The sequence below is a fragment of the Callithrix jacchus genome, chromosome 7 (genome assembly GCF_049354715.1).
Source record: "Callithrix jacchus isolate 240 chromosome 7, calJac240_pri, whole genome shotgun sequence".
Classification (NCBI taxonomy): Eukaryota; Metazoa; Chordata; class Mammalia; order Primates; family Cebidae; genus Callithrix; species Callithrix jacchus.
In genome coordinates, this window is record NC_133508.1 from 58,459,987 (window position 1) to 58,580,745 (window position 120,759).

Below are 120,759 nucleotides of genomic sequence, written 5' to 3' on the forward strand. Positions count from 1 at the left end.
GAATATATCAGAAACACAGAGGGGAAACACAAACAGGAAGTTAGAATCTTACCAAGCAGCCATAATTACGCTGATAAAAGGAGCTATTCAAAAGGGATGCTGCCAAGGTCACCGGGTCTCAAATCAAAATCTGCCTCCCCATCCATTATCTGAGTTCGAATTTTCATGAAAGGGGGGAAAAAGCCTTGCCCAAACCCAAGGCCAAGAAAAGTGTTAACAAGAGAGATGCCTAAGCTAGCATCTCAGCCACAGACATGTACATATGTACTCAACAGAGGGAACTTTATTTTTGAGGAAAAACTCCCATCTTAAGTTCAATTTTTAAAAATCCTTCAATATTCTTAAGAATATTGCTTCAGTTAGGTGTTGTTAAGAACGATAATCCTGAGTTGGATGAACAGCCCATCCCATCCATATATTATTTTCCTTTTTAAAACAATGATCTGAAAGATCCTCGCAGGGCATTTTAGAAGAATGCTTTCAAAAAGGGAACTGAGGTCCAAGAAACAGTGACATGGAGGACAGGAAGAACAAATGTTATATAAACCTTGTGTTTTCCGAATGTACTTCAGTCTGATTTACTCTTCTGATAGGTAGTTAGATTTTTTTTTTTCAAACGTGCCAGGTACATTTCCCACTTTTGAGTAACAGCAAAACTGGAGGAAGATGCTTTCACATGTAATAAATGTTCTCCATCCTTTCTGAAATGCACCAAAGCAAAATGCCTCTGAAGTCAAAAACTGAGACACAATTCCTTGCTCATTGCAGGAGACAGCAGGTGCCCCCTCCTTTACCCAACACCAAGAGACAGACGGCCAGGCAGGTGTAAGGCGGGTGGCGCTGCAGCAGACATGCAGAGGAGTCTAAATCTGAAGACACTTTTCCACACCTAGGACAAGTTCTTCACTTTCATGCTTTATTGAAAGTAGAATATGAATCAAAGACAGGCATTGGTAAGCAGGTTATGTCTCTAAAATTACTTTTTGTTCAGAGCAGAATGTTGTCCCATCTACTGTGATACAATCCTTTATGGACCAACGCATCTGGTATGAAACTCAAGCAAGGAAATATAACAGAACTTTATTCCCTCCCACGACTATAAATCTGGTATGTAAACATGATTTACTGTTACTGCTACTAAACTTGTTCTGTCTTTACTTACCCCCTCCCACCCACCTCCCCCTTAAATATAAAATTGGAAACATTTCCTTCAAGTCTGATGTCCGTCAGTGCAATCTGCTTTATTTGACATAAGGCATTTGGGACACTCACTTTTGAATGGATCTGCCTTTTGGAAGGGGCATGTAATGGTTTAATTCTTAAATCCACCTTTGTTCAATGCCCTAACATGTCAAATTCCTCTTCCCCTCTGGTCATTTCTTAGCAGTCAGCAAGTATTCAAAGATTAATGTCCAAGAAGACCAGTACCTGGGAAAAGAAACAAACGTGGAAGGATAGTTGTGAACTACAGATTAAAAGTTCATGGATTCCATTTACCAAGAACACATCATCAACAGGGAACATCCAACTTAATAAATGAACACAGCAGCAGCTTTGTGTTGGAGGATAAGAAAAAATATCACCAGACTCCAGGCTCTCTGCTCAATCACACTTCTGTTGAAAGACATGTACTTCCTAAGTGCATCTTCACACAAGCTAACCAGATTTTATTGATGCTTTCATTTAATGACTGTTTTTCTTTTTTGAAACATTTTTACTCTTGTCACCCAGGCTGGAGTGTAGTGGTACAATCTTGGCTCACTGCAACTTCTACCTTCTAGGTTCAAGTGATTCTCCTGCTTCAGCCTCCTGAGTAGCTGGGATTACAGGCACACACCACCATGCCTGGCTAATTTTTGTATTTTTAGTAAAGACGGGGTTTCACCACGTTGGCCAGGCTGGTATCAAACTCCTGACCTCATGTGATCCACCCGTCTCAGCTTCCCAAAGTGCTAGGATTACAGGCATGAGGCCCCCAGCCCGGCCAATGACCATTTTTGATAAAGACATTTTTTTGCTTTGTTCTGACCCCATCAGGAGTCCCTCTGTAGTGGTAACATGCAGACAACAAAGCTGCACGCAGAGGAAGACGTGAGGCTGGCCAATAGATTTGTCACTTATTTGCTTTAGCAAGGAACACCTGGTATGCGATTCAAACTCATTCCTTAGCAAAATCACAGCCTGTCATGGACTTTTGGAGTGACCCACAAAGAATCAACACAGCAACAGTAAAATCCATAAATGTCAAAGGTCTCTATTTGATGACTTCTTGAATATTACTGGTGTGTGCAACTACATGGCTCAGATGTAGTATAAGCACCACCATGTCCCCTCGAGGTAATAATCCAACAAATGCTTTAATGCTAAGTGATTAAATCTTTTCACTGGACCTGATAAAATCTGGCAAATTCTTGTACCACTAATTGTTAATAGTTACATACAAACAGTTTAGTTCTAGGACGGGACTCATAGGAAGAACTGAGAAAAGGTTAAAAATAAATCTCAAAATGCGACTAGCTAATTTCCCAACCTCCTATAAAATGAGAAAGGGAAGGCCAAATCGACATCTGGCAAGAAACAGTTCTAACACACAGGCCCCATCTGAGGCCCCATCTGAGGCCTGAGTGTTGAAAAAGATAATGAAGAAGCTTGAATAAGAAATGCATTTAACTGAAATTAATTTCAGTCATGAGACTCAGATTGGATTAAAATTTAAAATCAAATTATAGTCCTCGCTTTAATAGAAAATTACAGGATGACTCTGACATTCATGAACAAAACATGACAAATATAACTTACCTTTAAACCCTTCTTCTGGCATACAAACTGAAAAAAGAAAAAAAAAGAATTCCAAATTGAAAAGATTGTCATTACAGACAGTATAAGATCACTTCAATGCTTAAGGATAAGAGTTTAAAGTAACTTTTGATTACCTTAGTCACCAGATAATAATCATCTTTGAAGTTATGGATGTTATTAATCTGAGGACAGTCTTTTCTGTTTTTATCAAAGCAATATGTATGCATCATTTAAAAAGTCAAATACTGATAGGACTCAGTTTGCAACTAGAGCACACATGGTGCACAACTCTAGGAGTGGCCTGGGGGAAAGCCGTTTAACTGACTCCTGCAAAGCAGCCTCTCCCCTTCCTCTCCCCAAGTTCTGGAAGGAGTAGCTTTTGACTCATGTAGCAGCTTCTTCTGTATTTAGCTTATTTCTAAATAACATGCTTATATTGCTATTTCATAATTTTGTTTTTATTTTTTGAGAGGGAATCTAGTTCTGTTGCCCAGGCTGGAATGCAATGGTGCAATCTTGGCTCACTGCAACCTCCACCTCCTGGGTTCAAGCGATTCTCCTGCCTCAGCCTCCAGAGTAGCTGAGACTACAGGCATGCACCACCACACCAGGCTAATTTTTGTATTTTTAGTAGAGACGGGGTTTCACCATGTTGGCCAGCTGGTCTCCCAACTCCTGACCTCAAGTCATCCACCCATCTCAGCCTCCCAAAGTGCTGGGATTACAGGTGTGAACCACCATGCCCAGGCTATTTCACAATTTTTCCTAAAATCTACTAACTTCCTCAGTGAATGATGCAAACAGCTCTTCTACTGCTTACACAGCCCCCACCCCCACCCCATCCTCCTGATGAAGTGGCATCTGTTGTTGTTAAGCCAGTCTCCAGTACTGGCATTATTATTTACTCCATTAATACTGGTCACAGTTGAATGCCTGGTGCACCATGGTTATATTTCCTAAGTGGTATGACTTGGTCTTTCTGAGCTTGGTAACTACTGTACTACTGATGTGTTTCATTTTCTCTATATTTATCACCAGTCCACTTATAAACTCTCAAAGACCTGTAACCTCTTGAAGGCAGTCTCCAGTACTTCCACTTTTCCTGTGGCATCCCTTCCTGAAGCTTGCATCCACTGCTCCAATATGGATCAGGTATCTTCGCTGCCTGCTGAAGAACAGCAGTTCTGAGACTTCACTTCACCATCTTCCAGGGCATCTTATCCTATGCTGATCCCCTATTTCCTGGGTCCACTGTTCATTTCTTTCTTGATTTAATGTTTAAGAAGAACAAGAAGAACACATCCTCACACAGTATCTTGGCAGATGGTACATGATGAATCAATCTTTTGAGGCCTTATGTATGTTCAAAGAGCCATCAGGTGTGAGGGTAGAATAAAGTCAGTTTAGTTACGGAATTCTAGATTGGAACTCACTTGTGGGCACTGCTCCATTATCTCATCTTCCTGACTTCAACCTGTGAATTCAATTGGCTTTCCCTCCATACATCCAGATGCCTTCATGACCCTCATTATCCTTAGTTTTTCACTTACTGTAACAAACCCATGGTGCAATCATTTTTTATTTCCATGAACTCTTCTATTCTCCAAATGTTCCTTTTATATAGTTCCTCTTGCTATTGTTTGTTTGCTTCCTATGCTATTTCCTTGATCTCTCTCCGGGCTCTTATTCCTCAACTATCTGGCTGCTCATTTCTACCTAAGTATGAGGTAGTAAAAAGATGTCTGGGCGGGGCACAATGGCTCAGGACTACAATCCCAGCATATTGGGAGGTCGAGACTCATGGATCCCAAGGCCAGGAGTTCCAGAGCAGCCTGGCCAACAAAGTAAAACCCCATCTCTACTAAAAATACAAAAAACTAGCTGGGCATGGTGATAAGTGCCTGCAGTCCCAACTACTTGGGAGGCTGAGGCAAAAGAATCGCTTGAACCTCAGAGGCAGAGATTGTAGTGAGGTGAGATCATGCCACTGCACTCCAGCTTGGACGACAAAGCAAGACTCCATCTTAAAAAAAAGATGTCTGTGAAGTCTGAGGATTTGGGTATAAACAAAAGAAAAAAAAATGATGTCTGAAAGCTCTGTTCAGTGGGCACTGATGGGATTAACTGAAGGGTACCTGGGAAATGAACCAGCTTTTAAAAAATACCAACAAGGCTGGGCGCAGTGGCTCACACCAGTAATCCCAGCACTTTGGGAGGCCAAGATGGGCAGATCACCTGAGGTCAGGAATTCAAGACCAGCCTGGCCAATATAGCGAAACCCAGTCTCTACTAAAAGTACAAAAATTAGCCAGGCCACAGCTCAAAAAAAAAAAAAAAAAAGCCAGGCATGTCGATATACACCTATAGTCCCAGCTACTCAGGAGATGAGCCAGGAGAATCACGTGAACCCTGGAGGTGGGGGCTGCAGTGATCATGCCACTGCACCCTAGCCTAGGTGACAGACTCCATCTAAAAAACAAAAGCAAACATATTACTTGTACATATATATCGGGCACTGGTGATACTTTGACACACGCATTCAGTGTGTGATGACCACATCAGGGTATTTAGTATATCCATCACCTTGAATATTTATTATTTCCTTTTTTCCAGACAGGGTCTCAACCTGTCACCCAGGCTTGAGTGCAGTGGCATGATCACAGCTCACTGCAGCCTCGAACTCCTGGGCTTAAGCAATCCACCCACCTCAGCCTCCCAAGTATCTGAGACCACAGGTGCAAGCCACCATGCCTGGCTACGTTTTAAAAATTCGTAGTAGAGTCAGGGTCTCACTATGTTGCCCAGGATGGTCTTGAACTGGGCTCAAGTGATCCACTGCGCTCGGCCTATCATTTATTTGTGTTGGGAACATTTCATGATCTTTTCTTCTAGCTCTTTTGAAATATATAACATATCACCCTACTGTGCTATTGAACACCAGAACTTATTCCTTCTATCACATTGTATGTTTGTACCCATTAACCCACCACCCTTCATATGCCCTTTCCCACCCTCTCATAACTATCATTCTACAGGCCCAAGGTTAGCTTTTGTAGCTCCTACATGAGTGAGAAAATACATTATCTGTATTTTGGAGCCTGGCTTATTTCACTTTACATAATATCCCCTAGTTCCATCCATGTTGCTGCAAATGACAGGATTTCATTTTGTTAATGGCCGAATAGTATCCCATTGTATGTGTACATATAAATATAATGTATTTTATCAGTTTATCTACTGATGGACACTTAGGCTGACTCCATACCTCAGCTGTTGTGAACAGTACTGCAATAAACATGGGAGTGTTGATATCCTTTTGATACACTGATTTCTTTTCCTTTGGATAAATACCACTAGAGGGATTGCTGGATCATATGGTAATTGTATTTTTAGTCTCGAGAAACTTCCATAATGGCTGTACTAATTTACATTCCTACCAACAGTGTATAAGAGTTTCCTTTTCCCTTTTCTCTGCATCCTAGTTACATGTTATTGTCTTTTTGATAATAGCCATGCTGACTGGGAGAAGATGGTATCTCACTGTGACTTTGATTCGCATTTCCCTGATGATTAGTGATGCTGAACATCTTTCATACATCTATTGTCCACTTGTATGTCTTCTTTTGAGAAATATCTATTCAGATCCTTTGCCTGCTTTTTAATGAGATTGTAATTTCTCCCATTCTACAGGTTGTCCCTGCAACTCTGATTATTTCCTTTTCTGTGCAGAAGCTTTTTAGTTTAATATAGTCCATTTATTTATTTTTGATTTTGTTCCCTGTGCTTTTGAGGTCTTTGCCAAAATCTCTGTCTAGACCAATGTTTGAAAGCATTTCCCCCCATATTTATTTCTAGCAATTTCATAGTTTCAGGGCTTACATTTAAGTCTTTAATCCATTTTGAGTTGATTTTTTTTTTCTGAGATGGAGTCTAGCTCTGTCGTCCAGGCTGGAGTGCAGTGGCGCAATCTCAGCTCACTGCAACCTCCGCCTCCCAGGTTCAAGCAATTCTACTGCCTCAGCCTCCTGAGTAGCTAGTAACAGATGTTCACCACCATGCCCGGCCAATTTTTGTATTTTTAGCAAAGACGGGGTTTCAGCATGTTGGCCAGGATGCTCTCAATTTCCTGACCTTGTGATCTGACTGCCTTGGCCTCCACAGTGCTGGAATTACAGGCGGGAGCCACCTTGCCCTGCCTTGAGTTGATTTTTATATATAGTGAGAGACAGAGGTCTAGTCTCATTTTTCTGCATATGGATGTCCAGTTTCCCCAGCATCATTTATTGAAGAAGGTACCTTTTCCCCAATGTATGTTCTTGGTGCCTTTGTCATAAATCACTTGGTTGTAAATACATGAAATTATTTTGGGGTTCTTTATTCTGTTCCATTGTCCTATGTTTTATACCAATACCATGCTGTTTAGGTTACCATAGCTTTCCTGTATATTTTGAAGCCAGGTATCATGATGTCTCCAGCTTTGTTCTTTTTGCTGATAATTGATTTGGCTATTCATGGTCTTTTCTGGTTTGATATGAATTTTTTTTTTGAGACGAAGTTTCGCTCTTGCTGCCCAGTCTGGAGTGCAATGGTGCAACCTCAGCTCACCACAACCTCTGTCTCCTGGGTTCAAGCAATTCTCTTGCTTCAGCCTCTCAAGTAGCTAGGATTACAGGCATGTGCCACCATGCCTGCCTAATTTTGTATTTTTAGTAGAGACGGGGTTTCTCCATGTTGGTCAGGCTGGTCTTGAACTCCCAACTTCAGGCAATCTGCCCACCTCAGCCTCCCAAAGTGCTTGGATTACAGGTGTGAGCCACTGTGCCCAGCCTCCATATAAATTTTGGGAACTTTTTTTTTTAAGATGGAATCTCACTGTCGTTAGGCTGCAGTACAGTGGTGCAATCTTGGCTCACGGCAACCTCTGCTTCTGGGTTCAAGCAATTTTTCTGCCCCCCGAGTAGCTGGGATTACAGGTGCATGCCACCATGCCTGGCTAATTTTTGTATTTTTAGTAAAGATGGGGTTTCACCATGTTGTGACCCACCCACCTTGGCCTCCCAAAGTGCTGAGATTACAGGTGAGTCACTGAGCCCAGCCCTTCAATTTCTTACATTAGTGTTTTGTAGTTTTCCTTGTAGAGGTCTTTCTTGATTAAATTTATTCCTAGGTATCTAATCTTATTATTATTTTGGTAGCTATTATCATCAGAATTGCTTTTTGGATTTCTTTTTCCTTTTTTGAAATGTACTCTCTCTGTCATCAGGCTGGAGAGTGCAGTGTGATCTCGGCTCACTGCAACCTCCACCTGCCAGATTCAAGCAATTCTGCCTTGGCCTCCCTAGTAACTGAAATTACAGGTGTGTGCTGCCATGCGTGGTTAATTTTTGTAATTTTAATTAGAGACAAGGTTTTGCCATGTTGGTCAGGCTGGTCAAGTGACTCCTGCCCTCAAGTGACCCACGTGCCTCAGCCCCCACAAAGTGTTGGGATTATAGGAGTGTGCTTTCTTGGTTTCTTTTTCAGCTAGTTCCTTATTGGTATAGAGTAATGCTAATTTTTATATGTTGATTTTTGTTAGGTGAACATGATAACCACTACACTACAGAAGCTCACTTTGTATAGTGATTTTTGTATCCTACAATTTTACTGAATGTTTATCAGTTGTTGTAAGAGTGTTCTGGTAGAGTCTTTAGGTTTTTCTACATATATAAGATCATGTAGGCCCAGCATGGTGGCTTACACCTGTAATCCTAGCATTTTGGGAGACCCAAGTGGGCGGATCACTTGAGGCCAGGAGTTGGAGACCAGCCTGGCCAATATGGCAAAACCCAGTCTCTAGTAAAAATACAAAAAGTAGCTGGGCATCGTGGCATTTGCCTATAGTCCTAGCTACTTGGGAGGCTGAGGCACAAGAATTGCTTGAATCCAGTAAGTGGTGGCTGCAGTGAGCTGAGATCGTGACACTGCACTCCAGCCTGGGCAACAGAGAGACTGTTTCAAAAACAAAACAAAACAAAAGGAAACAAAAAGTCATCTGCAAAGAGAGACTATTTGACTTCCTCTTTTCCAATTTTGCATGCTTTTTATTTATTTCTCTTTCCTAATTGCTCTGGCTGGGACTTCCAGTACTATGTTGAATAATAGTGGTGTAAATGGCCATCCTTGTCTATTCCAGTTCTTAGAGGAAAGCTTTAAGTTTTCCCCCACTAGGTGTGATGTCAGCTGTGGGATTCTCACATATGGCCTTTATCATATTGAGGTATGTTCCTTCTGTGGTTAATTTGTTGAGAGTTTTTACCATGAAGGGATGTTAATTTTTATCAAATACTTTTTCTTTGTCTATTAAGATAATATTATTTTTGTCCTTCATTCTGCTGATGTGATATATTGATTTGTATATGTTGAACCATCCTTGCATCCCTATGATGCAAGAAATCCCACTTGATCATACAGAACCAGACTTTTTACATCCATCGGTTATTATCTTGACTTGGCTAGTTTCCCAGGAAAGAAATCCCCTCCCTTCCAGAGGGTAACGGGCTGCCCAAATTTGAGCAAAGGGTTAGGAGGTGATCTCTATTTAGTTTAGGCTTCGTTCCCACCTTTCTAGTTTAATTTTTGCAAGTGTGGAAACATAATTCTGGGTGCCCATCTGAGGTCCAGGTGGGGATGGGTAAGTGACAAGGATGTGAAGGATAGGGAGCTGTTCAACTGCTTCTTACACAGTTTTGCAAAGAAGTATCGTGTTATCTTGTTTTTAGGCTCACACCTCATTCTCACCTTCAGAGGTACCTGGGCCTCTAATTTGTGTGCCTGTCTGGTGAACTGCAATTCGACTTGGCTTTGCTTCTTGTTGACCTCCTCCATCAGCAGGCTGACATTTATTTCAGCTTCCTCAGGTTAGCGTCTCAAGTTTTTGTAGCTATCGTTCCCTCCTTTCTATGATCTTTTAAGACAAACAATGTGTTCTACCTTAACAACATGTGGAAGCTTTTTTCAAGGTTAAAAGTAAAAGTACTGTACGCTAACACTCCAATATGTAAAATCCCACCTCCTTCTAGCATCTAACCAGCAGATTCCTAAAACAAATTCATCTTTACCTTGCATGACATCATCCATTGCAGCATAATCTGCAATTGGTTCATCAGCCTAGAAAACAAATGAAGACAATTCAAAACCACAAGGGAGTCTGAAATTGGAAGTATGGCCCATGATTCAAATACTGATATTGCTATAAGACAGAAACACACTGTTCCAGCAGAGAACTCAGTTCGAGCCACAGCCAGTGATGTCCAGGTTTAACAGTGGATGCCCCATTGGCTATGGGTCTAGAATCAACACCTCAGAAATGGTATACTATGTATGACAAGAGAAAGGCAGGGGGGACTGTTTTCCCACTCTTAAAGACCCATTTAGACATGGAAATGTTTAGACACCCTGGGGTTACTAAAGACTGATTTAACCAACATGAGTTAAGACAGTGGTAGTGGCAGTGAGGGGCAGAAATAAAGTTAGACTGGTCCTCTCAGAATACCAATTATGTTAAAATTTTAATTTCGTCCCACTTCACCAGCAAGAACAAGATACCTATTTCCTTTTTAGGAGGAAGCTTATGTCTGAGCTTATGATGATGCAAGGATAACACGGCCAATGACCAGTACAGACTCTAGCTGCCCATGTGAAGTACAAACCCTTCAACAATACAGGCTGCTTCTAGGATTTTAGACAGGATCATTAGGATCTAGAAACTCAACATGTTTTCAAAACCATGTCACAGAACCTATAGTTCCAGGAAATGCAGAAGGTTAAACAGAGGGAGGGGGTAGGTGGTGGGAAGAGGGGTGTGTGTGCATGGATGGGGTAGATATGAGTCTGCCTCATTATTCCAGGGCCTAACTTTATCACACCAGAACTGGGGCTCCAGGGTTTGAAAAGCACACATTTTCACAGTTCAAAATAAAAAATCTGAGCAATTATTCTACCGCATGATGTGGTGGTATTTGGCATAGTAAGGATTCTTTTGGTCAAGAAGAAACAAAAGAGACAATGGGAAGTGACTAGGGCTGTAGGGAGGGTACAAATTGGGCAAATGAGGCTGGTTCAATGCCTTTTTTTTCTTTTTTTGAGACGGAGTCTCACTCTGTCACCCAGGCTGGAGTGCAGTGGTACTATCTCAGCTCACTGCAACCCCCACCTCCCATGTTCAAGCAATTCTCCTGCCTTAGCCTCCTGAGTAGCTGAGACTACAGACGCATGCTACCATGCCTGGCTAATTTTTGTTGTATTTTTAGAGATGGGGTTTTACCATGTTGGCCAGGCTGGTCTGAAACTCTGGACCTCAGGAGAACCACTCACCTTGGCCTCCGAAAGTGCTGGGATTACAGGCATGAGCCACTGTACCCAGCCTCAATGACTTTTCTTTGACAATGTCTTAGAAGCCCCGACTTTCTAAATCATCTTCCACATCTACTAAATCCAAAACCAATTTCCATACCCTGGACAAGAATCCCACTAAGTTGTGTATTCTGACTGCTGCGATGGCGACTTGTGTTTTACCCTTGTTTCCTACCTTGGCTGGCTAGTACTTTTGAACCAAAAGGAAAAGAGGAGATGCTTTAATACTATGAAGTATGGTTAAGTATTTCTGCTGAACTGGAAGTTAGGGAAAAGGTTAGGGAGGAGGCTGAATCTACTTTTAATAAAAACTATGAAAATCTCAGCAGAGATAGATTTTAAAGTATAAAATAAGTTACTATTCCCACTGGCTACAAGTCTATCTTCTACCTTTTTCTTTATTATTATTTTATTTTTATTTTGGTGGGGCAGCATTTCAAATTAAGTTGCAGACATCAGTATCATTCATGTGGTATTAAGAACAGATCCATCTAGTCAAAAAAAAAGGAAAAAAAAAAGGGGAGGGGTGGAGGGCACTGGGGAAGGGACACCACAGAAACTTTGTAACCTGAGACCAGATCACTCAGCTTTTTCCCTTGAAATGACAGTCAATCCTCAGTGCTTAGAGGGCCACAACCCAACATGACTCCCTTCCTCCCAGTCTGTGGGGAATGGAAACTAGATTGGTATCTGGAGAAGAACTGGGGCACTTACGACAGAAAATCAAACAGGAAAAATCAGGTGTGGGGCTTAGCACTTGGTGAGTGTGATTTACACGACTGCCCTGCCCTACCAGGGAATAGGAAATCCCATGAAGGCATAGAAACTGAACTAGGTGATCCAGGAAAGGCCAAGAAAAGCCTTCACTTTCACCTTCTCAGGATACGAACAGTTGCTGATGTTGTGGCATTAACAGCACCTACTGTAACACACAAGAACAAGATATGATGATGTTCTGACCTCCTCTAAGTCTCTTGGGGCTTAGCCAGAGCCGGGCTGAGCAAAAACTCACAGTAGTCATTTACCACTACCCTCTGCTGAAGACCCAAGGCATCCTTTAATCACCATTTCATACAGTTTGCACATACTTATGTTAACATTTAAAACCTTGAGGCTAAGGAGTTGTTTGCTTACCTTTAATAAAATGACAGATTCAGGAATGACGCCAAGGGTGCCTAGGGTGGCACAGTCATCACTTAAAATCTTTCCATCAATCGACAGATTCTGGTCAAAAGGAGCAACTGAAAATGCATGCATGATCTGTGCCAATATAAAAGAGACAAAGTCTGTATAATGCAAAATACTGAGACTTATACCCTATTTGAATAAATCACGCACAGATTCTTAAAACACAAACAAAAAGCCTTCAGAGTACAAAACCACTATTGCTTACAGTCAGCCTACTTATTATACTCCTACTGAGGCTATCATCCCCCGATCTATCTGGGAACATCCTTAGGAGGTCTGGTAGCGTATTGGGAAACAATTACACACATAGATGCATTTGTTCCTTACCATATCAGCTTCCCAAGGGTGGAGGTGTGGGGAAATAAAATGAGTAAAAAGTGAGGCTGGGCTGATGGCTACTCTGAGGCTTGGGCAAGGTCATCACTGTCACCTCACCATTCCCAGGCCCCATACCCTTTCATAAACAAGTCAAGTCAAAATCCTTTCTTTTCTCTTTTGCTGGGACAGGGTCTTATCTGCCACCCAGGCTGGAGTGCAGTGGTGCAATCATGGCTCACTGCAGCCTTGATCCTCCCACCTAAGCCTCCTGACTAGCTGGGACTACAGATGTGTGCCAACATGTCTGGCTGATTTTTCATTTTTTTGTAGACATAAAGTCTTGCTACGTTGCCCAGGCTGGTCTCAAACTCTCAGAATCAAGCAATCCTCCTGTCTCAGCCTTCTGAAGTACAGAGATTGCCACTGGACCTGACCCAAAACTCTTTCTTAAAACCATCTTTAAATTCTCTCTTTTGTTCCTATTCCTTTAGCAAATGGCCTGGGGTATATAATTCAGCCCTTAGAACTGTCACATATTCTTAGATTGAGTCTTGTCTCTAGGAGACAAAATATGAATTTCTGAAGGGTAGGGACCATATGCCCCACCCCAGTTCTGGCTAGGTATTAAAAATTAAATACATTCCAGGATGAGTATGGTGGCTTAAGCCTGTAATCCCAGCACTTTGGGAGGCCAAGGCGGCCAGACCAGCCTGGCCAACGTGATGAAACCCATCTCTACTAAAAATACAAAAATTAGCTGGGTAAAGTGGCACACACCTGTAGTCCCATGTACTTGGGAGGCTAATGCAGGAGAATCACTTGAACCTGGGAAGCAGAGGTTGCAGTGAGCCAAGATTGCACCACTGCATTTCAGCCAGGGCAACAAAGCAAGACATTGTCTCAAAAAATAAATAAATAAATAAACACATTCTGAAATACTAGTATACATAATATTTAAATGTTTTTATAAATTCAGAAAGGTTTGTTTTTTAAATTTTATCATTTCTGGGTGCTGTTTACCTCTGAAGAGTAAGCAGAAGTTGGGCTAGAGGTAAACACAGGTAATCTTCAAAAACACTGTTTCAATTCTTAACTTGGTAGAGAGTATTCACTTTAGTATGCTTTTTAACTTACCCATAAAATGTATTCTATTACATGTATCTTATATTAAGCCAACATCCATAGTGTCATGAGAAAACCATTCTGCCCTTCCTGCACTCTATTCTTTGGATGTGGAAAGACAAAAGGAGGCTCACAAATCAACCCTGAACTGTGTGTGTAACAGGGCCCAAGAGCTTGAAAGGCCAGGGTGATGGAGACCAGAAAAGTGATTTAATGAAGGCATCAAAGACAAATAAGAACAAGGGTAACAGCACTGGCCTCCTCCCTAACTGCTGGGACAGAATCTTACCTGATTTCTTAAAAGAATAACAGCACCAGGATGACCTAATCAGAGATCTGTGGCTAGCAATGAAAAGTGCACTGGCATCATCAATGGTCTTCATGAAGCGATAAGCAGGAAGTACCGACAGGACCCTTCTATGAAAGCCTGCTCAGCATGCAAACATGAAGCCGGGGCATATCCAGCCCTACACCAGCAAATGTTCTGCAACCATGAAGATCAAGCAGAACTACAGTGGATGTGTATAATACCACAGCTGCTGGACTGTAGAAGTGCTTCTTTATGCCCTTAAATGCTAAGTGCTTTTGTACTACCCTATGAAACTGGACAAATATCTCTAGATAAGTTGCCACAACTGAAGGGCTGACGTTAACACATTATATTCTGAGAAGGGACAAGGACAGTGAGATGATGCCAACAACTAATGAAGCATTTATGAAAAAGGTACCATGTGCTTTTAACTACTGTTTTAGATGCTGATAATATAAAAGTGAGTAATCCCACCCTGGAGGGGTTCCCAGGACTGAGGTCAAATCAAAGTTGTGAGGATGGAAGCAGAAGGTATATGCAGGATCTAGGGAGTACTGGGGGACAGTCTGTTCCAAGAAAGGGGCCAAGATAGGTTTCACAGAAGAGGCACTATGAAAGATGATAGGAGAAGATGGAACAGGCCAACCATAGGGAGGCCTATGGTAAAATAATCCATAAACTCTAAGTGCTAGGAGAATGCCTGAGTATAAAGAACATGAGTCTGCGTAACAAGCAGGCATGGCATTCCTGGTCTATGGAGTGTAACAGGAACCATGAAAACCCTGTTGCTATCAGGGAGGGGCTCTCCTCTGCTTGTGATGGTGGGTGGGGCTGAAATAAGTAAATACAGAAGCAATCGCCTCAGCTGCCAGCCATTTCACTTCTGTGCCAAAATGTTCTACTTTCTCAGGCAGGCACTACCACCCACCCACTAAAGATCTATCTTTGGGAAAATGAAATAATACAGTTAAACACTGCACATCTTTTGAGAAAGGAGATGAACAAATTGTACTTCATTAACTTCATGGGATCAAAGGTGGATGAATTAGTAATTAGACACAGCAAGCTTTGAAAGGTTTCAAGCAACTATCTATGGTAGATAGGTCTAGAAACAAACACTTAAAGATTACAAAGGCTGTTATCCTATTAACTTAGAAATGCAGTATCCCTAGAGGAAAGGCTCCATCAAACACTAAAACATGAATTACACGCCTTAAGAAAATCACCCACCACCTCACTGAGGATCATGTACATACATGCCCACCACAAACTCCAATGCTATCCAGGCCACCAGGCAAATAGACTCATATCTAGTTGAAGCTTTACAAGCAACCATCACTATGTAGCAAGGGGAAGTGATATTTCACTGCCCCTTCTTTCACTCTGGTCTGCAGTGGTTCCTGAAGCAAGAGTGGGAGATGAGAGAGCCATTTAGGAAGAGCACATCTGGGGGCTGTGTGAACATCTGCTGTCTTCTAGCAGCTCATTCATGCACGTAACATGCTCTCATATAGAAGGGTTATTTCTGCTGACTTTTGGTTTATTCTTTAAAATGGAAGTCCATAATAAAAGCAGCACAGACTTTAAAAAATGTGTCTTTATACACAGGGGTTCTTTTTGTAATTTAAAGGTTTTTAATGTTCGAGGTTTCCCAATGACAGGCAGAAAGCTGGTGATAGAAACTGGGTTTCTTAGATGTAAAAGGTACAGTAACAGAGTAAAGATATTATGCCAACATGCTTATTTTCAGAGCCATGGGTTCAACCAAGGGAAATACTGTTGTCAGGACAATCTGGAACACATAACACCCTCAAAGGAAGCCTGTACTTTTGCCTCAATTACAATGATAAATATCAGCAACAAGAAAAATGTGTAACTAGTAAACTATGCCACATAAAAGTAGCCAAGAAGGAAATCTGGTCAACTTTTTGGATATCTATCAGTGACTGAAACAGATTAGGGGCCAGATTTTTTCATGGACATCTTGAATTTATCAGTTCCTTCTGCCTAAGATTTGAGATTTACCACTGGAATGCTCATTTATAGTACTTCAGTATTGATACCAAGAAATAACTATATAATGAAATCATTTCACAATGCCTGCATTACAGCCACCTAACTGATCTGTAAAGCTAATGCATGCTTTGGGGGCGGGAGTGGGGATGGACAGGGCATCATCTAAAATGAATCTTTGTAACAATTTTGAAAACATCACTGCACAAAGAAAGGTAAAGATAACTTTAAAACTCTATCAAATAGACTTGTCTGCCACCAAAAACACTGTGACAGCCTAGTGAATAAGCAATCACTAATCGCTAATAATAAACTGCCTTTTATCTCCCATTAAATTTCACAGCAGTTCCTGGTAATAGGCTCCAATACCTATTAAGTGGTCAAAGAAAAGCATACAGCACAATAAAGTGAGAGAATAGCTATCCTGGCACAACCTCAACGTGTGACAAATTAAATGGTTCCTAATGTTTCTCATTATTGGAAAGCCAAGCAGAACCAGCCCACATTTCCAGAATCAAATTTCACTTTCATCTTCATAAAACGATTTTTGGCTATTTTGAAAACTTTAAGTCTTTTGGAAAAACACACATACACACATATATAAATATAGGTGGAAAGCAGGAATTCATGAAGGCCCTCAAGTCCAGAGCAAACTTGAACAAATGTTTTCCTCACCTGAATTTTCAATTCTTTTAATGTCTGGTTAGCAGAAACGAGAAGTGCCTTCTCACCACGAACTTTTCTATGTCGCATACTTCGGCGAATAACTTGCTTTTGATAGGCTATGTAATTTTGATGGGATATCTTTTGCCGCTTTGTTCCACCATTGCTCTATAATGAAGATTGAAAATGAAGAAAGCACTGAAATTAACCAGTGTGATCCTTGCTCATTAAGTTTTTTAGGCAAACAAAAGCTGTTTACTTATTAGTCCCTTAAACATTTGAAATTCAATGTGAACAATAAGTAGACACTAGTGAGACTTTCTTAGCAGGCTCACATATAATTGATAAAAGAATGAGTAATAAACACCTCTAATTGCATGTAAGCAGTTTAAATGTTTGTTACAAGAGAGATTTAAGCTTTGACAAGGGGGCGCAGACCTATAATCCCAAGAGTTCAAGACCAGCCTAGGCAACATATTAAGACCCATCCTGACCAAGAATTAGCCAGGCGTGGTGGCATAAGCCTGTAGTCGCAGCTACTTGGAGGCTGAGGCAGGAAGATCACTTGAGCCCAATAGTTCCAGACTACAGTGAGCTACAATCACACCACTGTATTCCACTCTAGTGACAGAGTGAGACTCTATCTCTTTTATAAAAAAGAAAAAGGAGAGAGATGACATTTAAAATCAAAATGGTTAAATCTGACCTTAAATCAGAAAAACGTAATAAACTAAAAAACTTCAGGATTACAAAATTTAGTTCATAAACAACCTGAACTGTAAATATATTCTTCTCCTTTTGAGAATGACATGGAAACTAAGTATAAACTGCTACAAATTAAAAAATATAGAACCTTAATTTAAAAAATTAAACTTAACTAAAAACAAGACTGTATCACTTGTCCTAATGGCAAAATATACAGTTTCACTCATAAAATATTCTTGCAAAAATGTTAAACCTGGGGGTAATCAAACATTTACACACACCTTTCAATTTACAGAAATTGAAATATAGGGGATATATAAATAAAATAAGTAACATAAGGAAGCAATCAGCCAAATACAGAACATGGGACAATCTAAAAGAAATTAAATTGGTCCAAGTTCAACGTCAAGAAGGGAAAGAGCTGGGTGCGGTGGCTCACGCCTGTAATCCCAGCACTTTGGGGGGTCAAGGTGGGCAGATCACCTGAGGTCAGGAGTTTGAGACCAGACTGACCAACATGGAGAAACTTCATCTCTATTAAAAATACAAAATTAGCTGGGTATGGTGGCAAATGCCTATAACCTCAGCTACTTGGGAGGCAGAGGCAGGAGAATTGCTTGAACCCAGGAGGCAGAGGTTGCAGTGAGTTGAGATTGTGCCATTACACTTGAGCCTGGGCAACAGGAGCAAAACTCTGTCTTAAAAAAAAAAAAAAAAAAGAGAGAAAGAAAGGGGGTGGAGAGGCAGAGTAACTGTTGCAAATCCTAAGTCTAAAGTGATACAAACAACACATATCCTGATTATATACTGGTCTGAGGGGGAAAAAACGTTCAAGACATATCTGAGGATGGGTATTATAAGACAGGAGGGAGTTTTCATTAGTTTTCTTATTTATGAGCACATTATTAGTATTACATAGGACACTGTCTTTATTTTTAGAGGGGAAATGTCATGATGGCCATGACTACCTAACAGTGCTGTAAAAAGGATGCACACAGGTGTGCATGATACATGCGGTACTAGTCAAAAAAACAAAAAAAAAACACAGATGACGACCAAATGTCCTTTTACAGTACTCCTATAAATCCCTCATCAAGAGGTTAATAGTTGAGAGTCTGCTTTTTTTTTTAACCAAATGTGGTGGTGGTGGCCAGGGGGGTTTGGTGGGAGGTGTGGGGGAGATTCTTCTGCTAACCAGGCTAGGGAATAAAAGCAGCAGTAATTTTAAGGGAATCTTTTCCTCTGGTTTAATTAAAATCTGGATGAGGTAACCTCAAGGCCCTGGCTCTGGTTTCCACAGTTGTCACTGAGTGTCAGCTGTGCATAAGCAGAGTGGTTTAGCAGTCATTACAGACACAGATGCCACATATTCATTACTCACGGGCTCCACAGTTTACAAAGCAGAAGGTAATCAGGACCCAAACACAAAAGAGCATTTGTTCAGGGTGCTGACCACTGGTGAGACACTGCCCAAGGCTAGTTAAGCTCTAGCCCTGAATCTACAGAGGCAACTGCGTGATTCTAAGATTCACAAGAAAAAGTTAAGTGCACGTGTGCGTTAAAAAAATAAAACGAAAGTTGATGAAACATTTTTCTCAATCTCAACTGCCGAAAGAAAAGGTCAAATTGAACCAAAATTCTACCATCAGGAATATAAGGTAAAATATCTACATCAACATATAATTTTATTTTAGAAGTACAAAACACAATCAAAAAATAAAGCCCTGAGCATCAAACAAGATAGATTTTTTTAATAACTCTGATTTTAAATGGGTCTAAAGGCTTTTCCTGGAATTATTTCTTTCTTAATCTGGAGAATTTAAATCCAACTTAACTGACAAAAAAACCAGCCCACTGGTTTTAGAAGGCTTTCAATTATCTAAGTGATACCCAATACTGAGTATATTATTGACCTAAATTTTTAGATGAAGTCAAAGGAACTGGGTTGATCTAGCTTAGAGAAAAGAGGAAAGGGGATCTGTTTATCTCCACTATGGACCAGCAGAAATGCATCGTTTTTTATTACAGGGATTTAAAGTAGCAATTACAGAAGCTACCTATGTACTGAGATATCTATGTGATGAGGAGGATGACATTTTGAAAATGCTGAACGTTTTTCAGGGACTATTCTTTTCCAAAGAGGAAGGTTACACTTGAGATTTTTCTGTGAGCCAAAAATTTTTAGTGAGAACAAAATGTGAAACATTCTAGAGTATTACAACATCCAAACAAGGAGAAGGAAGACAGAAGAAAACTATAAAGTATAAAAAATAATTACAGTATAAAAAGCAACGTTCCCCAACATTCTCTATCGTATTTATAAATGTGAAATCTGTTGTCATCCACAACTGAGCAGAGTGATTCCACATCCACTTTGAAAAAATTGCTGTGGTCATGACCACAATGAATAAAAGTAGACATTCAAAATAAGTTCGCTTTCTAAAATCTAAGTCACTTGAAAATGTAGATGGTTTTTCTAAACAACTCTTAGGGTAAAAACCAAAACTTGAAATAACAGAAACTAAAGACAGTAAGAACATCATGTCAAGTTAACAAACTAATTTACAAAGTTAACCAGAGAACAGAGAATTAGTGACAACAGGCAATAAATGATTTGATTCCCAACTGATTATTAATCCACAGTACTAATGATAATAACTAACACATATGGTCCTGCCAGCCAAACAGACAAAAGAGAATGGAGTCCTGAATCAGGATGGATGTGTACACCCATACACCCACATGCATGTGCTTGCACGCGCACGCACACACTCACACACATACACACTCACTTTTTTTTTTTTTTAAGATGGAGTCTCACTCTGTTGCCCAGGCTGGAGTGCAGTGGCATAATCTTGGCCCACTTCAACCTCTGCCTCCTGGGTTCAAGCAATTCTCCTGCCTGAGCCTCCTGAGTACCTAGGATTACCAGCCTGCACCACCATGCTTGGCTAATTTTTTGTATTTTTTTTTTTTTTAATTTTTTATTGGATTTTAGGTTTTGGGGTACATGAGCAAAGCATGCAAGACAGTTGCGTAGGAACACACATGGCAGTGTGCTTTTCTTTCCTTCTCCCCTTCACCCACATTTGGCATTTCTCCCCAGGCTATCCCTCCCCACCTCCCCCTCCCACTGGCCCTCCCCAATTTTTTGTATTTTTAGCAGAGACAGGTTTCACTATATTGGCCAGGTTGGTGTTGAACACCTGACCTCAAGTGATCTGCCCACATTCGCCTCCCAAACTGCTGTTATTACAGGAGTGAGCCACTGTGCCTGGCCACACACACACTTTTAATATTATTGACTAAAAAGCAAACAATCTCGTTTGTACAAATGTTGCTTGAAAGATGGCTTCTATAGACCACAGAGATGGGGACACGAAAACAGAGTTGACAACAGGGTAAAGAAGAGCAGCAAAGTCACGTGTGCAAATTCTTGTCAAGACATATTAGTACTAAGTTGACTAACACATCTTGACAAGAGTTTGCAGATGTGATTTTGCTGCCCTTCGTTTTCCTGTTCCTTACGCCAAGGAACACAAGACATATAATATGCACACCAAGTTTAACAAGGGTATCACTTATTATAGAAAAATACCGCCTTTAATTGAAAACCTGCATTCTCATAAAGTGTACAGATTTGGTTAGCACTGAAGCAAAGGTCCCTCTGGTGTTGACTGACTGAAATACAGATTGGGAAGAACAAGAGTGGCTGAGCATTGTCACTAACTGCATGATTTTGCTTCTTCACAGGTGTTTTGAGGTTATTTTATGAGCTCCAATAAGCCATGAAAAACAAACGCTGATATCCCTTTACACCAGTTGGGACACCAAGACTCAAATCAAGAGTCTGAAGACTCTTAATCCATGTTAAAAATGAAGTCACAGTATCAGTGAGCAGATAGGCCAACAAGCCCAGATATCGCTGCTCTGTCACAGATGCAGCAGATGGCTATTATAACACTTTTATTCTTTCAGGGAGAACACTATCCATAATTTCACTACAGTATTTTAGTAGTAAAGACAGAAAACAAACATCTCATCTGTTAAAAATAAAACTTTAACTAGAGTAGAAAATCCATGAGTTTAAAGTACAAAATATCCTCCAACGTGGGGGTCTGACGTTTTGAGAAGCTGAAACTTATCTCCACCTACATTAACTGTATTCCCATATGCTTTCCTGTTCTCAAAAGACAATTTTTGAGATGGTGGCTAACATCTGTAATCCCAGTACTTTGGGAGGCTGAGACAGACGGATCACAAGGTCAGGAGTTTGAGACCAGCCTGGCCAACATGGTGAAACCCTGTCTCTATTAAAGATATAACTAACAACTTAGTCGGGAGTGGTGACATGCACCTGTGATGTCAGCTACTTGGAGGCTGAGGCAGGAGAATCACTTGAACCCAGGAGGCAGAGGTTGCAGTGAGCCAAGATCACACCACTGCATTCCAGCCTGGGCAACAGGGCGAGACTGTTTAAAATAAAAAAAATAAATAAAAAGACGATCTTTTAACTTTTCACCATGAATACGCAGAATATATTCAAGCCAACCAAATAAGAAAATCCTAACAGAAAACAGTCCAAACATTTTTTTTTTTAATTTATTTTATCTGAGACAGGGTCTCTCACTCTGTTGCCCAGGTTGGAGTACAGTGGCACAATCATAGCTCACTGCAGCCTGGAACTCCTGGGCCGAAGCGATCCTCCTGCCTCAGCCTCTGGAGTAGCTGGGACTACAGGCACATGCCACCATGCTCAGCTAGTTTTTTATTTCCTGTAGAGATGGGATCTTGCTATATTGCCCAGACTGGCCTCAAACTCCTGGCCTCAAGTGATCTTCCGGCCCTGGCCTCCAGAAGGGCTGCAATTTCAAGTGTGAGCCACCACATCCAGGCCAGAAAACAGTTCATCTTAGAAGAATCTAAAGTGTGCTACAATGAAAAATGAAAGACTAATGCATCAGCTGATCTGATCACTTGATTAACATCTTAATTAGAGACTTAACATATTCCATTATTAAGGTTATTGTTTGTAATGAGAATACCTGAGTTAAATAAGTTCTTCATCAAGATTCTGATTGAGTAACAAACCAAGATATGTGTCTTGTTTGTTGGTTTTGAGACACAGTCTTGCTTTGTTGCCCAGGCTGGAGTGCAATGGCACAACCTCTGCCCCCCGGGTTCAAGCAATTCTCCTGCCTCAGCCTCCCAAGCAGCTAAGATTATAGGCATGTGCCACCACACCTGGCTAATTTTTGTGTGTTTTTAGTAGAGACGGGGTTTTACCATGTTGGCCAGCCTGGTCTCGAACTCCTGACCTCAGGCAATCCACCCACCTCAGCCTCCCAAACTGCTGGGATTACAGGCATGAGCCACCACACCCAGCCTTGATACGTATCTTGTTTTAGTCTTCTTTCTCAGCTAAAAATTTAATCATTACATTGTATTTTAGCCTTTTTAAACTTAATAGCAAGAACTACATTCATTCTGGAATCATGTGGTCCATGGCTTTTCATGAGAAATCAGGACAGCTGTAGCATGCCACCAAAACTAAGGAAAGAGAAAGGAAAGACAAGGATGGAAGCTAAGCATGAATATCCCATATAGGGTACAAAGAAATGCCCAGGGGCTTCAGTAGCTGCTCCATGAGAACAGCACAAAGTAAAACAATGAAAAGCAGCTTCAACTCGTACTTGATTGAAGTCTGGATCTTTTTCTCCATCTGGTTTAGCTTCTTCCTTGTCCTCCTCTGTTTCAGAACTACTCACGTTCAGCTCTGGAGCCGAATCCTTCATCACCTGAATGTGCCAGGACAACAAAGAGAAGGAGGTCAGACCAGAGGAAGGCATGCTATGGAGGATGTGGGGGCTGGGACAGGCAACCCTTATCAAGGGGAGGAACACTTTCAACATGGTAAGATTATAGACTGGAGAGTGAATGAAGAATAAGCCTTCTTGGTTTTCTTTGCTCTTTTAACATCTTAGTTTTTTACCCTATTTCTTATTCTTATAGTATTTAAAGTGCTCACCATACATTTAAGAGGTCTCTGCAGAGCAGTTACTATTATTAATCTTGTACAATGATGTTACTTCGCAGAAGTTCGAAGGTGCCTTACACCTTCCCGAGCATACTGATTGCCAAGCCTTTTCAAGTTCTCAAACTATTCAGGTGGCAGGAGTCATATGCTCTTTAAGAACTGAGAAAATGAAAGACAGAAGTGCTCCCTTGTAGAATACTATGAAATACTGCTATTAAACTGAACAATGAAACTATAGCTAAACTGGATAGAGTTTTATACTAGAGAACAAAAGATTTAAGAAAATCCTACAGGGAGAAACAGACATTTATACTCATTAACTTCATTTTCTTAGCAAATTAGGAAATGAAGGCCTTAGTTCATTTAACTTGTAAAGCAGAACCCTTGGCCTCCAGAGCATAATTTGTAAGTTACTCTTCTAAACAATGTGCTTGAAAACCAACATCAAATTAAATGTATTCCATTTTGTCTTTAATCCCAAAACCATGGAATTAAATTATTAAACTATCTAGAGATCTGGGTCAGGATCTACCCAAGAGTCATCCCTAATATAATAAAAATGCTTGGAAATCCAATCCAAGCAAGTATTAACACCTCTACTTCCCAAACACATCCAGTCGATTTCACCTATCCTTGCAGGTCGGTGCAAGAGGCTTTAACTGGCCTCTCTTATTCCCGTTATGCCCTCACAGCAATTCCAACACTATCGCCACGGTGACTTCTTTTAAACTATACAACAGATCATATCATGGCCTTGCTTGAAACTCTCTGGGGGCTCATAGCTACACTGGGAATAAAACCAAATCCTTGGTATGATGTATAAAACCTAATAGAGTCTGGGTCGCTCATTCCATATCATGATACCTTCTTGGTATAAACTTTATTCCAGACCAGCAATAGCCACACTAGGGTAACCATTAGCCACATATAGCTATTTAACGTCAAATCAACTAAAACTGAATTCTTCAGTCACACTAGCTACGTCAAATCCTCCACAGCCACACATGGCCAGTGACTACTGCAGTGTGCAGCACAGATACAGAACCTAGAATCTGTTGATTGCCACGGAAAGCTCTATTGGACAACACTGTTCCAGGTGCAATGGTTTTCAGTCTGCTGCATAAGCACAATAGGCTTATCCTTTTGACCTTTGCATTCTTTGCCTGGAATACACTTCCCAGGCTGCATCCCTGACAGTTAGGGCTTAGGTAAAAACAACTACTTCTCCAAGACTCCTCTCCTAACTCCCTATCTAACACTAACTTCCACTTTACCCTGCTAAACTTCCTTCAAAACAATCATTTCTGTGTGAAATCATATGAATTTATAGTTTATTCCTGATCTTCCTCACTAGGTACCTATAATTTTGAGAGCAGGTATTATACCTACCTTCTTTATCATTGTTACCCCCAGCACTGGGACCATTCCTGGCACACAGCTGACATTCAATAAATATCTATGTATCAATTAATCACAGACTAAATTCTCATATGATCATGTAACTTCATTTTCAATTGTTGTCCAATTTCAATTCTGATGCCAAACCATTCTGAGGGAAGAAAAATGCAGTCCTAGGCAGACCCTTAGTGCAAATACAAGAGCAAATCAAGTCAGAGCATGGTTGATCATTACTAGTCATCACCACAAGAGGGACCAGTACCTTTTTATTATCCACAACTTTATGGACGTAGATGGTGGCTTGAGTGTACTCACGCAGGTCCCTCTGCTGCTGGCACAGTAAACCTTCTCTGCATTCTGGACAGAGTTCTTTGGAAAAAACAAAAAGGGAAAACAGAAGTGGCTGAGGAACCATTGTTAAAGAATCAAAGATCTAAGAACATATATCTTCTCATCTTGTGGCCAATAAAAAAAAACATGTATCAAAGTTACTAGTGTACATTCATTAAACTCTTAATAACATTTTCTTCTTTTGAGACAAGGTCTTGGTGTGTCACCCAGGCTGGGGTGCAGTGGTGTAATCATAGCTCACTGTAGCCTCAAACGTCTGGGCTCAAGCTGTCCTACTGACTCAGCCTCCCAGCAAGTAGCTCAGACTACAGATGTGTGCTACATTTTTATTATTTTGTAGAGATGGGCTCTTGCTCAGGCTGGTCTCAAACTCCTGGCCTTAAGCAATCCTTCCACCTCAGTCTCTCAAAGTATTAGGATTATAGGTATGAGCTAGTGTGGTGGCCCAAATTATTAATAATATTTTCAATTAATTGTTATACTCTATTAGATTCAAATGATAAGGAAATCAATTTACTGTTCATAAATAAACATACAAATAATGAGATGATCATAATAGAGTTTCCACCTAGGGAGTTTGGACCACCACATGATCTTTAACTTTAAAGCAGACAACACTGACATACCCTTTTTCCTTAAAATGGCAGCTCTTAACTATAGAAACCAAAAGCAATATGAAAACTTACTAGGCTCAGAAATATACTGTGTTTCTGAAGGATTTACATCTCCCATTTCAATTCTTGTGATTTTAATTACATGATCCACAACAAAGAGCTTTTGTATCATTTGCCACTCACTGGGCCATATGAGAGCTATACTGTGCAAAAAAACACAACATGCCTTAAGACACATGGAAATTAAGAGAATTAACATAATCTATTACTCTGCTAAACCATAACCATCAACACTAATATTTAATCAAAGGAATTAGAGGGAAAAGATATATATCATGAAGAAAGAATAGTTTTTCATACAAAGGAATGTTACCACTGCAGCAAAACTAAATGAACTGGAATTACATGAATCAACATGGTTAGATCTCAAAAACATATTTGAGTAAAATAAGTTAGCTGCAGAAGCATAAATACAGTATGATGCCATTTATATAAAAAGTTTTAAATATGCAAGACATTGTATGTTTTTTTTTTTTTAAAGGAATACTTTCCGAGACAGATAAATTTTAAATTCAGGACAGTGGTTATTGCGAGAGGAAGAGAGGAAGAAAGAGAAAGAAGCAGCCACAGAAGGATAAGCAGCGAGGGGGTCTTTGATCATATCTGAACCATTTAACTTTTAAACTGGTAACATACATTTGTTTATTGGTATAGATATTTTCCTGAAAGTCTGACATCTGCAACAATAACAATGACAGGAAGAAAGGGAGGGAGGGAAGAGAAGAAAGACAGAGAGTGAGAGAGCAACAGGAAAGGAGGGAAGCAGAGAGGGAGAGAAAGAGGCAGGGAGAAAACGTGGAAGAACAGATCAACTCTGAACTCCCTTAAATGATGTTAAAGTACTAAAATATGAATAATAAAACTCTAGCTGAACCCCAAGGGCATTTTTATTTATGTCTTTCAATTTCCTTTTCCTGATTTTCTGACAATGTTGGAGGCATTCTACATTCTCTTACATAATTGTTTTTGGCAACATCAAGGGAGAAATTCATAGACGAACAAACACCTCTAAAAGTACTTAAGCATGGAATAAAATTTTGGTTCTAAGACCCTAGGATTCCAGATGACCAGTGCAGTGGCTTTGCTCTGCCACCCTGCTATCCTCCTCCTTTAATTGCCTGACGCCTGGGCTGCAGGAAAAAACCTACAACCAAGACCATGTTGATTCTATGATTCTGGAAAAGAGGTCACAGTGCTGGTTACCATCGGGGGGGTGGTGGGGGAAGAAAGGGTGGCTGTGTTGTCTCCAAGAAGGACAAGGAATGAGCAAAAAGACAAATGGCCTCAGGCAGTCACTTGTCTTTCCTGGAGAAGTAGTCTTTTTCTTTTAAAAGGGAAAAAAAAAGCCACAATTCAGCAAAGGACTAAATTCTTAAAATAGACTATGTCAGATGAGAAATTTCCTAAACATACTTTATTAATCATCAAAAAGTTTAGAAAGAAAAAAAAAAAAATCACATGAAGAGAAGGAACTCACAGTTTAGAATCTTCTTTGGTCATGGAAGCAAATGTAAACATGAGGCCCCCATGGGGACACAAAAGAGCGCTGTTCCCAACAGATGACACAGGGCTGCATCTTGCAGGCTTTCTACTCAAACGAAACAAGGAGGAGAAATATACCTAATTATTGCATGATGAAAGAGAAGATTTTAAATAATTATTTCAAAATCAGAGATATATATTTAAGAAAATATTAGTAATTACATGTGTTTCTTAGGATTATTCATTTAACTTAATAGAAAAGAAAGCTTTCAGTGTGTGCTGGTGAAAGTAACTATAAAGGGTACCACAAACAGAATCCACGAAATCTTAAAGAAGAGCAGAGCCAACCAAACAGTAACAACAATAAAGGATATAAAACATGTTTTGTTTCTACCTAACGAATTTCCGCCACTCTTCTACAAAGAACTGAGACACGATATAGAGGACATCCGTATCCTAAAACACAAAAATCACAAAACAGTATCCATCAATTCACCGCCTTCTTAACACAAATTCTTTATAATATACCTTGGTTATCCTTATTCAAGTTTTATAAATAAAATGAAAGCACAATCTTCTACCAAAAAATAGCAGGCTGGAGTAAATCCCCTGGTTAGATAGCCAAACAAATGAGAATATGAGAAGTTCTGAGTTGTTCTGAAATAGCTCACTGGGAACTTGGCAAGGGCCTTAAAAAGAAAGGATGCATTCTTTCCTTTGTGGGAATCATTATACCTCTGGCCAGTTACTGAGACACGGTCTGTTTTTATCCTGGAACAAATTTGGGAGAGAAGTCTTTTGCTCGTTTGCAATCATCTTATGTAAGGCTTCATTTTCTTCCCCTTCTCTTTCTAAAATCTGAAAGAGAATGAAGCAATCATCTGTCTCCTGATGACAGCACATGACTTGCCTCCTCCCTACACCCCCAGCAGAAGTTGAATTCCCCTGGGAAGTCAACCCAGGGAGCTGTCAAGCCATTTTCCCAGATGTCAGTAGCGTTCAGTACCTTGCACTGTGAACAGCACTCTTTGTAACTTGGAAACTCGGGAGCCTTTGGAAAGTACTGCTGCAGTTTGCTCCAAGCCTCTTTAGAAACAAGCCTTCTTTCATTTTCGGATATGCATAACTCACCTGAATTTAAAATAGACATATATTTAAGAAAAAAGGTGGAAAAAAGTCATTATCTATTTCCTATTTCTTAATGAAAATCCATAGGTGTTCATATCTTGCTTTGCTAAAAGTGTTGTATTTCTCGCTGTTTTCAAAAATTTGTGAATTTCCAATTTCATTTTAATTCTAAAGGAGGTAGCTATTAACCTCAATTTTATGTCCTGAATCTAGGTCTGTGGTCAAAAAAATCACGAGATAAAAAGAAATGTACAAAGCTAAAACCGTGCATTTTCTATCTTTCTCCCTGTAAGGGAGGAAATAGCCAAAAATGGGATTTCAGGAGTCCTCAGACCTCTGTGTCAAGGCAAGAGCTGCTTAACGAAATTATACCTATCCCACACTCAAAGGTTATCATTTCCTACAGACTTTATTGTCTCCCATTTGACTAATCTTGAAATCATAGTGCATTAAAATATTTTAAAGCTGCGCCCAGCCATCACAGGACCATCGTTATCAATTCAAATCTAAGATAAAGCAATTTAATGTTCAATCTGAAAACCATCTCCAGTCAAGCACCAACTTGTTTGCTATTTGCAAGTTGTTTTGAAGATCCCCTTCAATCTTCAAAAATCCCAGAAGACAATAAAAATCATACTAGTCACTGCCATTCTTCCAGGGCCTTTCTCCTCTGGTGCCACTTGTGGTTATATTTACTATTGTTACAGCTGTTTCTAAGTGATAAATAGTGAATTTCACTTATCTACCCATATCAGTCATTATCCAGAAAATTTCTGGGTAATTTAAATTTCTCAAGTTATATGTTTGTTTCTGTGCCCATTAGCAAAGTACCTACAGATTTATTAACAGTAATAAGCCAGGGGGCTTTCTAAATATGTACTACACTTTACATAATAAATGAATTTAGGAAAATGAATATAAACAGGGAGAGTACAACTAGTAAGTAATAAAGGTGGGATACAAAACCAGGTCTGTAGGCCAGGCACAGTGGCTTGCTCCTATAATCCCAGCACTTTGGGAGGCCAAGGTGGATCACTTGTTAGGACTTTGAGACCAGCCTGGCCAACATGATGAAACCCTGTCTCTACTAAAAATACTAAAATTAGTCAGGTATGGTAGTGCTTGCCTGTAGTCCCAGCTACTAGGGATGCTGCAGCAGGAGGATCGCTTCAGCCTGGGATGCAGAGGTTGCAGTGAGCCAAGATAATCGTCACTGCACTCCAGCCCGGGGGCCACAGAGACAGACTTCATCTCAAAAAACAAAAACAAAAACAAAACAGGTCTGAGGCTGGATGCGGTGGCTCATGCCTGTAACCCCAGCACTTTGGGAGGCTGAGGCGAGCAGATCACGAGGTCAGGAGTTCAAGACAAGCCTGGCTAACATGGTGAAACTCATTTTACCAAAGACACAAAAATTAGCTCAGCATGGAGGAAGGTGCCTGTAATCCCAGCTACTCAGGAGGCTGAGGCAGAAGAATTGCTTGAACCTGTAAGTAGAGGTTGCAGTGAGCCAAGATCCTGCCATTGTACTCTAGCCTGGGTGACAAGAGCATGACTCTATCTCAGGAAAAAACAACAACAACAACAAACCCAGGTCTATAGCTCATTCAAACCCCATAAGATATTAAAAAAAATTTTTTTTTCAGTTTATTAGAAAATAGAGTCTCATTCTGTTGCCCAGGCTGGAATGCAGTGGCATGATGCCAGCCTCAACCTCCTGGGCTCAAGCAATCCTCCTGCCTTAGCCTCCTGAGTAGCTGGGATAATAGGCTCGTATCAGCCACCATGCCCGGCTAATATTTTATTTTTATTTTGTAGAGAGGGAGTCTCTGGAACTTCTGGTTTTATGTAATCCTCCTACCTTAGCCTCCAAAAATGCCGGAATTATAAGCATGACCCACTGTTCCATGGTCCCAATAATTTGTAAAACTTCAAAATGCAACTGAACTTCTACCCCTCACGTCTTCTGGAGCTTTGAATAATCCCCAAAGGATTATTTTGCTTTAATAAATTTGTTACCAGAGAAATGAGGTCACAATGTAAACATGTATTTTCTTTCTGGGTAGACTGTTAATTTAAATTTCCCATGAGTCTATGAAAACTTATTCTAACATGGCCATCCTCAGACACAACTAGGGAATTTATTTTTTAAAAATGAAAGAAAAAGGTTAATTGGATTATCAAACCTTAATTTATTAAGGCCTTATGGTGAAATACAATGTAACCATAAAAAAGATTAAGGTAGATTTCCATGACCTGATTTTGAAAGAAGTCTATGGCAATTATAATATTTAAATGATTGCCTTTTTATGCTTAAAAAAAAAAAGATTGTTTGTGTGTGGTGTAACCCCATGTGGCTTTGAGGGAACAGTAATGCAAATGCACACGCATACTTTACTAGGCAATGAACAGAGGAGACCCAGACATTGTGGCTGCACGGTTCATTTTCATGTGGAGGAACTTTCAGGTAGTGACTGGCTTTTATGTGGGATAAGTGTTTCTCATATGATTAGGAAAGAACAACCCAAATTCATTTCTGAAATCAGAATTAATATTAAATAGTCATTTTACTACAGTCTAGTTAGTAATAAATATACACTCCATTTTACTTCTTAGCTGAGTTTCTAAATTTAATTTCCCATAATTCTAAAAATTGTTGCCATAGTAGTTAATATATCATTACTATTTGCTAATGTTAATGTAATTAATGATAATGAAACAAATACACTTGAATATTGTCTATGACCTCAAAATAGTTAATTAAATTTGGGTTGTTCTTTTCACTGTGACATACAAATTGTTAGATATTAAACTGTATCCTGCAATGAATAATGTTATTTCTTAAATTTTAAGAGGAAGCCAATCAACTAAATCTATTCTATGAGCAATACCTCCCAAAACAGGATCAAACCAGTCAAGAGAGATTCAATTCACTAATTCCAAAGATTCTTCTGGTATAAAGAGAAAGCTAGTTAACAATGAATTCAGAATCTGATAAATGACCCTCAACCCCAGACCCTAAATCTAGTTCAAACTGTATACAAGAACTTGGGCCTCAGGGCATCTCAAGAAGTACTTTCAAAATAACAAAACAAAACACAGCCCGTCGTCTAAGCAAACTAGGTATAATAAAGAAGATATACAAGGTATCACTTAAAGGAATATAAAGTATTTATAAGTGTAAAATACAAAGTATTTCGTTACAAAGTAACAAAAGCATCACTTAAAAGAATACAAAGTAAAATGGATAGGAAGCTTGATACATACACTATCTATATTATAAAGCTTGGTATCTGCAACAAATACTGAACTCTATGATAGTAAATCTTCCAATGGAATATAACCCCAAAATTAATTCACACAAAATCTGCTATATAGCAAATACATACAAGACTTTAGAAACATCATTAAATCACATCCCATTAAACATCATTAAATAACAATAAAGAATTTTTTAGGGCCGGGCGCAGTGGCTCACGCCTGTAATCCCAGCACTTTGGGAGGCCGAGGCGGGTGGATCACAAGGTCAAGAGATCAAGACCATTCCGTCAACATGGTGAAACCCTGTCTCTACTAAAAATACAAAAAATTAGCTGGGCACGGTGGCGCGTGCCTGTAATCCCAGCTACTCAGGAGACTGCGGCAGGAGAATTGCCTGAACCCAGGAGGCGGAGGTTGCAGTGAGCCAAGATCGTGCCATTGCACTCCGGCCTAGGTAACAAGAGCGAAACTCCGTCTCAAAAAAAAACAACAAAAAAAAAGAATTTAAAAAAAATTTTTCATTTTTAGAGACAGGATATCATTCACTCTGTCACCCAGGCTAGAGTGCAGTGGTGTGATCATAGCTCACTGTAATCAGTCTCCTGGGCTCAACCAATGCTCCTGTCACAGCTTCTTGAGCATCTGGGAATACAGGCACATTCCATTTTGCCTAACTAATTTTTATTTTATTTTTTAAATAGAGATGGGGTCTCACTATGTTGCCCAGGCTGCTCTCAAATGCCTCAACCTCTTAAAGTGCTGAGATTACAGATGTGATCCACCACATCAAAGGAGTCATTAACAACAAAAAAAGACATATAGCCATAATGATAAAGAAAAGAGAGGGAACAACAGGGATAAAAATTATAAGGGTTTCAAAGAAAGTGAATGCAACACAATTTTTAAAAACTAACTCTAAGTTGGCAAAAGTCAAGAAGTAGCCAGATTGACACTGCAGAACTGTCCCCACAGACCCAAAAATTGGGGGCTCATGAAGTAAAGGTAGGGATTTATTAAAAATGAGAGAAGGGTTAGAAAGTCTATTTAAGAGGTATGTAGTCAGATGTTCAGCCCCCTTCTCTGCCCTTGAGATCACTGTCCCCTCTAGCCACAAAAGACTACATGCTTATTCTTGAACAACAAAACCTAAGGCCCCTGCACAGGGGACAGAAAACACAGAGACAAATGAGGTGACAAGCTGAGACAGGGATAATTAAACCTTTCCACTACTGAATGCAGGAACTCTTAAGTCCTCTTCTCTCCACATCTACAGAAGAGTGATAGCAGGTGTGAATTTTCCAGGCAGGCGAATGAAAGATGCTTATGGAAAAATCTTAGTGGCCCAACAGCAGACACTGCCACTGGAATTTCCCAGTGAAACAGCCTGGCCAGGGCAGCAAACTAGTGAAGCTGTCACCAAGACCCCTCCAAGACACACTTGGCTTCCACAGAGTGCCTAGCATAATAAATGAAGCCGTACAACACCGGAGACAAAGATCCTACAAGTCTACCGGAAACTGAAGTGGAGAAAAATTACCTACATCAATGGCTTCGGACTTTTGAATGGTACGCCCAGAGCAGTACTACAGGTCTCTCAAATGTTCACAGAAAAAATATTTCCAACAGACAATTAAAAACCTAGGCAAAACTATCCATTCAGTGTGGTGATCCAAGACAGGTGACTCTTACCTTTCTATGCCTCAGTTTACTTACTAATCAGTATAATGGATGTGATAATATACTGATAAAACAGGGTTGTCACAAGATTAAGTGAGTTGGCCAGGCACCATGGCTCATGCCTGTAATCTCAGCACTTTGGGAGGCTGAGGCAAGCAGATCATCTGAGGTCAAGCGTTCGAGACCAGTTTGGACAACATCTCTACCAAACTGTCTCTACTAAAAACACAACCATCTCTACTAAAAACACAAAAATTAACTAGGAGTGGTGGCACATGACTGTAGTCCCAGCTACGTGGGAGGCTAAAGGCAGGAGAATCACTTGAACCCAGGAGGTGGAGGTTGGAGTGAGCTGAGATACTGTACCACTGCACTCCAGCGGGGCGACAGAGTGGGACTCTCATCTCAAAAAAAAAAAAAAGGTTAAGTGAGTTAATATTTATAAATGTGGAGAACTAAAGGCAAATGGTAAACATTCTGTAATTGTCCACTATAATCCTCCTCCTACCAACATCATCAGCACACCACCAGAAAGAGGTTTTAACAGAAACTTAGTAAGTAAAGTGAATTTCTAAGTAAGGCAAGGAGGGTTTCCTATACCAAAAAAATTTCATCCTGGACACATGGTACCCTGACAGATAATGTAACACAAAAACAAAGGTAGAAAACTATCCTTTAAAATACTAGAGAGCAAAATATGGCATCAAAGCACTAGAGTTACAGATTAAGACAACGGCCTACAAAAATAACAGCGCTCTTATACAATTTATTTCCTTCTTTCCTTCTTTCTCTTTCTCTGCCTTTGTCTTTCTCCCTCTCTTTCCCTCCCTCCCTCTTTCCCTTCCTCCATTTCCTTCCTTCCCTCCCTCCCTTTCCTTCCTTCCTTCGCTTCTCTCTCTCTTCCTTTTCTCTCTCTCTCACTCTTTCTCCCTTTTTTTTAAATTTTATTTTGAGACAAGGTCTTGCTCTGTCACACAGGCTGAAGCACAGTGGCATGCAAATATGGCTCACTGCAGCCTCAATCTCCTGAGCTCAGGTAATCTTGTCAATGCAGTCTCTCATGTAGCTGGGACCACAGGTGCACAGCATCACCACCCCAGGCCCCAGGCTAATTTCTTGATATTTTTGTAGAGATGGGGTCTTGCCTTGATGGCCAGTCTCAAATTCCTGGACTCAAGTGACCCTCCCACTTTGGCTTCCCAAAGTGCTGGGATTAAAGGTGTGACCACCGCACCGGCCTGTTATGTACAATTTCTGATAGGGTGGAGAGTATAGCATGTGTCCTGAAATGACATTCAGCTTTGCCATGCTTTGTAGTCAAAACTGTCAGTACTGAAACAATGTGGTAAGAGGTGGGCAAGAAGAGTAAAGGTTAGTGAGCTGAGGAGCATGAGGACAATCTAAGTTCCAGCACTGTTTCAACCAGTGGGTAGCACCAAGCATGAAACAGTATTTTTGCCACAGATGCTTCAACTGTCAATGTGGAGGCACTGATCCTATGTGTACATCTATGCTGTGAAGGTTACAAAAGTTGATATGTGAGCATCACTAAAAATGACACCACCTTATAGCTATTCACCCAAACGTCCTTCCCCTGTTCATTTCCTCATGCTATTCAGCACTCACGAAGTCAGCTCACCTTCTCCTGCTGTGCACCTGTAGTGTAAAAGATCAACCGGTAGACAGATAGGGTGATATGATGGAAAGAACAGAGAAACTGGGGATTCCCAGAGACTGAGACCCAAAGGTACACCCCACTATGGCCCCTTCTTAGTTGTGTGGCCTATAAATAAATGGGAATGCCACTTACTAGCAAGCTACAGTGCAGTGAGATAATCCAGAATGCAAGTACCACTCTAGTGACAATCATCACTAGTGTCATCAAGGGCACTTAATATAAAAGTGCTACTGTGGGCTAGGGGTGGTGGTTCACACCTGTAATCCCAGCACTTTGGGAGGTCAAGGCAGGCAGATCACAAGGTCAGGAGTTCAGGACCAGCCTAATCAACATGATGAAACCCAGTCTCTACTAAAAAATACAAAAAAAATTAGCTGGCTGTGGTGGTGCATGCCTGTAATCCCAGCTACTCAGGAGACTGAGGCAAGAGAATCACTTGAACCCAGGAGGCAGAGGTTGCAATGAGATGAGATCATGCCACTGCACTTCAGCCTGGGCAACAAGAGTGAAACTCTAGCTCCAAAAAAAAAAAAGGCGGGGGGGGGGTGCTTGTGTACATCAGGGATAAGAATGAGACATCATCCACTGGCTCATACTGAACTGATGAAAGAAGAACTAAAATTAGAAATTTATTAGGATCAACAGGAATCCTAAATATTAGCAGTAAATTAGCACATAACAAGAAATGCATGGACATGGGTTAACAAAATGAACCACTGACAAGCCAACTTTTCTGTGTCATACTTATTGTCTTATTTATTTTATTTTAAAGAGATGCATATTGCACTCTTGTCCAGGCCAAAGTGCAGTGGGGTGATCATAGCCCACTCTAGCCTCAAATTTGTGGCTCAAGTGATCCTCTCACATGAACCTCCTGAGAAATTTGGACTGCAGGCACATACCACCAAGCCCACTTAATATTTTTTAGAGACAGGGTCTTGCTATGTTGCCCAGACTGGTCCCAAAATCATGGGCTCAATCAACACTTCTACCTAAGCCTCCCTAGTAGCTGGGATTATAGGTGCAAGCTACGGCACTCAGTGCTCAGATTTTTTGAAGGTGGGAAAGGGAACTTATTAAATAGAAAGCTTTGAGAAACAGACATCTGTTTGACTTTCAGAATCCTATTGGAATAGAAAACTGTGTCTAATATATGAACCCCTTGCACGATCATCTTGTAAAAGCTACTTATTAAAAGCATTCACCAAGAACAAGCAAAAAAAACACATGAATACATGGGATTAAATAAGGATTTAGAATTTAGCATTTGTTAAGACTATCTAGCACATAGTACTCAGCAGATGGTCAATATACAAACAAGAAACGAAACCAGGCAGAGCCCCAGTGGCTCATGCCTATAATCCCACCACTTTGGGAGACAAAGATGGGAGGCAATTTAAAAATTAGCTAGGTGTGATAGCACATGCCTATGGTTCCAGCTACTCAGGAGCCCAAGGCAGAAGGATCAGCTGAGCCCAGGAGGTTGAGGCTGCACTAGGGACAGTGACAGAGCGAGACCTTGTTGCACAAATAAAAAAATAATAATAAAATAAATAAAAAACCACAGATAGCTCTAAGAACACGAAGAAGAAACATACAAGCACTATTTTCAAAGCATTTAACTTGGACAATGATAGTCATGGGAAACAACTGAAATTCAATATGCCAAATTCAAAAGTATTTCAATGGGACAAGTGACCAGAAGTTTCTTCTCCAAAGATTTCCTCTAAATATGGGGAAATTCTATTTTAAAAAAACTTATTTTCCAGGTAAGATGTGAGAGACGCTGGCATGAAAGCCAGGCAGTAGAAGCTAAAAGTGAAAAAGGATAATAAAACAGAACTCATTTATGCTTCTAGCTTACCATGTGGACACAGAATGTCTTCATTAAAATTTAATTCCTCCTCTTCTTCTTTTCTTTCTTCCTTTGATTCATCTAATCAAAAGAAATACAAATGATATCTGCTGCAGTTATTGTACTTAAACTTCAAAGCAGCAGATATACTACGCTGCACAATTTGGAACAAAGAAAACTTTAAAAATCTGAAAATTAGACCCAAGTCATTCCTACACTGTTCTGCTAAAAAGTGTTACATTTCTTTCCCTTAAAAGGAAACAGGAACATCTCAATGACAGTTAACTTTTAAAGATTAAGGTTATGCAAGAAAATGTGCCTTTTTAAATTCAAAAAATGGAATTCTATTAATTCTAGTTAAGGTATTGAGAATACTGTGTCATACACCAAGTTAATCATCTACATGTCATGGCATGGCATGGCATTTTCACCTACCCACACTTTTAGGGAGTGAACACAAAGCTTTAAAGGCAAATTAAATAAGGACTTAACCTTTAACATGAAACAGAGTCGTCCCCGCTGATCGGGGGACATATGTTCCAAGACCCCAATGGATACCTGAAACCTCACATACGACCAAACTCAATAAACATCCATTGGCACATTTCTGTTCATCTCTTCCACCCACAAATTTAATGCCTTTCCCATCTTAACTAAACAGTTATCACACTGTGGCCATAACCGGCAGCTTGAAGTGTGACAACAAAACTACCATGAATTTTTTTCCTTCTTAACAATTTCACAGACAGATTTGTTCCTGTAGATCTTAGCAACCTCGGCATACAATTTTTTTTTTCCTTATTTAAGAACTTACAACCACCTTTCCACTTAAAGAAAGCACCTTGTGGCTTCTTTCTGACATACCTGAATTGCCGACATTACCACTCTTCCACTTTGAGATCATTATTAAGTAAAGTAAGGGTGACTTGAACACAGGCACTCCTACAGTCAATCTGATCACCAAGAGGACTGCCAGGTGACCAGTGGGTAGCATGTATAGCATGGAAAAGCTGGACACAGGGAAAATTCATGTCGCAGGCAGGATGAAGCAGGACAGTATGAGATACAATATCATCATGCTACTCAGAACAGTGTGCAATTTAAAACCTATGAATTGTTTTCTGGAAGTTTCCATGTAATATTTTCAGAATGCAGTTCACTGCAGGTTAACTGAAACCACGAAAAGCAAGACCTTGCATGAGGGGACCGCTACATTTTGCTTTTCCTGTTAACATTTCTGTTCCAATATCTGCTTTTCCTACTTTTCTACACTGTGTCACTATCAATATATACTGGGAACAGGATCAAATGAAGAAACCTTAAGTATCAGGAGATTAAAATCATTAAGGGTTTTCCAGGTCAAATATTTCACACATTTTTTTACTACAATTAATGCATACAAAGAATATTTGCTAGTCATTTAAAAACTGAAGCAGAGGCCAAGGACAGTGGCTCACGCTTATAATCCCAGCACTTTGAGAAGACAAGGCAGGCATATTGCCTGAGCCCAGGAGTTTGAGGACAGCCTGAGCAACATGGCGAAATCCAATCTCTACAAAAAGTACAAAAATTATCTGGTCATGGTGGCACATGCCTGGAATCTCAGCTACTCAGGAGGCTGAGGTGAGAGGACTGCTTGAGCCTATTAGGTAGAGGCTGCATGGAGTTGCAATTGTGCCACTGCAGTCCAGGTGGGGTGACAGAGAGAGATGATCCTGTCTCAAAACAAAAACAGAAACCAAAAACAAATAAACCACCACCACCAACAACAAAAATGCCCATGAAAGTCAAATTTTGAAATGGGCAAAGAACGTGACTGGATAATTCTGCCTTCTCTTTTTCTTTGTCACACATACAAATCACTTCTCAAACCTAAGAAGATGGTCAACCTCAATAATATTTCGAAAAAGGTTAAGCCATTGCACTCCAACCTGGGCAACAAGAGCAAAACTTCATTGCAAAAAAAACCAGATGTGACTGATGTATTCTTTATGTTGACAAAAGCATGCAAAAAAATGAACCCCCTAATATGTATAAGTTGAAAAAAAATTACCAGTATAGGTCAGTACGTGGCAATTATAAATATTTATAATTCTCTGATCCAGCAATTTCTAGAAATTTATTTCACAAAATTAATCTGAAAATTCTGTAATAATGTTAAGTACAGTACACAAAAGGACCCTCGTTACATCTGTGTGTATATACTAATTGTAAACATATTAAAATAGAATCAGACAAACATAATGAATCCACAAAATAAAATGCAGTAAATAAAACATTTTTTTTAAAAAAAAAAGGCTGTATGTTTTGACAGGGAGACATGTAGAACTGTGCCCATATGAGCTCCATTATAAAAAGCCACTATTTACAGTGACTATATCTGGTGGGAAGGCTTTGAAGTCCTACTCTGTCACATTTGTGCTGCCTGAAGCTTTTGAAATTTTTTAATGGGGAAAGGAGAACAGAGGCATATTACTATGAAAGAAACATGAAAAATATTTTTAAGCTAGGCCAACATGAAGGCACTTTCTATTATGGCATCCACTTTTACTAAAAATGAAGGGACACTGATAGATAAAGAGGCTTTAAAAGCAGTAAATAAATACCACTAAAGTCATACGATACCAATAAAATTATAGTATAGTTTTTCAAATGTTTTTTTGATGTTAAATTCATGAATTATATATCACAATAAAATGTTTCCATCAAAAGGAAAAACTCAGCTGGGCATGGTGGCTCACACCTGAAATCCCAACACTTTGGGAGGCCAAGGCAAGTGGATCATGAGGTTGGGAGTTCAAGACCAGCCTGGTCAACATAGTGAAACCCCGTCTCTACTAAAATACAAAAATTAGCTAGGCGCAGTGGCACATGCCTGCAATCCCAGCTACTTGGAAGGCTAAGGCAGGAAAATCACTTGAACTGGGGTGGTAGGGGCGTGGGGGCAGAGCTTGCAGTGAGCCAATTTCGGGCCACTGCACTCCAGCCTGGGCAACAGAGTAAGACTCCATCTCAAGAAACAAACAAACAAAAAAAAGTAAAAACTTTTCAAGTTTGAAAATGTTAACAATCATAGCTCAAGGAGTTTAAAACTAATACTGGGTTGGTTTCCTCAAGAAGTAAGGTAGTGATATGGGAAGATCAATACCAAATAAAATATAAAATGATAGAAATGAGCCAGGCGCAGTGGCTCACACCTATAATCCCAGCACTTTGGGAGGCCAAGGTGGGAGGATCACTTGAGCACAGGAGTTGTAGACCAGCCTGAGCAACATAGTGAGGCCTCATCTCTAGAATTTAAAAAAAATAGTAGGGTGGCTCACGCCTGTAATTTCAACACTTTGGGAGGCCAAGGCAGGCGGATCACTTGAGGTCAGGAGTTCAAGACCAACCTGGTCAACACAGTGAAACTCCATCTCTACTAAAAAGATAAAAAAATTAGTCAGGTACGGTGGCGGGTATCTGTACCTATAATCCCCAGCTACTTGGGAGGCTGAGGCAGGAGAATTGCTTGAACCTGGGAGGTGAAGGTTGCAGTGAGCCTAGATCACACCACTCCACTCCAGCTTGGGCAACAGACTGAGATTCCATCTCAAAAAAAAAAAAAGGCTGGGCATAGTGGCTCTCACCTATAATCCCAGCACTTTGGGAGGTCAAGGCGGGTGGATTACTGGAGGTCAGGAGTTCAAGACCGGCCTGGCCAACATGGTGAAACCCCATCTCTACCAAAAATACAAAATTAGCTGGGCATGGTGGTGTGTGCCTCTAATTCCAGTTACTCAGGAGGCTGAGGCAGGAGAATTGCTTGAACCTGGGAGGTGGAGATTGCAGCAAGCAGAGATTGCACCACTGCACTCTACCCTGGTCAAAAAGAGCTAAACTCCATCTACTCCATCTCAAATAAATAAATGGAATGAAATTAAAAATTAAATGATATAAATGATATGAAATTCTTAAATGCAGAAAATACAGAATATTTCAATAAAGGTCAGTAACATTAAAGTAATAAATTTCCTTGACATCTTACAAAGCACTGATTATAAAATTAAATTTAGTGTTTAATTTACAATAACTTAATTTCTGATTTGAAACCATAGGAACATCAGAATAATTTACAAGCAAAAATCTATTCAAAAGCTGCCTTCTCTACTTGATGAAAGAAGTACAAGCTCATTTACTTGACAAAGGTAGTGTGGCAGATAATCCAAAACCAGAATGTACTGAGCATTCAATACACTATGCCAATGTGCAATAGACTTAACCTTTCTTTAAACTCTCAGCCTAGAGCAGAATTAATATTCATTTTGCATGTGATTAACTAGACAGAGCTTGAGCCCAAAGCATGACAGGTTATAAAGGAAAATTTTACATGTGAGTTGCTGAGTCCTTGCTGAATTTCAATAGCTTAAAAATCTTTTATTTGCTCTGCGCTATTTTTGAAAGCTTGTAGCTTAATAAAAGTTGTCTTTAAAATTACATGGATGGGTACTAAACCAATTTTACTAAATTTTTTTTTTTGGAGACAGAATCTCACTCTGTGCAATCTCGGCTCATGAAAACCTACAACTCCTGGGTTCAAGCAATTCTCTTGCCTCAGTCTCCCGAGTAGCTGGGACCACATGTGTGCAGGTAGATCACCTGAGGTAACCACCCCTGGCTAATTATTTTTGTATTTGTAGTAGGTTTCACCATGTTGCTCAGACTGGTCCTGAACTCCTGACCTCAAGTGATTGACCTGCCTCGGTCTCCTGAAGTGCTGGGATTACAGGCATGAGCCACTGCACCCGGCCTAAAATTGTTTTTTAGAGAAACAGGGTCTCTTCAATGCAAGATGCTGGAAAAAAGAAAAAAAAAAAAGAGAGAAACAGGGTCTCACTCGGTTACCCAGGCTGGAGTGCAGTAGGGCTAGCGTTAACTCACTGTGGCCTTAAACTACTGGGCTCAAGTGATCTGCCCACCTGAGCCTCCCACATAACTGGGACTACAGGAATGAGCAACTTACACTTTCATCATAATTTCACAATGATCTACACATAGGTTTAAAGCGTTACCTTTATTTAAGGTGCTGCCGTTCATCTTTCCGTTGCTTTGTTCTGCATCACCGTCTTGCTCATCTAGCTGTTCAAGAGCTAGCTGGCGCCAACTCCGCAAAGAAGACTTCCCCACCCAAAATCCATCGTTGCTGTGGAAGAGAGAATGTTAAACCATAGAAGTAACATTTCCTTTTTTTTTTTCTTTTTCTTTATATTTATTGAGACACTGGATCCTGAGCAAATGAAGAAACCTACAGCTGTATTTTGGAAGGGAGAAGTGATACGTTATGTGCTTCACTTAGCCTATCCCTCCGGGGAAAAAGAAACTTAGGGAAGTGCTTCTGACCATTCTGGGAAGTGAATTTGAGCCTACAAGTAACATTTCCAAACGGGGTCCTCCCTTCTTTCCCTGTAAAAACAACTGGCCAGGTGCAGTGGCTCAGGCCTATAATCCCAGCATTTTGGGAGGCTGAGGTGGGCGGATCACTTGAGGCTGGGAGTTCAAGACCAGCATGACCAACATGGAGAAACCCCGCCTCTACTCTAAAAATACAAAAATTAGCCGGGCATGGTGGCGCATGCCTGTAACCCCAGCTACTCAGGAGGCTGGGGCAGCAAAACTGCTTGAATCAGGGAGGTGGAGGTTTTGGTGAGCTGCGATTATGCCAGTGCACTCTAGCCTGGGCAACAAGAACAAAATTCCGTCTCAAAAGAACAACATCAACAAAAGTAAATTACAAACATTCAAAATCAGCTACTGTGCATGTAACTGTTTTTAACCTACTTCCTACTTTTCATCATTTTCATTGTTCACTATTGAACTGCAGGGATCTAATATTTTGTTTCCATTCTAAATATTATCCTGCTTTTCCTACATTCATGCCAATCAGACCAATCAAATGACAGGAGGGAATACAGTGGCAAAGGCTACGTGACCCAGCTTTCTTTATCATTGTCACAGGGCAGTCATTGCAAAATTTACTTTTGATCTGGTCCTGCCATCCACTTTATCACCCTTCTAAAAATCCCAATGGCCTATTTTTAACAAATAGTGAGCTGCTTGGTTATGACCTCTTAAAAATCTCTTAGTTTATCATAATGTTCACTGTGCAACATACCCTTTTACTGCTACTTTTAGCAGATTATTAACAGTTTTATAATCTTCATTTAGTTGGTTCTTCAGACGTAATACACGACAACGTTCTACTACACATTCCTTACAGAGGGCTTTCACTACAGGCAAGAAAGAATGAAAGGAAATATATTTCATTCAAACAGATTTCCTGTTAGGAAAATGTTTTCAGCACTTCACAAACACAAACATTCTAAACCAAAGTCACAAATTTTGGCAATATAGTAAATTGATGTATACCCTAAATTATTATTATTATTATTATTGAGACGGAGTTTCGCTCTCGTTACCCAGGCTGGAGTGCAATGGCGCAATCTCGGCTCACCGCAACCTCCGCCTCCTGGGTTCAGGCAATTCTCCTGCCTCAGTCTCCTGAGTAGCTGGGATTACAGGCACACGCCACCATGCCCAGCTAATTTTTTTTTGTATTTTTAGTAGAGATGGGGTTTCACCATGTTGACCAGGATGGTCTCGATCTCTTCACCTCGTGATCCACCCGCCTCGGCCTCCCAAAGTGCTGGGATTACAGGCGTGAGCCACCAGGCCTGGCCTACCCTAAATTGTTACTAAGACAATTAGATAGCAATATTGTTATTTGAATAAAGAAAGAACAATGACAGACAAAAAGTTGTATTATGCTAAAAGTACCTAAGTACAGTATCTGACAAGGTTTACATGCAAGTTTTATGAGACGATAATCAAATAACTAACTAAGGTTCTAGTGGGGGAGTAAACATAAATATAATTATAAATCATGATCTTCAGGTGAAAGTGATCTTCAAAGCACACTAATGGGAAAAGAAAAATGAAGGGCCTGGTTTAAAACATAGAATTTTTAGGAGTCATCTAAAATGTGAAAGCTCTTCCCATTGCATGGTTTATCAATTGTGAATTAAGAAGAGAAGTAGGTATAGTGGCTGCCAGCCTGGCCAACATAGTGAAACCCTCTCTCAACTAAAAATACAAAATCTAGCCAGGCATGGTGGTGCATGCCTCCACTCTCAGCTACCCGGGAGATTAATTAAGAATCACACTGCTACCTCATAAATCACAACCCAGGAGGCAGACACTTCAGTGAGCTGAGATCACGACACTGCACTCTAGCCTAGGTGACAGAGCAAGACTCAGTCTCAAATTAAAAAAAAAAAATCATGTAACATGGAGGTACAAACGTGAAATTAACCAGACAAGGGCTCAAGTACCTTAAACAGTATTATCTAGAGTAACAAACTACCACCAGACTATTTTCTCCAAAGGGTCCTATTTTGTCTGCTTTCAGAGGGTTTAACAAAATAAAACAAAAAACAAACCAAAAAAACACCCAACTACATTCACTCCCCCTTCCTTAGAACCTCAACCCTCTAAGAATATAGCATCAGTTGCTTAACTTCTACTTTATTTAGCAAATCCTTTTTGCAAAGTGTAAGGAACATCTGATCTAAATAGTTGGGATCAAATCATCATACCACACTCAAAAAACCATAAGATGAAGATTTAATGAGCTGCTGTTTTTTTTAAACAAAGAGGACATCTTGAATTACCAGTTAGTCTTGGACCTCCTCCATATCTAGTATAGAAAATGTCAGCTGCATATTCAGATATCCTCTTCATAATCGATATTTTATCTGGGTGAAGTTTGTCATGGGAACACAGGCAAGCGTGATTATCAATGGGTTTGGTAGGTGTTGATTCATCCAACCACTTTTGCAGCCATTCCAGAGAGACAAACTCATAGGGCTCTGAGAAAGCAAGCATCGAAAAGAGCCTATGTATTTTTACAGTTTTTTGACTAAGTGATACATTCATTTCTCTCAAAAGACAATGCAAACTCTGTCCAGAGTTAGCAGAATCAGAAGAATCGTTGTGTGGGGGAAGATGTTTGATTAGTATGACACAAAGCTCCAGTTAGGTGCCACTCCTCTGAGTTCAATGCTGAGTCTGCACAGTGCCCTATGAGATCGGCTGGTATTATTAACCACATTCTACAAGAGGCATCCACAGAGAGTCTTGCTTGATAGCACAGAAGAGCTTTGATCAGGACACCCATGTTTGCTGACTACACATCATGCTCCATCACTACCTCACAAATCATACAACCTCATGCCCTACTATATTTATTTCATAAATTATTTTTTGTGAGTACTTCTCACACATATGTGATATACATGTGAAAATTAAAATAAGAAGCCAAACTGAGCTTGAAGTTAGAAATTAACCTTACTAGCTATGACCACATTTCAGAAGTCCCTTTTAACCACTGAACTTTCAAGATAATACTGACAGCAATTTTAAAAAGGTATTTAATCCCCCCCACATCCATGTAATGATCTATTCATTATATTATTATTTATTTCAAGAAAGTAACCTATTTTAAATAAGTTCCAAGATAAAATACACTAGAACTGAGTTATCATCAATTTTGAAGTTGCAAAAACTAAAAGAAAAACCAAACACCTCAAAATGAGTTTTAATTTGGGCAAAGAAGTCCCAGAGTTCCCTAAAAGCCAAAATCAAAGATAAAGGGCCAGCTTTGATTACTTACAAAGATCTCCAGTGAGTCCCAGCATAAAACATAGAAGAAAACATACAGAGGTTGAATTTATATTTTTGTATTATATACTCCTTCTGAGATCTGAGGGATAGATACTGCAATGCAAAGCCCATTGTGACCAGGTTTTATACTCCCCAGAGAGTTACATGTCTAGAAAACTAACTCCCATTTTAATTTTACAGTAAATCATTACAGTTTGTACAAAAACAAAATTTGGCACTGTACATCAACTAAGAACCTTCTGACTGGTCAACTTGAATGTGGCTGCAGAGGAAGAGCACAGGACTGTGAGTCGAGGCCACAGTCTAATCCAAGTTCTGCCACCAAGAAAATGAAGCTGAGCAAGTCACTCAAACTGTCTTTGCTTCAAGGCTGTTATTTGTAAAATGAAGGTAATAATACCTGCCTTCTACCTACCTCACAGGGATGTTGTTGAGTATAAAAGATAAGCTATGTGAAGCATTTTGAGCTTTTTGGAAGAAAAGAGATATGGAAAAGTTAATTATACATTTATACAATCTTAATATATAAGAGAGGAGATGTTGGCCAGGAACTGTGGCTCATGCCTGTAATCTCAGCACTTTGGGAGGCAGAGGTGGGTAGATCACCTGAAGTCAGGAGTTGAGACCAGCCTGACCAACATGGAGAAACCCCGTATCTACTAAAAATACAAATTTAGCTGGGTGTGGTGGCATATGCCTGTAATCCCAGCAGAGGCTGTGGTGAGCAGAGATAGCGCCATTGCACTCAAGCTTAGGCAACAAGAGTGAAACTCTGTCAAAAAAAAAAAAAGAGAGAGAGAGACCTTAAGATGCAGTAGATGTAACACAGCTGTAGCACTTTACAGTAATATCATGGTATGGCTAATTACATTCAAAATATCTCTCGACTTTATTTGCCATTTATCAAACTTAATCTGCCAGGGATAGAGTACACTGGGTATCTGGGGAATGCAAAGATAAATGATCCCTTTCTGAGAGCAAAATAAAAGTCTCAGCATTCTCTAATCTTTTCCCAAGGACAGTCACATAGATTAAAATGGTGAGTAATATGAAGGCTATCAAAGGAGAAAAAAACGGGATTGTGATAAAGAGCAACATTCAAGAAAAATTCACTCGGCATTCTAGTTTCCCCAGCAGCTGGGGAGGAGTGGACTGAGGACAGTACCTGTTATTGCTAACTGAAAGAATAAACCCTAAGAATCCTGGCCGTCACAATGAAAAGAATCTAGGAAAGCTAAAAATGCACAATGCCCTCCTTGCCAGGGATGTCTGCAGGAATGCAAAGCCTAGGGTGACTGTGACCCTGACTGTCCAGCAACAATGTGACTCAAAGGCAGTTAGTTCAAGACAACATTTTCCAATCTCACAGAAAACTTCCAAGGGAAGCATGCTGTTTTGGTTTTTGAATTGCCCAATATAAATTTAATGTAAGATATGATGATTAGAAAAACGATATGTATGGTTTTATAGTAAGAGGAGGAAGAAAGAACGCAGAGAATAGGCCTAGAATTCTAACCTAATACCCTGCTTATTACTAACTCAGCAAGTTTTCCAGATTTCATTTTAGTGCTCTGCACTGCGGGCTCCATGAAGGAAGAGTGAATATGGTCACAGAAGCTTTTCTTTCCATTTTCAGTCTCTATCATCACAAAGAGTTGCACTGATCTCTGCCAAGAGCTTGCCTGAGAATACAAGTGGAGCACAAGTCTCATAGTTAAGGCAGATTTTGCTTGTGGCAAAGTTTTTATGATACAGATGTTTCCACACTAGAAAAAGACTCTGAGTACGCCCCTCTAATATAACCCTCATATTTGTGACTCAGTAAACTACAAACATTGCCTTCCAAAGGCCATGGATATAATCAACTCCAAATGAGGAGCTGATTGTACACAGCGAAATGTATATTTTGGTTCAAAGTTCTTCCTAATTTAAAAAAAAAAAACGGTAGATTTTGAACATGACACACTTTCTTTGAAAAGTTATAAAGTCTAGAACAATTGCAGCATCAAAAACATTTGAAACATTTTATCTAGAGAGAATTTAAGTATATATTTCATGGAAATAAAAAGGGCCAAAAGCACATTTCTAGTAAGGCTTAGATTTTAGGAAGATCTTTCCTTAGATATGTTCACACACAAAAATAAGATTTAGAAATGCCTAACAAAAGATTTCTCTTGCCAGCACAAAACCATGCTCATTAACTTTGAGCTTCTACATGATTTTAGAATGTGGATTTTCTACAATATAAGTTTACTGCAAATGGAAAATAATTATATAGCTCATAATTGGTAAAAGTATAAATAACACAGAGAAATATTCTAAGAACACACACATATTCTAAGAACATAAGGTTCTTATATGCTGAATGAAAACATCCAAAGGAAGCACAGTGCTAACTTGACATATAACATCTTTGAACTCTGTAGTTCTAAAGAGTGGTTCAAGTAAGTATTTCACTTTAGACCCAGTTAAGTCCCTTTCTCTTGTCCAGTGGACACAGGAAACCGTGAATAAGGTTCAAAAAATAGATTTCTAGGTCCTGACACCTTTGAACAAAGACCTATAAATTTATAGATTTAAATCATGGGTTCATTTCCAAATCATTTCCAGTTAAATTAAGGTCAGGTTAATTGATAATGCCAACCCTTGGACAGAATTAAAGTAACAGATTACAAAGAAGGGTCAGAATCAAATTAAAATTCAGTTAAAATCTATTCTTATAGACTCAGCAATTTAGGTTTACATTTTAAGTTATACTAGTAATGGAAAATTAAGATATTAAAAAGACAAACCACAAGTACAATTATGCTTAAGTATTTATTTTCTAAAGTAAGGACTAAATTGTCTCTCTTCCTTAAGTAGGAGTTAGGTTTGGGAATTCGTGTCTTTGAAATGACAAAGATAACTTAATACAAATGGCACGTCAGCCTTTAAAAAGGCTTAATTTGATTTCATTTTGATACCAGGTAAACCTGAATAAACATACACAGAAAAGGGATAAAACTGGATTATGTAGGATAATACTAAGAAATCAAGGGTCAGCAGAAAGCTTTTCTACTCTCAGCATAATATTTGATATTAAATTTCAACTTAATCTAATAGTATTAAAAAAAACTGTACTCATATAACAGAATGCCTGTTAATACTGTTAGGTCACAAAGTATCCAAAGAAACAGAATAGGCAAGTTGCTTTTTCCATAGTAATCCAATCGGATTTTTCTTAAACAAGTCAGTATCTCACAAAATATAAATATCTACAATACTCATGGATGCAGAGTGCTGATCTAAATGTTATAATTTATTAACAGCTTCTCGTTTTTAAAAGCACAAGGTAATGAAATAATATGGTATGCTACACATCAAGTTACTGCTGGTTTACAGAGTACTTTTAGAGTGTTTAAGCTGGCTTTAGTGGGTTATCAGAAAGTGTAAGTTTAAGCAAGTTTCTTCATATACATTTGTGAATATAAAAAAAAACAAGGCACTTAATGGCAACAGTGCTGTCCCAGAATATCTTACAGACCAGCTCCAGCAGGTAACCTTTGGTACAGCTCCTTAACCTCTTCGTGTTTTGCTTTTCCTTTATCCACACTTTGCTTACGCATCTCAGCCATTTCAATACACCACTCCTCAAATTTGGAATTATCCCGATCTACCAGCTCTTGAAGAAAGGCTATTCAAACACAAAGACAAAAAACAACTTTATCCTTGTATTCAAATATAGTGAATCATGCTAATCTCTAAATTATATCAAATACTGATTAAAACATTGGCAGAAATTCCAACTATGGTTTCCCTGTCTGCTAGAAACCTCCAATCTGAAGGCAGAAATAAAACTGAAGACAGCCACTGGAATACTAAGTTGATTCCCCTCACCTAGCTCTCCATGACATCATCAGCCTCCCAGAAAAATCGAATGGCTCAAAATCACCACTTTAGAATAGATGACACCACTAAGCTCAGAAAACTGGTGAGTAAAATGACTAAGACTGTCTTCGGGGCAGCAGCAATGCTACCTTTTCATTAGGAAGTCTAGAAAATTTATAAATAATTGGATAAAATTCACAAATACTCCATAAACTAAACAAAATAAAACCAAATTATACTTTAAATACATGTCTTGATTACTTTCCCATTTTTTCGTTTTTTGTTTTTTGGTTTTTTTTGCTTTTTTTTGAGACGGAGTTTCGCTCTTGTTACCCAGGCTGGAGTGCAATGGCGCGATCTCGGCTCATCGCAACCTCCGCCTTCTGGGTTCAGGCAATTCTCCTGCCTCAGCCTCCTGAGTAGCTGGGATTATAGGCACACGCCACCATGCCCAGCTAATTTTTTGTATTTTTAGTAGAGACAAGGTTTCACCATGTTGACCAGGATGGTCTCGATCTCTTGACCTCGTGATCCACCTGCCTCAGCCTCTCAAACTGCTGGGATTACAGGCATGAGCCACCATGCCTGGCCTACTTTCCCATTTTTTTCATAATTGCATTGCTTTATTTCAGATGCTCATTTCTTAAAAGTAAATGTGATTAATATTTACTTTCACCAATATTTATCATATGGAATCAATTTATCATAATAAATAAAAGCAATCTATTCCTTATCATTAATTTTTGAGTATGGCACTCTAAAACACCTGCCTGATATAATCCAGGAAAACTGCCTTACCTGGAACTTGAACAGTAGTGTTGGGCTTTTCTTGAGTCTGCAGTCTATAAACCAACATATACGCATTTCGAGAGCAATGAGTTCCTTTGCCGCACTTGGGTTTACGTGTCTGAGACTTAGAAGGTTCTGCTGAGATAGAGAAATCAAAAGGTACCTTAACTTAAACGCATAGAGTTTGTTTATTCTTTAGTGGGGCTATAGAAAACAATTTCCAAAATATACACCCAAGACATATTAACACGAATCTAAAACATTCAAAGGCCATACAAATTTGACAGACTCTTTAGCTTTTAATATTTAAAAAAGTTTACTATCCCTATTGCCTGCCACATTCCATTTTCAAAAGATGAAAAGAAAATACATTTTTCTAGGGAACAAACCTGGAATAACAAAAAAATCACTCTTGCTGTAAGTTGATTTTAATATTATGCTTAATTATAAAAATTAACTGAAGCAGGGCACAGTGGCTCATGCTTGTAATCACAGCACTCTAGGTCAGGATGGGCGGATCACTTGAGGCCAGGGGTTCAAGACCAGCCTGGCCAACATGGAGAAACCCTGTCTCTACTAATAATACAAAAATTAGCTGGGTATGGTGGTGCACACCTGTAGTCCACCTACTTGGGAGGCTGACGCAAGACACTTGATTGAACCAGGGAGGCAGAGGTTGCAGTGAGCCGAGATTGTGCCACTGCACTCCAGCCTGGGTAACAAAGTGAGACTCTGTCTCAGAAAAGAAAAAAGTTAAAATAAATTTTGATACAAAAATAGGCCAGGCACGGTGGCTCACATCTGGACAGCATGCTGAAACCCCGTCTCTACTAAAAATACAAAAAGTAGCAAAAAGTAGCCGGAAATGGTGGCACATGTCTGTAATCCCAGTTACTCGGGAAGCTGAGGCAGGAAACGCTTTAACCCTGGAGGCAGAGGTTGCAGTGTGCCAGTGCAAATCTGCCTGGGAAAAGACTGAAATTCTGTCTCAAAATAAATAAATAAATACATAAAAATCGAGACTGATGCAATCACTGAAGGGAACATGGGACTTCAACTCTCCTGGAAATATTTTATTCTTTTTTTTTTTTTTTTTTTTGAGGCAGAGTCTCCTTCTGTCACCAAGATGAAGCGCAATGGCACGATCTTGGCTCACTGCAACCTCTGCCTCCTGGGTTCAAGTGATTCTCCTGCCTCAGCCTCCTGAGTAGCTGGGATTACACATCCTGGCTAATTTTTGTAGTTTTAGTAGACATGAGCTTCTACCATGTTGTCCAGGCTGGTCTCGAACTCCTGACCTCAGGTGATCTACATGCCTCAGCCCCCCAAAATGCTGGCATTACAAGCATGAGCCACCACATCCGGCCCATTTCATTCCACTTTCTAAAATCATGCTATTTAAGGCCGGGTGCGGTGACACACATCTATAATCCCAGCACTTTGGTAGGCCAAGGCAGGAGGATGACCTAAAGTCAGGAGCTCAAGACCGGCCTGGCCAACATGGTGAATCCTTGTCTCTACTAAAAATACACAACTTAGATGAATGTGGTGACATGCACTTCAAATCCAGCTACTGGGGAGGCTGAGGCAGGAGAATCACTTGAACCCAGGAGGCAGAGGTTACAGTGAGCAGAGATCATGCCATTATACACCAGCCTGGCAGATAAGAGTAAAACTCCATCTCAAAAACAGAAAAGAAAATATGCTATTTTATTTCTTAGGGCAATTAAATTTAATTTATTTTTATGATTTTGACTAAATTGAAGAACTTCTGTTTACTAAAATGATTACTGAGCTAATTTTTATTTTTCAAACTGTACATATCTATTTTATATATACTTTTATTTTATTAAAAAACAACATTAAAACTAATACTTGTGGGCTGGGCACGGTGGCTCACGCCTATAATCCCAGCACTTTGGGAGGCCGAGGCGGATGGATCACGAGGTCAAGAGATCGAGACCATCCTGGTCAACAAGGTGAAACCCCGCTTCTACTAAAAAAATACAAAAATTAGCTGGGCATGGTGGCACGCGCTTGTAGTCCCAGCTACTTGGGAGGCTGAGGCAGGAGAACTGCTTGAACCCAGGAGGCGGAGGTTGCAGTGATCGCGCCATTGTATTCCAGCCTGGGTAACAACAGCGAAACTCCATCTCAAAATAAAAATAAAAATATTTTCAGCTGGCCACGGTGGCTCACGCCTGTAATCCCAATTTTTTGGGACACAGAGCCGGGCAGATCACGAGGTCAAGAGATCAAGACCATCCTGGCCAACATGATGAAACCCCATTTCTACTAAAAATACAAACATTAACTGGGTATATTGGTGTGTGCCTGTAATCCCAACTACTCAGGAGGCTGAGGCACGAGAATCACTTGAACCTAGGAAGCGGAAGTTGCAGTGAGCTGAGATCACACCATTGTATTCCAGCCTGGGTGACAGAGTGAGATTCAATCTCAAAAAAAAAAAAAAAGAATGAAATGCTAACAAGCGGAAATATTAGCCACCAATCTCTTTGAAGTAAACAGCAAGTGGAAAACATGAAATATTTCAGATGGCAACTTTAGCATATGAAAATGATTTTCCAATTGGGTTTCACTATTCCAGGTAACTTTCCAAGAGGTTATGGAGGCAGATCATTTGAGGTCAGGAATTCAAAACCAGCCTGATCAACATGATGAAATCCCATCTCTATTAAAAATACAAAAAATTAGCCAGGCATAGTGGCGTGCACCTGTAATCCTAGCTACTCAAAAGGCTGATGTAGGAGAATCACTGGAAGCCAGGAGGCAGAGGTTGCAGTGGGCAGAGATCATGCCACTGCACTAAAGCTTGACAGACAGAGTGAGACTCCATCTCAAAAAGGAAAAAAGAGGGGCCAGACACAGTGGCTCACGCTTGTAATCCTAATACTTTGGGAGGCCAAGGTGGGCGGATCACCTGATGTCAGGAGTTTGAGACCAGCCTGACCAACATGGAAAAACCCTGTCTCTACTAAAAATACAAAAAACTAGCCAGACATGGTGGTGCAGGCCTATAATCCATTACTTGGGAGGCTGAGGCAGGAGAATCACTTGAACCTGGGAGGTGGTGGTTGCAGTGAGCCAAGATCACGCCACTGCACTCCAGCTTTGGCAACAAGAATGAAACTCCGTCTCAAAAAATAAAGAAAAGAAAAAAAGAGGTTATGGGCACTTCCAAGGAAATCCAGTTTTCAGATCCTCAGTTCACCATGTTCTTTCCTAAAATGGATGTGCCTCAACACTGAAGTCCCATGATGGTTTCTACCTCTCTTTCACAATCATTTGATTGCCATGTCACAAAAGAAAGATATAACCTCTGAGTGACAGACAAGGGTCATACCTATCACATTGATATATTTACAAAAAAAAAATACATTTACAGTAAAAATTTTACTGTTTAATAAAATTTATAACACACCTTTATGAGTTTTATCAATTAAGGAGTAATATTCATAATTTTAAAAACACCACTCTATCCAGAAGTACTTTTTAACTATTTAGAGCTTTATAGTCACAAAAAACTTAGTATATTCCATAAGAATAAAATTCTGTAGGGTAAACATAATGAAAATACTGGTGTAGAAGGAAATGGAATTGTTAAAAACGCCTACTATAAAACAAGACCTTTTCGGGTATCCTTGAAAAGGATGGTGGTAGATATCCAATCTCTATGCTATTTAGTATCATCTGGACATTCTCATAACAGTGATGTTACAAATTAAGTTTTAATATTTATAATCTGTCATAAATTACAGCATTTGGAGATACTTAAAATTTGTGATGGAAATGTTAGATTTTAAAATGTGCAAAGAAAAAATGGTTGTTCAAAGGCATAGTGACACATGTCTGTAATCCCAGCTACTTGGGAGGCTGAGGCATGAGAATCACTTAAACTCAGGAAGCAGAGGTTGCAGTGAGCCGAGATCTTGGCATTACACTCTAACCTGGGCAAGAAGGCAACAGGAGCAAAACTCCACCTCAAAAAGAAAGAAAAACCATTAGCTGAGCATTGTGGCACATGCCTATCATCCCAGCTTCTCAGGAGGCTGAATCATGAGAACTGCTTGAACCCAGGAGGCAGAGGTTACAGTGAGCTGAGATCGTGTTACTGCACCCCACCCTGGGTGACAGAGTTAAGACTCTGTTTCAAAAAACAAAGACAAAATTTTGCCAGATGTGGTGGCAAACATCTGTAGGCCCAGCTACTAGTAAGGCTGAGGTGGGAGGATCATGTGAGCCTAGGAGGTTGAGGCTGCAGTGAGCCGTGATTGCACCACTGCATCTGGGCAACAGAGTAAGACCCTGACTCAAAAAAAACAAGCATTGCTAATACAAGATGATTTTACATGTGTTTAAGAAATGCAAATATCTTAGCTTGGAAAGTTAAAAAAATAAAATAAAATAAACGCAAATATCCTTGACGGTCCACAACATAACAATCTTGAGCCAGAATAATGCATCACAAATATTTCTAGTAAAATAAATTTATATTTTAAAAGGGCACTCACAACTTAAAGGTTTTACCTAGATCTTCCTCAATCCCTAGTTGCAATTTCTTCCCCTCCATCTTTTCTATGTCTTCATCATTAAATTTATACCATTCACCAGACTGTGGATCTTTCACGTGGGCGATGTAGTGGCCAGAATAAGCACTGACTCCTCTGTGTATGAGGACTGCACTGAGTTCATACACATAGGACCCACCTGGAGAGAAAGGGAGAAAGTAAAAGAAACACTGGATAACAGTATTTCTTATATCCTGAGCCTCAACTGTAAAGACTATGAATCTTTATACTGGTATAACTAAAAACACATCACCTACAATTTTTAAAAATTAGTTTTACAAAATAATGTATAATTACATTACCTTAACACTCTCTTAAACAGCACACTGTATTAACTCTCCAAGCCCTCTGCAAAATACACAGATGAAAAACAACAGCCTCCTGGGGACTCAGGGAGTTTAAGCTACTCTACTAAATACTGTGCTCTTCAGCACAGGCTAGAGAGGCCACACACTTACCAAGAAAGCTGTTCATACTCTCTGATGTGTTACAGAATTAAAACTTAATTGACAGTGAATGAACATTTACATTTAAAAATGAATTAAAATGTCTTAAAGTTTGAAAAACATCTTTCAGAGATCCTAAACTTAAAGGAATTATGGGGAAATGTGTTAGAAAAGATAACTTCCACTATATATGTTCTATTATTTACTAGAAAACAAAAAGAATCATTGATAAACCCACATAACCACAACTAATACTAAAACCTACATTTTTTTTTCTAACAAATATTATCTTTTCACATCATTATTCTTCTAAAATTTATAATGACTATATATAATTACCATAATGTACCTAACCACACTCATATTAATGAACATTTAAACTGGTAGCATTTCAGGGTCTTTATAGGCAATAATTAACTTTGCAGTACAAATCTTTGCACAGACCTTTGACTGCCCCTCCCCCCCACCTCCCACCCTGAGTCAGGGTCTTGCTCTGTCACTTGACTGGAGTACAGTAGCACAATCACAGCTCACTGCAGCTTCAACCTCCTAGGCTTAAGTGATCCTTCCACCTCAGCCTCTTGGAGTAGCTGGGACAAGAAGCATACATTTTAATTTTTTCAAATTAATTAATTTATTTTCAGATGGAGTTTTGCTCTTGTTCCCCAGGCTGGGCTCCACATTCCGCATTCAAGCAATTCTCCTGCCTCAGCCTCCCAAGTAGCTGGGATTTCAGGCACCCAACACCACACCCAGCTAATTTTTGTATTTTTAGTAGAGACAGGGTTTCACTGTGTTGGCCAGGCTGATCTTGAACTACTGACCTCCCTCCCAAAGTGCTGGGATTATAGGCTTGAGCCACTGCACCTGACCATTTTTTTTTTTAAGATGGAGTTTTGCTCTTGTTGCCAAGGCTGGAGTGCAGTGGTGAGATCTCGGCTCATTGCAACCTCCGCCACTTGGGTTCAAGCAATTCTCCTGCGTCAGCCTCCCAAGTAGCTGGGATTACAGGCACCTGACACCATGCCCAGCTATTTTTTGTATTTTTAGTAGAGATGGGGCAGACTTCAGGCAATCCACCTGCCTTGGCCTCCCAAAGTGTTGGGATTACAGGCGTGAGCCACCACGCCCAACATCCCCCCCACTTTTTTTTAATAGACAGGGTCTCGCTGTGTTGCCCAAGCTAGAATTTGACTATTTCATTGGTATAATTTCCTTAAAAATGCAAAGAGTAAGTAACAGCAGGGTATAGCCAATCACTCATTAGACAAACAATAAACATGCTGGACACAGTTTCAGGCATGAAGGATACAGCAATTGACTAAATGAACAAAGTCCCTGCATTGTTGCAGCATAGTGGGGGAAACAGTAATGCAGATTAATACCTGGACCAAAACCCACTGAATTCACCCCAGCTGAAAATACTGGGTAAGATAAAAATATTTTAAAATCTCATCACTTCTCGGCCTTTTGGCTAAGATCAAGTGTAAAAATATTTTTAAATCTTTCTAAATGAACTAATTATCTGGCAAGAAAATAAGAATTCTCAGAAGCCCAATACCATATGATGGCAACAGCCAGGTAGTAAGCACAATAGAGTTTCCCTCTGGGAGCATTAGGGGAACACTATGATCAACTTGAACTCTGTTTTACCATATCTCAAGGGGCGTATGGGATCAGAGACAACAGTTAAGGTTCATAAAAGATGACGTATCTAACTGGGGACTCCCACCAGAAAACTAAGGTTCTTTTTAAATTGACAAATAATATTTGTATATATTTATGGGTACAATGTAATGTTTGATATGTTTACATCATGGAATTATTAAATCAAACTAATTAATATAACCTGGATTTTTGTGTTGTTTTTTTTTTTTGAGATGGAGTCTCGCTCTGTGGCCCTGGCTGGAGTGCAGTGGCGTGATCAAGGCTCACTGCAACCTCTGCCTCCAGGATTCAAGCAATTCCCTGCCTTAGCCTTCTGAGTAGCTGAGATTACAGGCACCCACCACCATACCTGTCTAATTTTTGTATTTTTAGTAGAGACGGGGTTTCACCATCTTGGCCAGACTGGTCTTTAACTCCTGACCTCGTGATCCACCCGCCTCGGCCTCACAGTTGTGAGCCACTTCGCCTGGCCAACATAACTATTTTTTGTGGTGAGAACATTTAAAACCTGTTTTTTAGCTATTTCAAAATGTACAATGCATTATGAACTATAGTCACCATGTTGTGCATAACTCTCCAAAACACATTCGTCCTGTTTAACTGAAGCTTTGTACTCTTTAAACATCACCTCCCGATTCCTCATTGCCTCTGCCACCTACCACCTCATTCCCTAGATTCTGGTAACCACCATTTTCTTCTCTATTTTATTATCTTATTTTTTTTAATTGCTTTTCTTCTCTATCTGTATGTATTTGACTTTTTTAGATTCTATGTATAGTATAGATTAGATCATGCAGTACTTGTCTTTCTTAGCCTGGCTTGTTTCACTTAGCACAATGTCCTCCAGATTCATCCATGTGATCACATATGACAGAAGATCCTTCCTGCTTCCCATTTAACGCTGAACAGTATTCCATTGTGTATATATACCACATTTCCTTTGAAATAGAATTCTTTGGTTTAGAAGAATATCAATGGTAAGAGAAAATTATCTGCCTTATACGTATACTTTGGGACCTATGGATAAAAATGAAAAACAAAAAGCAAGTCTCCATTACAACTTCATAAGAAGCTAGCCCTCAAAAAGATTTCTTTACCATGAATTCACACTACCTACGAAGTCAGAAAAACCTCAAGCCAAGAGTTTTGTTTGATGTGGTCCTGGGATGAGTGACAGTCCTAAGGAATGAATTCCATCAAAACACATACACACACGTCATGTAACACAAGTCACTCTAACTGCAAGGCAGCAAACAGCAACAAAAGCAAACCGATGGAGATTTTCACCTCAGTCAGTGGAAACAGCAAATACATAAATAAAATTTTAAGTACATTTAAAGAAATAAATGATGGGACTAGAGATTGTAGAAAATGAAAATCAAATGATGAACAAAATCAAACTCCTAGAAATGGAAATTACAGTCACCGACAGTCAAAACTCTATAAAAAGGTTAAACCTCAGATCAGGTTCATCTGAACAGAGAATACATAAAGTACAAGGTGGAGCTAAAGAAATTATGCAGAATGCAGGACAAAGCAATGAAGAGTTGGGCAACATGCAGCGTAGAGTAAGAAAATCTAACACATAGCTAACTGGCATTCCAGAAGGAAAGGGAAAAGAGAAACAACATTCAAAGGTAATAGTTGGAAAATTTTCAGATGCCCTAGGTGAGAAGAATAAATCAATTAAAAATCAAACCAGGCCGGGCGTGGTGGCTCAAGCCTGTAATCCCAGCACTTTGGGAGGCCGAGGCGGGTGGATCACAAGGTCAACAGATCGAGACCATCCTGGTCAACATGGTGAAAACCCGTCTCTACTAAAAATACAAAAATTAGCCAAGCACAGTGGCACATGCCTGTAAGCCCAGCTACTTGAGAGGCTGAGGTATGAGAATAGCTTGAACCCGGGAGGCAGAGATGGTGGTGAGCCAAGATCGCGCCACTGCACTCCAGCCTGGGTGACAGACTATGTTTCAAAAAAAGGGAAAAAAAAAAAAAAAGGCCAGGCATGGTGGCTCACGCCTGTAATCCTAGCACTTTGGGAGGCTGAGGTGGGTGGATCACCTGAGGTCGGGAGTTCAAGACCAGCCTGGCCATCATGGTGAAACCCCATCTTTAAAAAAAGAAACAAAAAGAAAAGAAAAAGAAACCTGAGTCCTGAACAGAGCAGTAAAATTAAAAGGGCAGGGTAAGAAATGTCACAGTCTCAGATTGGCCATACCAAGTTCTTCCAGTTTGTGTAAGCCAGGGAACCTCAATCCTTGAACTTTGTGATCATACCTAATTAGTAGAGGCCCCAAATCTCTGAAAGAAATAAACCTAAGGGCTTTGTGGAGGAAATGGCATATATCCCAGCCTTAGGGGAATCCCCATAAATAATTCTCTCTCTGTGCAGTAACCAGCATGCGGTCAAAAACAACCAGGAACAGACGAAACAAACCAACACTGAAATAACCAGCTCAGACAGACAGACCAGCCTGAACACTATTCCAACAGTGTCAGTCATGAATTATAAAAACTGGGTGTTTTTAATGTTTAAATTGGTTTAAAAAATTTTTTTTAATATTCTGGATGCCTTTAACACATTTACAAGCAAATATTGATGACAACATTTTAAATACATCCATAACTGAGAAAGGTGATACATATCTATCTATTTGTGGCTCTACTGACCCTAATTGGTCAAAAGCACATCATTTTGCAAGACATGAGAAAGGAGGAGGGTAAGAGAAAAGGAAAGAAGGCTGAAGGGGAACCAAAGCCCAGAATTTTCCAGAAATGTGTGAGCCTCCAGAGAATGGAAGTCTGCAGTACACTGGGTTCTAGCAACCTCAGCAGGACCTAGTTCTCAGAAACACAAGCACGTCCAACAGATGAAACCTCAGCTGAAAACACAGAAGGTAGCAGTATCCAAAGACATTCCAAGGTCTGGGAGGAACAAAGTATGATATGGTTAACAATCATGGACTTAGCAAGATCTGGAGGCATCACCAGTGGGGTTCTTCTCCTGCTACCCTCAATAATCCAGGTGAAAAAGCAGGGGAAGCAGAGGAAGATTTAATTATGGGTTACGCTGTGGCTGGCAATATCCCAGTAGAAAAATGAGTAAACGATGTACAGGGATGCATGCTTATATAGTAAAATGCCAAAGAAGAAAAACAATAAAAGAAGCGTTCAACATGAAAGTCAGCTAAGTGGTTACACTTAAGGGGAGGAAGGAGGTTTTAACTGTGCAGCTGGGAGGGGCACAAAGAGGCTTCTGGGGAAAATGTTCTTCTTTCTTCATCTGGGGAGTGTACATAATTCATAACTCACCAAGCCATGCATTTTTGCATCTTAAACTTTTAGGAATAAGATATATTTCAAAATTTAAAAATAAAATAGACTGAGATACATGAAACTTCAACTATGGAAGGACAAGGCAAGGTAAGGCACTGAGTAAGGGCTGATCAAGGGTGGAAGGCAAGATCACTGAAGGAGAGAAGTTGTTATTAGGTCAGCTGGAAGGAGCATCCAAAGGAATCGTATTAGTATTCCCTGTATCATTAATGAAAACAATAATCCACAGGTATTAGCAGTAGCTATACATGTATTACCAATAGACAGCATTAAAAATGCTGACATCACATTACCATTCTTAGAGATAACCTGGACTCATACTCATCAATTCATTAAACTAATCAACTTTAAGGCCAGATGTGGTGGCTCAAGCCTGTAATCCCAGCATTTTGGGAGGCTGAGGTGGGCAGATTACCTGAGGTTGGGAGATCAAGACAAGCCTAGCCAAAATGGTGAAACCTTGTCTATACTAAAAATACAAAAATTAGCTGGGTATGGTGATGAGTGCCTGTAAACACAGCTACTCGGGAGGCTGATGCAGGGAGAATTACTTGAACCTGGGAGGCGGAGGTTGCAGTGGGTAGAGATCGCACCCACTGCACTCCAGCCTAGGTAACAGACCATGACTCTGTCTCTAAATAAATAAATAAATAAATGTATAAATAAAAACACACTTCAGAATTAAGATAGTTTTAGACCAGGTGCCGTGGCTCACATCTGTAATCCTAGCACTTTGGGAGGTCGAGGCAGGCGGATCACATGAAGTCAGGAGTTCAAGACCAGCCTGATCAACATGGTGAAACCCCATCTCTACTGAAAATACAAAAAATTAGCCAGGCGTGGTGGTGGGCACCTGTAATCCCAGCTACTCGGGAGGCTGAGGCAGGAGAATTGCTTGAGCCCAGGAGGTAGAAGTTGCAGTGAGCCGAGATTATGCCACTGCATTCCAGCCTGGGCAACAGAGTGAAATTCTATCACAAAAAAACAAAAACAAAAACAAAAAAGCATAGTTTTTAAATCCCCAAGAAACATGGCAAGACTTGAGTTAGAGAGTCAGGGGCAAATATTCGAAAATGAGGACCTTTCATTCTGAAGAACTCTGCATATCTGCAGGCTCACCGTTTAAAGAAACAAGTGGATTCTCCTTTTAACCATAGATCATCGGGGTCCAAAGTGGCTCCCGCCGGAGCTCATGGCGCTCGCCAAGGCGAGGTCATCAGTTCAAGGCTAACCTGAGCAACCTCATAAGCTCAAACTGATTGGCAAAAAAAAAAAAAAAAAAAAAACCATAGATCATCTTTTTTTTTTTTTTTTTGGTAGCTTTGTGTGGTTATGTGAGTATGGGAAAATATAAATACTAATTATCTGGATGACAGAATTACATGTGGCTTTTATTTTTTTTCTTTATGCTTTCTGAATTTCCCAAATCATCTAGAACCCTAAGCAATTAACAAAAGTTGTTTTTATTCTTCTACCTATATAAGGGAACAAGCATTACGACAGCATGTAAAAGACAAGCCTATAACTATAAACCACTAGATTGCTTTTACCAGTCCTAGCAAACAATTCTAAAATAAGAAGATAATATTTATTTATTTACTTAAAAATTGAGGAGACGGAGGCCGGGCCCAGTGGCTCACGCCTGTAATCCCAGCACTTTGGGAGGCCGAGGCAGGTGGATCATGAGGTCAAGAGATCGAGACCATCCTGGTCAACATGGTGAAACCCCATCTCTACTAAAAATACAAAAAATTAGCTGGGCATGGTGGCGTGTGCCTGTAATCCCAGCTACTCAGGAGGCTGAGGCAAGAGAATTGCCTGAATCCAGGAGGCGGAGGTTGCGGTGAGCCGAGATCTCGCCATTGCACTCCCGCCTGGATAACAAGAGTGAAACTCCGTCTCAAAAAAAAAAAAAAAAAAAAAAAAAAAAATTAAGGACACGGGACCCAGCTCGGTGGCTCACGCCTGTAATCACTTTGGGGGGCCAAGGTGGGTGGATCACGAGGTCAGGAGTTCAAAACCAGACTGGCCAACATGGTGAAATCTCATCTCTCTTTAAAAAAAAAATTCAGACAGGTACAGTGGCTCATGCCTGTAATCCCAGCACTTTTGGGAGGCTGAGGTGGGACGATCACTAGAGCCCAGGAGTTCAAGCCCTGACTCTAAAACAATTTATTTAAATTAGCTGGGTGTGGTGGCATATGCCTGTAGCTCTAGCTATTCAGGAGGAGAGGTGGGAGGATTGCTTGAGCACAGGAAGGTGAGTCTATAGTGAGCAGTGATCACATCACTGCAATTCAGCCTGGGCAATAGAGCCAGATCCCATCTTGAAAAAAAATAATAAAAAATAAAAAATTACAATTAAGAGTTTACTATATTTTGTAAACCAACATAGAATTAAATATTTCTACAGGTTTTGATTTAACACATCCTTTTGATAAATATTTTCTTTATAGTATAAACTGGGCTAATATATATATAAACTTAAGAACTATTAATACTAACAATTCAAGCCTATCTAGTAGAGTCAAAGTGCTCATTCATTTCACATCTCCTAAGTTTCTAAACTGGAGAGCCACTAACCCATTAGATTTTCCTCAATTTCCATTACCTAAACAAAGGAAGCAGGAAGCTAACCACTACACATAAAATGAACTAGAGCTAAGTTTATTTATTCAACAAAATATAACAATATAACAATGAAGTCCAAAAGTGAAGTTGGTACAGTTTCCTTCTTCCAAAGAGGTACAAATTTTAAAGCACAGTACTGAGAGTATCATACATTTGAAAGCTCACATATTCATTTAGCACATTCCTCCCCAACTTTCCCGTGTCTCTTAAAGGTTTTTATAGCTTGCTTCCATTGTAAGTTGCCTCTAGAAATGTTGTCTTTTTGTAGAAAGAGAGAGTTTTTATGAAATAATTTCTTTATTAAAAATTTCAGGCTGGGCTCAGTGACTCATGCCTGTAATCCCAGCACTTTGGGAGGCTGAAGCAGCTAGACTACTTGAGGCCAGGAATTTGAGACAAGAGTGGCCAACAAAGCAAAATCTTAAAGTGCAAAAATTAGCTAGGCCTGGTGGTGTGCACCTGTAATCCCAGGTACAAGGGAGGCTGAGGCAGAAGAATCACTTGAACCCAGAAGGCGGAGGTCGCAGTGAGCTGAGATCATGCCATTGCACTCCAGTCTGGACAACAGAGCAAGACTCCGTCTCAAAAATTAATAAATACATTAGTAATACAACCTTAAAGGGAAGTAAAAAAGTCCTTTCTCTAATAAGACTCATCCTGTTTGGTAGGATGAAGACTACCAAAAGAAATAAGCAGTGCTTATTTCTTGTTAAAACAATGATAGCATCCTAGGACATATTAGTGGTAACAGATATGAAAAATAAAAGCATAGGGCCAGGCGCAGTGGCTCACTCCTGTAATCCCAGCACTTTGGGAGGCTGAGGCGGGTGGATCACGAGGTCAAGAGATCAAGACCATCCTGGTCAACATGGTGAAACCCCGTCTCTACTAAAAATACAAAAAATCAGCTGGGCATGGTGGCGCGTGCCTGTAATCCCAGCTACTCAGGAGGCAGAGGTGGGAGAATTGCCTGAACACAGGAGGCGGAGATTGTGGTGAGCCGAGATCGCGCCACTGCACTCCAGCCTAGGTAAGAAGAGCGAAACTCCGTCTCAAAAAAAGAAAAAGAAAATCATAAATACAGGAATTATGCCACCTAAAGTTTTTGGGACAACGTTTTTAAAAAGTGAATGGAGACAGCTTGTTAGTTTTGGAGACTGTTAGTTTTGAAGAATGACAAAATATTTTTATACCCTTAATTCTGTACATATAGATGAACTACCTAATCTTTGCTATGTGCTTACTCACACAAAATGGAATTAACATCTTGGTTCTCTTAAAAAAGTCTTTGTTTCTAGACAGAGATTCCCAGAGAGATATTAATAAACAAAATTGGCAATTGACTGCTATTCCATATTCGTCACAAGCCAGTCACAAGTTAGAGTCTCTGAGCAATAAAATGTTTACTCCTCAGTAAAAATATTACCTTTATGTTCCACATAAGGCTCCATATCCAAAATTTCTGAGAAGCCAATGTAGGTATTCAGCTTTTTCTTATGTCCAGTTTGCCTAATCAAGAGGAAAGCTGATTATATTTAAATTTAAAGCAATCATAATACAATATATAAGCTCTATTAGCTATTTTAGTAAACTCAACAGTAGTTAGCTTTCACTTAACAATCTTCCTCTAAAACCTGTATAATTAGAGGTAAACAGAATATTGTTTTTTAGATGGACAAATAATAATAGGTTTAAAAATGTGAATTCAGGCCAGGCACAGTGGCTCACGCCTGTAATCCCAGCACTTTGGGAGGCCGAGGCGGGTGAATCATGAGGTCAGGAGATGGAGACCATCCTAACCAACATAGTGAAACCCCATCTCTACTAAAAATACAAAAAATTTGCTGGATGTAGTGGCGAGTGCCTGTAGTCCCAGCTACTCAGGAGGCTGAGGCAGGAGAATCGCTTGAACCTGGGAGACGGAGGTTGCAGTGAGTCAATATTGCGCTACTGCACTTTAGCCCTGGCAACAGTGCAAGACTCCATCTCAAAAAAAAAACAGGCGAATTCAAGGCTGGGTGTGGTGGCTCACACCCGTAATGCAAGCACTTTGGAGACCATGGCGGGCATATGACCTGAGGTCGGGAGTTCAAGAGGAGCCTGACCAACATGGTGAAACCCCTTCTTTAAAAAATTAAAAAAAAATAAAAAAATGTGAATTCAAAGTGCTGATTCCAAACACAGCTTATTTTTCACAAGTTTCAACTTAATCACAAAAGAAACAAATTCTTCTGCTTTACAGAAGACGCACGCACATGTGCTGACACTGCCTTGATTTTTATTATAAAATGAAATATACACTCCATGGGTGTAATGATTACAAAATCTATTCTATTTAAAATATCAAGTAATATTAGAAGGTCAGGGTAATTCAGTTCCTTGCAATTTTTCTTTTTTTTTCCTGAGACAGAGTTTCATTCTTATTGCCCAAGAATTCTTTATTCTACTTTCTGAGAATAATAAATGTAAGAATTTTTTAGCTTTTTAGTTATCAACGGCTGGCTTCTTTAAAATTTTTATGATAAAATCATAAAATACTAACATTTCAAAATGGCAAGGTCCATCTATAACTTTCATCCTCAAATCTAGAGTTTCAAAATTTTATCATCTCATCTATCGATGGTAAAGTCTGTCCATATTAGCACACAATGAACAACAAACGCTACTATTTGGCACACATTTACCTGTCAAAGACAAAACGCATGAGTTGCAAGTTGAGAGTGCAAGGAAGGCTAAGAAGTCGAATCTTTCTTGTTGCATTCTGTTTGCTTTGACAGTTCTCGCAAAAATAGCGATTGTCTCCTTCTAATTTTTCTTCCTGATCAGGAATAAGACATATTAATTTAAAAAAGAAGATAGGTTTAAAACAAGTGATAAAACCCTTTCATTTTAGTTAATAGCTCTGACTTAAGCTATTTAACAGTAGCTGCTATAAATAATGGACACACAAAAGTAATGGGAACTGCTCAGCAGTGACATTATCAATTTGTATGCGATGATATTTAAAACTGATGAGCCTGTTTCCCAAATGCATGATGTTAAAAATGCTTGTTTTAGGTTATGTGCCTTGGTAATCCCATTTTTCTGGGAATTCTGATGTAGGTTTTAAAAAGAAATGTCACATGTATTTTGATGCAACATTAATTTAAAAACGGTTAAAAAGGCTGGACAGCCCACAGCTTTGCCGGGCGCGGTGGCTCACGCCTATAATCCCAGCACTTTGGGAGGCCGAGGCGGGTGGATCACGAGGTCAAGAGATTGAGACCATCCTGATCAACATGGTGAAACCCCGTCTCTACTAAAAACACAAAAATTAGCTGGGCATGGTGGTGCACACCTGTAATCCCAGCTACTCGGAAGGCTGAGGCAGGAGAATTGCTTGAACCCAGAAGGCGGAGGTTGCAGTGAGCCGAGATCGTGCCATTGCACTCCAGTCTGGGTAACAACAGTGAAACTCCATCTCAAAAAAAAGAGACATCGAGACCATCCTGGTCAACATGGTGAAACCCCGTCTCTACTAAAAATACAAAAAAAAAAAATTAGCTGGGCATGGTGGCACGTGCCTGTAATCCCAGCTACTCAGGAGGCTGAGGCAGGAGAATTGCCCGAACCCCAGAAGGCGGAGGTTGCGGTTAGCCGAGATCGCGCCATTGCACTCCTAGATAACAAGAGCGAAACTCCGTCTCAAAAAAAAAAAAAAAAGCTGGGCAGCATGGCTTATGCCTGTAATCCAAGCACTTTGGGAGGCTAAGGTGGGTGGATCACTGAGGCCAGGAATTCAAGAACAGCCTGGCCGCCATGGTAAAACCCTGTCTCTACTAAAATACAAAAATTAGCCAGGCGTGGTGGTGTACACCTGTGGTCCCAGCTAGTCCGGAGGCTGAGACATGAGAATCACTTGAACCCGGGAGGTAGAGCTTGCAGTGAGCTGAGATCACACCTCTGCACTCCAGCCTGGTAGAGTGAGACTACATCTTGAAAAAATTTTAAAAAAAGGCCGGGCACAGTGGTTCATGCCTGTAATTCCAGTACTTTGTGAGGCTGAGGCAGGCGGACTGCCTGAGCTGAAGAGTTTGAGACCAGCCTAGGTAACACAGTGAAATCCCATCTCTACTAAAGGACAAAAACAAAAATTAGCTGGGCATGGTGGTGTATGCTGGTAGTCCCAGCTACACGGGAGGCTGAGGCAGGAGAATTGCCTGAACCCAGGAGCCTGCGGTCCAGGAGCCGAGATCACATCACTGCACTGGTGACAGAGCAAGACTCAGTCAGTCAGTCATTCATTCATAGATAGATAGATAGATAGATAAAAAAATGGGGGGTGGTAGTAAAAACTATATATGGGTACCAGAATACAAAATTATATACATATTTGGTTAAAATTACTGAAACACATTCATGAGACAAAGCTAAAAAGAAACGTGTAAAAAAATCAAACATTTTCGCTGATAGTGGTTTCTTTTTAAAATTTGCCTTGGCCAGGTGCAGTGGGTCATGCCCGTAATTCCAGCCCTTCAGGAGGCTGAGGTGGGCAAATCACGAGGTCAGGAGTTCAAGCCCAGCCTGGCCAACATGGTGAAACCCAGCCTCTACTAAAAATACAAAAAAATTAGCTGGGCACAGTGGTAGGCACATATAATCCCAGCTACTCGGGAGGCTGAGGCAGGAGAATCGCTTGAACCTGGGAGGCAAAAGGTTGCAGTGAGCTGAGATTGCACAACTACACTCCAGCCCAGGCGACAGTCTCAAAAATAATAATTATTAATAAATAAAATTTGCCTTTATATTTCTATGAAGCTAACTGCAGCCAATCACAGCTAACCGAAGCCTCAAACTCGTAAGCTCAAGCTTTTTGCACAATATTACTTAAGTAATACAATACTGGTACCATCATCTTTTCACTTGGCTTCCAGGACACCAGTCACACTTTCCTAATTCCCTGGCATTCCTCCACAGCCTCCGGTGCCAGCTGCTCCCACCTCCCTGCTCCCTAACATTTGAACGTCCCAGGACTCAGTCCTTGTGTCTCTCCCACTCTCTTGGTGATTTTATCCAGCCAAGACTTCTCCCTGGAACTATACCACTCAAATGTAACATGCTCAAAGCCAACCCTGCTCCTCCCAGGTCCTCCCCATCTCAGTCAGAGCAATTCCATTCTTTTAGTTGATCAGGCCAAAAACCTTAGTAATCCTTGACTCTTACTCTCCATGTCCACTCTGCAAATTAAAAAAAAAAAATTTTTTTTTTTTTAACAGATAACGTCTTGCTCTGTCACCAAGGCTGGGGTGCAGTGGTGCAATCATAGCTAATGACAGCCTCAAACTCCTGAGCTCAGGCAATTTTCCTGCCTCAGCCTCCTGAGTAGCTGGGACTATAGCTGTTCAACACCATGCCTGGTTCATTTTTTTATTTTTTGCAAAGACGGTCTATCACTATGTTGCCTAGGCTGGTCTCAAACTCCTAGTCTCAAGTGATCCTAAGCCACCACAACCAGCCCCAGCCTGCAAATTCTAACTGCTCTTAGAAAATGTATCTAAAAGCCAAACCGTGCTTATCACCTCTTCAGTTAACCCATGGTCCAAGCCACCATGCACTCCTCTCTGCCCTTAACCCATCTTCAGCCTATTCTCAAGACAGCACCCACAGTTAGCCTGTTAAAACAGACTGTATCACTCATATGCATATGACCCTGATGACACCTCAACCTCACCCAGAGTAAAAGTCAAACTTCTGACCAAGGTTTACCAGGCCCTATCTGATAAACCTTCTATCTGACTTCATCTTCTATCATTCTCCCTTTGCTTATTCACTTCAGCCACATCCACCCACACCCCCCAACCCCCTACCCCGTTCCTCAATCCACCAGGCATGTTCTCATCTCGAGCTCTGCCCAGGACACTCTTCTTGATTCTTAGGACACTCACCGCTTCGCCTTCGACCACTTTATTACAAATTGCCCCCACCCCACCCTACTCCCTGCTTTCTTTTTCTCCAGAGCACTTACCCACTATATATTCTAACTTTATTTATTTTACTGTCCCTCCCTGGTATCCACACCACTACTTTACAGGCTCCATAAAGGCCAATCCCCAACAGCTGAAACAGTGTCTGACACAGAGTAAGCACTCAATAAATATTCAGCTAAATGAATTCACTGACTATTTCAGGCATGCTCTGGATGAGCCGAGGAAGTCGGAAAGCACAAAAATATCTGAAGACATCTAGCTGGATAATAAGCTTGTCTATTACGCTATGTATACATTCATGCTTGACAACAAAGAGTTCCTCTTAGCAGTTTTCCACTCAGAACAGAAAGGAATCATTTAATTATCTCCACATGAATCTAAATATACAGAAAGCAGAAAGACCGTATCAATGTAAAAAAATAACACATTCTAGTTTTCATCGCACAAGGTAAATTATCTTTAAGATAACCGAGCTTAGCATTCTTTCAATAGCCCACTACCCACAATCACAGAATCTTTTCACACATACATAACTTTACATATAAAATAACTTGAAATAACCAAAATCATTTTTAAGACACAGCTTGCTTTGGTACTTCATAAAGTTTCTTCTGGATCATTACACAAACACAGACGCTTCTTATGTAGAAAAAGCTGACACAATAAAAGCGCTAGCCACTAAATCAAAACACCCTTCAGAATAACATTTAACTGTTAATGGGCAGGTACAATATATACGCCAAAATTTAAATACCTTCAAAAATTCCGAGATACAATCTGTTAACTGTTTGTGGCCTTGGATATTTAACTCCAGTTCATAAAATTTTGATAAAAGCTTAGACTCTCTGCCACACTGGTTGCAACTATAATAAAATGACAAAATTCAGATCAGAGTGGGGAAAGCAAGAAAGTTCTATTGTAGTACATATAGAAAGATGGAAAAAAGCATTTATAATCTTAATTCTCTTTCACATAAATTACTTGTTACATATACTAAAAATGAAATAAAAACAGAAAGTGACTGGTGAGGCTAAGTATTCGTTGGGAAATTTTCTTAATATAAATTTAACAGGTACAAGTACAGTTTTGTTACATGAATATAACACACAGTGGTGAAGTCTACGTTTTAATGTAACCATCACCCAAATGTTGTACACTGTACTCATGGAAACTTTTAAAGAGGCATTTTACATTTACTTTTAGTATTCCAGCCAGCTCCAATCTTACTCTTTAGCTCACTCACACCACACAGCCATAAAGCAAGGGCAGATGGCAAGAGCTTACCCAGACATAGTTCCTAACACCTGGCTGGGTTCAAATGCAATTACCAAGTCACTTGTTTACATGTTCGCATGGAAATGTATTACTATAAATATTTCAGGTCCCATGATAACCCACTAAAACTATAATCAGGAACTGCACTGAAAAATAGTTAACATATGAGTAACTGTTTTAGAATGAAATGTACCATGACAAAGTCAAAACAAACTTACACAGTTACATAGGCATACTCTCCACAGAACTGCTGTTGAACAATGTTCCGCACATCTGGATTCTTTTGTTTAGACAAAGTATCTTCCAATAGAGACATAAAGAGCTTTGAAAATTCTTGAGCATCCTTCAAGTTTAGGTTAATGAAAAGAAAAATTATTATCTTGCTTTTCCACTTAAACTACAAATGGCAATACAGTTAACATTCCAGAAACTACCTATACTTTCAACTCAGCATTTTCAAACAGGGGCTACCACTGTGTTCAATCAGTTTGTGCCCACATATGAATCTCCATAAATGGAATCAAGTATAATGTATAACGTACTAGACAGTAATTAAAGGCTTTCATTCAAAATAGAAAGAAAATAATGTTTAAAAAGCATTCTACTTAATCCCCCTTTATAAACATTCTAAGGAATGCTTCGGTACCTCTGAATATTTAAAAAATAAAAATAAAAAAATATATAGTTCTTACCTGCTGTTGCCCAGTGTCCAGACCCAAGGCTTTAACAAATCCTGATGGATCAATGTATCGCCTATTACTGTTTTGTAACAAGGCAAACAAGTACTGGAGGTGCTCACAAATTGTTTGAGGCTCATAATCTATTGAAAGAAAAATATAAATTTGCCTTTTTTTAAGTTACTACTTTTCTTTTTTTAAAATGGTACTGCCTCTTCACGTGAGAACATAAACACCCTTACAACCAAACTATATTAATACTTTATTATCATTTTAAAACTTAGAAATAGGCTGAGCTCAGTGGTTCATGCCTGTAATCCCAGCACTTTGGGAGGCCAAAGAAGGCAGATCACTTGAAAACAAAAGCTTGAGACCTGAACCAGAGCCTGGCCAACATGAAGAAACCCATCTCCACTAAAAAAAAAAAAAAAAAATACAAAAATTAGCCGGGTGTAGTGGAGGGTGCCTATAATCCCAGTTACTCGGGAGGCTGAGGCAGAATTGATTGAACCTGGGAGGTGGAGGTTGCAGTGAGCCGAGATCGCGCCACTGCACTCCAGCCTGGGCGACAGAGCAAGACTCCGTCTGGGAGGGAAAAAAAAAAAGAAACAGAATTAGCAACCATGTTTTGTGGAAGTCGTGAGGCAGCCAGGACTGTCCACATACACTCCCCAAATGCAAGAGCCTACCTGTATCAAAGCAACAACAGCAATCATGACTACAGTGTCTAGTCATGATTTCTAAAGTCCAATTAATTCTAAAGTGTCACAAATTGAACAAAAGACAGGAATCTCAAGCACAGCAATTCACACTTAAGTGAAGAATAACCCTAGAATTTTAGAGTTGCTAGTTTTATTTCATGCAAGGAGTAGAAACAGAAAGCATAGATCTCAAAGAGCCCCAGAGACCTAAGTCTTATCTTCTTTAAGTTATTAACTTATTGCTTCTCAGCTCCAAATCCACCCTTCTGTGTCTGCTCAGTGATGAAAGATGGGCCCTGCGAATATTTCTCCTTTGCCAGTTATCCAGAAGGTAAGGCTTATCAGTGAAGGGCACTGTAGGGTTTGGTGGTGCCTCTCTCACCACCTCTACTGAAATACAAAATTAGCCAGGCATGGTGACTCATGCCTGTAATCCCAGCTACTCTGGAGGCTGAGGCAGGAGAATCACTTGAACCTGGGAGGCGGACATTGCGGTGAGCCGAGATTGCACCACTGCACTCCAGCCTGGGCAACAAGAGTGAAACTCCATCTCAAAAAATAAAAATAAAAAGGTTTAGCCCTAACACAGTGTCTCACACCTGTAATCCCAGCACTCTGGAAGGCCGAGGCAAGTGGATCACTTGAGGTCAAGAGTATGAGACTAGGCTGGCAAACACAATGAAACTCTGACTCTACTAAAAATACAAACGTTAGCCAGGCGTGGTGGCCAGCGCCTGTAATCCTAAGTACTCAAAGAGTCTGAGGCAGCAGAATCACTTCAGCTCAGGAGGCAGAGGTTGCAGTGAGTCACTGTAGTCCAGCCTGGGCAAGAGCAAGACTCAAAAACTAAAAAAAAAAAAAGGAAGAAAAAGATGTTGTTTAAATAAATGTTCAGGAAGAGAGCTCTCCTCGACCCCTTTCCACCCACCTTTTTCTGTTTGGATGCCGTCTCCCAGCCTGTAGTCACTACAGGTGCTTGGACATAAGTAGAGTGCCTGCCGAAGCTCCAAGTTGAGAAACCACACTTGAAGAAACGTGTTGACGTAACAAGTGGCTCCAAGATTAGTCAGGCCGACGAATGAGTTCTACAAAAATACAAAATTTACAATTATAAAATCTATTTTTCTTTAAAGAACAAATTTCTAAGCATTATTCTTAAATTTTCAATTAAAAATTTGTAAGACTGTCACAACCAACATGGTATAGCCACCTTAAGTTTCTCTTGGCTGGAGGGGGGGCATAATTTTCATGAGCCCCATTTTGGGTTGGCCACAGGAGTGAAAAAGACTTCGGACAGCATCACTGCTCATCTCTAGCATATCGTCTTCTCCAGCCACTTAAATCTAAAATTAGAACAGTGGATTCTAGAAAAGATCGGTTTTGAACAAGCGTATATAGGCTTTACGTCTGCTGTATTTCTAAGCTGCCAGCATTCAGTAGAATGACAAAGTAAAACTTATGCAGAAAACTTCCTTTACAGTCTATAGAGATTTTTGTAGATTGGGGGCAGCAGAGGAAACTGGTTGCAACTTTTTCCAAAGATAAGATTGGGAATTCCTGACCTTACAAAGAATTATTCTTTTATAAAACAATCTAGACAACAAATAGGCTATTTTGTGAATGCTAAGCTGTATGTTTAGAAAATTTCATGTATATTTTTAAAAAGCAACATTATATATAAAATAGAAACCCTAGAAAGCAAAATGCTATAATTATCAGTTTGTTCCCTTGAATTACCATCTCCTTTATAAGACTTTAGGATTCTGTGATACTGAGCAGGAAAAAAAAGACTTTAAAAGAGTTTAAAATAAAATATGCAATGTTAAAGCAAACATAGAATCAGCATTCAAACTAAAAGTATTATTAAAAGGCTTACTGAATTACGCAGCTGCCTGTTTTAAAGCATACCATTAAAAAGTGTTCTAATTCAAGTGGCTTAGAGTCTTAAGTTCTACCATTTATCTTAAAGTTGCACAGGTTACCTGAAATCAGTAGTGTTTTCTGGTCACAGGCCCAAAACAAAAGCAAAAAGAAAAACAAAAGAATAGCATATAGCAATCGCTTTAAAAATGATGGTTTACCTTTTTTCTCCTCTCACAGTTGGGATCATCGATGTTATGAAAACTATTTTCATCTATTTCTCCTAACCAAATATGCTCACCAATACCAACCAAGCAATTTGGATTTCCTTTGCAGTTTCGTCTAAGGAAAAAAAAAATGTTTAATTTTTAAAAGACCATAGTTTCATAAGAGATAAGCAAATTAAAACTACAATGAGATACCCTTTCTCATCTATAAATTAGCAAAGCTGAGAAAGTGTAAGACACTCAGTTTGTGAGGCTATGGAGAAGCAAGCATGCATATACTGCTGGTAGAAATGCAATCTCTAACAAAACTACACAGACAACTACCTTTAGACCTAGCAATCTCATTCCTGAGGGTTCACCCATAAGATATACCTCCGACAATGCAAAATCTCATGCATAAAGTTATTCATTACAGCACTGTATGATAATTGCAAAATATCAGAAACAACCCAAGTGCCCAAACATAGACGATATGGTACATTTACATGACAGTGCTATGCAACAATAAAACACAAACACACATACACACACACGGCATGAAAAAGGTCTCTATGAACAGATACAGATGTGGAGTACTTTCCAGGACACATTATTAAGTGAAAAAAGAAAAGTACAAAGGAATATCTCCAGTATACTGTTTTTATGTCTAAGAAATATATAAGAAAATATACATACACATATACCTGCTCATTGTGAACAAAAAGAAACACAGAATAAACCAGAGACTAATGATAAACCAGATAACTAATGTTACCTACAGAGCATGAGTGGGAATAAGGTTAAAATAAAATGCACTGTTTTGGCCGGTGCAGTGGCTCATGCCTGTAATCCCAGTACTTTGGGAGGCCAAGGCAGTAAGATCATGAGGTCAGGAGTTCGAGACCAGACCAGCCTGGCCAACATGGTGAAACCACATCTCTACTAAAAATGCAAAAATAAGCCGGGCGTGGTAGTGTGGGCCTGTAATCCCAGCTACTCAGGAGGCTCAGGCAGGAGAAGCGCTTGAAGTCGGGACATGAAGGTTGCAGTGAGCCAAGACTGAGACACTAAACTACATCCTGGGTGACAGAGCACGACTCTGTCTTGTGGAAAAAAAAAAACAACAAGAAAGCATACCTTTTCGTGTAATGTACAATTTGGGACCATGTGAATGCTTCTCACACTACTTCATGCACACACACACAGAAATGAAAATAAATCAACTGGCTGGACGTGGTGGCTCATGCCTGTAATCCCAGCACTTTGGGAAGCCAAAGCAGGTAGATCACTTGAGGTCAGGAGTTTGAGACCAGCCTCGACAACATGGTGAAACCTTGCCTCTACTAGAAATACAAAAAATAGCCAGGTGTGGAGGTGCGTGTCTGTAATTCCAGCCAGACTGAAGACTGGAGGCTGAGGCTAGAGAATCACTTGAACCTGGAGGCAGAAGTTGCAGCGAGCCGAGATCGTGCCACTGCACTACGGCCTGAGCAACAGAAGGAGACTCTGTCTCAAAAAAAAAAAACAGAAAAAAGAAAGAAAACAAAATCAACAAGGATGACAGGAACCCTAAATTCAATACAGAGAAAACATATTTCAACTAAATAAAATATCCAGACTGAAGGGAAGGCGGGGTGGGTGTCCGACCAAATAACTTGAACATTCATTCATTGCAAGCACATTCAGTAGTACCCCTCTGGCTAAAGACAAAAGAACAAATACCCAACTCTAATTAGTAGGCTTCTTTTCCACAGAGACAGATTAATAATTCTGAAACACGGATCTGAACTTCTAAATATTATCCACTAAAAGAACCCAGGGCTCCTTGGAGAAATAAATGGCTAATTTTAAAGCCAGGGCAGTGAAATTAGAAAACAAATCTACAACATCTTACTGTGCCCTGAAAGGATGTACTGAAAGAATGATGGGGACATGTTAAAAGAGCACAAGAGTTGGCTAGAAGGGGAGGTCCCACTGGCCAAATTTGGCAACAAAATTTAGCAACAAAATAAATAATAGGATTATAACCTACTGAATAAAGTAAGAATCCATCACTTCATGGTGAGACAGAAGAAAAACCTCTTCCTTTAAACTATCAGAGTGGAAGGAAAGACAGAATTAAACATCTCCATTTGGCATCCATCAGATTCAGAAAAGAATCAGGCAAGGATCATCATAGATGAGAATGTAGGCAACTTGGAGGAATAACAATATTTACAATGTCTCAAATTATCTCAGCACAAGTTAATTACAAAGAGAAAGATAATAACTTTCAGTGGAGAAATCTGACAGACACCACCTTAACCAAATGCATAAATTTAACACACCCAGTAATAGATCGAATTGACACTACACACCCTCTGGTATAATGTGCAACACAGAATCACTTTTGCTATGTTCTGGCCAAAACTGCACAGCCTTAATTGAGTCATGAGGAAACATCAGACAAACCCAACTGGAGGGACTTCGTACAAAATAAGTCAGTGTCATGAAATACAAAGAAAGATCCACTAATCGTTACAGATTAAAGGAGACCAAAGAGACACAACAACTCAATGTAAAATGAGCTTAGATTTTTCTTTTGCTATAAAGGAGCATTATGAAACAAAACTGCATATTTCTGTAGGATACCCACTAAAGGATTACTGATAACAGTAAAGGATTGGAAATTTATATGAAACTGATAAAATAAATTACAGTATAACCAAACAATAAAAACTACTGCTGTCAAAAAATAAAAGGGCAGACCAGCAGGTACAGTTGCTCATGTCTGTAATCCCAGTACTTTGGGAGGCCAAGCTGGGTGGATCATGAGGTCAGGAGTTCAATACCAGCCTGGGCAGCATGATGAAACCCCGTCTCTATGGAAAATACCAAAATTAGCTGGGAATGGTGGCAGGTGCCTGTAATCCCAGCTACTCAAGAGGCTGAGGCAGGAGAATCACTTCAGCCTGGGAGGCAGAAGTTACAGTGAGCTGAGATGGTGCCACTGCATTCCAGCCTCAGCGACGGAGTGAGTCTCCATCTCAAAATAAATAAATAAAATAAAAATAAATAAATAAAAAGGTAGAGAAAGCTTTTAATGTTGTGATATATAAGAATATCATCAGGTGAACAAAGGAAGGTACATAATACTGCATATCATGTGGCCATTTTTTTTTTTTTTTTTTTTAAAGACTGGGTTTCACCACATTGGTCAGGCTGGTCTTGAACTCCCGACCTCAGGTGATCCGCCCGCCTTGGCCTCCAAAGTGCTTGGATTACAGGCGTGAGCTACCACGCCCGGCCAATGTGGCCATTTTTTAAATTTACAAATGGGGTAAACACACCTGTTTTTTTAGACATAAGAGTATACTGTAAACTGTAAACAAACATCTGCAAAGGTTATCTCTGTATATGCCAGCTGCAGGTCAGAAGTAAACAACACTCTGTACTTCCTCTTTTTTTTTGGAGCCTCTCACACTGAAGTGGCATGTTAATGGCTCCCTGCAGCCTCTACATCCTGGACTCAAGTCTCGAGTAGCTGGGACCACGGGTGCATGCCACCATACTTGGATAATTCTTAAATTTTGTTTTGTAAAGGCAGGGTTTCACCATGTTGCCCAGGCTGACTGCATCACTTTTTATACCTTTCAGGGTTTGAACAATGAAATGTATTACATATTCCAAAATTATGTAAATAATTGTTCTAATGTCCTTTTTAAACATACTGTCTTCTAAAAAATAAAAATAAAGCTGGGTGTGGTGGCGCATGCTTATAGTGCCAGCTATTCAGGAGGCTCAGGCAGAAGACGCTCTGAGCCCAGGAGTTAAAGGCTGCAATGAACTATGATTGCACCTGTGAACAGCCACAGCACCGTAGCCTGGGCAACAAAGTGAGACCCTGTCTGAAAAGATAAAAATGAAAACAAGTTTGACCAATTTAGGAATAGTTTTGTCAAAGCCAGGAGGGAAGAAAGCTTACTAAGGAAATAAAAGTAGAACCGATTCACTGTGGAGAGAAGGATCCAGGGTTTTGTTTTTGTGCTTGTAACTCATCTATAATGGGAAAGGTCTACTATAAGGGAGTTAAAGAAACAAACAAAACCGGCCGGCCATGGTGGCTCCTGCCTGTAATCCCAGCACTTTGGGAGGCCAAGGTGGGTGAATGACTTGAGGTCAGGAGTTCAAGACCAGCCTGGTCGACATGGCAAAACCCTGTCTCTACTAAAAATACAAAATTTGCCAAGTGTGGTGGCGGGCACCTGTTAAGGCCATGGCAGTGAAATTAGAAAACAAACCGACAACATCTTACTGTGCCCTGAAAGGATGTATTGAAAGAATGATGGGGACATGTTAAAAGAGCACAAGAGTTGGCTGGAAGGGGAGGTCCCACTGGCCAAATTTGACAACAAAATTTAGCAACAAAATAAATAATAGGATTATAATCTACTGAATAAAGTAAGAATCCATCACTCCATGGTGAGATAGAAGAAAAACCGCTTCCTTTAAACTATCAAAGTGGAAGGAATGACACTGCAGGCTGAGTGCCAGAGCGAGACTCCAGGGAAAAAAAACAGACAAAACTGATTCTGAGACTGAGAAAGGTAACATAAAATCTTTCCTGGGAATAGTGGTAAGGATATACTAGGAAGGTTCTTTTAAAAGAAAATTAAAGCTAGTGGCAATGGACTCTCCCAAGCTAGTGGTAATGGACTCCCGCAGACGTCTTTGGGAGATAGTGACCATGGTAAAAATACACCTATAAAATAAAGTGGACACTTATTTTGTCAATTCCTTCAACTCTGCTTTTCCAAAAGTGTAATATCAAGTCTTATTTGTTCACTTCCTCCTCCTGGACAGATGAGGGGTAAAAATTTTTCAGATGACTTGGCTGGGGAGACAGACACTCCCATGGGTCAAACACATACATTAGTCTCAGGAAATAGTTCCAGTGGAACTGTTCAAATTCTAGTCTCCAGTTCCTGAGAGCAAAATAATTCAGACAATAAACAAAAGGTAGGCTCTTCCTGTCCTGACCTCTACCACTGCCTACACACAAAACTAATGCATACTCAGCTGGTTCTAAAGCTGGCATCGAAAGGCAAACATAGGGCCGGGCACTGTGGCTCACGCCTGTAATCCCAGCACTTTGGGAGGCCGAGACGGGTGGATCACAAAGTCAAGAGTCAACATGGTGAAACCCCGTCTCTACTAAAAATACAAAAAAAATTAGCTGGGCATGGTGGCGCGTGCCTGTAATCCCAGATACTCAGGAGGCTGAGGCAGGAGAATTGCCTGAACCCAGGAGGCGGACGGAGGTTGCGGTGAGCCAAGATCGCGCCATTGCACTCCAGCCTGGGTAACAAGAGCAAATCTCCATCTCAAAAAAAAAAAAAAGAAAGAAAGAAAGAAAGGCAAACACAACCAATGGCCTAAATGTTACCACAATAAGACCTTCAAAAGCTACTATGAGAAGCTGGGAGCAATCTGTATTATCAGGCCCCAGAACACTGGCATTGTTCTTTTTAAATCAATGTCTTAAATTAATTGCTTGCTAGGTACTACTAAATAACTCTTCAGTCAGCTAGAATGCCATCACGGTACAGGTGACCTGTGATACAGTACCACCCCAGGCCAAACCGATGGCTTCCAAGTCTCTATGACCACACTTCAGGTGGGAACCAAAAAGCCAATGACCGTGCTTTGCATTAAAAGGGCTTGGGCTTTCTAAATTTCTAAATTGTGGCTAAGCCTTTCACACATAGCACAATATTGGGTGGGGGGCAGGGGACACCTTTGTGTTTGCTCTCTTACTTGGAGAGATGAAGAATCTACTTAAGAAACACAAGGCTGGGCACAGTGGCTCACGCCTGTAATCCCAGCATTTTGGGAGGAAAAGGTGGATCACCTGAGGTCAGGAGTTCAAGACCAGCCTGACCAACATAGTGAAACCCCGTCTATACTAAAAACACAAAATTGGCGCGGTAACGCCTGACTGTAATCCCAGCTACTGGGGAGCCTGAGGCAGGAGAATCACTTGAACCTGGGAGGCAGAGGTTGCAGTGAGCCAAGATTGTGCCATTGCACTCCAGCCTGGGCAACAAGAACGAAACTCCATCTCAAAAAACAAAAAACAAACAAAAAAAACACAACTCACACAGTTGTAATTATAAGCTGTTACTTCTAAAGCCAGCCTCAGTAGCACAGTAGAATGCCAAGTACACAGGACTGTCGCCTCCCCGATTCGTCATTCTCCAACACCCCTAACTCCATTTTATCCCTCATTAGGAGTAGGCCCTAGGTGTCAAGGATCATTTATCATCAAGTGTGTGCCAATTTCCTTAGAGTACAAAAATAGTTCTGTGTACTTGTGTCTACCAAGTAGAAAGACAGATCAAAGAGGCTGAGTGTTTCATGAAATATGAGACAGTGGCCTGGAGCAGTGGTTCATACCTGTAGTCCCAGTACTTTGGGAAGCTGAGGCAGGCAGATCACTTGAGGCTAGGAGTTTGAGACCAGCCTGGCCAACATGGCAAAAACCTGTCTCAACTAAAAATACAAAAAGTTATCTGGCAGTCGTGGCACATTCCTGTAGTCCCAGCTGCTTGGGAGGCTGAGGCAGGAGAATCGCTTGAACCCGGGAGGCAGAAGCTGCAGTGAGCTGAGATCCAGCCACTGGACTCCAGCCTGGGCAACAGAGAAAGAGAGACCCTGTCTCCAAAAAAAAAAAAAAAAAAAAGACTTGATTACATAGGCATAACTGATTGAATCACTGGCCACTGGAGATGAAGAACCTTCAGCTCCTCTTCCCTACCAGAGGTCAGACTAAAAAGTTCTAACCCTCCCATCACATGGTTGGTTTTCTGGCAACTGGCCCCTATCTAGAGGCTACCAAGAGTCATTTCATTATCATACAAAGAAACTTAGTCACTTTGGAGATTCCAAAGGTTTTAGGAGCTGTGCCAGAAGTAGTACAAAGACTAAATATATTTCTTATAAATCACAATATCATATAACCTTTCAGAAAAAATAACTAAAGAAAACATCTCAAAAATGTTAAATGACACCAGTGTTTTTGTTTCAGTAATTCTACTCCTGGGCAGATGTCCACATTACTTGCAATAACAGCACAGTGGCAATGCCATAGTATGGTAAGGAATTAGGATAGCCCTAATGGGTACTTTGTTCCGGGACTACACTGCATGAGAACACCAAAGGGGTAGGGGGAGGATAGGTTCCAAAAGGTTTGGATATAACATGTTAAGGAGACGTTTACTGTGGTTTTAGGCCAGACACACATTGGCAACAGTAAAAAGGACAGACCGAAGCTGAACAAGGCATGAGACATAACTCTGAAGCCAAACAAGGTATGAGACATATATAACAATTTTTCTAGTGGAAGATGAGGTCTTAAAAAGCCAATTCAGGGCTTTGCAGACACTGAGGCCACCAGGAATCGGCAGAGCCCTGTACTATCAGCCATGGTCAACCGCTTGGGCCACGTCTCTTTCAAGCTGTTGGGAAAGGTTTCAAAGATAGCAGAAAACATTTGTGCTCTGAGCACTGGAGAGACAGGATTTGGTTATCAGGGTTCCTGCTTTCACAGAATTATTCCAGGGTGTATGTGTCAGGGTGGTGACTTCACATGCCATAATGGCACTGGCGGTAAGTCCATCCATGGGGAGAAATTTGATGATGAGAACTCCATCCTAAAGCATACAGGTCCTGGCATCTTGTCCACGGGAAATGCTGGACCCAACACAAAGGGTTCCCAGTTTTTCATCTGCACTGCCAGGACTGAGTGGTTGGATGGCAAGCATGTGGCCTCTGGCAAGGTGAAAGAGGCATGAATGCAGTGGAGGCCATGGGGCGCTTTGGGTCCAGGAATGGCAAGACCAGCAGGAAGGTCACCCTTGCTGACTGTGGACAACTCGAGTAAGTTTGACTTGCGTTTATCTTCACCACTCGACCACTCCTTCTGTAGCTCAGGAGAGCACCCCTCCATGCCATTCGTCCACAGTATCCTAGAATCTCTGTGCTCTCGCTCAGTCCCCTTTGGATTCTGTTTTCCTTGTTCCCTTTCATGCCCAGCTGGATTGCAGAGTTAAGTTTATGATTATGAAATAAAAACTAAATAACAAAAACAGGCAAACAAACAAAGGCCAATTCAGGCCAGGTGCAATAGCTCATGCCTGTTAATCCTAGCCCTTTGGAATGCTGAGGTGGGCCGAGCACCTAAGGCATGAGAATCGCTTGAACCCAGGAGGCAGAGGTTGCAGTGAGCTGAGATACCACTGCACTCCAGCCTGGGCGACAAAGTGAGACTCCATCTCCAAAACAGAAAGCCAATTCAGTGGGAATAGGAATGGAGGAAATTCAAGCATATCAATGGAAAGAAATCAATAGAACCTGGGGACTAACAAGATGTGACAGGCAAGAAAGCAATGGAAAAGTCTAGAATGATGCCCAAAATTATAATAAAACAATTTTCCAGGCTGGGTGTGGTGACTCACACCTGTAGTCCCAGCACTTTGGAGGCCAAGGCAGAAGGATCACTTGAGGCCAGGAGTTCAAGACCAGCCTGGCCAATGTGGCAAAATCCTACTAAACTTCTACTGAAAATATAAAAATTAACCGGGTGTGGTGGCACATGCCTGTAATCCCACCTACTCCAGAGGCTGTCACGAGAATCACCTGAACCCAGGAGGCGGAGGTTGCAGTGAGCCAAGATCACGGCACTATACTCTAGCCTGGGTGACACAGCAAGACTGTCTCAAAACAAAAAAAAAAACAATGTTCTACAAATCAATGTTCTACAAATCAAAACTTGTGTTTGGGGAGAGAAAAGCAGTAGGCTAAGTATCACAAAGGGTATGAATGTCTAAGTTCCTTCTATAACATATTGACTATAGGTAGAAGATACACTCCAAGGATCTGCCATTTAGGAGTATGCACAGGCCGGGCGCGGTGACTCAAGCCTGTAATCCCAGCATTTTGGGAGGCCGAGGGGGGTGGATCATGAGGTCAAGAGATCTAGACCATCCTGGTCAACATGGTGAAACCCTGTCTCTACTAAAAATACAAAAAATTAGCTGGGCATGGTGGCGTGTGCCTGTAGTCCCAGCTATTCGGGAGGCTGAGGTAGGAGAATTGCCTGAACCCAGGAGGAGGAGGTTGAGGTGAGCCGAGATCGCGCCATTGCACTCCAACCTGGCTAACAAGAGCGAAACTCCGTCTCAAAAAAAAAAAAAAAGAGTATGCACAATGAGTGGAACATTTATAATCAAAGATTTCATAGTTGCTCTGCAGTTCAAAGATTCATCCTTTGAATGGTAAAGGGGGTAGGGATTTCACTCCAAGTGGTCATTTACAGAGTTTCTACTTTTTCTTCCTCATCACCTCTTAGTTTCTTAATTTTTATTTATTTATTTGTGAGACGAATCTCACTCTGTTGCTGAGGCTGGAGCACACTGCAACCTTTGCCTACTGAGTTCAAGAAATTCTGCTGCTTCAGCCTCCCAGGACTCATGCCTGTAATCTCAGCATTTTGGGAGGCTGAGACGAGTAGATCACTTCAGGTCAGGAGTTCAAGACCAGCCTGGCCAACATAGTCAAACGCTGTCTCTACTACAAATACAAAAATTAGCCAGGCATGGTGGCATCTATAATCCCAGCTAATTGGCAGGCTGAGGCAGGAAAATTGCTTGAACTTGGGCTGGGGTGGGGAGGAGGTTGCAGTGAGCCAAGACCGTGCCATTGCACTCCAGCCTGGGCAACAGAGCAAGACTCTGTCTCAAAAGAAAAAAAGAAAAAAAAAAGGCCACCTGGGCACTAAGGGTGTATAAGCTACTCTACTCCCAGGCTCAGGTAATCCCCCTGCCCCAACCTCCTGAATAGCTGGGACCATAGGCATGTACCACCACACCTGGCTAATTTTTTGTCTTTTGTAGAGACAAGGTTTAGCCCCATTACCCAAGCTGGGCTGGATCTCATGGACTCAAGTGATCTACCCACCTCGGCCTCCCAAACTGTTAGGATAATAGGCGTGAACCCCCGGCTGGGCGTGGTGGCTCACACCTGTAATCCCAGCACTTTGGGAGGCCGGGTGGATCACGAGGTCAAGAGATCAAGACCATCCTGGTCAACATGGTGAAACCCCGTCTCTATTAAAAATACAAAAAAATAGCTGGGCACAGTGGCACATGCCTGTAATCCCAGCTACTCAGGAGGCTGAGGCAGGAGAATTGCCTGAACCCAGGAGGCGGAGGTTGCGATGAGCCGAGATCGCGCCATTGCACTCCAGCCTGGGTAACAAGAGTGAAACTCCATCTCAAAAAAACAAAAATAGGCGTGAACCACTGTGACTGACTGGGACTTTATTACTTATTTATTTATTTATTATTATTATTTTTTTTTTTTTTTTAGAAAAAAACACAGAGCTTTATTATTCTCAACATCAGCGGCAGCGGTCTCTGTAGGACAGGGGAGTGAGTTCTGTTGACTGACAGGGATAGGTGGCTCCTACTTGCCGGCGATAAGCGGATTCCGCAGGACCACGATGACCGAGTCCCCACGCAGGAACATCTTGGAGATGTAGCGGTCTTTGTTGACCGGCTTGGACTTCTTCTTGCCCTTGCCGCTCTTGGGTACCTCAGTCCACATCTCCTTCACGTTCTCCAGCACCATGTTGCAGTGCCTGTCAAAGGCCTTCACGCGGCCCAGGAGTTTCTTATTGTTGCGGCAGTTGATGAGCACTTGGGTGTTGTTCTTGACGGACTGCGTGAGCACAGAGAGTGGACCCGTGTTAAATTCCTCCTCCTCTCGCTTCTGCAGCTCCTCTGGGGTCATCTCACTCTTGGGCTTGTTGAGGAGGCTCATGTTGGTGGCTAAGCTCTCGGTTCACTCCGGTTTCCTCCGCGTTGCTGCTGCCTCTTTATTACTTATTTAATGAGACAGAGTCTCACTCTGTTGCTGGGATGGAATGCAGTGGCGAGATCTCAGCTCACCGCAACCTCCACCCACTTTTCTCTCTCAAGTGATTCTCCTGCCTCAGCCTCCCAAGTAGCTGGGACTACAGGTGTGTGCCACTACCCCCAGCTAATTTTTGTATTTTTAGTAGAGACAGGGTTTCACCATGTTGGCCAGTATGGTTTCGATGTCATGACCTCATGATTCACCTGCCTAGGCCTCCCAAAGTGCTAGGATTACATACATGAGCCACCATGCCCAGCGACAAAAAAAAAAAAAAAAAATATATTATTATTTTTTGTGACCGAGTCTTGCTCTGTCACCCAGTCAGGAGTGCAATGATGCGATCTTAGCTCACTGCAACCTCTACCTCCCAGATTCAAGTGATTCTCAATGCCTCAGCCTCCCGAGTAGCTGGGACTACAGGCACCCACCAACACGCCTGGCTAATTTTTTGTATTTTTAGTAGAGACAGGGTTTCCCCATGTTAGCCAGGATAGTCTGAATCTCCTGACCTCATGATCCACCCATCTTAGCCTCCCAAAGTGCTGGGATTACAGGAAGGGATGGAAGGTCTCCTTGGGACTCTTGTTCACCTTCTAGGTTCAGATGATATAAATGTGGTCAACTGTGCGGCTGGAATTCTTTCTAACCTCACTTGCAATAATTATAAGAACAAGATGATGGTCTGCCAAGTGGGCGGTATAGAGGCTCTTGTGCGTACTGTCCTTCGGGCTGGTGACAGGGAGGACATCACTGAGCCTGCCATCTGTGCTCTTCACCATCTGACCAGCCGACACCAAGAAGCAGAGATGGCTCAGAATGCAGTTCGCCTTCACTATGGACTCCCAGTTGTGGTTAAGCTCCTACACCCACCATCCCACTGGCCTCTGATAAAGGCTACCGTTGGATTGATTCGAAATCTTGCCCTTTGTCCAGCAAATCATGCTCCTTTGCATGAGCAGGGTGCCATTCCACGACTAGTCCAGTTGCTTGTTCGCGCACATCAGGACACCCAGCACCATACATCCATGGGTGGGACACAGCAGCAATTTGTGGAGGGAGTCCACATGGAAGAAATAGTTGAAGGTTGTACCGGAGCCCTTCACATCCTAGCTCGGGATGTTCACAACCGAATTGTCATCAGAGGACTAAATACCATTAGTGCCATCGCACCTAGCCAAAAAAATATAATTTGTAATGAGCCAGGTGAAGTGGCACAAGTCTGTGGTCCCAGCTACTGGAGAGGCTAAGGCAGGAAGTGTGTTTGAGCCCAAGAGGTTCAGGTTGCAGTGAACTGTGTTCATGCCACCACGCACTATCCTGGGTGGAAAAGCAAGACTCTGTCTCAAAAAAACAAATAAACAATAAAAACAAAGCAATCACAAACAGGTCACTTAGCACTTATGTCCCATTTTCCTAGAACTCCTATGTCATATATGTATAGAGAAGTCTTGGGCATAAAAGGTTTGGGAAACTGACAAAGCAAATTCAATAAAATTCAACACCAAATTTACCTAAAACATCAAAGACAGAAAGCTTCTTAAACTGTCGGCAATCCTTTAAATAGTACAGTGGTTACTCAAAAATAACCTAAGTATATATTTTATTTTTCTGAGATGGAGTCTCACTCTATTGCCCAGGCTGGAGTGCAGTGGCATGATCTCAGCTCACTGCAACCTCTGCCTCTCACGTTTAAGCATTCTCCCACCTCAGCTTCCCGAGTAGCTGGGATTACAAGTGTGCACCACCATGCCCGGCTAATTTTTTAATTTTTAGTAGAGACAGGGTCTCACCATGTTGGTCAGGCTGGTCTCAAACTCCTGACCTCAAGTGATCCGCCCACCTCAGCCTCCCAAAGTTCTGGGATTACAGGTGGGAGCCATGGCATCTGGCTTAAATGTATTTTAAAGCTTAAAAATCCAAACAACCTAGCAAACATGAAATAACTTCATTTTTTCCAAATCTCCAAAGTTTGGCCCAACTAAAGTAGGATGCAAAAACTACAGAAATAGGAGGACTAGTAAAGCAAAAAGTATTTTTAAGGTGAGCCTACTTGGAAATACTATACATCGACTTTCTTTTTAAGAGACAGGGTCTTGCTATGTTGCACAGGCTAGACTCAAAATCCTGGGCTCCAGCAATTCTCCTACCTCAGGCTCCCAGTAGCTGAGACTGCAGATGTGTACCACCGTGCCCAGTTTATAATCTACTTTCTAAAAGGATACCTCCCAAATTAGTATTAAAGGAAAAATGGTCAGCGCAGGAGAGAAGTAACTGGCAAGTCAAAAAGAGTTACCCTGTCTAAAGAGGATTATTTAGCTACTCAAACTGTAACCATTTTTTTTCCTACAGTGGACTTCTAAGTTCTCCAAGGAAGATGATTTGGAATGTTTCTTAAGCTTTACACAATTTAGGAAACACTGACCAAGCATTTGAAAAAAGCAGTATCAGGGCCAGGCTCAGTGGCTCACACCTGAGACAAGCCTGGCCAACATGGTGAAACCCTGTCTCAAAAAAAAAAAGAAAAAAACAGTATCTTTCAACTTCACTGGAATTCAAGATACCATCATTCACTTATTAAAAAAAAAACCTCAATGTAGCCAGGTGTGGTGGCTCACGCCTGTAACCTAGCACTTTGGGAGGCCCAGGCAGGCGGATCACAAGGTCAGGAGTTCACGATCAGCCTGGCCAATATGGTAAAATCTCATCTCTACTAAAGATACAAAAATTAAGCTGGGCGTGGTGGCTCACACCTGTATTCCCAGCACTTTGGGAGACCGAGGTGGGCGGATCACCTGAGGTCAGGAGTTCTAGACCAGCCTGACCAACATAGAAACCACCCCCCGCCCCGTCTCTACTAAAAATACAAAAAATTAGCCAGGCTCGGTGGCGCATGCCTGTAGTCCCAGCTACTTGGGAGGCTGAGGCACAAGAATTGCTGGAACCTGAGAGGCAGAGGTTACAGTGAGCTGAGAGTGCACCACTGCACTCCAGCCTGGGCAACAAAAGCAAAACTCCATCTCAAAAAAAAAAAAAAAAATTAGCCAGGCATGGTGGCAGGCGCCCAGCTACTTGGTAGGCTGAGGCAGGAGAATCGCTTAAAACTGGGAGGCAGAAGTTGCAGTGAGCCGAGATTGCGCCACTACACTCCAGTCTGGGTGACAGAGCAAGACTCTGTCTCAAAAAAAAAATTTTTTTTAATTCAATTCAATACTCTGATGGCAAGAATAAAGAGAAATGAATGTTCATATACAGCACACAGCTATAGGGCAAAAACCCTGCAAAGGTAATGTATATCAAAAGCCTTTTCAACACATATTATGTTCATGCTATTTTCACAATGTTTTTTCTAATAAAATAATTAGATGAGCAGATAATATTTACTTATAAGGAAATATGATAAGTAAATTAAAAAAGAGCCTCTCCCCTTATAAAAAAAAGAAGAAGAAGTGGAGAAGGGGCAGGGAACACAACAAGACAAAGGCAGGCAGAAAACTGTCCAACAGGAAAACAGTTAAATAGTTCTTTCGGGTGTGTAAAATGGAATATTATACAATAATTAGACATTCTGGAGAGAGGCTGGGCGCAGTGGCTCACACCTGTAATTCCAGCACTTTGGGAGGCAGAGGAGGGAGGATTCCTGGAGCCTAGGAGTTCAAGGCAGCAGTGAGCTATAATAGTGACACTATACTCCAGGCTGGGTAACAGAGTGAGACTGTCTCAAAAATAAATAAATAATGATGATTAAAGAAATTTTTTTTTTTTTTTTTTTTTTTTTTTTGAGATGGAGTTTCGCTCTTGTTACCCAGGCTGGAGTGCAATGGCACAATCTTGGCTCACCGCAACCTCCGCCTCCTGGGTTCAGGCAATTCTCCTGCCTCAGCCTCCCGAGTAGCTGGGATTACAGGCATGCGCCACCATGCCCAGCTAATTTTTTGTATTTTTAGTAGAGACGGGGTTTCACCATGTTGACCAGGATGGTCTCCATCTCTTGACCTCGTGATCCACCCACCTTGGCCTCCCAGAGTGCTGGGATTACAGGCTTGAGCCACCGCGCCCGGCCCCTAAAAAAATTTTTTCTAACACACAGAAAATATAAGAATGTTTAGATCCAATATGAAGCTTTTCTTCTATTGCACTTCTTTTTTACATTATCCCAAATACAAAGCTAATTTTTTCTTAATGATTAGATGGCTACCTCAGGAAGCCAGGGTAAATAAACAAGGTATACAGAGGGTTTGCAAAATACAAAAAAGTCTCAGCAGGTACCACACTCAACTCCAACATGGAAAAAACATCCAGGCCTACAGAGACTGAGTAGTGCATCAGGTTCCTGATTGCTGTTTTCCAGCATGCTGGAAAGGATATCACAACCGCAAACTCTCCAAGAGGGGAGTCCCTCGGTTTCGTGAACACAGAACTGGCTGCCCTCACACAGAACCACAAGGATCCTGGTGTCCTTGAGCACATGATGAAGAAACTAGACCTCACTGTGACAGGCAGTTAGATTTCCAAGAATTGTTTCATATTTTTTGTTTCCATCATCTCAGACTGAAAAATGTCTTAATCTTATTGGTAGCATGGCTGTGGTTCACCATAAGCTATGACTGCAATCACCATCTCCTCCACATGGCTCTTATACACCCTAAGTCCAGCACACCCATCACCCATGCAGCCCACTCCTGCTAGTAGTAATAAAACAGTATGGTTTTGGTTTTGGTTTGAGTTTTGAGGCAGGGTCTTGCTCTGTTGTCCAGGCTGGAATGCAGCAGTAAAATCATAGGTCACTGCAGCCTCATCCTCCCGGCCTCGAGTGATCCTCCAGTCTGCCTCCTAAAGTGCTGGGATTACAAGTGTGAGCCACTGTACCTGGCCCAGTATCATTTTTTGAAAATCTTAAGTAATTGTGTTTGTTTCTCTAAGCAACAACTTTTGTTTAGAGTTGTTGCTTTTGCTAACATCAGACATGTTCATGATTAGCAGTCATTCAATTCTCTACTTTGCTAAAGTCATAGAGAGTAAATAATCTCAAATTATTTCACGATCTCAGGAGGCTGAAGTGGGAGGATCGCTTGAGCCCGGGAGTTCTGGGCTGTAGTGTGCTGTGTGCTACTACACTAAGTTCGGCATCAATATGGTGACCTCCTAGGAGCAGGGACCACCAGGTTGCCTAAAGAGGGATGAACCAGCCCAGGTAGGAAACAGACCAGCTCAAAACTCCCGTGCTGATCAGTAGTGGGATCGCGCCTGTGAACAGCCACTGTACTCCAGCCTGGGCAACACAATGAGACCCCGTATCTAAATAATGAAAAAAAATAAAAAATTTAAAAATTTTAAAAAGGGCCAGGTGCGGTGGCTCACGCCTGTAATCCCAGCACTGTGGGAGGCTGAGGCGGGCATATCACAATGTCAGGAGATTGAGACCAACCTGGCCAACATGGTGAAACCTCATCTCAAAAAATAAAATAGAATTAAATTAAATTCAAAAAAGGAAAAAAAATTATTTCATAATCTTACTTCCCAATTGATATGAGAATAATCAATTAATTCCAGGTTGACTGTAGTCCTAAGTATAAAAGATAAAGCAATACAGTTTACAGAAGATAAAACAGGAGAATATTTAGGACCCTGGGAAAGATAAATCTTTATCTCAGAGGAGCTTATAGGACCCACATGATGAGAACTACTGAACGCAAAGAGAACTACTGAACACAAGAAAGAGAAAACAGACACTGGGGTCTTACTTAGGGGTAGGTGGTGGGAGGAGGGAGGGGAGCAGAAAAGACTTTGAGACAGGGTCTCGCTGTCACCCAGGCTGGAGTACAGAGGCAAGATCTCAGCTCAGTGCAACTGAGTTCAAGCGATTCCCTCATCTCAGCTTCCCAAGTAGCTGGGATTACAGGCATGTACTACTACACCTGGCTAATTTTTGTGTATCTGTAGAGACAGGGTTTTGTCATGTTGCCTAGTCTGGAACTCCTGGCCTCAAGTGATCCACCCACCTCAGCCTCCCCAAGTGCTGGGATTACAGGTGTAAGCCACTGTGCCAGGCCTACAAAAAAATTTTCAAATTAGCCAAGCATGGTGGTGTATGTCTGTAGTTTCAGCTACTGGGGAAGCTGAAGTGGGAGGACTACTTGAAGCCTAGAGGTCGAGGTTACGGTAAGCTGTGATCATACCATGTACTCCAACCTGAGTGATAAAACTGAGATCCTGTATCCAAAAAAAAAAACAAAAGGCACCAAAAAATAAATATGCAGAATGTCCACTGCAGTAGCTTTATTGGTAATGGCCAAATGCATAGGCCAGGAGCAGGGGCTCACGCCTGTAATCCTAGCACTTTGGGAGGCCAAGGTGGGTGGATCACCAGAGGTCATGAGTTCAAAACCAGCCTGGCCATCATGGTGAAACCCCATCTTAAAAAAAAAAAAAAAAATTACATGGAAAACTTAAAATGACTATCACTAGTAGAAAACGAATATAACATATAGTATATACTCACACATTGAAATACTGTACAGCACTGTTGGTCACAATGACTCATGCCTTTGGGAGTACTTTGGGAGGCCGAGGCAGACAGACTGCTTGAATCTAGGAGTTCGACACCAGCCTGGACAACATAGTAAGACCTTGCCCCCACCAAAAAAAAAAAAATTGCACAGCACTAGAAGTGCACACACAATCAATTAATCTTATAAAGTTGAGTGAAAGAAAACAGAAGCAGAAGGAACCACAATGTATGAATATATATAAAGGTCAACATTGGCAAAATAATCTGCCGTATTCAAAATAAGGGTAGTGGTTTCCTTCAAGGAAGAGATGCAGTAGTAACAGTAGGAGGAAAGTGGAAGATAAGGGTGTCTTAGAGTGCCAGTAATGTTTTGATCTTGGTGGTAGACACATGACAGATAAATTTCTTCTGTGATAATTATCAAGTGTTATTCTTATAATTTGTGTGCTTTTCTGTATGTAAAAAAATAAATTTCCAAGCTGGGCACGGTGGCTCACATCTGTAATCCCATAACTGGGGACACCGAGGCAGGCAGATCATGTGAGGCCAGGAGTTCAAAACCAGCCTGGCCAAGATGGTGAAACCCCCATCTCTACTAAAACTACAAAAAATTAGCCAGGCATGGTGGCGCATGCCTGTCATCCCAACCTCTCAGGTGGCTGAGGCACAAGAATCACATGAATCCAGGAGACGGAGGTTGTAGTGAGTTAAGATCATGGCACTGCACTCAAGCCTGGGTGACAGAGCAAGACTGTTTCAGGCCAGGCGCCATGGCTCACGTCTGTAATCCCAGCACTTTGGGAGGCCGAGGTGGGGAGATCATGAGGTCAAGAGATTGAGACCATCCTGGCCAACACAGTGAAACCCCATCTTTAAAAAAAAAAAAGAGACTTTCAAAAAATTTTTTTTTTTTCTGATAGAGATGGGGTTTCACCATGTTGACCAGGATGGTCTCGATCTCTTGACCTCGTGATCTGCCTGCCTCGCCTGCCAAAGTGCTGGGATTACAGGCACGAGCCACCGCGCCCGGCCAATTCAAATATTTTTTAAAATAAATTTTCATAAGAACCATGAGAAAAATTCTAAATGAAATTAAGGTCTTGTTTTATCAGATATTTTTTAAACATTATAAAAAAAATAGAACTGTGGTATCAGTATGGAGATATTCAATGAAATTAATCAATGGCAAAAAAATAGGACTGAGAAATTAAGTAGATATAGGATTTTGCCATGTAATAAAGGTGGCTTTTTAACTGGTGAGGAAAAGGGCTGAATTATTCAATAACTGGTTTAAGGTAATTGAATAGCCATTCGGTTAAAAAGTAAAAAAAAAAAAAAGAAATATTCTATAAGCTCTGGAAAATCAGTAAGAAAATGACCAACAATTCAGAACACACAATTCATAGGAGAAATACAGAGATGGCCAGTAAATATAAAAAGGAGACGGGATGCAGTGGCTCATGCTTGTCATCCCAACACTTTGGGAGGCCAAGGCTGAGGATCGCTGGAGCCCAGGAGTTCAAGACCAGCCTAGGCAACACAACATCCTATCTCAAAACTAAAAAGTAGGCCGGGTGCGGTGGCTCACGCCTGTAATGCCAGCACTTTGGGAAGCCAAGGCAGGTGGATCATTTAAGATCAGGAGTTTGAGACCAGGCTGGCCAACATGGTGAAACCCTGCCTCAACTAAGAATACAAAAATTAGCCAGGCTTGGTAAGCCCAGCTACTCCGGAGGCTGAGGCAGCAGAACCCCTTAAACCAGGGAAGTAGAGGTTGCACTGAGCCAGGATCGGGCCACAGCACTCCAAACTGGGCGACAGAGCAAGACTCTGTTTCAAAAATAAATATATAAAAATTTAAAAAATAAAAAAGATGCTCAATGCCACAAGCAAAAAATGGCCAATGAAAATAAGATACTATTTTTCGCTAATCAGATGGAAGTTGGGAATAGGAATGCTTTGACTAAAGTAATAGGCACACTCACTCTAGAGGACCAGGATAAATGGTATGAACTCTAGTCATCTACCAAAATTTCTAAACTTTTGCCTCAGCAATTTCTCACCTAGCAACCTAAGTGAAAACACTCACTCAACACTCAAGATCCACGTAGAGGGCTGTCTAGGGCAGCACTGTTTGCAGTATCAAAAACCAAAAACTCCAAAGTACGTCAACAGGAAACTGGTTAAATAAATTATAACACAGGTCAGGCACAGTGACTCACACCTCCCAGCATTTTGGGAGGGCAAGATGGAAGGACGACTTGAAGCCAGATATTCAAGACCAGCCAGGGCAGCAGAGCAAGACCCCATCTATATTTTTAAAAAACTATACAACATCTACCTCTACAGCTATTTTAAAAAGGCGGTATGGTACTTATTATAGATTTTTTAAAAGTAAGGCATATCTGTATTTGGGGCTGCTGCTAAATGAGATTTTAGCTTCTCTTGCCACACACATACAAAACTTGTAACTTGTGAGATAATAAGTGTCTATCTGCTTCATTCCAGTTGCCATTTTACTATCTGTATGTATCCCATAATATGTTATATACCATTAACATACATAACAACATTTATTTTTAAAAAAAGAAGCTGAGGTAGCTCACTCCTATAATCCCAGTACTTTGGGAGGCCGAGGCAGGCGGATCATGAGGTCAGGCGATCGAGACTATCCTGGCCAACATGACACCCCATCTCTACTAAAAATACAAAAATACACTACAGGTGTGGCGGCATGCACCTGTAGTCCCAGCTACTTGGGAGGCTGTGGCAGGAGAATCACTTGAGTCGAGATCCCGCCACTGCACTCTGGTGTGGCAACGGAGCAAGACTGTCTCAAATGAAAAAAAAAAAAGAATAATGCAGCCAGGCACAGTGGCTCACAACTATAATCCCAGCATTGAGAGCCTGAGGCGGGCACATCACCTGAGGTCAGGAGTTTGAGACCAGCCTGACCAACATGGTGAAACCCCGTCTCTACTAAAAACACAAAAATAGCCAAGCATGGTGGCACACACCTGCAGTCCCAGCTACTTAGGAAGCTAAGGCCCAAGAACTGCTTGAACTCAGGAGGCTGAGAATGCAGTGAGTCAAAATCACATCACTGTACTCCAGCCTGGGCAACAGAGACTGTCTCAAAAATAAAATAAGGCAGATTTACATGCGCAAATAATAAAACAAGTTGCAAGGAAGTATGTATTGCGACTCCCCTTTTTGCTTTTTGTTTTTTTTTTTTTTTGAGACAGGTCTTGCTCTGTTGCCCAGGCTGGCATGTAGTGGCATGATCTCGGCTCACTGCAACTCCACCTTCCAGGTTCAAGCCATCCTCCCACCTCAGCCTCCTGTGTAGCTGGGACTATTGGTCCTCATGAGGGATTTGTGTTTGTGTGTTTGGTTAGCCGGTTTTTATTGAGACGGAGTCTCGCTCAGTTACCCAGGTTGGAATGCAGTGGCTCGATCTTGGCTTGTTGGTTGGTCTTTTTTTTTTTTTTTTTTTTTTTTGGAAACAAAGTCTCGCTCTGTCACCAGGCTGGAAGGCAGTGGCACAATCTCAGTTCACTGCAATCTCCACCTCCCAGGTTTAAGGGATTCTCCTGCCTTAGCCTCCTGAGTAGCTGGGACTACAGGCACGCACCACGCCCAGCTAATTTTTGCATTTTTTAGTAGAGATGGGGTTTCACCATATTGGCCAGGATGGTCTCCATCTCTTGACCTCATGATCTGCCCACCTCGGCCTCCCAAAGTGCTGGGATTATAGGTGTGAGCCACCATGCCCGGCTGTTGGTTGGTTTGTATTGAGACAGAGTCTCAGTCACCTAGGTTGGAATGCAGTGGCTCAATCTCAACTCACTGCAGCTTCCACCTCCTGGGTTCAAGCAATTCTAGTGCCTCAACCTCCTGTGTAGCTGGAATTACAGGTGTACACTGCTAGCATGTCCAGCTAATTTAGTAGAGGTGGGGTATTCCCATGTTTCCCTCAAGTAATCCGCCCACCTCAACCTAACAAAGTGTTGGGATTACAGGTGTGAGCCACCTCGCCTGGCCCTCACTAGGGTTTTAGACTGGAGCTACAAAGCCACTGAAGAAAGGTGGCCTGACACTGGCTTTCTAGAATGCTTCACACATTTCTGTAAGGTTTTATTTTGGTAACAGTCATATGCTATTTCCCTAATGAGAACAAAATAGACATTGTACTCCTATGCACGGCTGGAAGTATACATAAATCCAGTCTTTGAAAATTCTTATCAAGGCTGGGCATGGTGACATGCACTTGTAATCCCAGCTACTCAGGAAGCTGAGGAGGAAAGATGGCTTGAGCCCAGAAGTTTGCAACCAGCCTAAGCAACATAGCAAGGCCCTGTCTCACAAACAAAACAAATTTCACATCAAAAGGTTAACTGTGGGCTGGGCGCGGTGGCTCAAGCCTGTAATCCCTGCACTTTGGGAGGCTAAGGCAGGTGGATCACGAGGTCAAGAGATCAAGACCATCCTGGTCAACATGGTGAAACCCCGACTCTACTAAAAATACAGAAAATTAGCTGGGCATGGTGGCACGTGCCTGTAATCCCAGCTACTTGGGAGGCTGAGGCAGGAGAATTGCCTGAACCCAGGAGGCGGAGGTTGCGGTGAGCCGAGATTGCGCCATTGCACTCCAGCCTGGGTAACAAGAGCGAAACTCCATCTTAAAAAAAAAAAAAAAAAAAAAGGTTAACTGTAACAAATAGAAAGTATAAGAAAAGAAATACCAATTAAACATATGACAACATTTGCACTTAGATCAATCAGTGTGACTGACATATTATGTTGGTGAGGGTATGATGTAAATGTAAGATACTCTTACACGTTGACAGGGAAATGTAAAGAGAAACCCTCATTCTGAGGGGCAATTTAGCAATATGGGTCAAAATGAAAAATGCACATCCCTTACCCAAAAATTTTACTTCCAGGAACTCACTTAACCACTAACCTCACTGTTAGCAAACAAGTCTGGCCTCAGTTAAGACACACAATATTTGCAGAATTCTGTGGATAGAGGATTTAGTACACACTGCTTTCATCCTGTGATTGTCTTTAGCATTTTCAGAAATGTAAATAATAGTCCTGATACATGTGGTCTTTGAATATGGTCAAACACGTCATTCTTCAGCTTTGGTATCTCATAACAAATTGTTGCATAAAGTATTAAAAAATACATATTAGTGATACTATTTATTTAATTTCTTCTTGCAAAGAAAAGAAATAAAAGAAAAAAGGCTCACACCTGGATTCCCAGCAATTTGGGAGACTGAGGAGGGAGGACTGCTAAAGTCCAGGAGTTTCAGACCAGCCTGGGCAACATGGCAAGACTCCGTTTCTATAAAAATTTAAAAATTAGCCAGGTGTGGTGGCAAATGCCTGTGGTCCCAGCTACTCAGGTTGGCTGAGCCTAGGAGTTTGTGGCTACAGTGAGCTATGATGGCACCATCATATACCAGTCTGGGTAACAGAGTCAGATCCTGTCTCCAAAAAAAAAAAAAAACAAAAAAAACGGAGAAAGCAAGTAGAAAGAGAGCTTTTTTAATATCTAAATAAAAGCTGGCAGGACCAAGGACAGTGGCTCACACCTGTAATCCGAGCACTTTGGGAAGCCAACGTTGGTGGATCACCTGAGGTCAGTAATTCGAGCCCAGCCTGGCCAACATGGTGAAACCCCATCTCTACTAAAAATACAAAAATTAGCCAGGCATGGTGGTGGGTGCCTGTAATCCCAGCTATCCAGAGGCTGAGGCAGGAGAATCGCTTAAACCCAGGAGGCAGAATTTGCAGTGAGCCGAGATCGCACCATTGTACTCCAGCCTGGGCCACCAAAGTGAAATTCCGACTCAAAAAAAAAAAAAAAAAAATCAGCCAAATGTGGTGGTGCATGCCTGTAATCCCAACTACTCAGGAGGCCGAGGCAGAAGAATCACTCAAACATGGGAGGCGGAGGTTGCAGTGAGCTAAGGTTGTGCCACTGCACTCAGCCTGGGCAACAGAGCAAGACTCCATCTGAAAAGAACAACAATTAGCCAAGTATGCTGGTGCATGCTTGTAGTCACAGTTACTCAGGAGGCTGAGGTGGGAGGCTGGCTTGAGCCCCTGGAAGGCAGAGGTTGCACTGGACCAAGACTGCACCACTGTACTTCAGCCTAGGTGACAGAACCAGACCTTGTCTCATAAAGTTAAATAATTAATTAAAAGTGCTCAGACCAGCCGGGCGCGGTGGCTCACGCCTATAATCCCAGCACTTTGGGAGGCCAAGGAGGGTGGATCACGAAATCAAGAGATCGAGACCATCCTGGTCAACAAGGTGAAACCCTGTCTCTACCAAAAATATAAAATTGGCTGGGCACGGTGGTGCACGCCTATAGTCCCAGCTACTTGGGAGGCTGAGGCAGGAGAATTGCTTGAACCCAGGAGGCGGAGGTTGCGGTGAGCTGAGATTGTGCCATTGCACTCCAATCTGGGTAACAACAGCAAAACTCCGTCTCAAAAAAAAAAAAAAAAAGACCAGCCTGGGCAACATAGCAAGACCCCATCGCTACAAAAAACTACCAAAAATATTTGCTGGGTGTGGTGGTACATACCTGCAGTCATAACTTACTAGCGATGCTGAGGAAGAAGGATCGCTTGAGCTCAGGAGTTTAAGGCTGCAGTGAGCTACGATCCCACCACTGCACTCCAGCCTGGGCAACAAAGCAAGGCTCTGCTTTGTTAACAATAATAATAATAAATTGGACTACACCAAAATTAAAAGATTTTGTACTGATGGCCGGGCGCGGTGGCTCAAGCCTGTAATCCCAGCACTTTGGGAGGCCGAGGCGGGTGGATCACAAGGTCGAGAGATCGAGACCAACCTGGTCAACATGGTGAAACCCCGTCTCTACTAAAAATACAAAAAATTAGCTGGGCATGGTGGCGCGTGCCTGTTTTAAAAATTTAAAAAAAAAAAAAAAAAAAAGATTTTGTACTGAAAATGATACCAATAAAATGAAAAGCAGAATTAGAAAAAAATATTTGCAAATCGTAAATCTAATAAGCGACTTATATGCAGTATATATAAAGAAGACAACTCGGCGGGGCTCAGTGGCTCATGCCTGTAACCCTACAACTTTGGGAGGCGGAGGTGGGTATATCGTGAGAGGTCAGGAGTTTGAGACCAGCCTGGCCACCATGGTGAAACCCTGTCTCTACTAAAAATACAAAAATAATTAGCTGGGCATGGGGCAGGGGGTGCCTGTAGTCCCAGCTACTCAGGAGGCTAAGGCAGGACAATCACTTGAACCTGGGAGGCAGAGGTTGCAGTGAGCTGAGATTGTGCCACTGCACTCCAGCCTGGGTGACAGAGCAAGACTTCATCTCAAAAAAAAAAAAAAAAACCCAAAGTCAAAGTCAATAATAAAAAGACAACTCAATTAAAAGCTTGCAAAGGATTTAAAGTTATTTCTCCCAAAAAGATATATGAATGGTCAGTAAGTACACAAAAAGATGTTCAACACTATTAGTCATCAGTGAAATACAAATCAAAACACAAGAAACCACTTCACACCCACTAGGATGGCTATAAGAAAAAAGGCAGTGACAAGTGTAAGCATGTGGAACAATTGGAATGCTTATACATTGCTTGTGAAGATGTAAAATACTGCAGCCACTTTGGAAAGCAACCTGATAGTTTCTCAAAATATTAAACACAGAAGCTGAGGCAGGAAGATCAACTGAGCCCAGGAGTTCAAGGACAGCCGACGCAACATAGCAAGACCCCCATCTTAAAAAAAAAGGCTTGGCATGGTGGCTCATGCCTATAATTCCAGCACCTTGGGAGGCAGAGGCCAATGGATCATCACAAGGTTGGGAGAGAGAGACCACCCTGGCTAATACAGTGAAACCTCATCTCTACCAAAAATACAAAAGCTTAAGCCAGGCACGGTGGTACGTGCCTGTTGGCACGTGTTCCCAGGTACTCGGGAAGCGGAGGCAGGAGGTGGAGGTCACAGTGAGCTGAAATCATGCTACTGCACTCAAGCCTGGGCAACAGAGTGAGACTTCATCTCAAAAAAAAAAAAAAAAAAGGCCATGAGCAGTGTTTCATTCCTGCAACCTCAGCATTTTGGGAGGCCAAGGCGGGAAGAACACTTGAAGACAAAAGTTCAAGACCAGCCTAGCCACCCAAGCAGGACTCCATTTCTACAAAAATAAATTTTTTTAATTAGCCAGCTGTGGTGGCATGTGCCTGTAATGGCAGGAGGCTGAGGCATGAGGACTGCTTGAGCCCAGGAGTTGAAGGCTATAGTGAGCTATGATTGTACTGCAATCCAGTCTGGGTGACAGAGTGAGACTTTAAAAAAAATGAGTAACGCCTGTAATCCAAGCATTTTGGAGGCCAAGGCAGGCGGATCACCTGAGGTCAGGAGTTCAAGACCAGCCTGACCAACATGGTGAAACCCCGTCTTTTAAAAAATTTTTTAATTAAATAAATAAATAAATAAATAAAAGTTAAAAGTTACCACATAAACCAACAATCCCATTTCTAGGTCTATACCCAAGAGAAATAAAAACAAATGCCCACACACAGAATACTACATAAATGTTCATAGCAGATTATTTATAATAAGCAAAAAGTAGAAACAACCCAAATGTCTATCAACAGATGAATGCTAAAAAATGTGGTAGATACAGTTACGATGGCATATTATTCATCAATAAAAAGAAGAGGCAACAAGCACAGGAAAAGACGCTGAATTCATTAGTCACTAGAAAAATGCAAATCAAAACCACAAAGATATATCACACTTCACACCCAACTAGGAGGGCCTAATCAGAAAAACAGGAAATAGTGCGTGTTTATGAGTATGAAAATGCATTTGAACCCTAATACATCACTGGTGGGAATGTAAATTGATACAACCATGGTGGAAAAGTTTCACGGTTCAGTAAGTTAAACACAGAATTAACTGTGTATGACCCAGCAAGTCCACTCCCAGGTAAAAAACTGAAATCAGGTGTTCCAACAAAAACTCGTATGCCGGCCATGCACGGTGGCTCAAACCTGTAATCTCAGCACTTTGGGAGGTGGAGGCAGGCGGATCATGAGGTCAGGAGTTTAAGACCAGCCTGGCCAACATAGTGAAAGCCCGTCTCTACTAAAATACAAAAATTTAGCTGGGTGTGGTGGGTGCCTGTAATCCCAGCTACTTGGGAGGCTGACCCAGAATTGCTTGAACCCGGGAGTCAGAGGTGGCAGTGCGCCAAGACAGCAACATTGCACTCCAGCCCGGGGAACAGTGTAAGATTCCATCTCAAAAACAAAACAAAAAATTAGTGGGGCAACGCAGCGGGAGCCTGTAATCGCAGCTACTCGGGAGGCTGAGGTACGAGAACTGCTTGGACCCAGGAGGCAGAGGTTGCAGTGAACGGAAATTGTGTTACTGCACTCCAGCCTGGGCAACAGAGTGAGACCTTGTCTCAAAAAAAAAAAAAAAAAAAAAATGGCCGGTGCTGTGACTCACACCTGTAATCTCAGCACTTTGGGAGGTCAAGGTGGACAGATCACCTGAGGTCAGGAGTTCAAGACCAGAGCAGCCTGGCCAACATGGTGAAATCCCTGTCTCTACTAAAAATATAAAAATTAGCCTGGCATGGTGGCGGGTGCCTATAATCCCAGGTACTCAGGAAGCGGAGGCAGGATAATTGCTTGAACCCAGGAGGTGAAGTTTGCAGTGAGCTGAGATTGCGCCACTACACTCCAGCCTGGGTGACAGACCTAGACTCCATCTCAAAATGAAAAAAAAAAATCTTGGATATGAATTTTGCAATTGCAGCTTAAAACTCATAGTCACTATGACATTCCCTTTATCTCTACTTTTTTTTTTTTTTTTTTTTGAGACAGAGGCTTGCTCTATCACCAGGCTGGAATGCAGTGGCGCGATCCCGACTTCACTGCAACCTCTGTTTTCTGGTTTTTTTTTTGAGACGGAGTCTCGTTCTTGTTACCCAGGCTGGAGTGCAATGGCGTGATCTCGGCACACCGCAACCTCCGCCTCCTGGGTTCAGGCAATACTCCTGCCTCAGCCTCCTGAGTAGCTGGGATTACAGGCACACACCACCATGCCCAGCTAATTTTTTGTATTTTTAGTAGAGATGGGGTGAGTTTCACCATGTTGACCAGGATGGTCTCGATCTCTTGACCTCGTGATCCACCCGCCTCGGCCTCCCAAAGTGCTGGGATTACAGGCGTGAGCCACCGCGCCCAGCCTGAGAGCAATTGTTTTCCGATTTGAAGCAATTCTTCTGCCTCAGGCTCCCGAGTAGCTGGGACTACAGGCACACACCACCATGCCTGGCTAATTTTTGTGTATTTTTAGTGAAATGGGTTTCACCATGTTGGCCAGGATGGTCTCAATCTCTTGACCTTGTGATCCGCCTGCCTCAGCCTCCCAAAATGCTGGGATTACAGGCGTGAGCCACTGCACCCAACCTATCTCTACTCTTTTACTTCCGTTAAAGTCAGAACTAGGCCAGGCACAGTGGCTCACCCCTGTAATCCCAGCACTTTGGAAGGCCGAAGCTGGTGGATCACTTGAGGTCAGGAGTTCCAGACCAGCCTAGCCAACAGGGAAAAGCCCCATCTCTACCAAAAATACAAAAATTAGTCGGGTGTGGTGACAGGCACCTGTAATCCCAGCTACTCAGGAGGCTGAGGAAGGAGAATCGCTTGAATTCGGGAGGGAGAGGTTGCAGTGAGCTGAGATCGTGCCACTGCACTCTAGTTTGGGTGACAGAGTGATACTGTCTCAAAAAATAATATAAAATAAAATCCATCTTCCAACTAGCAGGGCACATTCCTTGCCAGTCACGACTGGTGATCATGAGACGTTTCCGGCTAAGGAAGCGGTGTAGTATGCCTGCAAGGGCAAACTCCTATGACAGCAGGATGTCCGGATGTCCTGATATCACATAACAATATCTGTTTTTAAGATAGTTATAGTCGGCCAGGCACAGTGGCTCATGCCTGTAATCTCAGCACTTTGGGAGGCTGAGGTGGGTGGATCACCTAAGGTTAAGCATTCGAGACCAGCCTGACCAACATGGAGAAACCCTGTCTCTACTAAAAATACCACAATTAGCTAGGCGTCGGGGCACATGCCTGTAATACCAGCTACTTGGGAGGCTGAGCCAGGAGAACTGCTTGAACCTGGGAGATGAAGGTGGCGGTAAGTCGAGGTCGTGCCATTACACTCCAGCCTGGGCAACAAGAGCAAAAACACCATCTCAAAAAAATAAATAAATAAAAGAGAGTTATAGTCATACTTTGATGTATTTCCGCACTAAAACACCAAGGATAATTTTCTTTTCTTTCTTTTTTTTTTGAAATAGAGTTTCACTCTTGTTACCCAGGCTGGAGTGCAATGGCGCGATCTCGGCTCACCGCAACCTCCGCCTCCTGGGTTCAGGCAATTCTCCTGCCTCAGCCTCCTGAGTAGCTGGGATTACAGGCACACGCCACCATGTCCAGCTAATTTTTTGTATTTTTAGTAGAGACGGGGTTTCACCATGTTGACCAGGATGGTCTCGATCGCTTGACCTCGTGATCCACCCGCCTAGGCCTCCCAAAGTGCTGGGATTACAGGCTTGAGCCACCGCGCCTGGCCTGATAATTTTCTTTAAATCAACAAAGCACTAAATTTTCTTTTCTTTCTTTTTTTTTTTTTTCATTTTGAGACGAAGTCTTGCTCTTGTTGCCCAGGCTGTAGTCCAATGGTGCCATCTTGGCTCACCACAACCTCCTCCTCTCGGGTTCAAGTGATTCTCCTGCCTCAGCCTCCTGAGTAGCTGGGATTACAGGCGCCCGCCCCCATGCCCAGCTAATTTTTTGTATTTTTAGTAGAGACAGGGTTTCACTATGTTGGTCAGGCTAGTCTCGAACTCCTGACCTCAGGTGATCCACCTGCCTCAACCTCCCAAAGTGCTGGGGTTACAGGCATGAGCCACTGCTCCCGGCCTAAATTTTCTTTTTTAAAAAATATTGTGGCCAGGCGAGGTGGCTCAAGTCTGTAATCCCAACACTTTGGGAGGCCGAGGCAGGCAGATCACCAGGTCGAGAGATCGAGACCATCCTGGCCAACATGGTGAAAACCCCATCTCTACTAAAAATACAAAAATTAGCTGGGTGTGGTGGCATGCACCTGTAGTCCCAGCTACTCGGGAGGCTGAGGCAGGAGAATTACTTGAACCCGGGAGGCAGAGGTTGCAGTGAACCGAGACTGTGCCACTGTACTCCAGCCTGGCGCCTGGCAACAAAGCGAGACTGTGTCTCAAAAATAAATAAATAAAAATAAAAAATACTGTATTTATGGCTGGGCACTGTGGCTCATGCCTACAGCCCCAGCACTTTGGGAAGCAGAGACAGGTGGATCACTCGAGGCCAGGAGTTCAAGACCAGCCTGGCCAAGATGGTGAAATCATGTCTCTAACAAAAATACAAAAAAATCAGCTGAGCATGGTGGCACATGCCTGCAATCCCAGCTACAAAGGAGCTGAGGAGGGAAGATCTCTTGAGCCTGGGAAGTGGAGGCTGCAGTGAGTTGAGTGCCACTGCACTCCAGTCTGGGGCACAGAGTGAGAACTTGTCTCAAAAACCACCAGTTTACCTTATTTGGTTAGTCTATAACCTAATTACGTTGAAAAATTGACTGAAGCTTGATTATTTCTATTATACAGACTTCAGCCATTCCTGAACTTCCTGTTGAAGTCAGAGGTACCCTCCTTGTGAGACAGATACCCAGAGCTTGGACTTATTCGTTTGCTTTACAGAAGCTCCCTAACTTATTTTCACTTTTCAGACTAGTCTTTAAGCTCCAAAGCCAGAGACCGTGACTTCCATTCCTTCTGGATCCCCCGGCAGAATTTCCTAAATGCCTGAACTCCAGAAAGCACTTCCTAAATGCCTGCCGAAAGACGGATACTGAGCATGCCCGGCTTGGCCAAGCCAATTCAACAACATTCTGAAACAAAAACTATATAGTTCCCGCGTTACAAGGTGGAAAAGGGGGAAGAAACGGGAGCAAAGCCTAAGAATTCAACCTACAAGAGGGGGCTAAGGAAAGGCAAGGTTCAAGGGCGGGCACACGTGAAGGACAGCACTTCCACAGCTCAAACTTGGTACTCAGTAAAGTGGTGTCGAACCAGAACGACCAAAGAAGGCTAAAAAAAGAAAAATACTAGATTAACGAGTGAGGGAAGGTCAACAAGGTTGCAGGTTATCGATGACGTAGGCTTGACCACAGTTTTTTTTAAAGCTGCCCGCTCCAAAAATAATACTAAGATGATCAGGCCTTCGGTGTCAACACCAACAAGATACCCTGTGATGCAGCTCACTTCCAAGAAGTTCCTTTTTACAAACGAAAGAGCCATGCTTTGGCCAAGATACCTCAACCATCAACGCTTGCTAAGCTCTCGGCTCCTGCCTTCATCACCACCGCCATCTTCTGGATGGGAACCCAAAACCCTTCCTAAAGGGCTTTCGCCAGCATCACCTCCGCGCAAAGCCCAGGAAAGCTGCGTATCTCAAGTCGCGTAGACAGCGCAAAAGGGGAAACTCCACCTTGCTCAGCTCCGCGCCTTCCAAATGCACGCAAAGGGATGCCGTCTTCCTTCCCCCCACCCCGCCCAGGCTTTCCAAGGTCCGGCGCGAGGCGGGATGCGCGGGCCTCACCTGCACACGCCGCGAATGCATGGCTCCAGCCAGATGCGATAGGCGGTCTCGATGTGCTCCTGCGACACCTCCTCGGGCCGCACCGTCTCCGCCCAGCGCCAGGCCGCCTTCTCCAGCTGCAGCCGCGGGGCCATGGCCTTGGCCGCAGGAACGCCTCCCGAGCCAGGCCGCCGCTGCCGCCGTCTGCACGGCCGTCCCAATGGGCTCCGCCACCTGCCAGCGAGGAGGACCGGGCGCTCCCTCAGGCAGCTGGCCAGTCAATCACCTGTGCACGCCACTGCCGCCGCACCCGCTCGCGCCCGACCCGCACGACCGGCCGCAAAGCGCCGCCGCGGACACCCTACACCCGACACCCCCAGCGCCCGCGGACGTTAAAGGTGGACTCCCCGCTGCGCTGGGCGCATGCGCGTTCCCAGCAGCCTCTGCGCCTCCCGCGCCTTTAACCCGATGGGCTGAGGAAGAGGAAGCGTCCGTCTGAGGCAGTCCTGCCACGTACTCACTGGCGCTGTTGGGAAAGCGTCTCGGCCCCAGTTCAGGGCATCGCCCTGCGTACCACTACTCTAACAAACCCGTGTCTCTAAAGCTATTTCTTGCCTTTGGTACTTCCCTTCTAACCATGAAGGTTTCGTCCGAAAGGCTACTCAACGCACACCATAGGCCCGCCCAGACTGCGGGGCGGGAACTGTTTAGAGTAGGAACCGAGTCGCCAAAAAAGACAGGATCAGTTCTTTGGAGGAAGATTTAACTTGAGCCTAGACCGGTTCCGACCCCCTTTCCCGAGCCCTCTTGATGTCAACGGGACGTTCCGGCCTTTGCCTGAAGTAGGACTACGTGTCCCGGCATGCCTTGCGTCGTGCCACTCACTGCTAGGCATGCCGGGATTTGTAGTCTTGGAGGTGAGAAGGCTCCGTGCGCCGCAGACTGTGCGGGCGGGGTCAGCGGTGCCAGGGTGGAGTTTCTCTGATGAGCAGGATCATGCTGGCTCTTGACTCCCTTTTAAAGACTGTTATCTCTATGCCATGATTTTCTAGTTCCTCTCTAGCTCGGGGTTTAAAAACATTTACTTTCGGCGACTCCTGCCCCAGGACATAAAGAGTAGCTTCATGAGAATTGCTGTGCAAACTCTAAAGAACTCTAAAGTGAGGATATTTAAGAATTTTGCATTTGAATTAGAGCCCTGCCAGAATCTAAGTGCTAATTTCTGACTTAACTGCTTGCCCTGTGGAAAACCTGAGGCTGAATTCTTTAGATAAATATTCACTGAAGACAGGAAGAAAATAAGATGTAGTCCCTGTCCTTGAAGGTGGTTAAGGGAATGAGCGGTAGAAAAGCTAAGATCCCGCCGGGCGCGGTGGCTCACAGCTGTAATCCCAGCACTTTGGGAGGCCGAGGCGGGATCATGAGGCCAGCATATCAAGACCATCCTGGCTAACACGGTGAAACCCTGTCTCTACTAAAAGTACAAAAAATTATCCGGGTGTGGTAGCGCACGCCTGTAATCCCAGCTACTCGGGAGGCTGAGGTCGGAGAATCGCTTGAACCCGGGAGGCCAAGGTTGCAGTGAGCCGAGGTCTCGCCGCTGCACTCCAGCCTGGGCGACAGAGCGAGACTCCGTCAAAAGAAAGAAAGGAAGGAAGGAAGGGAAAGAAGGAAGGAAGGGAAAGAAAGAAGGAAGGAGAATAATATAAAAGAGAAAGGAAGGAAGAGAAAAGAAAGAAGAAGGAAAGAAAAGAGAGAGATCCTTTTCCCTTCCCTGCCTTGGGAGGCTTTGGTGTACTTGAGAAAAGGTTTCCTAGAAGTAATCCCTAAGCGCACCTTTAGCAGATTAGTTGGATTTAGCCAGGATAGAAGAAGGACACCATTCCAGACAAAAGAAATAATGAGGAGCAAAGGCAGCACAGAAGAGAGAAGCTTGGCGTGAGAGGGCCACAATTTCTGAGACAGGGAAAGGTGAGACCTTGCCTTTATTCAAGGGACCCATTGAAGATTTAAAGCTATTGAGTGCTATAATGGAGATTTGCATTCTGTTCTCTTTTTCTTTTCTTTTTTTTAAATTTTTTTTCTTCATATTCTTGGAGTGTAAAAGCTAGAGTGGACATCCCTGGGTGGGCTTGAACCACCAACCTTTCGGTTAACAGCCTAATGCACAATTGCACCACAGAGACACCTGCATTTTGTATAGTGAGGCAAAGAAGACTTTTTATTTTTTTAAGAGACGTTGTTTAGACTGTTGCAGTAATACAGGCCCAAGGAAATGAAGACCTGAACTGAGGCAGTGTAGCAGATATGGTATGGAATTGTTACTGGAAAGGGGTCCCCATCCGGACCCCAGAAGAGGATTCTTGGATCTCGTTCAAGAAAGAATTCAAGGGCCAGGCATGGTGGCTCATGCCTGTAATCCCAGCACTTTTGGAGGCTGAAGTGGGTGGATCACCTGAGGTCAGGAGTTTGAGACCAGCCTGGCCAACATGGCAAAACCCCATCTCTACTAAATGTACAAAAATTTCAAAGGAAGCTGTGAATTGGAGAAGAAAAAAAAAAGAAATAGCTGGGCGTGGTGAGGTGCACCTCTAGTCCCAGCTACTCAGGAGGCTGAGGTGGGAGAATCGCTTGAACCCAGGAGGCAGAGGTTGCAAGTGAGATTGCGATGAGCGAAGATCACGGCACTGCACTCCAGCCTGGGTGACAGAGCAAGACTCTGTCTCAAAAAAATAAAAAACAAGGTTAGTGGTGTTGGCTGAGGTCTGGAAGGGTTAGGCTTGTGAGAGGATCAACATGCCTTTGGCTAGAGATCTACTCCATCCTTCCTTGGAAGAGAAAAAGAAAAAACACAAAAAGAAACGCATTATGCAAATGTAAAGTGTCCAGGTTGCTACAAGATCACCACGGTTTTCAGCCATGCTCAGACAGTGGTTCTTTGTGTGGGTTGTTCAACAGTGTTATGTCAGCCTGCAGGACGAAAGGCCAGACTCACAGAAGGGTGTTCATTTAGAAGAAAGCAACACTAATGATCCAAACAGCTTCATGAATTTGTGTTATCTCACAGAAAACTTTACCATAAGTTCCATAATCCTAATTAATCTACCAAGATAATGTAATTACATTTGGTTTTGTAAGGTGTACAACAGTGATCTCCTATTTTGGTGTCAGTTTTTCAATAAAGTTTTGATTATAGGTAAAAAAACAAACAAACAAACAAAAAGAATTCAAGTCCCTGTGGCAAAATGAAAGCAAGTTTATTAGAGAAATAAACAAAAGAATGGCTACTCTATAGGCAGGGCTGCACATGGGCTGCTCAGCTGCTTATATGTATTGTTACTTCTTTTTTTGAGACAGAGTCTTGCTCTGTTGACCAGGCTGGAGTGCCGTAGTGGGATCAGCTCACTGCAACCTCTGCCTCCCAGGTTCAAGCAATTCTCTTGCCTCAGTCTCCCGAGTAACTGGGATTACAAGCTTTTGCTACCACGCCTGGCTAATTGTTTTGTATTTTTTAGTAGAGACGGGGTTTCACGATGTTGGCTAGGCTGGGTCGAACTCCTGACCTCAGGTGATCCGCCGACCTCAGCCTCTCAGAGTGCTGGATTACAGGTGTGAGCCGTCATGCCTGGTCTCCTCCCATTTTTAGACCATATAGGGTAACTTTCTGACATTGTCATAGCATTTGTAAACTGTCATGGCACTGGTGGTCATGTCTTTTAGCATGCTAATGTATTATAATTAGCATATAATGGGCAGTGAGGACAACCAGGACCAGAGGTCCCTCTCTTAGCCATCTTGGTTTTGGTAGGTTTTGGCCAGCTTCTTTACTGTATCCTGTTTTATCAGCAAGGTCTTTATGGCCTGTGTCTAAGAATGCCTTAACCTCCTGGGAATACAGCCCAGTCAGTCTCAGCCTTATTTTACCCAACCCCTATTCAAGATAGAGTCGCTCTGATTCATAACGCCTTGGACAAAATGAGCAAATAAACCTAAAAGATATTGAGAACATAAACTTGCTACAGCTTGATGATCTGACCTGACCAAAATCTCCTCACCTTTCTGATATGTGACCTGCAAGTCTGGGTCACACCCCTTTCCACAATACCCACAGCTCACTGTGTCATCCTCACTTAGCACATGATGAAATTGTAACTGTCATTCACCATGAAGACACTACTAAGGCCGGGCGTGGTGGCTCACGCCTGTAATCCAAGCACTTTGGAGGCCAAGGCATGTGGATCACCTGAGGTCGGGAGTTCAAGACCAGCCTGACCAACATGGTGAAACCCCATCTTTAAAAAAATATATAATAAAATAATAATAATAAAAGAAAAAAAAAAGAAGACACTACTATTTGGCAGTTTTCTAAATTGGGTAATTACATAGAATTTCTAACAAATGTGATAGAAACTGCAGAAGAATGAGCAGATTTAGAAGGAAGATGATTTCCGCTGTGCGCAGTGGCTCACGTCTATAATCCCAGCATTTTGGGAAGCTCAGGTGGGCAGATCACCTGAGGTTGGGAGTTCAAGACCAGGCTGACCAGCATGGAGAAACCCCATCTCTATTAAAGATACTAAATTAGCTGGGTGCGGTGGCTCAAGCCTGTAATCCCAGCACTTTGGGAGGCCGAGGCGGGTGGATCACAAGGTCAAGAGATCGAGACTATCCAGGTCAACATGGTGAATCCCCGTCTCTACTAAAGATACAAAAAATTAGCTGGGCATGGTGGTGCGTGCCTGTAATCCCAGCTACTTGGGAGGCTGAGGCAGAAGAATTGCCTGAACCCAGGAGGCGGAGGTTGTGGTGAGCCGAGATCACGCCATTGCACTCCAGCCTGGGTAACAAGAGCGAAACTCCGTCTCAAAAAAAAAAAGGTACCAAATTAGCCAGGCATGGTGGTGCATGCCTGTAATCCCAGCTACTCGGGAGAGTGAGGCTGGAGCATCATTTGGCCCCAGGAGGCAGAGGTTGTAGTGAGCCAAGACTATGAGCCAAGATCATGTCATTGCACTCTATTCACTGTAGCCTGGGTAACAAGAGCGAAATTCTGTCTCAAAAAAAAAAGGAAGGTGATTTCAGTTTTGAACATACTGCATTTTGCTGTGTTAGGGACATCCATGTCAGGAAATCAGACATGAGTCTGAATCTTGAGGATATATGTTGCTTCTGCATCATGAGTTTTTCAGTCTCTATTGAATTCATTTGAATTATAGCATTCAAATATGCTATAACTTGGCCACACATGGTGGCTCAGGCCTGTAAAAAAAATTCCAGAATTTTGAGAGGCCAAGGCAGGCAGATTGCTTGCATTCTGGATTTCAAGACCAGCTTGGCAACATGGTGAAACCCTGTCTCCACAAAAATACAAAAATTAGCCAGCTGTGGTGCTATGCACCTGTGGTCCCAGCTACTCAGAAGGCTGAAGTAGAAGGATTGCTTGAGCCCAGGAGGTCAAGGCTGCAGTGAGCTGAGCTCAAGCCACTGTACTCCAGCCTGGGCAACAGAGGGAGACCCTGTCTCAAAAACAAACAAAACCCAAATGTGCTAATTTTCTGTAACTTCGCTTAAGTTTAACAAACCCTCTCTTGACTCCCACATCCCCCTCCAGCTACTGTCCCATTTCTCTTTTTCCCTTTATAGCAAAACTTCTGGAAAGCATTTTCTGTACTCTTCGCCAGTTCTCCTCCTATTCCTACTTAAACCTTCCAAATCAGGATCTTGCCTCTATCACCCACCAAACTGCTCATATGAAGATTGTCAGTGGCCGCCACATTATTAAATGCAATAGTAGGCCGGGCGCGGTGGCTCATGCCTATAATCTCAGCACCTTGGGAGGCCGAGGCGGGTGGATCACGAGGTCAAGAGATCAAGACCATCCTGGTCAACAAGGTGAAACCCCGTCTCTACTAAAAATACAAAAATTAGCTGGGCATGGTGGTGCGCGCCTGTAGTCCCAGCTACTCGGGAGGCTGAGGCAGGAGAATTGCTTGAACCCAGAAGGCGGAGGTTGCGGTGAGCCGAGATCGTGCCATTACACTCCAGTCTGGGTAACAATAGTGAAACTCCATCTCAAAATAAATAAATAAATAAATAAATAAATAAATAAATAAATAAATAAATGCAATAGTAAACTCATACTCTAATTTTACTAAGCCTGTTAGCAGCAATTGATCCAGTTATTCACTTTACCTCTTAGAAACACTTTCTTCTGACTGGGCACCTGATTACAGGTGACTCATGCCTGTAATCCCAGCACTTTGGGAGGCTGAGGCAGGCAGATCATGAGGTCAGGAGTTTGAGGCCAGCCTGGCCAACATAATCAAACTCTGTCTCTACTAAAAATATAAAAATCAGCTGGGTGTGGTGATGGGCGCCTGCAATCCCAGCTACTCAGGATGCTAAGGCAGGAGAATCGCCTGAACCTGGGAGGCAGAGGTTGCAGCAAGCCAAGATTGTGCCATTGCATTCCAGCTTGGGCGACAGTGTGAGACTCCATCCCAAAAGGAAAAAAACAACACTTTCTTTTTTTTTTTTGAGACAGAGTTTCGCTCTTGTTACCCGGGCTGGACTACAACCTCTGCCTCCTGGGTTCAGGCAATTCTCCTGCCTCAGCCTCCTGAGTGAGCTGGGACTACAGGCACACTACCATGCCCAGCTAATTTTTTTGTATTTTTAGTAGACAAGGGGTTTCACCGTGTTGACCAGGATGGTCTCAATCTCTTGACCTCGTGATCCACCTGCCTCGGCCTCCCAAAGTGCTGGGATTACAGGCTTGAGCCATCGCGCCCGGCTAAACACTTTCTTAACTTTCTTAACTCACAAGATGCCTGGTTTTCTCATTACTACTGGCCATGCCTTTCAGTGTCCTTTGCAGCTTCTTTCTCCTCTCTCTAACATGGAAACTTGGGTTACCTCGGGTTCAGTCCTTTGGACCTCCCTTTAACTCTGTTTACTCCTTGGGTGATCTCATCTCCTCCTGCTGTGTGTGGATGATACCCAAACTCACATCTCCAGACCTGGCCTAACTTCTAAATGCCAGATTTATATATCCTGCTGTTTCCTTGGCATCTCCAGTGTGCAATAGATATCTCACATTTTACAGGGCCAAATGTATTCCTATTCTACCCCAACCTCCCCTCTCCTCACATGTCCTTCCATCCAAAAGACAGTAATCTTTTCAGTAGGTGTCAGCCTAGGCAACAGAGGGAGACCCTGTCTCAAAAATCTTGCAGGCAGACTTCTCTCTTTCCCTTACATCTCCATCCAGTCCTGCAAAACCTGTCAGCTGTGCTTTCAAAATATATGTAGAGGCCGGCTGCGGTGGTGCGTGCCTGTAGTCCCAGCTACTCGGGAAACTGAGATGGGAGGATCGCTTGAGCCCAGGAGTTCTGGGCTGTAATGTGCTATGCGGATTGGGTGTCCATACTAAGTCCGGCATCAATATGGTGACCTCCTGGGAACAGGGGCCACCAGGTTGCCTAAGGAGGGTTGAACCAGCCCAGGTCAGAAACAGAGAAGGTCAAAACTCCTCTGCTGCTCAGTAGTGGGATCACACCTGTGAAGAGCCACTGCACTCCAGCCTGGGCAACATAGTGAGACCCCGACCGTCTCTAAAATATATATATATATGTAGAGGCCAGGCACAGTGGCTCAGTAATCCCAGTACTCCCAGCACTTTGGGAGGCTGAGGCATGCCACCACATCCAGCTGACTTCTGTATTTTTGTAGAGTGATCTACAGATCACTTGAGGTCAGGAGTTCAAGAGCAGCCTGGCCAACATAGTGAAAATCCACCTCCACTAAAAACACATTAAAAAATTAGCTGGGTGTGGCAGCATAGGATATGCCTCTGTCTCCAGCCTGGGCAACAGAGCAAGACTCTGTCTTAAAAAAACAAAATGGGCCGGGCACGGTGGCTCAAGCCTGTAATCCCAGCACTTTGGAAGGCCGAGGTGGGTGGATCTGGATCACGAGGTTAAGAGATTAAGACCATCCTGGTCAACATGGTGAAACCCCGTCTCTCCCAAAAATACAAAAAATTAGCTGGGCATGGTGGCGCGTGCCTGTAATCCCAGCTACTCGGGAGGCTGAGGCAGGAGAATTGCCTGAACCCAGGAGGCGGAGGTTGCGGTGAGCCGAGATCGCACCATTGCATTCCAGCCTGGGTAACAAGAGCGAAACTCCGTCTCAAAAAAAAAACAACATTTACAATCTATTTTCTTTGAAGCCTGCTACCTGGAGGCTTCATCTGCATGATAAAACTTTGGCTCCACAACCTCTTATAAATCAGACATTTCTTTCTATTGATAATAACTCTTTTAACCAGTTGCCAATCAGAAACATTTAAAGTTTCCCTATAACCTGGAAGCACCCCCTGCACCCTCCCTCACTTGTACATCTCTGCCTTTCTGGATTTTTTTTTTTTTTTTTTTTGAGATGGAGTTTTGCTCTTGTTGCCCAGGCTAGTGTGCAATGGTGCGATCCTGGCTCACCGTAATCTCTGCCTCCTGGGTTCAAGCGATTCTCCTGCCTCAGCCTCCCAAGTGGCTGGGGCTACAGGCATGTGCCACTACACCGAGTAAATTTATATATATATATATTTTTTTTTTTTTGAGATGGAGTTTCACTCGTTACCCAGGCTGGAGTGCAATGGCGCAGCTCACCGCAACCTCCGTCTCCTGAGTTCAGGCAATTCTCCTGCCTCAGCCTCCTGAGTAGCTAGGATTATAGGCACGCGCCACCGTGCCCAGGTAATTTTTTGTATTTTTAGTAGAGACGGGGTTTCACCATGTTGACCAGGATGGTCTCAATCTCTTGACCTCGTGATCCACCCGCCTCGGCCTCCCAAAGTGCTGGGATTACAGGCGTGAGCCACCGCGCCCGGCCTAAATTTGTATTTTACTAGAGACGAGGTTTCACCATGTTGGGCAGGCTGATCTCAAACTCCTAACCTCGTGACCCGCCCGCCTTGGCCTCCCAAAGTGCTGGGATTACAGGTGTGAGCCACTGCACCCGGCGCCTACCAATGTATATCTTAAAGATATTTGACTGATGTCGCATGTCTCCCTAAAAATGTATAAAACCAAGCTGCGGGCCGGGCGCTGTGGCTCAAGCCTGTAATCCCAGCACTTTGGGAGGGCGAGGTGGGTGGATCACAAGGTCAAGGGATCGAGACCATTCTGGTCAACATGGTGAAACCCCATCTCTACTAGAAATACAAAAAAATTATCTGGGCATGGTGGCAAATGCCTGTAATCCCAGCTACTCAGGAGGCTGAGGCAGGAGAATTGCCTGAACCCAGGAGGCGGAGGTTGCGGTGAGCCGAGATCACGTGCCATTGCACTCCAGCCTGGGTAACAAGAGCGAAACTCCCCAGGTGAAGTGGCGTGTGCCTGTAGTCCTAGATACTCAGAAGCCTGAGGCAGGAGCGTTGCTTGAGCCTGAACATGGAGAAACCCCATGAGAAGTTTGAGGCTGCAGTGAGCAATGGTTTTTTTTTGAGATGGAGTTTCGCTCTTGTTACCCAGACTGGAGTGCAATGGCGCAATCTCGGCTCGGCGCAATCTCGGCTCACCGCAACCTCTGCCTCCTGCGTTCAGGCAATTCTCCTGCCTCAGCCTCCTGAATAGCTGGGATTACAGGCACGCGCCACCATGCCCAGCTAATTTTTGTATTTTTAGTAAAGACGTGGTTTCACCGCGTTGAGCAGAATGGCCTGATCTCTTGACCTCGTGATCCATCCGCCTCGACCTCCCAAAGTGCTGGGATTACAGGCATGAGCCACCATGCCTGGCCCAAGCAATGGTTTTACCACTGCACTCCAGTGTGGGGCAACAGAGAAAAATCCAATCTCTCTCTCTTTTTTTAAAATTATTAGAGATAGGATGTCACCATGTTGGTCAGGAGGCTGGTCTCAAACTCCTGACCTCCTGATCTGCCCACGTCGGCCTCCCAAAGTGTTGGGATTATAAGCGTGAGCCGCTGAGCCTGGCCCTTTTTTTCTTTTTTTTTTTGAGGTGGGGTCTTGCTCTGTTGCCCAGGCTGGAGTGCAGTGGCACCATCTCCGCTCACTGCAATCTCCGCCTCCCAGGTTCAAGCAATTCTCCTGCCTCAGCCTTCCGAGCACAGGTGTGTGCCACTATGCCCAGCTAATTTTTGTATTTTTAGTAGAAGTGGGGTTTCACCATGTTGGCCAGGCTGGTCTTGAACTCCTGACCTCAGGTGATCTGCCCACCTCAGCCTCCCAAAGTGCAGGGATTACAGGCATGTACCACCATGCCTGGCTAATTTTTGTGTGTTTAGTAGAGATGGGACTTTGCCATGTTAGCCAGGCTGGTCTTGAACTCCTGACCTCAGGTGATCCTCCTGCCTCAGCCTCCCAAACTGTTGGCGATTACAGGCGCGAGCCACTGTGTGTGGCCCATTTTTATTTATTTTATTCTTTTTTTTGAGATGACATCTCAAAAAAACGTTGCCCAGGATGTAGTGCAGTGGCATGATCTTGGCTCACTGTAACCTCTGCCTCTCGAGTTCAAGCTGATTCTCCTGCTTCAGCCTCCTGAGTAGCTGGGATTACAGGGGCATGCCACCATGCCTGGCTAATTTTTTTTTTTTTTAAGTACACTTTACATTTTATTTTCTCCAGAGAATCGTTGTCTTCAGTCTTTTAAGGACTCTTTACATGGGTTTTGGTGGGGTTATGGGGCAGCACCCATAGGTCTAAATCAGGGTGGGTGTTCGGTCATTGCGGGCTTCACCAGATCCATTCCTGACTACTTTGCTGCGAATTGCACAACTCACACAGTAATGTAGCTTCACACAGAGCTTGGGAAGCACATAGGCATCGAAGACGCTCGCTTCAGAAATGTTCCCGGCTGCTGTGGCCTCCACTATATTTCGAATGATGAATTTCCTGATGGCCTTGTCCTTGGGCATGCACCGGACACAGTTTGTGCAGCAAGTGGGCTGCACGTGGCCATGGCCCTTTTTGGCACCACCGTTGTGTCTTCTTTTCTTTGTCATCTTGGAGGCAGGAGCCAGAGAGCTAATTTTTGTGTTTTTTTTTTTGGTAGAGACAGGGTTTTACCATGTTGGTCAGGCTAGTCTTAAACTCCTGACTTCATGATCCATCTGCCTTGGCCTCCCAAAGTGCTGGGATTACAGGCATGAGCCACCTCGCATGGCCTTTTTTTTTTGCGATGGAGTTACATTCTTGTTGTTCAGGGTGGAGTGCACTGGCTCACTGCAACCTCCACCTCCAGGGTTCAAGCGATTCTCCTGCCTCAGCCTCCTGAGTAGCTGGGATTACAGGCATGCACCACCATGCCCAGCTAATTTTGTATTTTTAGTAGAACTGGGGTTTCTCCATATTGGTCTTCATTTTTTATTAACTTTTTGAGACGGAGTCTTGCTCTGTCACCCAGGCTGGAGGGCAGTGGTGCCATCCCCGCCCACTGCAACCTCTGCTTCCTGGGTTCAAGCATTTCTCTGCCTCAGCCTCCCTAGTAGCTGGGTATACAGGTCTGTGCCACCACACCTGGCTAATTTTTGTAATTTTAGTAGAGACAGGGTTTCACCTATGTTCTCCAGGCTAGTCTTGTATCCCTGACCTTGTGATTCACCCGCCTCAGCCTCCCAAAGTGCTGGGATTACAGGCATGATCCACTGCGTCTGGCCTATTTATTTTTTTGGACGGAGTCTTACTCTCACCCAGGTTAGAATGTAATGGCACAATCACATCTCACTGCAGGCTCAACCTCTGCAAGCTTGGATGATCCTCCCATCTCAGGTTGGGTATTTTTAGTAGACATAGGATTTCGCCACATTGCCCAGGCTGGTCTCAAACTCCTGGGTTCAAGTGATCTACCTGACTTAGCCTCCCAAAGTGCTAGGATAACAGGTATGAGTCACCGTGCTCCACCCCTTTATGGTAAATTTACTCAAAGAATTATCTATCCCAGCATTTTTCAATAGAAATATTAACCACATATCTAGTAATTTTTAAATTTTCTTTTTCTTTCTTTTTTTTTTTTTTTTTTTTTTGAGACGGAGTTTGCACTCTTGTTACCCAGGCTGAAGTGCAATGGCGCGATCTCGGCTCACCGCAACCTCCGCCTCCTGGGTTCAGGCAATTCTCCTGCCTCAGCCTCCTGAGTAACTGGGATTACAGGCACGTGCCACCATGCCCAGCTAATTTTTTGTATTTTTAGTAGAGATGGGGTTTCACCATGTTGACCAGGATGGTCTTGATCTCTTGACCTCGTGATCCACCCGCCTCGGCCTCCCAAAGTGCTGGGATTACAGGCTTGAGCCACCGCGCCTGGCCTCTCTTTCCTTCTTTCTTTATTCTTTTTTTTGATGGAGTCTTGCTCTATCACCCAGGCAGGGGTGCAATGGCACAATCTTGGCTCACTGTGGTCTCCACCTCCTAGGTTCAAGCAATTCTCTGCCTCAGCCTCCTGAGTACCTGAGATTACAGGTGTGTGCTAGCACACCTGGCTAATTTTTGTAATTTTAGTAGAGACAGGGTTTCACTCGTGTTCACCAGGGGTTAGTCTTGAACCGCTGACCTCATGATCCACCTGCCTCAGCTCCCAAAGTGCTGGGATTACAGGTGTGAGCCACTGTGCCTGGGCTTTTTTGTTTTTTTGAGACAGTCTCAATCTCTCACCCAGGCTGGAGTACAGTGGTATGATATCAGCTTACTGCAAAACTCCACCTCCCAGGCTCAAGGCCACTTCAGCCTTTCCAGTAGCTGAGACTACAGGCATGTGCCACCACACATGGCTAGTTTTTAAATTTTTTTGCAGAGATGAGATCTCTCTATATTGCCCAGGCTGGTCTCTAACTCTTGGGATCAAGCGACCTTCACGCTTTGGTTTCTCAAAGTACTAAGATTACAGGCATGAGCCACCACATCTAGCCAGTTTTTTTCACAGTGTCACCTAGGCTGAGGCAGGAGGGTTGCTTGAGCCTAGAAGTTTGAGACTCACTGCAGCCTCAGTCTCTTCAGGCTTGGGTGATCCTCCCACCCCAGCCTCCTGAATAGCTGGGACTACAAGCATACACCACCATGCCCAACTAATTTTTGTATTTTTTTTTTTTGAGACGGAGTTTTACTCTTGTTACCCAGGCTGGAGTACAATGGCGCGATCTCGGCTCACCGCAACCTCTGTCTCCTGGGTTCAAGCAATTCTCCTGCCTTAGCCTCCCGAGTAGCTGGGACAACAGGCATGTGCCACCATGACCAGCTAATTTTTGTATTTTTAGTAGAGACGGGGTTTCACCATGTTGACCAGGATGGTCTTGATGTCTTGACCTCATGATCCACCTATCTCGGCCTCCCAAAGTGCTGGGATTATAGGCGTGAGCCACCACACCCGGCCTGTATTTTTTTTTTTTAGTAGAGAAGTTTCATCTTGTTGCCCAGGCTGGTCTTAAACTCTGGGCTCAAGCAAACCAGCCAATTTTTATTTTCCTAGTTAACTACTTTTTAAAAAGTCCAAAGAAACAAGTGAAATTAATTTAATATCTTTAACGTGGCTGCGTGTGGTGGCTCATGCCTATAATCCTAGCACTTTGAGAGGCCAAGGCAGTTGGATTGCTTAAGCCCAGGAGTTCAAGACCAGCATGGTGAAATGTTCAAGGCAACATGGCAAAACACTGTCTCTCTACAAGAAATACAAAAGTTACTTGGTTGTGGTGGCGTGCACTTATGGTCCCAGCTACTCGGGAGAGTGAAGTGGGAGGATCACTTGAGCCTGGGAGACAGGTTGCAGTGAGCTGAGATCGCACCACTGCACTCCAGCCTGGGTGACAGAGTGAGACCCTAGCTCAAAAAAAAAAAAAAAAAGAAAGAAAAAAATCTTTAGTATATTCAGAACATTTACATTTACACAGGTAATCTTTTCAATATTATAAAAAGATGAATGAGATATTCTATATTTTTCAACACTAAGCTTTGGAACTCTGGTGTGTATTTTGCACTTACAGCTCAGTTCATGGGAGTCACGTTTCAAGTGCTCAATAGCCACATATGGCAAGTGGCTACCCAAGTAGATGGCACAGGTCTACACTCTTTACACTTCCTCATCTGCTATGAACTCAACCAACTCTAGTCTGGCGTACGACCTTGTCACTCCCCTACAGTTCCTTTATCAAAGTTACTATGACTTCCATGTTAACCAGATTCAGTGGTCTTCTCTCTGGCCTCAGCTCTCTGCAGTCAACAGCACAGATGACCATTCCTGCCATCTTGAAATGTCCCTCTTGATTCTCTACCTCCTTCAGCGGCTGCTCCTTCTGACAGAATTTTTCTCAGCCACTTTTGCCAGTCAGAGACCTCTGACTGGTGATGTCCCTGCCTGGACCTTGCTTGGCCTTGGGCCTGCCTCAGGAGTTGCCCCACCCATTTGGTCACCAGACCACCCAGGGCTTGTGCTCAGCCTTTTGCACAGGACTAACTCCAGCCCACTTGCTCCAACCTGTGTTTGGTGGTTTTCAAGCTCTTGTCCCACATCCAAGAAGAATGAGGTTACACTGATAAGTGAAACATGAGAAGGATGGAGAATAATTTTATTGAGTGATAAAACAGCTTTTAGTGGAGAGGGGACGAGAGGGTAGTCAACTGCTTGGAGTTGGGTGGTTTCTCCCCCAGTGTGGCTGAGTACAGGGCTTTTATGGGTTCAGAATAGGTGAGTGCATGCTGATTGGTTTGTGAGTATGCAAAAAAAGTTAAAGGCACCAGTCAAAGGTAGGCATGACAGTATAAAACTAATTAGGGAAGGGTAGGTATATGTGAAATAGGTGAAGGGTAGAGATCAATCAGGAAAGCTTGCCAAACGGGAAGACAGGTTCTCAATCTGCTCCGTGGATTTCACTTAGAGCTTGGCTTTCAGCCTTTAGACTGGCTTTGGCTTGGAGGTGGGGTTTTACCAGAGACCCACCCCTATCTGCCTCGACTTTCATCTGCCTCCTGCCTCCGTAACTCTCAATCTTCTTTGGTGCCTCTTCCTATACTGGTTTTCCAAATGCTGGAGTTTTTCTAGACTTTGTCCTGGGCCCTGTTTTTTATCAGTTGATTTTTAAATTTAATTAAATGAATTAGTTAATTAATTAATTTTTTCAGCAGAGTCTCGGTCTGTCACCCAGGCTGGAATGCAATGGCAAAAGCGAGACGGTCTAGAAAAAGAAAATAAAAAATAAAAACAAGCCTTGAGCAGTGGCAGTATCATAGCCAATGAGGTTTATCCGAGGCATGATTATTGCTAATTGAAAACTTTTCCCAATACCCCACCATGATGCCTTGAAAAATAGTCAGCATTGGCAATTTTTGACAGTCTCTACGGAGACTGAATTAAAAACAACAAAATAAATAAGTAAATAAAAATAAAAACACACGAGGTCAGGAGATTGAGACCATCCTGGCTAACACAGTGAAACCCCATCTCTACTAAAAATATTTTTAAAAAAATAGCCGGGCGCGGTGGCTCACGCCTGTAATCCTAGCACTTTGGGAGGCTGAGGTAAGTGGATCGCCTGAGGTCAGGAGTTCAAGACCAGCCTGGCCATCATGGTAAAACCCCATCTTAAAAAAAAAAAAAAAAAAAAAAATAGCCAGGCGTGGTGGCATGTGCCTGTAGTCCCAGCTACTTGGGAGGCTGAGGTTGCAGTGAGCCAAGATTGTGCTACTGCACTCCAGCCTGGGCAACAGAGTGACTTCATCTCAAAAAAAAAAAAAAAAAATATATATATATATATAAATTTAAAATATGATTTTTTTTTTTTGAGACAGGGCCCT

At 42.1% G+C, this 120,759-nt stretch overlaps 2 protein-coding genes, 1 non-coding gene and 1 pseudogene across 15 annotated transcripts; 2 read left to right on the forward strand and 2 right to left on the reverse strand.

Annotated features, from left to right (window-relative positions):
* Positions 1-894: 894 nt before the first annotated feature.
* USP48 (ubiquitin specific peptidase 48) lies at positions 895-105,322 on the reverse strand. 13 transcript variants are annotated; one of them, XM_078330684.1, is made up of 28 exons: positions 104,979-105,322; positions 73,801-73,921; positions 72,930-73,062; positions 72,648-72,804; positions 71,034-71,161; positions 70,560-70,684; positions 69,821-69,929; positions 65,785-65,918; positions 64,527-64,609; positions 54,976-55,155; positions 50,437-50,562; positions 49,295-49,444; positions 44,760-44,957; positions 43,205-43,319; positions 42,105-42,235; positions 37,063-37,134; positions 28,461-28,585; positions 28,190-28,312; positions 27,849-27,910; positions 27,450-27,560; positions 25,985-26,115; positions 25,210-25,316; positions 23,206-23,310; positions 16,820-16,975; positions 12,328-12,453; positions 9,900-9,948; positions 2,800-2,826; positions 895-1,428 (listed from the first exon to the last, which is right to left on the reverse strand). In XM_078330684.1, the coding sequence occupies exons 6-28, from the start codon at positions 70,655-70,657 to the stop codon at positions 1,406-1,408; spliced, it is 2,541 nt and encodes an 846-aa protein (XP_078186810.1). In that variant the 5' UTR covers positions 70,658-70,684; positions 71,034-71,161; positions 72,648-72,804; positions 72,930-73,062; positions 73,801-73,921; positions 104,979-105,322; the 3' UTR covers positions 895-1,405. The 13 variants fall into 13 exon arrangements, 11 of the variants coding, with proteins under 11 accessions (XP_078186810.1, XP_078186809.1, XP_008998834.1 ...); XM_078330683.1 differs by having other exon boundaries at positions 50,437-50,565; XR_001912688.4 differs by lacking the exon at positions 72,930-73,062 and adding an exon at positions 9,580-9,745 and having other exon boundaries at positions 1,216-1,428; positions 50,437-50,565.
* On the reverse strand, positions 84,154-84,699 carry LOC100403703 (small nuclear ribonucleoprotein Sm D2). The gene has a single exon (XM_003733357.6). The coding sequence runs from the start codon at positions 84,643-84,645 to the stop codon at positions 84,289-84,291; it is 357 nt and encodes a 118-aa protein (XP_003733405.1). The 5' UTR covers positions 84,646-84,699; the 3' UTR covers positions 84,154-84,288.
* A 2,348-nt stretch (positions 105,323-107,670) lies between the features above and the next one.
* LOC144576945 (small ribosomal subunit protein eS27-like pseudogene) lies at positions 107,671-108,086 on the forward strand (annotated as a pseudogene).
* Positions 108,087-120,169: 12,083 nt separating this feature from the next.
* Positions 120,170-120,310, forward strand: LOC118143277 (U4 spliceosomal RNA). The gene has a single exon (XR_004727513.1). It is a non-coding gene; the product is annotated as a U4 spliceosomal RNA (small nuclear RNA).
* The last annotated feature ends 449 nt before the right edge of the window (positions 120,311-120,759 follow it).

Excerpts from the sequence above, each read along its gene's own strand:
- LOC100403703 (XM_003733357.6), bottom strand. The coding sequence starts at position 84,645 with ATGAGCCTCCTCAACAAGCCCAAGAGTGAGATGACCCCAGAGGAGCTG.
- USP48 (XM_002750396.7), bottom strand. The coding sequence starts at position 105,112 with ATGGCCCCGCGGCTGCAGCTGGAGAAGGCGGCCTGGCGCTGGGCGGAG. Across the intron at positions 71,162-72,647 it reads CGGCATCCAAACAGAAAAAG|ATTATGAGCCTCAAACAATT; the intron begins GTGGGTGGAAAG and ends TTCTTTCAATAG. Across the intron at positions 16,976-23,205 it reads AAGATCCAGACTTCAATCAA|AGCAATGGTGGAACAAAGCG; the intron begins GTACGAGTTGAA and ends TCTTCATTATAG.